At 45.0% G+C, this 122,732-nt stretch overlaps 3 protein-coding genes and 1 long non-coding RNA gene across 8 annotated transcripts; 1 reads left to right on the top strand and 3 right to left on the bottom strand.

Moving 5' to 3' along the window:
• Positions 1-6,537: 6,537 nt before the first annotated feature.
• SEPTIN3 (septin 3) lies at positions 6,538-46,890 on the bottom strand. The gene is made up of 10 exons (XM_084810012.1): positions 45,957-46,890; positions 29,191-29,382; positions 28,615-28,743; positions 24,501-24,582; positions 22,216-22,353; positions 16,492-16,609; positions 15,667-15,762; positions 14,455-14,554; positions 13,097-13,148; positions 6,538-7,291 (listed from the first exon to the last, which is right to left on the bottom strand). The coding sequence occupies exons 1-10, from the start codon at positions 46,888-46,890 to the stop codon at positions 7,156-7,158; spliced, it is 1,977 nt and encodes a 658-aa protein (XP_084666138.1). The 3' UTR covers positions 6,538-7,155.
• An 18,434-nt stretch (positions 46,891-65,324) lies between these two features.
• Positions 65,325-65,531, bottom strand: SMIM45 (small integral membrane protein 45). Its single transcript, XM_084811763.1, has one exon. It carries the CDS (start codon positions 65,529-65,531, stop codon positions 65,325-65,327), a length of 207 nt encoding a protein of 68 aa, XP_084667889.1.
• Positions 65,532-77,019: 11,488 nt separating this feature from the next.
• LOC146339696 (uncharacterized) lies at positions 77,020-81,947 on the bottom strand. 2 transcript variants are annotated; one of them, XR_014784321.1, is made up of 3 exons: positions 81,597-81,947; positions 80,216-80,347; positions 77,020-77,963 (listed from the first exon to the last, which is right to left on the bottom strand). It is a non-coding gene; the product is annotated as an uncharacterized LOC146339696 (long non-coding RNA). The 2 variants fall into 2 exon arrangements; XR_014784322.1 differs by having other exon boundaries at positions 81,567-81,898.
• CENPM (centromere protein M) lies at positions 81,720-121,387 on the top strand. 4 transcript variants are annotated; one of them, XM_084810011.1, is made up of 7 exons: positions 81,720-81,840; positions 82,654-82,733; positions 84,381-84,479; positions 85,489-85,568; positions 86,150-86,241; positions 98,082-98,199; positions 98,682-98,863. In XM_084810011.1, exons 1-6 carry the CDS (start codon positions 81,784-81,786, stop codon positions 98,157-98,159), a joined length of 486 nt encoding a protein of 161 aa, XP_084666137.1. In that variant the 5' UTR covers positions 81,720-81,783; the 3' UTR covers positions 98,160-98,199; positions 98,682-98,863. The 4 variants fall into 4 exon arrangements, with proteins under 4 accessions (XP_084666137.1, XP_084666136.1, XP_084666135.1 ...); XM_084810010.1 differs by lacking the exons at positions 98,082-98,199; positions 98,682-98,863 and adding an exon at positions 121,212-121,387; XM_084810009.1 differs by lacking the exons at positions 98,082-98,199; positions 98,682-98,863 and adding an exon at positions 86,962-88,263.
• The last annotated feature ends 1,345 nt before the right edge of the window (positions 121,388-122,732 follow it).

Genomic DNA, 122,732 nt, shown 5'->3' with positions numbered 1-122,732 from the left:
TAACAGCCTAGACTAGAGACGTGTGAAATCCTCTTATGAAATCTCATCAGTCTTTTTTGAAAATCTTTTCTCTGTTCATCAAACAATAACCTTCTTACTAAAGCTCCACTCCTGAACCTTTGTATTATTTCTTATCTCTTGTGTTGTTGTTTTCCTCTCAAGGCCTTTATTTATTTGATTGATTGATTATAAACTGAAGTTAAGGGCATGAATGCCCTTCTGAAGCTACTGATTAAAGACATAATAATATACAAAATCATCAAATTAAAACCACTTTACACCCCTTTAAAGCAGTAGTAATTAATGTATCACAATTCTCTTCCTTTTAGATATTCATCAGGCCCCCTCTTTGTCCTACTTTATTACAAACTCATATTTTCCCTCATGCATTTCCTTCTTGATGTTCTGACTTCTTTGATGTGTTTCTTACTCATACTCATAGGTTAATTACTGTATAACTGTTACTTTACTCTTTGTTTTTTAGCATCACACAGTTAGTGCAAAGTTTTCCATTTTTGCTTCCAAGTCCTATCCCTTTTCTTCTCAGATATCTTAGATTGTTATCCTGCAAACAGGGTCCTGTTCATTTTATTTCTATACAGCGCCAACTATATTTCAGTTGCTTTTATACTAAACGATATTTGGCTTTCTCCCTCTACATTGACCCGGTTCACACGTCATGACCAATTCCCAAGTTGTTTAACCTAGGAATTGGTGGGAGTGCGTGGGAGTGAGCATGCTGCCTCCCGCCCACTTGCCATTTCAATTCAACACCATATTCCTGGGTTGTTTCATGTCATGCAGACCAGGAAACTCTGGGTCGTTCAGGGGTTAAACAACCCAGAGTTAAGCCAACAACAAACCATGGGTTAATTCTGGGTTGTTCAGCCCTAAACTACCCAGAGTTTTTGGGTTCAAACACCATGAGAACAACCCAGGAACAGGGCATCCCTGGGTTGTTAATTGAAAGCAGAAGCAGATGGGAACCAGTATGCTCGCTCACTCCTATGCAGTCACAAACAACCCATTGTTAACAAACCATGGGTTGTTTGCTTGTGCAAATGATTATCTTGCCTGTGGAGGAGCCCTCAAAATCACCTCGAATGTCACTTTAGGCAATATTTTAGTGGTCTCCAGGTGGCAGCTGTACCATGTGCACCAGTCCTAACTGTAGATTATATTTAGGATAGTTGGGGAGAAACTACAGGCTCTGAAATGGTCTTGATACCATTAAATGGCTGTGAGATGTGGAGATGGAAATTATTAACATAGCCCAACACTGAAAAGGCTGATAGTTTGCCCAGACAGGTTTACCACCGAAAAGGCTTAAAAAATAATAATCATCAAGTGAGTATGGAACACTTGAGAGAGGCTGGGATGACCACAAGCAGCACTGCAATCTGATTACAAGTGAGACAGAAGGATACACTGATGGAATTTTGATGTGACCTTTGATTGCATGTGTGGAAAACAGCTGATATACATGCATTCAAGCACCATTCCTGAGGCTTTCCTCATACGTTAGGGAAAATAATGCTGATGCAGGTTAAAGGTCAGTAGAACCTGTTCACTAGGTTTGCTCTGCCCAGATTCCAGCAAAGTAAAAACAAGCAGATATGGAAGCAACTCTGCTAGAGATGTCATTTTTTTTTCTCATGATGCTGATACTGAAGAGGCCTCCTCACAGATGTCTTATCTAAAAGCCACAAGAATCCCTGATAACTTCTTCTGATGCACACCAAGCTTCCTGAATCTCTGGCTGATATTTCAGTACCCAACCTGGCCTCATATGCTTCTGCTATTATATTAGAGCATCTTAGTCTGCAATCCTATACACACTTACCTGGGAGTAAGTCTTATTGAAATCATGTATAGGGTTGTACTGTTATACTTTTTTGTTCACTTACAATACTTCTAACTACTGCAGTATTGGGACACTCCTTCTTATAGAGTAGTCTTTCAAAGGATGCCAGCAAAAAGATGTACTTCCTCCAGATATTACAATCATAGATGACTCTTATGGCTTTACCTATATTCTTTAGAAATGTTCTGCCATTATATGCTCTTGCAATGCTTTGGAAGGCTTAAAATCACACTGGGTTCACAAAAATTCTCTCAGGGCCAGACTGAGGTCAACAAGTTCACTTCTTCTATGACTTAAGCTATGTTTGATTAGGCATATTCATAACCTGCTGGTCTCACTGGCCTCTCAGAAGCTAAGCTAGATAAAGAAGTAAGATATTCCACACAGAAAGGCCTGCCTCCGTGTCAGGCAAAGTTGTGTTTCATTGACAAGGCCTGCACTGCAGACATGATTTTGGGTTAGAGTAAGATCATTTGTCCAAAGTCCTATCATTCTGGTGCAGTAGTAATATAATAAAATACAGAAAGAAGCTATGCTGGATATTTGCCTGACCTATAAAGATTTTGGACTTTGGACTCATCAGATAGTCATATGCCATCATCCTGTATCACCACTGCATAGACTGAGACAGCAGTCGTCACTCTAATCCTCATGGCTGAGTGGGTCACTATGTCAAATATTGGCTGCTAGCAAGCAACTAAGGGAGCAATCCTATGGCCACTAGACACTGTCTAAAGGGCCATAGTATATGCTCATTTCTGGGAACCGACCCCGGAGCCTACGTTCCAAGGTCAGTTCCCGGAAAACTGATTGCCCCGCTCATCCGCACTGCCTCCGAGGCAGTGCGGAGAAGCCCCGTCCCCCGCGCTCAGAAGAGAAGTGCGGAGCGACTGCAAAGGGGCGTTCCAGGGGACGTTCTGGGGTGGGGAGAGCGGAGCTGCATGTACGACACATTCTATGTGTCAAACGTGCAGCTTCCTTTCCTGGTCGGCCCCTCCACCACTAGACAGCCGAAAATGGCTGTCTAGCAAAGAATAGCAAGGCAGGAGAGGCGCAGAAGGAACGATCCCCCCCGTGCCTCTCCTGCCTTGCTTTGGATATGCAGTCGCCTCTGAGGTTGGAAGCAGCCGCCTATCTAGTTAGGATTGCGCCCTAAGTCTATTGAAATGAACTGGAAGCGGCAGGGGTGCTTCCAGACAAGGCTTTTATTGTGCAATCACCCTGCCTCATTCACAGAATTTTAAGGGGAGGGTCCAGATGTTGTCTCCTATTTGTAACCTTCCCATGTTTTTCCACTGCTTCTTCCATCTTTTTCTCACCAAAAAGTTTGTTGAAGAAGAAAAGATGGAACAGCTGCACAATGTCTAGGAGCTGTCTGTCTGGAAGGACCCTGCATATGGGTGGGGTTTTTTGAGGAATGGAAAATAATTCAATAGTATGTGACTGAGCTGGGATAGTGAAACAAAAACATAAAACCTAAAGTGTTTATTCTTAAATTAATTTCATTATTTTAACCATTTGTTGTTCAGTCGTTAAGTTGTGTCCGACTCTTCGTGACCCCATGGATCATAGCACGCCAGGCCTTCCTGTCCTGCGCTCTCTCCCGGAGTGTGCTCAAGTTCATATTCATTGCATTGGTGATGCCATCTAGCCACTTCATCCTCTGCCATCCCCTTCTCCTTTTGCCTTCAGTCTTTCCCAGCATCAGGGTCTTTTCCAGGGAGTTTCCTCTTCACATGAGGTGGCCAAAATATCTGAGCTTCAGCTTCAGTATCTGTCCTTCCAGTGAGCAGTCAGGGTTAAGTGCCCACTTTTGATGCTGTAAGGCTGCAACGTATGTATATCTGGTCTTGTGGGCCTTGAGGTATATCAGTGAATGGATCTGGGTCCCTGCAGTGGAAAATCTATTTGGAAGGGCTTCAGAGCATCTGTTGTTCTTGGTCTTTCATAAGTTGGGTTTGGACACCACCAAAAATAGGTGACAGTGTTCAAAAATGTGTAGGATCTTATATACATTTTTCTCCTCAGTTTCCAAAAAGCAGCATCCCTTGCAGCAGAACAAGGATACATAACCTCCTGACCTCCCTGGCTTGATTAGATTTCAGTGGTTGCACTGGGGTTTGCCACTCATCTTTTTGAGGTTCGGCCATAATTGTTTACAGAGTACTTCACCCAACATTTTCCTTCCTATGTGTAACAATGACAAAGCTGTATTCCAGACTGCATTTTATCCATTTGTAAAACCAAGAAGAGTAGGCAGTGGGGTTCACTCTGTGGTGGCCTTGGTTTTATGGAACTCCCTCCCTAAGAAGGCTCTCTTGTACCCAAATCATCCGGCAACTTTCTGTACAAATTGATTTTTAAATTAGTCTTTAGTGATGTGTTATGTGATTACCAAGTAGTGGGTTATAGAGTACTGGAGCCTTTGATTGTGTGGATCACAACAAACTGTGGCACATTCTTAAAGAGATGGGAGTACCAGACCACCTTACCTGTCTCCTGAGAAACCTGTACGAGGGTCAAGAAGCAACAGTAAGAACCAGACATGGAACAACCAATTGGTTCAAAATTGGGAAAGGAGTACAACAAGGCTGCATATTGTCGCCCTGCTTATTTAACTTACATGCAGAGTACATCATGAGAAACGTCAGGTTGGATGAATCACAGGTCGGAATTAAGATCGCCGGGAGAATTATCAACAACCTCAGATACGCAGACGATACTACCCTGATGGCAGAAAGCGAAGAGGATCTAAAGAGCCTCTTGTTGAGGGTGAAAGTGGAGAGTGCAAAAGCTGGTTTGAAACTCAACATTAAAAAAACGAAGCTCATGGCATCTGGCCCCATCACTTCCTGGCATATAGAAGGGGAAGAAATGGAAGCAGTGACAGATTTTATTTTCTTGGGCTCCAAGATCACCGCAGACGATGACTGTAGCCATGAAATTAAAAGATGCTTGCTCCTTGGGAGGAAAGCTATGGCATACCTAGACAGCATAGTAAGAAGCAGAGACATCACCTTGCCGACAAAGGTCCGTCTAATCAAAGCTATGGTTTTCCCAGTAGCAACGTATGGCTTTGAGAGCTGGACTATAAGGAAGGCTGAGCGCCGAAGAATCGATGCTTTCGAACTGTGGTGCTGGAGAAGACTCTTATGAGTCCCCTGGACTGCAAGGAGGTCAAATCAGTCCATCCTAAAGGAAATCAACCCTGAGTGCTCATTGGAAGGATAGATACTGAAGCTGAAGCTGAAATATTTTGGCCACCTAATGCGAAGAGAAAAGTCACTGGAAAAGACCCTGATGCTGGGAAAGATTGAAGGCAAAAGGAGAAGGGGATGGCAGAGGAGATGGCTAGATAGCATCACCAATGCAATGAATAGGAACTTGAGCACACTCCGGGAGAGAGCGGAGAACAGGAAGGCCTGGCGTGCTACAGTCCATGGGGTTGGACACAACTGAACAACAACAAGAAGACAGATTTTCTTACATTTTTGAGATGTAATCAGTGGTGGCGAAGGGCCATAGCTCACCCAAGTCCCAGTTTCAAGCACTGGCATCTCCGAGTAGAGATGGGGGAAAGTCCTGCCTGAAACCCTGGAGAACTACTGCCAGTCAGTCTGTAAACAATACTGGGATGGATGGGCCTGTGGTCTGACTTGATATAAGGCAGTTTCCTATGTTTCCAGTTTGTGTTGAATCTTGTGTTTCTCATTAGCAAGTTTCATCCCACTTGGGAGAAGGATGGGGTGCAATTTTAAAAGGAATAAGTTATATTGGGCAGAAGGTTCATTTGAATTTGGATACAGGCATATGAATATCTGAAAATGAGTCAGGGCTGTATTTTCTCTGAAAGAAAGGGCAATACCAGTTAGTACTTCTGGCACTTTAGGCAGCAGTGTGAAATAACAAGGACAGGATGGAGCAGAGACAGTTTGGGACCTGCACAAGGCAATGAAGTCCTCTTGGTCATCAGAGAAGTCCCACGCAAACTGCTTTCTAAGCATTCCACACATGCCGATGCACCTTGAATAGTTTTCTCCATAGCCATGAAAGCTAGGCACTTGCTCTTGCTTTTAAAAATAAAAGCAGAGATTCTCAGGATTGGGATGGAGCTACCAAATTCCATATCAGAAAATATATTGTGTAAATGGCAGTACACCGGCAATTGAGTGGATTTGTAAACCACCTGGACAAGGCCTGCAATGAGCAAAGTCAGAATAAGAATGTCATACTATGGAATCAATGAAGAGTGTCCCCTAAGTAGCCTCTTCATGCTGTTTGACCTCTCACTATGCAATTGGTGGGGGACTATTCCCAGCCTAAGGTGCTCTCTGCTTAGAAAAAAGCTTTCTCCTCAAAGTCATTGCATCAGAGGGAGGAAAGGCACAATTGGAATATGTTGCGCTCTTTGTGTTTCTAGCTGCTGCAACAATCCCAAAGGGATTTGTTAGCACAGTAATGTTTCTGTTAAAGCATCCTTAGGGCATCTCTGACAAGGCTAAGTGCCAGACAGGACCAAGCAATCTGAGATGTGTTGTGGTGTCCCAAGGGTGGCCTTTGTTCCTAACAAAAAAATTAGTTTCATCATAATTTGAAAGGCGTTCCCCTCTATAAAGTGTTTTCCTATACTGAGAAAACTAATACTTCCCAATCAAACCTCAACTCTTATTTTTCTACAACCTTGCCTCCAACCAGTCTTATTATGGGAAACAAAATGGTCCAAATCCTGTCTCTCTTTTCCACACTGGCACATTGTTTCTATTTAAACACATTTACTTGGCAACAACTCCCTCCTATTGATTTCACTGGAACTTACTACCGCACAAGTGTGCTTAAGATCCCAGTCTAAGTCTACTTTTTCGGTTTCTACATTGTGAAGTGAGCCTATGACACAAACCACCTATCACAGTGCAGAGTAGCCCAATCTCTTCCAGACCATTGAAAGTTGCATCCAAAGTATGTCCCTCTGTTTCCACCACAGTGTTTCCACCTTTACACTGATCTCATTTTTCCCCCTTAGAAGCACTAAATGTGACTCCAGAGATTGCACCAGTTCCAGAATTACAACGGAAGACTAGAGTCTGCTATGCAAAATACAAAATTCAAATAAAAATAATAAAATAACAAGATGGGGACATTTGGGGAAAGTTGGGGGTCATGTCCCTCATTCGTCCCCCATATGCACACACAAAGATATTTCACATGCTTCAAAGAGAGGCCTGAATTCAAATAAAGGGATGGGGTGATAGTAGTGGTTATAACTCTGAGGCGGCACATAAGAAGGTGGGTTGTCACAGGTTACTTTCATGGTTTTCTTCTGTCTCTACGGTCACTGGGGGAAGTCCCCCATTGTCATTCAGTCGTTTAGCTCTGTAAGTCTCATAGTGGATGTTGTGAGTTACTTCTTTCAGATCTTGAAGGTGGGTCCTGAGCAACAGGAGGAAAAGAAGAGACAGAGGAATCTACTATTTAATGCAGTTATGGGAGCACTCATGTACCTCTTTAAATAAAACAAAAAGGGTATGTGGGAAACCAACAACAAGGTTTCCCCATAAGCATTGGCTCACCATTTCATATGACATTTCTTTTACTTACATGTATTAATATACTTCCTTGAGTGCTGCAGCAGACATCTTCCCTCTGTTCTTATTCCCATGCACAAAGCTATTTCCTCTCTCCCCACATCAAGATTACCATCTTTCCTCAATGAATTTGTCTAATCTCTCTTTAAAACTATGTAAGCCAATGGGTGTCATCACATCTTGTGGCAGTGAATTCTGTACATTGGTGATGTGCTATATGAATCTACTATTGTCTGTCCTGAATTTACTATTGATCATTTTCATTGGGTGGCCCTGAGTTCTAGTATTAAGGAGAAAGGGAGAAAGATGCCTGTATAATTACCTTCTCCACACGACCCATAATTTTATAAACCTCTATTATATTCCCCCTTAGTCTAAAAAACCTATTTTCATGCCAGAAGTCACTGTTTAAACCAGACTTCCCCAACTTGATGCCTCCAGATGTGTCGGATGACAGCTCACATCATACCCACCCAGCTATTCTGGTTGGGGATTCTGGGAACTGTAGTCTGACACATCTGAGAAGAGGAGGGGAGATAGGATAGCACTCTTCAAGTACTTGTAAGGTTGCCACAGAGTGGAAGGCCAGGATCTCTTCTCCATCATCCCAGAGTGCAGGACACGGAATAATGGGCTCAAGTGACAGGACGCCAGATTCCGGATGAACATCAGGAAAAGCTTCCTGACTGTTAGAGCAATGCGACAATGGAACCAATTACCTAGGGAGGTGGTGGGCTCTCCCACACTGGAGGCATTCAAGGTGAGGCTGGACAGCCGTCTATCAGGGATCCTTTGACTTAGATTCCTGCACTGAGCAGGGGGTTGGACTCATAGAATCATAGAATCATAGAATAGTAGGGTTGGAAGGGGCCTACAAGGCCATCGAGTCCAACCCCCTGCTCAATGCAGGAATCCAAGTCAGAGCATCCCTGACAAATGGCTGTCCAGCCTCGTCTTAAAGGCCTCCAGTGTGGGAGAGCCCACCACCTCCCCAGGTAATTGGTTCCATTGCCGTATTGCTCTGACACTCAGGAAGTTTTTCCTGATGTTCAGCCGGAATCTGGCTTCCTGTAACTTGAGCCCATTATTCCGTGTCCTGCACTCTGGGATGATCAAGAAGAGATCCTGGCCTTCTTCTCTGTGACAACCTTTCAAGTACTTGAAGAGTGCTATCATATCTCCCCTCAGTCTTCTCTTCTCAAGGCTAAACATGCCCAGTTCTTTCAGTCTCTCTTCATAGGGCTTTGTTTCCAGTCCCCTGATCATCTTTGTTGCCCTCCTTTGAACCCTCTCCAGCTTGTCTGCATCCTTCTTAAAGTGTGGTGCCCAGAACTGGACACAGTACTCCAGATGAGGCCTAACCAGTGCTGAGTAGAGGGGAACTAGTACTTCCCGGGATTTGGAAGCGATGCTTCTATTAATGCAGCCCAAAATAGCATTTGCCTTTTTTGCAGCCACATCACATTGTTGGCTCATATTCAGCTTGTGATCGACGACAATTCCAAGATCCTTCTCGCTCGTAGTGTGGTTGAGCCACGTATCCCCCATCTTGTAACTGTGCATTTGGTTTCTTTTTCCTAGGTGCAGAACTTGGCATTTGTCCCTATTAAATGCCATTCTGTTGTTTTCTGCCCAGCACTCCAGTCTATCCAGATCACTTTGAATTTTGTTTCTGTCTTCCAAAGTATTAGCTATCCCTCCCAATTTTGTGTCATCTGCAAATTTGATCAGCATTCCCTGCACCTCCTCCTCCAAGTCATTAATAAAAATGTTGAAGAGCACTGGGCCCAGGACTGAGCCCTGCGGTACCCCGCTCGTTACCTCTCCCCAGCTTGAGAAGGTCCCATTGATAAGCACTCTTTGAGTCCGATTCTGTAGCCAACTGTGGATCCACATGATCGTTGTTTCATCTAGCCCACTTCGAGCAAGTTTGCTCATCAGGATATCATGGGGCACTTTGTCGAAAGCTTTGCTGAAGTCGAGGTATATGATGTCTACAGCATTCCCACGGTCTACAAGGGAGGTGACTTGATCAAAAAATGAGATCAGATTTGTCTGGCAGGACTTGTTTTTGACAAATCCATGTTGGCTTCGAGTAATCACGGCATTGTTGTCAAGGTGCTTCCAGATGGATTGCTTTATGATCTGCTCCAGAATTTTCCCAGGGATTGATGTCAGACTGACTGGTCTGTAGTTCCCAGGTTCCTCCTTTTTACCCTTTTTGAAGATAGGGACAACGTTAGCCCTCCTCCAGTCATCTGGCACTTCCCCGGTCCTCCATGATTTCTCAAAGAGAATAGACAGCGGTTCTGAGAGTTCTTCTGCCAGTTCCTTTATGACTCTAGGATGCAGTTCATCTGGCCCTGGAGATTTGAACTCATTCAAAGTAATGAGGTGTTCCTTGACCATATGCCTGTCGATCTCAAGCTGCAATCCTGCCCCTTCAGCCTGTACTTCGCCTTTGCCAGGGGGGTCATAGACCCTCTTTTGGGAGAAGACTGAGCCAAAGTAGGAATTGAGCACCTCTGCCTTTTCTTTGTCATCTGTTATCATTTTGCCATCCTTATTTAATAGCTGAACAACCATTTCTTTCCTCTGCCTTTTACTATGCACGTAGCTGAAGAAAGCCTTTTTGTTGTTTTTAGCATCCCTCGCTAACCTCACCTCGTTCTCCGCTTTAGCCTTCCTGACGCCATCCCTGCAATTCTGTGCTACCTGCCTGTACTCTTCCTTTGTTACTTGGCCTTCTTTCCACTTCTTATATGTGTCCTTTTTTGTTTTCAGGTCATCCCTAAGCTTTTTGTGAAGCCACATTGGCTTCTTCTGTTGTCTTCCACCTTTTCTTCTTGTTGGAATTGTTTGTGATTGTGCCTTGAGAATTTCCTTTTTTAAAAGTTCCCACCCATCTTGGACTCCTTTTCTCGCTAGCATTGTTTGCCATGGGACCTTACTGATCATTGTTCTGAGTTTATTAAAATCAGCTTTCCTAAAATCCAGGGTACGCGTTTGAGTACACTCGGCTTTTGCTTCCCTTAGAACCAAGAACTCAAGTACAACATGGTCGCTTTCCCCCAGAGTTCCTGTAACTGCTACTTTATCCACTAAGTCATCTCTGTTGGTTAGGATCAAGTCAAGGATAGCCGATCCTCTAGTTCCTTCCTCTACTTTCTGTAGGAGGAAGTTATCCGCCACACAAGTCAGGAATTTCCTGGAGGGGCCATGTTTTGCAGAATTTGTCTCCCAACAAATATCGGGGAAATTGAAGTCCCCCATTACTACTACATCATGCTTCCTTAAAACATTGGCTATTTGCTTTTCAAAAGTTTCATCCTTGGCTTCTCCTTGATTGGGTGGCCGGTAGTAGACTCCGACCACCAGGTTCCTTTTATTCTTTGCTCCATTTATTTCAACCCAGATGCTCTCGATGGGGCTACCAAGCTCCTCCTCCTGTATTTCTGTGCAGAGATATGTATTTTTCACATACAGTGCAACCCCGCCTCCCTTTCTGTTCCTCCTGTTCTTTTTGAACAAGTTATATCCTTCAACTGCTGTATTCCAGTCATGAGAGTCATCCCACCAAGTCTCAGTTATACCTATCAAGTCATAATTTCCCTCCTGTATTAAGAGTTCAAGTTCATTCTGTTTGTTTCCCATACTCTGGGCATTAGTATATAGACATCGAAGACCATGTGCTTCATAGTCTGGCTTTCTTCCTACATGTGTCTGAAGACTATTATTGGGCGCTATCAGCGCTGTTCTCTCCATTGCAGTGCATGCGCCTACGTCCATTGTTACCCCCAACATTACATCTCCCTTCCCCGTAGGATTCAGTTTAAAGCCCTCCTGATGAAGTTCTTCATGCTGTGTCCAAACACATTCTTCCCAGCCTTTGTGAGGTGCAACCCATCCCTAGCCAACAGCCCATCTTCCAGGAAGTATAGCCCGTGGTCCCAGAATCCAAATCTCTCTCGTCGGCACCACCTTCGTAGCCAGTCATTCACCCGGAGTATTTTTCGTTCCCTTTCTATCCCTCTTCTAACTACTGGAAGGATGGATGAGAAAACTATCTGGGCCCCAAAGTTCTTGAGTTTCCTTCCCAAAGCTTCAAAGTCTGACGTGATCTCTTCGTAGCTCCGCTTGGCGGTATCATTTGTTCCCACATGGATGAGAAGAAAGGGATACCTGTCAGTGGGCTTTATGAGTGCAGGCAACCTTTCAGTCACGTCTCTAATCTGTCCTCCCGGGAGACAACATACCTGGCGAGTCCACGGGTCTTCGCGACATACTTGGGTCTCGATCCCACGCAGCAAGGAGTCTCCCACTACTACCACTCTTCTCTTCTTCTTCTTGTAGGCCTGGGTTTCATCGCCTCTGTTTGACTGACCTTTAGCCTCTTGCTCACTCTCATGCAGGTTCCCCTGTGATTCTTCCTCTGCAGGCTGTCCTCCAGTCTCATCTGCAAGTACCTGGAATCGGTTCCACAGCTCCACCGCTTCCACTGGTGCAGAGTGGCGTCTAGTTCTTCTTCTCCTAACTGTCACCGTTTTCCAAGGAGTATCCTCTACTCCATTTTTCTTCTCCTCAGCATTTCCCACTTCTGCCTCATCTTGCTGTTGCTCTTCAAGCTTCTGGTCTGCCCTTTGCTGCTGTAGTTCCCCCAGGGGCCTATAAGACTCGATGGTCTTATAGGCCCCTTCCATCCCTACTATTCTATGATTCTATGATTCTATGTGCGTTCGCTTTCCTTCTTGCCCCTTGACCATTTTGGTGGCCCTTTTCTAATTGTATTATATCCTTATTTAGATTGTATCATTTTTGAGATAACAGATCTGTATGCACTATTCCAATTGGAGGTGCACCATAGATTTAAATAAGGGCAGAATCGTATCTACTATTTTATTTTCAATCCCTTACCTAATTATCATTAAAATGGAACTGTCCATGTTCATTTAGTACAACCCCAAAATTACTTTCATGGGGAATCACAGCCATTTCAGATCCTATCAGTGTATATTAGTTTTTGTGAACCACCCAGAGAGCTTTGGCTATTGGGCAGTATAGAAATGTAATAAATGAATAAAGTATATACACTATTCCAAATGCGATTGTACCATAGATTTCTATATAGGCATTATGATATGGCCATCTTCTTTTCAGTTCCTTTGCTAATCAACCATATGATGGAATTGCTATTGCACACTGTGTTGATGTTTCTATTGACCTATCCGCACAACCTCAAGATCTCTTTACTGATTAATCACCAGCCGTTCAGACCCATCAGTATATGTGTGAAGATTATTTGCTCTGGCATGGATTACTTTACACTTACACTGAACTTCATTTGTAGTTTTGTTGCCCTTAGGATCTGTTTAAATGGCTTTGAAGTACTTAAAATAGTCTTCCCCAATCTGGTGCCCTCCAGATGCTTTGGACTTCAACTCCCTCCAGGCCTAGCTAGTATGGCCAATAGTCAGGAATGCTGGGAACTGTCATCCAAAACACCTGGAGAGCGCCAGGTTGGGGAAGGCTGACCTATAGAACAACAGGCCATTTCAAAAGCTGTATCTGTTCTAGGAGGATCTCAGCTTGCTTGTTAGTTCTTATCAGCAAGTTTTTTCAGTTCAATAGGCAGCACCCATTATGGACTCACCTAATGACAAAGTCTCGGAGTAGAGCGAATTCGCAATGACTGAGATTTTCCACTGTAAATAAAGGAAAATACATTAATAATGTCTTAAATGGGGACAGTAATAAAAACACACCATTGGAAGGAAGCCATCAAAGCCAACCCCTGCCTGAAGTAGCACTAATGAAAGTGGATAGCGTGTCTTTTGTAGATCTCCCATATTGTTAAGCTCAGTGTAGTTTAAAGCTACTTTGTCTTGCTATATCCTCAGCTTCACTATAAACTGTCCTTCTTTCTGATATTCTTTGAAATATTTGAAAGCTATCAAGGCATCATCCATTAATTTCTTTTCTCTAAACATACTCAGTTCTTTAGCATTCCCTGATCTGCTTTGCTTTCTCAGTTCTCTCTTATTATGAACATGCTCCTCTGTCTGTTCCAGGTTGTAAACTGTGGTCTCCAGAACTGGACACTAGATAAGATGTTGCCAGGATTCAGTAGAGTAATCATATTACTTGATAAGTTTAGAAACAATGGCTTGGATCCTAAGATCAGAGAAGTAAAGCTTTTTGTCCTCCCTGCTGCTACCTGTGTGCTCCCCCCCCCCCGCAGCATCTCCAGAGACTCTCCTGAACAATGTGGGATGGGGTGTGGGTGGGCTTCTAAGGAAGGGGAGAATCACCCCCAAACAGGTAGAGTTCAGCAACCCCATGCCTCATCCCACCATTTTTCAGATGGGCCTCTGACCCTCTAGAGAGTCTTTTCAGGAAGCATAGGCGGTTACAGGAGGAGGAGGGGATGGAAAAGTTTCCTTCCATGAGCTTCCTTAGGTTAACTTATCATAGGATCCTACCCAATATTTCTGCTAATAAACATAAATGGCATGGTTCATATTCTCATAGCATCACATCCTGGAGTTTAGGATCCCCAAATATATATCAAGTTATCATCTATCAACCTACCCAGCCATATACATATGCATGTAGTTCTTCCCTACTTTTAAAATGTTATACCTATCCCCATGGAATTTCATTTTGCTGCTATCTATGCAGCTTTCTAGTTACAGAAACTTCAAATGTTTAGCCCAACCTTGAAAGTATCCACAACCCATTTTGTGCCATCATCAGCAACTCAGGTAAGCATACCCACTGTTCATCCTTTCAAACAATTGATGGGTAACGGATTCCGTTGAAGGAGAGAGATGGGATGGTTGACAATTCCAGGGAGGACAATGGAAAGAAAGCTAAGCATCTTCAGAAACACTAGTGGTACCATTTTGAGACTTGCTGTTGATCAGATGCTGAACTTGCTGTTCAGCATCTGCAACCTATTGGCATCTAAAAACAGGACTGTTCAAAACTCTGTAATCATCATCTGTTTACCTTCAATGACTCCCCAGGGCGTCTTCCTGCCCAGGACCCTTTTTCCATTGACTTGATATTCCTTGTCACTGCCCACCACTGCAAATGGCATACTTTCCTGCTGAGAATACACAGTGAAATGATTTGCTCTTCTGTGCAACAGGTAAGGAGAACAACGGTTTCTTCCCCATCTTGCTCCATACTTGTTTCTGTCCCTTTCACCACTCCACCTCCCTAACACATGTTCCTTCATACAGCAGGATATGCATGCTGCTATTGCCAGTCAAAATATTCTCAGAGTCAATTCTTTAGACTGTAGATACCTTTACAGCAATTTTTAAAGCATGTTTACTTAGAAATAACTCCTAACATGTTCTACGGGGCTTCCTCCCTAGTAAATGTGTTCAGGACTACAGCCTTAGTATTAGCATAACATTACTGAAGTTTTCTGTTATTCTGACATAGAAGATTGTTATAAATTAGGACTGAGCAGCAAGTTGAACTACTAGAGCTAAGCTGCAAATATTGGCTAGACCTAACATGAATTTATACACACTTACCTGGGAGTAAGCCCTGCTGAACTCCATGGGACATACTTCTTAGTAGACATGAATAAGATTGCAATGTTCATAATTTACAACTGGCCAGCAATGTCCATGTTAATCAATATAGTGCAACACGAACTCATGTAGGTGCTGTTCATAGTGAACACTTAATAGCTATCTTGAATACTTAATAAGCAGAAAGGCAGCATATAAATATATTTGAGAACAATAAACAATAAATAATCTGTAAAACCTTGAAGAAAGTCAAATTTCCCCACTAAACTTATAAAATACAAATATATATGAGGATAGAAATGCCACAAAAACAGATGCTTGGATCAGGGGTGGGAAATCCATGTTTCTTCACATGGTGTTGGTGATTCCCATCAGCCCCATAGTGATTCCCATCAGCCCCAGTTAGCATGTCCAATGGTCATAGATTACGGGAGTTTTAGTCATACAACATCTGGAGGGCTATTGGTTCCTAACCACTGGTTTACACATAACATTCAGAAGAATCCATGGTTTACACCTCCTCAACAGCCATAACATTTAGCCAGCTACATCCAGTTCAACAGCCAGCTCGTATCAAGCAAGGTAAAGTCAAGAAACCATTAAACTCCACTGAACTCACCATCTATGATAACAAGATCTGCTCAACAGTCAATCACAGTCATAAGAATCCTACCCTGATTTTGTCATTCTCTGTCTTATCCTCAAGATCTTCATCAAACTCTTTCTGGGGGTAAAACTCAATTCCATTGACTTCTAGTTCTTTGCGGACCTGAGTAGCAAAGCATTTCAAAATGAAAAATTATGTAAGCAGAACATATTCCTGACACAAAACTGAAAGATGTGTGCATTTGTGTACTTTACTGCAGCGGTCCCCAACCTTTTTGGGACCAGGGACCAGTCTCGTGGAAAACAGTTTTCCCACCGACCAGGAGCGGGATGGGACTGGGCTGCAGTAGGGGTATGGGAACCCGCCTTACTTTGGGTCCACGGGGCGGGGGGGAGGTGATCCGCCCTCCCCCTCCAGAATCCTCACTGGCCCTGGCCGGCTCCGTTCCAAGTTCGCGGAGCTGCCGGCTGCCTCCGGCCGCTGGCGGACTTCTGGCCACTGGGATGCAAATGGTGTCCGCATAGCGGACACCATTTGCGTCCCTGTTCTTCAAGTAATAGGCTACGTAAAGATTTACGTAGCCTTTTACTTGAAGAACAGGGACGCAAATGGCGTCCGCATGGATGCCATTTGCATCCCAGCAGCCAGAAGTCCACCAGCGGCTGGAGTCAGCCAGCAGCTCTGCAGACTTGCCACAGAGCAGAGCCAGCCAGGGCTGGTGAGGATTCCGGGGGGGGGCGGATCCCCCCCCCCGCGGATCCAAGGTAAGGGGGGTTCCCACACCCCTGCTGCGGCTTGGTTCCTAACAGGCCACAGACTGGGACCGGTCTGTGGACCGGGGGTTGGGGACCCCTGCTTTACTGGATGTTTTCCAGGTAAGGAAATACTTACCCTCTGCTTGAACTCAATCTTCTCCTCCAGAGTCATGGTGTCTGCTTTGGCAATAACAGGGATGATGTTTACTACTTTGCTCAAGTGTTTCATAAATTCCATATCCAAAGGACGCAAGCTATGGTCCAGGAAAAAGACTAGTCAGAAAAGCATAAGAAAAGTATATCTTGCTATTCCTAACCTTCACAAAATTCACCCCCTCTGTTTGCTCAGTTTATAGAATCTTAGAATTATAGAATAGTAGGGTTGGAAGGGGCCTACAAGACCATCGAGTCCAACCCCCTGCTCAATGCAGGAATCCAAGTCAAAGCATCCCTGACAAGAGGCCATCCAGCCTCGTCTTGAATGCCTCCAGTGTGGGAGAACCCACTACTTCCCTAGGTAATTGGTTCCATTGTCGTATGGCTCTAACAGTCAGGAAGTTTTTCCTGATGTTCAGCCGGAATCTGGCTTCCTGTCACTTGAGCCCATTATTCCGTGTCCTGCATTCTGGGATGACTGAGAAGAGATGCTGGCCTTCCTCTCTGTGGCAACCTTTCAAGTACTTGAAGAGCGCTATCATATCTCCCCTCAGTCTTCTCTTCTCAAGGATAAACATGCCCAGTTCTTTCAGTCTCTCCTCATAGGGCTTTGTTTCCAGTCCCTTGATCATCTTCATTGCCCTCCTCTGAACCTTCTCCAGTTTGTCTGCATCCTTCTTGAAGTGTGGCGCTAGGGATGTACGAAAGTCACTTACCTTTTCGCAGCTTGGCTTCGCGGTGGGGGGGGAGGCGCTTCGCTTCTCCCCCCGAAGTTCAGGCGAGGGGGGGAGGCGTCCCGCCTCGCCCGGCCGAAATTCAGTCCGGGGGGAAGGCGCCCCGCCTTGCCCGGCCGAAATTCAGGCCGGGGAGAACCACCCCGTCTCCCCGGCTGCGAAACAAAAAGTAAAAAAAAAAAAAAAAAGATCCCGTGATAGGCTACGTGACGATTTACGTAGCCTATCACGGCTAGATTTCCAAAGTCAGCCATGATAGGCTACATAAATCGTCACATAGCCTATCACGGGTGTTTTGTTTTTTTTTTACTTTAGGTTTTTTTTTTGCAATGGCGGTAGCGGCAGCCGGTCGGGAGACCGGCCGCCGCCCCCGCCCGCGCCGAACCGCCGCCGAACCGCCGCCGGGACACGCCGCTGAGAGGGACATTCGCCGAAGGTAAGTCCCGTCCCGGGGGGGGCAGGGGGCCGGCGGAGAATTTCCCAACCAACTTCGGGGAGCCAAATGCATCGGCACTCAGCCTCCCGAAGATTCGGGGAGAAATTCTCCGCCATCCCTATGTGGCGCCCAGAACTGAACACAGGACTCAAGATGAGACCTAACCAGTGCTGAGTAGAGGGGAACTAGTACTTCATGTGATTTAGAAGCTATGCTTCTATTAATGCAGCCCAAAATAGCATTTGCCTTTTTTGCAGTCACATCACATTGCTGGCTCATATTCAGCTTGTGACAACAATTCCAAGATCCTTCTCGCTTGTAGTCTTGTTGAGCCACGTATCCCCCATCTCATCGTAACTGTGCATTTGGTTTCTTTTTCCTAGGTGCAGAACTTGGCATTTATCCCTATTACATTTATCCCTATCTGTTGTTTTCTGCCCAGTGCTCTGGCCTATCAAGATCACTTTGAATTTTGTTTCTGTCTTCCAGGATATTAGCTATCCCGCCCAATTTTGTGTCATCTGAAAATTTGATCAGCATTCCCTGCATCTCCTCATCCAAGTCATTAATAAAAATGTTGAAAAGCACTGGGCCAAGGACTGAGCCCTGTGGTACCCCACTTGTTGCCTCTCCCCAGTTTGAGAAGATCCCATTGATAAGCACTCTTTGAGTCCAGTTCTGTAGCCAACTGTGGATCCACTTGATAGTTTAGAAGCACCCTCAGTTATTAGGTTAGAAAGGGTGGAGGGGGGGGGATGAACAGGAATCTATAATCTGTGGCTCTTTGTCTCTTCTTGTTAATTTCCTCAGTGGCCATGGCCAAACAACCATTAGACACACACAGCTGACTGGGGGCATCACTACACCAGCCTAAAATCCTGCATTTAAAATGGGGCTTTATGCTTCCGTTTTAAATGCAGGATCACAGGACTCCCTTTTTCACACGCTTTCTTTCCCCCCTCCCCTTTCCCCCTCCTTCTCTCTGTATCTGAGTCTTCCATATCTTTCACTGATCTCCTCTTCTTGCTGCTTTTCCTCTTTTCAGGGAGGGAACTCAAGCTGAACACAACAGGGTAATTTGATAGCTCATTATCTGTGATCTATTTAAAAATGGAACAAAGGGCATTTAGTGCAGGAGACTAGGGTCACGCCCGGTGTCATCTAAAGAGCCCCCAAACTTCCCTGAAGGCGCAATCTCAATCGCAAGATAAAAGCTCAGTGTGAAGAGGAAATAGGAAGACTCCTTTGGCCAAAAGCACAAGGTATGAGAAGAAGAAAAAAACACAGGTACCCTGACATACTATCATAAGAACATAAGAAGAGCCATGCTGGATCAGACTAAGTTCCATCTAGTCTGTTCACACAGTGGCCAACCAGCTGCTCACGGGGAAACGCACAAGCGGGGCATGAGTGCAACAGCACCCTCCCACCCATGTTCCCCAGCAACTAGTGTACTTAGCCATACTGCCTCAGATACTGGACGTAGCCTATAGCTATCAGGACTAGTAGCCACTGATAGCCTTCTCCTCCAGGAATTTGTCTAATTATCTTTTAAAGCCATCCAAATTGATAGCCATCATCTTATCCCAGAAGTGAATTGCATAGTTTGACTATGAGCTGTGTGAAGAAGTACATCCTTTTATCTGCCCTCAATCTCCCACCAATCCGCTTAATGGGATGACCTCGGGTTCTAGTATTATGAGAGAAGGAGAAAAATGTTTCCCTACCCTCTTTCTCCACACCCATGCATAATTTTGTACACCTCTATCAGGTCTCCCCTTACTCGTCTCTTTTCTAAGCTGAACAGTCCCAGCTGTTGTAACCTTTCCGTGTACGGGATTTGCTCCAGCCCATTTATCTTTGTAGTTGCCCTTTCCTGCACTTTTTCCAACTCTACAAGATCCTTTTTTAGGTGTGGTGACCAGAACTGTACACAGTATTCCAAGTGTGGTCACACCATAGATTTTTAGAAGGGCAGTATGATATTGGCAGTTTTATTTTCAATTTGTTTTCTAATTGTACTTAGCATGGAATTTGCCTTTTTCACAGCACACCTGTGACACACCTGGTTGACATTTTCATTGAGCTGTCCACCACAACCCCAATGTCTCTTTGGGTCAGTCACCACTAGCTCAGATCCCATCAGCATATACATGAAGTTGGGGTTTTTTTGCCCCAACGTGCATCACTTTACACTTGCTTACATTGAACCACATTTGCCATTTTGATGCTCATTCTCCCAAGGGGGATCTTCATGACAACGGAATGAGAAGCGCATTGGAGTATTAACCGGATTTTCAAGGAATTATCTCTGCTCCATCAAGGACACATGATGCAAGATAAGCCAAGTGTACCATACCTTTAAAATCTGGTTTACAGGGGTCACACAGCACTTGAAAGGAACATACTTCCGGGTGGGGTGGGGGGAGTAGAATTGAATGTCATCAACTTGGCAGGGGCTGCTCAGCCAATGAGAGAGGCTTGTTCCCACCCCCCAGTCCAGGCTCCCCCTTGCTACTACATTATTATGAATGGAGAACAACTAATTTTCTTCATGTGTGCAGATTTCCCTGAAGAAGCCAAAATCCCCGGTTCTCAAGTGCAGCATCTGAAGGGTCCCCTTGAGACTTTTCCCCTGCCTCAATTTCGCTGCATTCCAGCACTCTGCCCCAGAGTTATTGCTTCTCACCCTGCCCCCCTTTCTCCCTTTCTCTTTCCCCCTCCTTACAATGAGAAGCTCCTGTAAAACAGGAAAGATCCTTCCTGTGATAAAGCGGGAAGGGACTTTACATAACAAGAGAACATCAAAGAAGCACAGGATAGCAATAAAGATTTGAGAGAACATCTGAGAAGTGAAAGAGTGCCTTAGGGCAAGTTACTAAAATTAGCCTTTAGCCCTTTCACTGCAGGTGAGTGAGATTTACTTCTTACTTCCAAGTAAACATGCACAGAAGGGGGGATCTGTTAAAGGTTAAAGGCAGGGTAGCTAAGGTGAACGAGCGTCCCCACTATTGCACTAATGCGAGGGGACGCTGCTGTGCTCCTGGGGATGTTCTCAATGGGACAAACGACTTCCATTGGGGAAACAAGAGGGAATGGGGTGCCCCACCCCCTTGACCATGTCACTGCCATGTCACAGAGGCACGCCCAGGATTTAATGCGGGGATCATAGGACATTGTGGCAAAATCGCCAGGGAGCCACTTTCAAGTAAAAAAGTCAGAGTAAAAGGAGTTTCAGAAAACGTGGCTTTTCAAGAGGAAAGCAGCTGGTTGGCAGTGGATTGGTGATGACGTCATCTGTCATGAAGGAATTCAGACTGCTCTAACCTCACACTAAATTGCTCGTGAAGACAGCCCCACAGTTTGGAGAGATCCTTTTGGAACTCTGCAATCCCTTTTTGTTTTAACCACCCTAAATAATTTGGTGTCATCAGCAAACATGGCCACCTCACTGCTCACTCCTAATTCCAAATCATTTATTATGTGCGAAATTTACAGAAGTGTATTTTGCTAAGTAAACACTTGTTGGAGAACCATGACTGGTAGCAGATTCCCAATAAGTGTATACCTGGCAAAATAAATTGAGACTTCTGTTATCTTAACACATAAAAATTTACATGAGCATACAGAGATTCCTCCGCCCCACAGCAATGTACACCCACCTTCAGAAAACATTATCTGTGAGTCAGCCGTAAGAGTATGTTGCGATGGGAGCTTCATGCCAATGATGAAAGTGGCCAGGAATAAACAGGTAAGGGTGGATTTTTTTTTTCTAGAACTCCATAATCATTAAGGGAGCAATCCTATGGCCACTTGACAGCAGCTAGACGGCCATAGGATTTTTAGTTTTCTGGGAACTGAGCTCAAAGCCAGTGCTCCAAGCTTGGTTCCCAGAAAACTGCTTTCCTTCCCCCTCCCCCGCTGCCTTGTAGGTGGTGCAGTTCATCCCCAGCCCCGTGCTCGGGAGAGCAGCCCAGAGCGGGGGGAAAGGGGGCATTCCTGGGGGAAGGGAGGGCGGAAGTGCCATTACAACGCTTCCTGTGCACCATCTAGCCTCCCCCCCTGCTCCAAGGTGCCTGGCTAGACAGCTGAAATCATCCATTTAGCTGCAAATGCAGGACAAATGGAGCGCGGAGGAAAAGATCCCTCCGTGCTCCACCCGCCCTGCACTGGATAGTCGGTCACCTCCGAGTTTGGAGGCGGCCGACTATCCCCATAGGATTGCACCCTAATAGTCTTAGAGGTACAACATTATCTGAGACTTCTGGCAAGGTGTGTAATTTATTTTCATCAAAGCCGACCACACTCTCACTTTGGCATAAAAGTGTAAGAGATACCACAGTTACCATGCTGATTGTGTCACGCCCGTGCTAACCCTGTGATTACCTTGGTCTGCTGTGCAACTTATTGGGGAATTTGTGCACACTGCCAAATGGTTTGTGGGGATTAATTTTTGCTCAACTAGCATATCGGTGCCAGTTCCCCCGCCCCACCATCTTATGGATATGCACCAGAACTAGGGAGAGATACATACGAGTGACCTGTGGGAGAGATAAAGTAGAGGCAACAGTGGACTCTTGTGTCTGGGATTCGTTTCTTTCTTGCAATATTCACCTCCTCCTTCAGGAATTTCTCATATTGCTCATTGATATATTTCTCGATAGGTTCCCAGCTAAGAGGGCCAGGGAGAAAAGGGAGGGGGGAGAAGCAGAAAGATATATCTCCATCTCATCAAATTCAGTGACAAGTTAATTAGTGTTTTATTTCACACATTAAAAGGCACCAGTTTGGAGTAATGAGGAAACAGACACAAGAATTTTTACAAGACCAAAACCATTCTCACATTTGCTCCCTGCTATAGCCTCAATAACTTGAGCCTGACAAATTTTGAGGAGGGGAAGATGAAATGTGGAAAAGGTGGGATAGTGATTAATTTCCTTTGAAGAGGGTTTGACATATTACCTGGTCTTGAAGTATTCTGCATTATCAAACCACAATATTATGCTAATAATAGTATAATTTGCTCAATGTATTGCTTGTATGTGGATCTACATTTAATATCAGCCTGTTGTATTACAACATAAAATTGAGTTGTCGCTGACGTAACTTTAGTTTAGCACAGGGGTGCAGAACTTCCAGCCTGGTGGCCAAATCTGGCCCAGCTGAGGTCCCAAACCCAATCTCCAGGATTTCCCAGAAGGCTACATGCCTTTCCCCCAGCCACCAATCATTTGGTGGTTTCCCAGCTTTTGTGCAGTTCTTCTCGACATCCTAAAAGGTGGAAATGCCTCTCCTAAGTCTCATTTACTGGCAGTAAGAGCTGTACATGAAGGGTGCAATCCTGTGCATGTTTAGACTGAAAAAAGTCCTACAACTCCCAGCATAGCTGGTTGGGGCATACCGGGAGCTGTAGGACTTTTTTCCGTCTAAACATGCATAGGATTTTGCCCTAAAATATGCTGGTATTTTAGCCTTGCCCCTTTTGCTTCTGGCCCCACCCACCCCTGGAATGCTGCCCCCCCCAAGCTTCTCTGAAATGGAATTCAGCCCTTGGGTTGGAAGAGGTTCCACATCCCTGGTTTAACATAAACTGTAGCTGACTTCAATTAAGTGAAAACCAGCTGCCTGATGGGAACATAGGAAGCCAGAAAATTGGAATTTTGAGCTGGAAGTCACAGGGCCTGCTGCAAGGTATCCCCAGGCAAAGGGTTATTGTTATATATTTCTATGACCTATGGATCAAAGGACACTTATTCTTACATGTTATATGACCCATGAAACAAATTGTGTAACATGCAATGTATGTTTGTGTGGTTTTGTGGTATTGTGGAATATGTATCTGTAAGAAATGGCTAGAGTGTATTTCATCTTTTTATTCTATGAGATGAAGTCCTCTGAATAAACTGACCAAGTTCAGGTCAGTTTAACGTCTAGTCTACGTCTCTATGTATGTTGGTATGTTGGTGCTAGTCTAAGAATCCAATGTTCTTTGGATAGTCCTGGGTATGGTGGCTGCTTCCAGACGAGGCTTTTACTGTGCAATTGCCCTGGCTCCATGGAATTTTACAGAACACCCAGACAGTGACATCTTCCATTTGTAGCCCTCCTATGATTTCCCACACCCTTCTTTCATCTTTCTTATTGCAAGAAAAAAAAAAAAACGTTAAGGAGGAAAAGAAGGAATAGCTGCACAATGCCTTTTCAGTATCCACCGAGAAGCACCTCTAGGCAAAGAGGACATGCCCTTCTGACAACATTGAGCGTAGAATTTGGGTTGTCTTGATACAGAATGTCTGTTCATATTCATTCAGTAACGTAGTATTGCCAGACCTGAAAACAGAGAACCATGCTGGAATTTGCAAGGATGTTTCTGTTTGCAGGCCGACTGCTCCGGTAACAATACTAACAGTCTCAGTACTAACAGTATCAAATCTTTCAGTGTAAGTTTGTCTTTGGAAGCTATGTGATTTCCCCCCCCCCACTTTCGCATCATAATGACCCACACTGAAGGTTCCTGTCTCATGCTAGTGGGTTCTGATTTCATCAAGGGGAATTGCTGAGCAACATAACCCCTTAAAATGTTTATGTAGTCAAAAAGTCTGTTTTTATAGCTCATATTTACCCTTGTGTATTAAAGATCCTTGGTTAGTACTTGACTGGTATATACTGTAACAGCATCAAGCTTATAGTGCTGCATAACTGGGGTTATAGGGCAAATATTGTCCCTCACTCTCCCCCACACACCCACCCCTGCCCCCCAGAATATCTCAGAGAAGGTGGGGTTGGGACTGAGAATCAGAGAAAGATTAAAACACTCACCAATTTTCATTGTTGATCTGGTCACCAAATCCAGGGGTGTCAATAACTGTCAACTTCATTTTGACTCCACCTTCTTCAATAACTGGAGTAGAAATGTTGCTGTTATCTTCCTTCAAAATTAATGTTTTTATAGTAATGATGGCAGTGGAGAAGGGAGAGGCACATTTTGATCCCTATGGCTCTTGTAGAAATAAAAACCTTTGTCTGGGGCTTTACATGTTTTTAGTGGATGGTGAAAGGGGAGCTCATGGAACATGGAGCCTTTGCAGTGAAACCCAACTGAGGAGCAAATAAATTCTCAAATACAGAGAGACCTGTTTATTTTTGGCACCTCATATTAACTGTTTGTGATCTAATTTTCAACATATATATGTACACTTCTGCTAACTCTAAGTCCAAAAAGTTAGCCACACTAGTTCCCAATTGGTCCAAGTAAACAGCCAAAAGTTCTCAGCACAGAGAGACACTCTTTACTTTAGCCACTCTGGACCAGCTCAGAAAATACCTCAAAGGGCAGATAAAACCCATCACATGGGGCAACCATGCCATCCCTAGAGATCCGTGTGGGGACAGTCCATCCTAATACAGTCACAATGTGCCTTAAAGCTTATGCATGTAAGCCAAAAATAGACAGTATTTCTGAGTTAAAATCCAGGAACTGACTGCACAATTTTGGCCTACAAGAATTGGATTTTATGTATATATGGCCGTATTTAGACAGACCATCCCCATGGGGATGACAAGAGATGATAGAGGCGGGGACGGTACATTGATTCCATGCAGTGGACCAGATTGGCTGTTTCAGGTCTCATCCCAACTACTCCTCTGAGGCATATGAGTGCCTTCTAGGCCTCTACCAGCTTAGGCTTTACATCCTGTAATGACCCAGCACTACCCACCACATCCTGAGAGGTCTCTTTGGTGTATAATAATTACACCACTGTGGTTTAAGCATAGCACCTAGGCAATTTCATAAATAATATAATGATAAAGGATCAGTAGCTTTGTAGAGATGAAAGATCAGTTCACCACAGTATGGTACCCAATGACCACACAACATTTTGTGTCCAATAACACAAGAATACTGAAGACAGTAGAAAATAGAAGTGGAGTAGACCTCTACAACTGTAGGAATTCTTCATAATCAGGGGCTACACATATAAGCTTCCCAGATGCAGGAAATGGGAAGTATCCAGTGCTGCCACTCCACATATGCAATTGATGTAGCACTAGTGTAAGCAACCTCTAGCACTAAACCAATAGCATAAGCTGGCATGATGGGGTTTCTGCAGAAAATATTGCTACACTATTGGTCACATATGCTAGAGCTACATGAATTAAATAAGTGGAGCAGCAACATTGGATACTGCCTAGTAGTAGTAGTAGTAGTATATTACATTTCTATACTGCCCAATACCCAAAGTTCTCTGGACAGTTCACAAAAATTAAACCCCTAAAAGACAACATAATAAAACATAATTTTAAACCTGTAAAAGTTTAAAACAGAATAAAATTATAGTAAAAATCAGCAGCAGGGAAAGACCTAAAACAAAAAACCACACATTTAAAAACAAACTGAAGAACTAATAAGCCTGGCGGGGGGAGTATTCACCTGGTGCTGAAAAGAACACAATGTAGCTGCCAGGCAACCTCTCTGTGGAGGACATTCTACAATTGGGGTGCCACCACCAAAAAGGCCCTCTCCTTAGTAGCCACCTGCCTTACTTCATTTGGCAGGGGCACCCAGCCTCTGAAGATGATCTTACGATCTGGGCTGGTATATATGGGAGGAGGAAACCTGACCCCAAGCTGGTTAGGGCTTTAAAAGATAATACCAGCACTTTGAATTGGGCCTGGAAACAGACTGGAAGCCAGTGCAGATCACAGAGCACTGGTGTAATATGACTGTATATGTCACGTTCCTTCTTCCTCCCCCTTCACAATCAACACACTCCAGGATACCAGGCTTCAGGCTCACTACTTTATTAGTTAATGACCAGGTCACTTGCAAATTCTAGGAAATTATTAGGCTACAAAGGAAACAGCTACTCCACACCATTAGGAATATCAGTAGAGGAGCAGAAGTGGAAGTTCGAGAAGTTGCCAGCAGTTTGAACAAGAACTTCTCGGCCAGACTAGCTTACGGGGGTGGCCTCTCCCTTGTAGTGGCTCGCTCCTACGTAGGCTTTCACGCATCGTCAACCTGGTGGAGCGTCTGAGCTCCGCCTGTAACTTTTCCCGCTTCGCTCTGCAATGGACCCTGGCATCCCTCAAGTCACGCCCCTCACTCTCCTCCTCCCCCGAAACCTGGGTTCTCATGGGGGAGGAAAGGGGGGCCCTTCAGGCTGAGCCATCTGTGCGCCAAGGCCTTGCCATGTCGGAGCTCACTAGGGAGGGAGCCTCCCCCTGTGCTGGCTGTTCCCATTCTGAATCTGAGCTGCTAGATATCTCCACATGCTCAGATGCATTCCCAACATCACTGGCCTGCCCTATTTTGGACCCGCTGAAGTTTCCAGACTGTTTTCAAAGGCAGCTCAGGCATGGATGTCAGAGGTGGGGCCAGCAGCCCCTTCCATGCATGGAGCCCCTCCCATGTGACTAACACATGAAAGGAGCTTATCTTACCTGTGAGCCCTAGCCTATAGATACAGCAGTTACCTTCTGGCATTCTAGCTGGGGAGGGTGGTGGTAGCCAGAGACTCTCAGGGTACTGGCCAAGCACCATCCCAGCTGATGCATCAGATATCTCTCTAATCTTTGCTGTTATCCTCAAACTGCTGCATCCTCTCGCCCGCACACACTATCTCCAGAGTTTGGCAAAGCTTTCTTTTTTGTCTCCTTCACAGAAATATCCAGTGCCAAAAATGGCCAGTCCCATCGGTGTCTGCCTATCCTAATGTTCCCTTCATGCCCCCACATCTATATACGTAGTACAAGGTGGGCTTTATGACTTTTCCACAAGTGAAGGGGGCAGAAGGAAGTAACCCACAAGACTACTGTTTGCCCCCACTATACTGTGGGGCATAGCAAATTCCTTCAGCCTCTTGACAGTGAAAAGCACATAGGGGCAAGTAGCCCAGAGTCCTGGATGAAGACAAGTCATTCAGTTCTCTTTCAGTCACTTCCTCCTGCCTTCTTGCTATGAAAGCTATACTGTATTGACCTCAGGGCCATTTATGGATAGTGGGGAAAGTGGTTCAAGAACATGACATAATTAGGAATGGATGAGAATATCATTTCAGTTGTGTTTTGATAAGAAGTTACCAAAATTCATGAAATTCTCCATATTCTGGACAAAAAGAACTTGAGATTTTAAAAAAATGGACTTTGAACGCTTTGCTCTTAAAAGTCTGAATTTGAGAGCCTTTCTACATGAAGCTTTTATTGTGCACGCATGATTCTTCACTCATGGTAGTTTGCAGGTCCTTTAAACAATGCTGTTATCCTCCAGAGCGTCTTCTGTGGTTTGCAACTATTACTGCATTTTTTTCCTAACCAGTAAAGTCTGATATTTTTCTCAATGCTGTTATAGAAGCCTCTTGTATTTGTGCAATTCTACTATACTACAGCACCACCTTGTGGTTGTGTAAGGAAACATATAGAAAGGCAGAGAAAGATAAAACTTGGGGAAAAAAGTGTAAAGGAGCCAATCTTAATCCTGCAAAGAATCTGGAAGCAGAAGCCTCGGTAAAGGTGCAGGTTAAAAGCCTCATGTAGAAAAGCCCTTAATCCTTGTGTATTCAATCATGTTGGCTCTTAATTAGGGTAACGTCTTTTTTTAATAGGCTCTTCATCTTTAACAGCTATACGTCAGGCAGGTACATTAAAGTCCTCTCCATGCTGGAAATAGCAATACCTACTGAATTTCGCTGGTGCAGATGGGTGAGAATTTTGTTTCAGTTCATTTTGAATAAGACTTTACCCAAATCTGCTAAGTTCTTCATATCCAGGAGAGAACGAAGTTGAGATTTAAAAACTCGAATACAGGAGAAAGCAAAACTGACAGATTTGCCCATCCCTAGACATAATGCACCACAGGTTGCCTTTTTACTATGTGAAGGTCAAGAAGGAGTTGAAAATGGTGAACTCTGAGAACCACTGCCCTGGCTCTTACCGTGCCCAATAGCCTTGATTTCCACTGTCTTAGGGATCTTCTCCTCCCGATTCCAGCCTGAAGACTTGCGACTCACTTGGGATTTGAACAGGGTGTTCACAAGTGTTGATTTTCCTAGTCCACTTTGGCCTGGAAAAAGAAGTGTGCACATTTTTTGCCACAGCCTTTTCCTGTCACTCAGCAGAACTATTTACAGCCGTACTGCTGAGAGAGGGTGCTGGGTCAAGAGTAAGAGCTCATCAGAACAATGGGTTCCTGCATTCCTAGTTTGGTGTATCAGCAGACAACTAGGAGCACAAGCAGTGGAGGCTGATAGCTCCAATGTCAGTGGGGTGGTGAATCCGCTCCAGGTTTCAGTCAGAACCAGTTAGAACTCTAAAGGAGCGATCCAAGGTGCTTCTGCTTTAGAGTTCTGGCTGGTTCTGACTGAAACCTGGAGTGGATTTACAGCCCCAGCCTCCACTGAGTACAAGCAATGTCCCAAGGAAATGCAGGTATGTTTGTCCTGAGTGTGGCAAGGCAGCCATGCTGACTGCACACAAACTATGCCTCTCCCTTGAGCCCAACTCTTCTTACCTACAACCATAATGTTGAAGTCAAATCCAGTTTTCATGGTCTTCTTGCGCATTTGCTCTATGATGGTATCAATCCCAATGTAGCCCAGCAGGTTAGAATTAATACCAACAGGTTTCATTGGCACAATTGGTTTTTGCCGAGGCTCTGGCACCAGCTCAGACATGGCTGCGTCAGGCTTGGTATCTGCTGGGCCTGCAAGTTTAAGGGAAATAAACTGTTAGTTTCATGCAAAAAGCTGAACCATTGCTCTGCGAGTTGAAATCCTACATTCTGCTTCTGTTTACCCCATAAAGAGGAGGAAAGGGAGGAACAAACTAGACAGTTCTTTCACCTCAAACTCCCTTCTGTCCTCTTCATACATTTGTGGTCCTGTAAGTGTGAATAGTAAGAGAATGGGAAGGGCCAATTCACACATACAAGCCCCAGTTGTTTTCTTTATTCTGTATATGGGTACATGACTAAATGGCAGGGCACCACCATGATGGAGAGACAGATGAAGGCAGGAACTGGTTGCAGCAAGTGTATTTAAAGGGTTGGCCCTAGTGAGGGCACTATTTGGGCTCTGCTTCAGGCAGCAAAATGTCTTGGGCTGGCACTGCTAAATGAAGAAACATGAGCAGTACACAGAGACAGCCATAACCATTCCTGAGATCACCTTCAGAACATCAGCCTATAGTAAAATTTGTACATAGGACATAGTGCCATGCTAAGACATTGTTCCGGTTAACACCTCCACTCTTTGCTTTGGGCTAGGACTCTTTTTAACAACAGCAACAGCGCAGAGATGGAGGGTTTCTCTACACCAGGCTTTTATCCCACACCTTTACCAGAGCTTCTGCTTCCAGATTCTTTGTGGGATTAAGCTCAGCTCCTTTACACATGCCTTTTTTCAGGGATTTCCTTTGTCTGCGAGTTCTATATGTTTCATTATATAGCCACTAGATGGTGCTGTGGTGTAGAGGAACTGCAGGAATACACAAGCCGTTGGAGTGCCATTAAAATGAAATACTCATTTCCCTTGTTAATGGTCAGAAAGCATGGGTGAGGCCCTGGAGGTTGATGATGTCAAGTAAAGGACCCGCAAACTACTGTGAGTGACCAATCATGAGTACACAAGAAAAGCCTTGGGTAAAGAGGCCCAGAGATTTAAGGCAGAAATATGCTGCTCCCTCTGGAATGTGCCACCTAAATAACTGTTCTATATAGCTTCATGGTAGGGTTTTCTCCACACCACGCATAATTATATACACCTCTTTCATAACACCCCTTACTCATTTTTTCCTAAGCTTTTTTAAGCTAAAGTGTTCCAAACCTTTCCTCATAGAGGAATTGCTCCAACTCCCTTGATCATTTGGGTTGCTCTTTTCTGCACCTTCCCCAAGTTTAGAACATCATTTTTAGGGTATGGTGTCCAGAACTGCACACAGAATTCCAAGTGTGATTGCCCCATAGATTCATATACTGGCATTATGATATTGGCAGTTTTATTTTATTTTTTGTTCCTTTCCTAATTATGCCCAATATGGAATTTGCCTTTTTCACAGCAGCCAGACACTGGGTCACAATTTTCATGAAACTATCCTCCATAACCCAAAGATCTCTGTCTTGGTCCATCACTGCCAGTTCATGTCCCATCAGTATATATGTGAAGTCGGGATTTTAAACTTGGTGACACTGAATTGCATTTGCCATTTTAATGCCCATTGTAAAGTTTTGCCTAATGTTCAACTGAAATCTACTCTCCTGTAACTTAAGCTGATGAGATCTCGCATGGAGCATGTCTTTGTGACAGCCCTTCAAGTATCTGCTCTCCTGGCCCCTCATGAGTCTTATTTTCTCCAGGCTAAACGCACCCAATTCTTTTAACCTTTCCTCATGGGACTTGTATCCCATATCCCTGATTATCTTCATTGCTCTTCTCTGAACCTGTTCCAATTTGTCTAAATTCCTAGAAGATTTTTTTAATGTGTAGCCAGACAAAAATGTACAGTTCCAGGAGAAAAAAATGTGCAGTTCCAAAAGACCATTTGTGCAATTCAAAATTTAAGTCATTCAAAAGTTGTATTATGCTAGCTAATGTAAAAAGTGACTGATTGTGAGAAGTAAAGTGAGCAGTCCAGGTTTCTCTAGAAACCCAGACCCTAATCAAGCATATCCTTTTCTCCTCCCCCTGCCAAAGACATTCTCTGCAGTCTCCAGTGCTACTCTCCAAAGACTGTTTACCAATGTTTCAAAGATAAAGGAAATCATTATAGAATATGGGGACCCCTTTCCTGACATGTCATGTGAAACTGTCAATATGATGATAAGGGCAGTAATGTCAGAAAATATCTGATACAGCATTCTAAACAAAAACCTTACCGGGGCAAAGTGATATGAAACATTTGTATCTGAAAGTATTATCGCAGCACAGCAGCCAGTCTGGTACCCAATTAAAAAGCAGCCTTGAAGCTATGTAAAGATTCCACAACATTCAACAAAAAACTCAGGGACAAAATGACTGAGCTTTGAGAGGAGAAACATCTATCTAGATCGGTAATTGTAATGAGAAATCAGCCACATATTGACCTCAAAGAGGTACTTGGAAAGTATGAGGTCTCCCAAGATCCCTTTTCACTCCAGATCAGTCTTCCCTAAACTGGTACCCTCCAGATGTTTTGGACTACGATTCCCATCAATCCCAAGCCACATGGCCAGTGATCAAGAATGCTGGGGATTGTAGTCCAAAGCATCTGGAGGACATCAGGTCGGGAAAGGCTGCTGTAGATGGAAACATGCCCTCTGTCTCCTTACATGTGGCAAATCAACAGTCCTTCTCCCAATACACATGCACAAATGGGTGTGCAAGGGAAATGCACAGGTGTGTGGGAGCAGTGCACACCATACACCCAAATTACAATTACACCCCCTTGAGCAATTCCAAATTTTCCTTTGAAAATGCGCTGCTACCTCCTTCTTAAAAGTGCAGCACCCAGAACTGGGCGTAGCGCTGATGAGGTGCAAAGGACAGCCATCACATCAAGGCAGCAAACACAGCCCTTGTCTGCCTATCCCTGGCTACAAACGGGCAGCTGCAATGAAAAGGTTTCAACAATCCACTGCCAATTAATTTTCAGCAATTCTAACTGAAAAGTTGAAAATCAGTACACTCCTTTTCACAAAACTACACAAAAGACACTACTTTTATTTGACAATGATGTTGGCCAAATGGTGGAGATCCAGAATGAAAGGCACTTTCCCTTAACCCAGTCCCTAGTTTTATGTTCAGTCTATCTATCTGGTATCCCTTTCTCCCAGAAGACAAGGGGTTCATTTTGCTAGACTTTTCTGCAGGGGGGGGGGGAACATTTTTAAAGGACTGAAGGAAAACAACATCTTTTCAGCTGAATGAGAATAAAGTGCTTTGGGGGCCTTCCAGCACAGAGACAGCCACACTCCTTAAGAAATTGGTTGTACCCACGCATAGAACACCCAGTGCCAACAGCAATGCCCAAATGCTTCAAACAGCCAGAAGCCTCTATAGAGTGCTTCCTCTATTCCTTTATTTGCTGCCAAGTTCTTGTTGTGAGTGCTGTGAAAAACCCCTTTAAAACATCTCAGCACAGTGTAGTGCATGGAAGGGGAACCTCCAACACATGAGCGCACAGAGCCTTCTCAGATTCCTCCAGAGGGTGGGGCTTGGCCTGCATCCCCACTGTTATCTCTGATCTCAGAATGGAGATAACAGTGGGGATTCCTCCAGGGGGTAGCGCTTGGAGGCCTCCAGGCCCCACCCCCTGGAGGAATCCCCACTATTATCTCCAATCTGAGATCAAAGATAACGGTGGGGATGCAGGCAGCAGGGGACTCTTCCCAGCACCAGCCAAATCCGTTCGCACTGGGTGTGCTGGGCCAATGGAGACAACACACTGTGCAAAGCTGAGAGGTGTCAGGGTGGAAACTGAGCCCATAGAGCCCCAGAGCAGTTCTGATTTTGAGGAGGAACAGCAATCCATGGGATTGCTCATCCCTCACAGGCACAGCAGCTGGCAGAGATTCCTCCTGCCGGCATTCCTGACTTAGATAGTGATCCTAGCAGTGAGAAAGTGCGGGAACGAGGCTTGCTAGATGCTCGACGCAGATGCAGAGAGCGACGAGCAATGGAGGACGCAGAAAGAAGGTGTAGCGCCCGTTTGGTGCGCAAGCAACGGCCGCCTCCCATGGACCCAAGGGAAAGAGGGAGGATCTCTCCCTAGCCCACAAGTTCTGGGTCTTCAAGTGACTCTCTTTCAAACGGGGATCAACTGCCTATTCGAAGCTTAGGCCACTCTGCTGTTCCTTGCTTTAGTCGCTGGTGATTAGGATCTGAAAGAGTCATTAAGTTGTAAAAGGATTAAAGCTTTGAAAAGAATCCTTTCGTCTGTGTCTTGAGTTGGCTATTGGAGTCTACTGAAAGAGGCCGCCAGGGAGCTCCTGACAAGAGGTACTTACCTGGTGCTGGGAAGAGCGGTCAGTGTTCCCAGCACCGGCAGAGGGCAATGCATGCTGCACAAAGCTGAGGACTCGGCCAGCATTGGGAGAGGCAGATGCTCCTCCCGGCACCAGTCGAGTCCCTTTCTCCATGCTGAGAGAAGCATGGAACTTGGCACCTCTCTCAGCATGGAGAAAAGCGAAATGAACACGGGCAGGGCAAGTATGTCTGTGGGCGTGGCCACACCCACTGACATCATCCAGCCCACCAAGGTTCTGTTGGAGGGCAGTTCAGCCCCCCCACCTAAAACTTGTTCCCCACCCCTGGTGCGGTGCTTAAGAAACTGAGGTACAAATCGGGGAGCCCCTGGTTCAGATTTCTTCCCTGCCATGCACTTGCTAGATGGCCTTAGGTTAACTGGTTGGCTGGCTTGTTTAATTTATATCCAGGCTTTCTGTCAAAATTGTGTTCAAGGTGGCTAACTATAATAAAGTACAGATTAAAAACAAACATGACACAAAAATAAATCCATTGCAGCACAATTAAAATCATAATTATAAAAGAAATAGACAGCACCAACCAATTAAAACTCCCTTCAGCAACAGCTTTCATGCCAATGGCCTTCCTGACTAAAAATGTCTTTGTCTGCTGGTGGAAGGACAACAGAGAGGGGGCCAAAGTAGCCTCCCTCAGCAGAGGTCCACTGAGAAGGCCCTCTCTCACATCCCCACCAAATATGCCTCTGAAGGCAGCAGAACTGCGAGAAGGGCCTCCCCCAAAGACCTTCAAACCCTAACAGGTCCTGGTCGACAGTCTGGCTGCAATGTTCTAGACCAGCTGAAGTTTCCAAACACTTTTCAAAGGCAGCCCCATGTAGAGCACGTTACAGTAGTCCAAATGGGATGTAACTAAGGCATGCGTGACCATGGCCAGATCAGACATCTCTAGTTGGTGCACTAGGTGTGCAAACATTCTGCTGGCCACCGCCAAAACCCAGGCATCCAGGTTCAGGGCTGAATCCAGGAGTACAGGCAGAAAGTCTTCAAGGGGAGTGTAACCCCATCCAGCACAGGTTGAATCCCTATTCCCTGACCTGCCTTTCAACTAACCAAGAGCACCTGTGTCTTGTCTGGATTAAGGTTCAATTTGTTCGCCCTCATCTAGTTGATTACTGACATCAGACACTGATTTTGAACCCCTTCCTTGGATCTGGATAGAATGGAGAGATAGAGTTGGGTGTCATCAGTGTAGTGGTGGTATTGAACCTCCAAACTCTGGACAACCTCTCCCAGCAGTTTCATGTATATCTTGAATAGCATAGGGGACAAGATGGAACCCCGAGAGCCCACCGGTCAATGGCGATGTCATAAGTCAGGAATCTCCCAGCACCAGCTTCTGAGATCGCCCCTTCAAGAAGGGTTGGAGCCACCATAGAACAGTGCCTCCAAGTCCCATCCCAGACAGATGTCTCAGAAGAATAGCATGGTTGATGGTATCAAAAGCATGCAGCATTCTCGGGCAGCTGCTGGGCACCCAGTATCCCATCAGGGCTCACTAGTGCATAAACACCTGCCCTTTCCCTCCACACATGCACACTAGGCAGCTGAACAGCTACCCACTATTTTATTTCCCACAATGCCTTTGCAGTAGTGTAGCTATGAGGCAAGGTGGGGAAATTTAAAGGGTGGTTCAAAACCTCTTGGCAGTCCTCACACACTGCCATCCACCCTCAGGTAAGTCCAGGAGGACCCACTGAGGTAGGAGCGGGACCCAGCGGAGGGCACCTGGCCCAGCCTGGCCCAGCTCCATCTGAAGTTTGAGGGCGACAATGACGACTTGCTTTACAAAGTTATTGTATGGATTTTAACAATACAATACAGGGGTAGGCAACAGATGTTTTGGACTACAACTCACATAAGCCCTGGCCAATGGACTACAACTCACATTTTGGACTACAACTCACATAAGCTCACATGGCCAATGGTCAGGGATTATGGGGATTGTAGTCCAAAACATCTGGGGGGCACCAGGTTACCTACCCCTGGAATAATATATGTGAAGAATTAAATGTTAGTTGGTGTTAGTATCATTACACCTGGCCTTGCAGTGAACCCTTGGCTGAAATAGAATTAGCCTGCCTTCCCCCACCTGGTGCCAGTGGAGGCTGGTGGCTCCAACTTTGGTGGGGTGTGAATCCATTCTGCATTTCAGTCAGAACCAGCCAGAACTCTAAAGGAGCTATCCAAGGTGCTGAACCCAATCCTTAAAATGGGTTCCACACCTTGGATAGCTTCTTTAGAGTTCTGACTAGTTCTGCCTGAAACCCAGAATGGATTTATGGCCCCACCGAAATTGGAGCCACCAGCCCCAACTGCTTGATGCCTTCCAGATATCTTGGACAACAGCTCCCATGCCCAGGGAGCATGGACATTGCCCATGCTGGCTGGGGATGATAGGGGCAGTAGTAAATCTGGAGGGCACCAAGTTGGCTAAGGCCAGATTAGATTCAGCCATGATCTCTTAACTTTTCATGATGATTATGGCAGGGTGGCAGTGCAGAGTAGTTTTGATTGATCCAAGGCATCATTTGACCTTAACGTACCTTTGATGGTAGCAGGAAGACACACACAAAATCATTCCTCCCTGCCCCGCCCCCAACATGCTCCATTTTCAAATGCCATTTCCACTGAGCATACAGCTGGGCTTCAGTGATTAGGCAGTAGGGGGAGCGAGCCCAGCTCTGCCTGTCTCTCCTAGAGGGAGGAAGCCACAGAGTCTGAATTGAGCATCATGTGAGAGCCACACTGAGCTCTCCCCAGCTGGAAGTCTGTCTTCAACATTTCACAGTCCGTTTGTGTTTTCTGTGCTGACAGGGTATCTCCTGAGGCTCCTGCTGTCTTTTTTCAAGCTTTCTTGAAGCTGCTGCTGGCCACAAAAAAAAACCCTTGCAGCTGTCTGGCTAAAATGGAGTTCACACAGCTGGCTCTCTCCCTTCTTTTACTTTCTCTCCTTTTTTGAAACATTACCTACTGAATACCCAAGACGAAGGATGGATGGATCATGTCAAATCCATTCCATCTGTGTTTCACGGGTTGTCAGGTACCTTTCATTCCGTCGTTTGCCCATCCATGGAATTGGATTTTTTTACATTTCCAAATTTGCGCAAATTCACACATGTGAAAGTGTGCAAACCCCTCCCCGCCCCCCAATGCTCATTTTCACAGTTTAGCCTATGGAAGAAATGCCCATTTTTGGCCAGTTATTCTTTATTTTGCCTATTTTCCTACAACAAAATTTGTGCAAAATTCCCAAAGGTTAGAAAACTGGTCTGCAAGTTTGTGGAATCCACCTGGCAGGGAAAGCCAGTCTGCTGCGGGATCCGTGGGTCGGATTCATAAAAATTCATACTCATTTGGTTCTGTTGTGGATTTCTCCAACATGCCTACTCAAGACAGACCAGCCCTTAATGTATTTATTATTTTATATTGTTTTTACATTGTTTTTAATATTGCATTACGTGTATTTTTTATGTAAACTACTTAGGGAGTTTAGAATTTCAAGCAGTATAGGAATAACAATAAGAATATGAATAAATAATACATTTAAATATCTGTTAATTGTGAACTGCCCATTGCATAGTATTGTGAGATTTTTATTTTATTTTTAAAGACCCAGCAAAATAACCCCGATCAGCACTATTTTAAACTGGCCCATTTGCCATTCCTGGGTCTGTGCTCCTGGGCCCCCTGGGTCCGTGCCCGCTTCCTTCAACACGCCAGTGCTCCACAGCTAATAAAGCTGTGCCATGCCCAGAGTAACCAAACAACCCTCTAGACTGGAATTGTCTTTGTTCTGAATAGCCATCTAGAATTCCAGCCTTTCTATTTCTGCCAAAATTTTCTCTCTGTTTCAAGGAAGGCCAGGCTAAGGACCTCCTTCAGCTGTGAATCTCTCTTCTCTTCAATTAAACTTCCTCTTTATCTCTTTTTTCCTCTTTATATGGAATATATACCAAATTGTTTTCTATTTGGTATATATTAGGCATGGGCCAGCAACTGATCCTATGATATGTGCTTGCTGGTTCCTTAGTTGCCAACCCAGAGGCAATTCCCACAACCATGTCCCAGATTACAATTTTTCTTTATTTTGCCTGTGGGAGGATTGAGACTTCTGCCATGGTTCAGACCATGATTTAGCACAACACTGCCAACCTTCAGAAAGGGGGTTGCGTGATGGCTTACCAAAACCAGGATCAGGGAGCCCATCTGATCTCTTCTGTAGTGGAAGAGGCTAGGAATCTGTCCCCTCCTCCCCAAAATGGCTCAAACAAGGAAATGTGGGATATTTATTTATTTATTAAAATAAAATAAATAAGGTGCCAGCCATGAGCCTGAGAGTAGTGTGAATTATAAGGGGAGGCATGGGAGAGGTGCAAATTATTCATGGTGTGGACAATGTGGATAGGGAGACATTTTTCTCCCTCTCTCATGATACTAGAACCCGGGGTCATCCCATGAAGCTGATTGGTGGGAGATTCAGGACGTATAAAAGGAAGTATTTCTTCACACAGCGCATGGTTAAACTATGGAATTCACTACCACAAGTGGGTGATGGCCACCAATTTGGATAGCTTTAGAAGGGGATTAGACAAATTAATGGAGCAGAAGGCTATCAATGGCTGCTAGTCCTGATGGCGATATGCTACCTCCAGTATCAGAGGCAGTATGCCTATGTGCACCAGCTGCTTGGGAACATGGGTGGACAGGGGATGCTGTTGCACTCATGTCCTGCTTGTGAGGTTCCTATGGGCAGCTGGTTGGCCACTGTGTGAACAGAATGCTGGACTAGATGGACCCTTGGTCTGATCCAGCATGGCTCTTCTTATGTCCTTATGCCCCAGCATCAGTCCAAAATTGCATTTAAGAGCCTTCACACTGCAGCTGTGCTCGTGGTTTCCAGATGTGCAACAATTTTCATATATATATGAAAATTAAAGACCTCCATATGAAGTACAAGAATTCTTGCCATACACAAATGTTTAAGAAATCAGGTTTGTTCAGCATAGCCTGAACTTTGGGGACTGGAGAGGGGTAGGAATTTCTCTGCTCTGCAAAGAATTTGCTGGCTTGCTGTGCAGAAGAGAGTTCCCATCATGTGCCCCCTCCCTCTAGGGCAGTTGCACCTACAGCAACGGTGACAGAGTGTAAGGGAGTAGGTGGCCATTTACACGTTGTGAAAAAAAGAGGAACTGTATCACCAAAAAAATGGGACAAAAGAGGGCACTGATTTGCATAACAGTTGCAACAGCAAACTTATATGTCTAGGTGCAAATTTAGAAATAATAGCTACAATTTAAATACAAATACAGTACATTGAGCAAGTGACTTTTCTGCTCAGTCCGCTGTCGCTGGAGTGCTTGCTCTTGATGGGCCATTTCAAGGCCCCTGCTGCTCTCCCGCCTTATGGTTCTTTGACTTTAAACCAGACTTGGTCTGGGCAGCCCATTAAACAGGGGACACCTTCAAATAGAGGACTGTTCCCTGCCAGCTCTCCAGAATAGAGGACTGTCCTCTGTAAAGTAGGACACCGACCTGGCTGCCCTACGAGGGAGTCAGCGAGGGCTTCCTTCCATCTCAGTTTGTTCAGGTAAATAAATTATGGGCTGTTGTGGAAGGCGCTTTCCCTTCTCTCCCACCTACCTCCATACAGAAGTTCTTGCAAAAATCTAAATGGCTCTGGGAAGAAATGAATAATTTGGCAAGACTGGCTGAGTTTAAGATTGTAGAAGGGGTGCATTTTGCTTTGCCAGAATTCCAGCTGTAAAATGGGGGGGCGCCATTAAACAAGGCGAAGCAGTCAGCATCAGGTGTTGGATTTGGAGGATACCTGTAAGGGCAGTAAATGGTTACTTATCTATTCTACTTTTTATATTTTTGCCATCTTTGGGACACTGTTTGGATTGTTTGGCTCAGGCACCAAAATATCAAGGTTTGCTTCAGATAAGATTTCCTGTGGATGGAAATTGTTCTCCATGTGCCAAGTTAGTTGATAATAACATTTAGTTGATTATGAATTTCATGTTACCTCTACTTTGCCATAATGTGACTTCAGCACATATAATCATGTGTGTTGTATGTATTGACTGCAATCTGTGGTTGTTATTGTCCTGGGTCCTGATGAGAATCAGTAACTGTGTGTGTGTGTGTGTGTGTGTGTGTGGTCCTTATCTGTGGAAGGCTCTTTTTCTCCTTTCTTTCCTAGTCTTTGTCTGAGTAACACTATGGAACAAAATAATAAGCTCCCATGCAATACACCCACAGCTTTTACTGGATGCTGTGTGCCATTCAGAACCCACTTCCATTGAAACTTGTGGAACTACTCACACATAGGATCTCCAAAGGAGCACATTCAACATCCATCCCTAGGAGCCGAGCTATTGTTACTGAAATAGTTTCCATGTGGCTTTCCAAATAAAACACAGTCTTCTAAAAACACAGGAAAATAAGGATTCACAAGATACAGGTGTTCTTTCCAAAACTGTGGAAAGAGGGCTCTTTGTTCCAACACACACTGCTCCATATAATGCAAAGAGCATGTAGGCTTTTAGACAATCCCCTCTCAAGTAGGTCACACTCGCACTGGCTCAAGTCCATTTCCTTGGTTTCACACATCATAGGAATGTAGGGGAGCCCAAACTCATCAGGCCTCAGGCCTCAGATCTGATTTTGAACACCAAGCCTCAACCTTGGAAAATATGAAGATCTAAGAAAGGAATGCTTTTGAGCATGTGCAGTGTCTTTTCTGCTTGGAGTAAGCCCAGACAATGTTCACATATCTTCACAAATGATATGACCTTGAGGAGGGCTTAACCCCGAACATCATTTTTGGAAATTACAGTGCATTCTTATACATGCCTTCTCAGAAAAAAGTCCCACTGAGTTCAGTGGGGCTTACTCCCAGGTAAGTGCACAGAGGATTGCAGCCTCCACTATCCTAAAATTGTCCCAGCTTTCTAGAGCTGGAGCTGCAGCCAGCACAGCCCCCAGTTTGGATCAGTATATATACCAGAACATAGAAGGAAAAGACATCTCTCTCAATAACTGTGGTATGCTTCTCCTCCATGTCATCGTTTGCACTGAATGCTATATTAAAGTGCAGGGGAAGAGCGGTAGCTCAGTGCCAGGCACGTTTTTCATGCAGATGGGTTCAGGTTCAATCCCTGGCCTTCCCAGGTTGGACTGGGTATGACCCCTGCTTTAGACCCTGGAGTGCCATTACCTGTACCGTCTAGACGAACCTTCCCTGACCTGGGCCAGATCGACACCTCGTGTCATCTCAATACGATCTCATCCTGTGGTGATCCTTCTTGCACATTTATACCTCGTACTGCACACAATGGCCTCTGTTGCGGTATTTGGGGGAAAACGGAATAAAAAGTGGGAAATAGCAGTAGAAAAGTGGTATTACAGGTGCGCATTGTGCCCCAGCAGTTATCAGTACTGATAGAATGTAGATCCAGCCCAGGTGCCCTCCAGATGTGTTGGACTACAACTCCCAGAATCCTCCAGCCAGCAGAGTTGGCTGGGGGGTTCTAGGAGTTGCAGTCCAGCACATCTGGGGAGCAGCAGGTTGGGGAAGGCTGGTCTAGACAATACTGAGCTGGATGGACCAATGGTCCGCCTCGGCCCGATCGGGCAGCTTCCTCCCTCCCTGTGATCTGAGCGGCGGGGCGCGTTTGCTCTGACCGCATACGATGGCGCCGCCCGAAAGCTTCCGAAAGACGAGCGCGACGGCCAAAGCTTCGCCGCCTCTCTCGGCCGCCGCTCTCCTTCCCCGGTCGGGCAGCTCCCCGCGCGAGCGCGCCCCGCCGTGCGGGACTCAGGCGGTCCTGCCCCTCCGCTGACGCGCAGCCCCCCTGCGCCGGCCGCCAGCCCGCGCCGTCGCCCTCAAGCCCGGAGCCGTCGTGGCGAGCCGCGCCGCGCCGCGCCGCGCTCTCGCCGCCCGCCGCGATCCCGTCGGAGGCCCGCAGAGCGGACGTCCGCGCCCCGCTCGGCCCCGCGCCGCGCCGCGCCCCGCCCCGCCCGAGCGCCGCGCTCAGGGCGCCCCGGAAGAGCGAGCCGCCGCCGGCGCTCGTCAGCGGCCCGCCAGCCCCGCGAGCGGGCAGCCGGCGGAGATGCGCGCCTCGCCCTCGCGCACGCCCGGCGCTCGGCGGCGCCGCCGCTCTCCGCGGCCGGCGGAAAGAGGAGCCGGGGGCCGCCGTCCTGGCCGCAGGCGTCCGCCGCGTGCCCCGGGCGCGCGGCGAGGGGGTTCCGTTCCAGACCCCGCTGCGCGGAGGCGCCGCGGAGCCGGAGGGCGCGCGGCAGTCTCGGCGCCGCTGCTGCCTCTCCGCGCCCGGCCGAGCCCGTGCCAGCCCCGCGCGGGCCACCTACCTTTCAACATGAACCTTCCTTTGTCTCGGGGTGGGATCCTCCCGGGTGTGGTTTCTCCTGACTTCTCTCTGCCCGTGGCAGTCTGCCTGGCTGGCTGGCTGGCTTCCTTTCTTGCCCTTTCTTTCTCCCGATGTATTTGTATCTCTCTTTCTCTCTCCTTTCCCCGCTTCTCCAATGGATATTTCAGATAAGCAGGGATGCTGCTGCTGCTGCTGCTGCCATGATCACGTGACCTGAATATTAAACATCCCTGCAAAATCTCCCCCACACGCTGCCTCCCTCTCTTCCGAGGATCCAAGGCTGTATCATTCAGGCATCTGGGAGACCTTGACGGGATTGGTGGGCATGAAAATGTGTGTTGGCTCCTGAAGGGAGGTGCTGTGATAAGTGGGTTAGATGGAGCCAGAGAACATGTCCCTCCCCAGCAGCAAATACTCCTTCCTTGCCTCTCCCCCCACCCCTTCTCCTCCCTGTTCCCAGGCAGCTTTCACATGGCACATTGTCTGCTGAGCATCTCTAGAGACAGCTGCTAGTTATCGCAAAAGGATTGTTAACCTCTTCATCAGACAGCAACATTCACACATAAAGAAATGAGGGAAGCGTGTCTCTGCAGCTAAATATTCTAGGATTTTAGCCTTGGTGCCTGCTTGCAATCTTCCTTGGGTCTCCAGAAAGTATCCATGTGGCATGATGACTTTGACAGCATGTTGCCTCTGTTTTTTAAACCCTTCCTCGTCATCCTGAGCCTTGGAAACAGCAAGAAGCAGTAACTTACTGTAAGCAGCAGGCATGGAATGTCTGCCAGCAATGGTCTGCATGTCAGCCCAAGCAAAGACAAATCTGCCTTTGTGTCAGTGTGCATAGTGCACACAGGATGTCTCTCCATGTGCCTGTGGGCATCCACAGCTGTATGTGTCTCTGCACATTTGCTACAGCAAGCTTGAATGCCCTGGAGAAGTGGAGACCTGGGAAGTGTGTTTAGCACACACCTCCAGCTCTCCATTTCCCTTAGACATTTGTGCCTGCTTTGGCAAATGTGCAGAGACACACATTATGTGCAAATGGGAAACACTGCTGCATAAAATAAAATCTACAACCCACAGATACATTGCTATTGCTATATGTGATAGTCATGTACAAGTAAATTCACTGCATGTACCAGACAGGGAAACCATGACCACACAGGAAAATATGTCAATATAATACTCATGGAATCTTCACAGGCAATGACTGATGCCTGTGAATAATATTTCCTACACAAAAGTGCTCTCCATGTGGAAAATGGGTACCATTTGAAAAAGTACTAAAAGCAAGAGTACTACAGCATTATTACAACAAAGGCTGTGCAGGTTGTCTGCAAAACAATAATTTGACTGTACCACCTGTGCTAAATCTACGAATTATCCCCCCCTCACACTTTAACATTTGGACAAGCAGGAATCAGCATAGGAATTGGTACGGACTGCAGTGGATTGGATGAACTGAACTGGCATGCCTGACACCTGAAAAATCATGTATCAGCCTTTTGAGGGCCAGGCTGTGGCACGGTGGTAGAGTGCATGCTTTGTATGTGCAGTCCCTGGCATTTCCAGGTCAGACTGGAGAAGGCCCCTCCCTTAGACCCTGGAGAGCTGCTACTATTCAGTGCAGGCAATACTGAGCTGGATGGACCCAGTGGGGCAGCTATGGTTGGACCTTGGGGCCAGAGTCCTGCAGCCCAGGGGCCCCCCAAATGACCACCCAGAGAGTGGCAAGTGATGAGGACAGCAGGGCAGCAGAAGCAAATTCCATTTTGTTCCTGCAGTCATGATGGAGCTTAAAATGCAAACTGCACAGGCTCAGAATATTATATTTTTATCAGGGTTTGCAAACAGTTTTTTGTTGTGGCTCCGTGGCAGAGTGCCTGCTTTGCATTCAGAAGGTCCCAGCTTCAATCCCCAGCATCTCCAGGTAGAGCGAGGAAAGAATCCTGCCCAAAATCCTGGAGAGCCATTGCTGCCAGTCAGTGTTGACTATCCTGGGCTAGATGAACCAACGGTGGCCATCTAAAGGGAGGCCCCCATAGGACCATTTGGTCCAGGGTCTAAAATTATCTCCCCACACCACTGGATAGACTAACCGTCTGATTTGGTATAAGGCAGCTTCCTATATTTTTATTTTCTTTGCTACTGGTTGTGCTAGTGTCCAACTGGGAACATTTGCAAATGTTGTCCAGATGTGCCTTGATACTCCCTTCACTTGGCTCTAATTCATGCATGTGAGAGAACTGCTTGTTTCCTTCACACAGGTTGTAATTAGAAATTCCAGCGTTAACTATGCTGTACATGTAATCTGTTTGCAGTGGCCAGCAGCCATTTCTGCATTCACAATGATCACAGAAATGGCTACTGAGCATTACATAGCTCAGTAGTAGAATATATGCTTTGCATCCGTAAGCCTCAAGGTTCAACTGCTGGTGGCATCTCCAGCTGAAATGAAATCAGGTAGTGTAAAGTCTCTGGTGTGACAAGGAGCCAGCTTGGACTTTTGGTAGTTCATTCTAATAGTTTAAATTTACTAAAGTGTTTGCTTTGCTTCACTCTGGTTGTCTGTTGGTCTGCTTTTATCTCTTACATTTGCATAATGGTGTGTTTTTATTCTGTCTGTTCTTTTTTATAGTGGTATATGTTTTTATGGAATGTTGTTAAGCTACCTTGATTGCCATTTGGAGGGCAGGTGGATACAAATCCTTTAAACAAGGGGGGGGGGGAGAGAGAGAGAGAATACAATCCCATCTGGCATAAAACTCATGAGTCTGGATCCATATTGAGCTGCTTGTAGACTGCTTATCCCTGTTGAACTGACTGTTTCCCTCCAGACTACCAGTCCTGGGAGCTAGAAGGGCTAGGAAAGGTATCTGGAGAGTGACTGGCAGTCAGAGTAAATGATGCTGGCTAAATGGACCAATGACAGTACAAAGCAGGGGTGGACAGCATATGGGCCACCATTGCCCCTGCTGCCACAGCACCAAAATCCACAGTGGCAAAACACACCACTGATTTGCCATTGAAAATCGGCGATACACCAATAGAGAACACTTCACTGCTAAACTAGATTTGGCCAGCGTGATGTTCCACAGTGGTTTGGCTGTCACCAATGGAGGGGCAACAGAGGAGTGCAGCCCAAAGAGGGGTCTTGGGAGGGGTGGGAGAAAATGGCCTCTGGACCCCCCAAAGATGCCTACCACTGATATAAACCATCTTCATATTTTCATATGTCCAATAGAGTTTCTCCATGTGGTCCTGCTTGCAGGAGGGATCATAAGGGGGAAAAGTAATAATGTGGGTGGCTCACATATATGAAGTGGCTTTGACTAAGAGCTTTTCTACATGAGGCATTTATTGTGCAGTCATCATTCCCTATTCACAGTTGTTTATGGGCTCTTTAGATGCCACCATGACCCTCCAGTTTTGCGTCTGTTTGTAAACTGCACTTTACACAAGTTTTTTTTTAGAGCAGGGAAAATGTATTATTTTTGATGGTGAAAGAACATGGGATTTCCTCTTGTGTATTTCTGCTATTCTGCTATATCACAGTGCCACCTAGAGGTTATGTAGCAGAAAAGCAGGAAATGAAACACTCCTCATGTAGTGCTCAGATCTCAATTCTGTGATGAAACCAAAAGTAGAGGCAGCAGATTAACAGCCTCGTGTAAAAAAGCCCTGACTCTATGCTTTAGTAGAGCTGCTGGTCTGAGCAGATGAAACCACATTAAATCAGAATGTTACTTCATGAAACCCTGAAGTGCATCCCTCCACGCTGGTCCACTTGATTTAAGAGAAAACCCACCACCACCCCGCCCCTCCCTGCATACTTACAACAAACACTTGGCAGGCAATCACTTTGGCACTTATATTCAACCCCAGTTGTCTTTGTCACAGAAGACACAGCTGAATCTGCTGTGAAAAGATTGTCCACCACAGCTTGTCTCTCAAGAGACTCCTGAGGAAGAGAAAGTAACATGGTTCCAGATTCAGGTAATCCTTGAGGTCTACCTATGTTGTTTAGAACACCATAGCTGTTCTTCAAAGCAAGGCCCTCCTGAACAGTTTCCTTCAGGGCTGAATTCAGGGGGTCTTTCTCGATGGTTTGGGGATGTGGCGGAAGAGGTGGTGGAGGTGATGATGGCGGGCTAACAGGGGCCAAATTTCTCTGGGAATCTGACATTTCTGTATCTGAGATATGACTTTCGTCTTCATGGCGGGGGGTGATTTGCCCATCATCAGCAGAGCGCTCTGCTGCTCTTTGTGGCAAGGTCTGTAATCCAATGGGCAGCTGAGGGCTTGGTAAAGGCAACTCTCCTGCCCTCCCCTGTGCATCCTTTCTCAGCAGAACCTTCTGGAATTCTCTCCTTGCCATAGAGTGCAAGAGGAGCTGCCGACCAGGTGGAGGGGCATTGCTGCCCTGGTGAAGAGTGAATGAGAGAGAGCTCAGCTTCCGGGGTTCCAGGCCGTTGGCTGCTGTCCACTGAACAGGCTGGGATGTAGTGGGAACAGGGCACGATGTGGGGAGCTCATGGCTACGTGGTGGTTTTGGGGGCCCAAATCTGGAATTTGGTCTGGGAATCCCTCTGCCCTTTGCCACAGGGGTTTGTCTGGTGGAGTCCTGCATGAAAGAGTTGAGGCAGACCTCCTTTTTCAAGATGGGGCTAAGAGCCGCCAGTCCCCCAGCTCCAGGGGAACGAGCTGAGAGTCCTGGGATGCGGCTGGGACTGGGTCGGGCTCCCAAGGCTGGAAGGCATCTTCGGATCCTGTGTGGGGAAGGAGCAAAGTCCTTGTCCATCACAAATGCTTGCTGCCTCTGTTTTTCCTAAAGTAACAAACGCAAATGAAGGGTTAAGGCCTAAAAACAAAGTGGACCCAGCTGTTCTGTCCTGGGACTTGTGGTACCCCTTTCCCTCATACTTTCCCCAGCCAATATGCTTTGAGAGACCACGGGACCTACATTTCCTGAATACGTTGTAAACCAGGCATGGTTAGACTTGGAGCTTGAGGATGTGGGTTGTTGCTGAACCGCAGGGTTGTTTGTTGAACTGTAGGTTAGCGTGTTGTTTGAACGCACCCAGAACGTTTTCTGCAGGGTGTCCTTGTTAACCACCTTGAACAACCCAACAACAAACCGTGGGTTCTCAAGGTGGCGTGTTCGAGAAAAATAAGCCACGCTGCTTGGTTGACAAGCCACCCTGAGGAAAATGTCATGGGTTCAGACAACACGCTAACCCACGGTTCAACAAACAACCCACGGTTCAACAACAAACAACTGGGTGTGGGTTAGCGTGTTGTGTACACCTAGTCTATGCGTGGAGTTTTTTTGCTAGAACGCTGAAATGCACCAGCCAGAGCAACCTACTATACCGGATGAGCCTACACTGAGAAGATTTGTTCCTGCCCATTTGCGAAGATCATCTTCGGAAGCTCTTCTTTGGGTGCCGCCACCCACAGTGGTGCAATGGGTGGCTACTTGGGAAAGAGCCTTCTCTGTGGTGCCCCCCGCCCCCATCTATGCAGTGCCCTTCCCTGGGAGAGCAGCCTGGCTTCTCCACTGTATGCATTTAGACACCAGGTCAAGAACTTTCTATTCCAGCAGCATTTAATCTTTAATCTGTTGCTATGATTATTGCCTTTACTGCTGGCTCTTTAGTATTTTTAATACTCTCTTATTTTAATACTCTTATGGCTGTATTTATTGTTTTGGTTGTTATTGTATTGTTGTTTGGGGGTTCTTTTTATTGTAAACTGCCCTAAGGGCAGCTGGCAGTTGTACAACTGACAGGTATACACAGTTAATAAAGAAAAAAAGAAACTATATATACCAACATTACCTGCAAGAAACAGCCAGAAATGTCCTGCCCCTCCTGAATATTTTTTAAAGAACTTCATACTATGGTAAAGCAGCTTTCCCCAGCCCAATGCCCTCCAAATGTGTTGGGCTACACACCCAGCATCCTCAGCCAGCATGGGGGTGGCTGGGGATGTTGTAGCCCAACACATCTGGAGGGCATCGGATTGTGGAAGGCAGATATTTAGAGAGAGATTTTTCTTTTCCTGCTGCTGGATACCATACTTTTGGGGTACAACCCTATTGGTTGTGCCCCTGCTGCTCGGAAGTCTCCAAACCTGGAGGCTTCCAAGATTCCAGTGCCTTGCTGGGCTGAAGCCACCAGGGCAGGAGGAACAGCGGAGTCAGTCTTTGCCTCCCCGCCCTCCATTGTTTGTTTTTCCCTAGATGGGTTTTCTGAAGGTGCTTTGGAAGGGGACAGGAGGAGGCTGGAGAGGCCTGAGGATAGCTCATATCCTGGCCTCTCTGGTGTCCTCCCCTCCCCACCCACCCACTGGAAAGCCCCCTTTCCCCCCTCTCTGAGGTTGAAGTTTCTGACCTTGGAGAGGCAGCCAGCATGGTTCTCTCCATGCTGGCTGTGAGGGGGAGGCGGGTGGATCTTTGACTCCCCCTTCTGAGGTTGGAGTGCTGTCTCCAACCACAGAGGGAAAAACCCAAACTATTCTGGGGGGGGGGGTGCGCGTGTGCGTGCACGCGCACGCAATACCTGCAAAGCCTGTTTGGCCAGAGGTGACAGTAGGAAGAAAGAAATCTCTGTATATAAACCAGAGAAAGTGATGCCTCTCAAACTACTTTTGGCTCTTTTGAAAGCTACTGCCTGTCTCCAGCCAACTGTGGTTCAAAGAATAATTGGTTTATCAAGGCTATTGGTTGTTCTAGTGTTTCACTTCTTTGTTGTTTTCCCAGAGGGTTCCTAGGAATGGAAAATCCAAACTTCATAGTTGGGACCAACCAAAATTCCACAAAAATGTGCAAGCTTTCAAATACTTCAGAATTCTTCATCAGGTTAGGTAGTACAAAAGCAGGGGATGGGGGAAGAAACAGTTCCCCCATTCCCTGCTTTTTGTACTATCTAGGCTGATGAAGAGTTCTGGAGAACTCAAAAGCTGGGACATTTTTTGTGGAATTTTGGTTGGTCCTAATAAATATATTGCACAACTGTGGAGTTTGGATTCCCGCCCCCCCCCCCCATGAACCAACCCAGCTATCTTTGTTTTTTTAATGATAAAAGGGAGCTTTAAGAGCTTACCTGGAAAGATGTCGATGTGACACAGCTGAATGCACACTGTGAACATCTGATGTCCTAGAGCCTCCAGGGTCTTTCAGAGGGCAGCTGGATCCCCTCGCAGCCTCCCACAGATTGCAGTGAATCCCACCAAAAATGTTTTAACTGCATCAGCACTTAGTAGAAGGAACATCAGCTGTAAGATATCCAGTCCTCCTGGATGTCATGATGAACAGGGACAGTCCCCTTCCACATGCAATATGTCCTTCTCTCTCTCTCTCTTTCTCTCTCTCCATTCTCTTTTACTGTGGGGTGTTTTTCCATCCTTCTTAAGAGATTAAGTGGGAGTAGGGGAGAGAGAGAGTCTGGGAGAACTTGGAGCTGAACACAGCTGGATGCAGAGGCCAGAAGGAGTGGGCAGGGCCACTGAATGGGTGCACTCATGGCTAGGAAATGAAGAACAGGGACAAGTGGATCCGAAAGGTCTCAGTGCACAGAACAATATCAACAGCTATAAACACAGAGCAATACTTTTCTTCTAAAGCATTTTACAGATGACAAATACAGAGCAAGCTGCTCCAGAGTGCATCACAGAGACCTGATTGGGTGGATGAAGCAGGCGGAGTGAATCTCTCCCATCTTAAGCAGTGAGGCTTAAGGGGCTGGGGGGCAGAAGCATGGACATCTGTTCCCTGTTCAGCAGTTTCCATGTTTTGAGCGTCTGTTCTTGATGCTGAGCATGAGAGACAGGATTGGAATTATGTTAGTGTGCCACCCACCCTGCTGCCCAACAGTCTCCCTGCCTGAGCTGGTTGAGATGATCTCTGGTGTGGTATTTGAGATAATTGGTACCGGGGGGACTGTGGATTAGTGGTACTGGGGGGACTTTAATGTTCACACCGAGGTCCCTAGGATAGGTGTGGCTCAGCTGTGGGCCTGTCTCAGTTGATATCTGCTCCCACACGTCAGGATGGACACACATTGGACTTGGTTTCTTACTGCTGGGCAGATCTGGTGGAGGAGATTAAGGTTATCACTTTGTCATAGACAGATCCCTACCTGGTAGGGTTCGGACTTATTTGGGCCCCTAGCCACCACAAGAATGTGGGACTAGTGGCATATCCAGCTGCAGAAGAAGGGCAGGAATAGTCCAACCTGAAACGCAGAAGGCACATCGTCACATTGAGGCATCATAGATCTGGGTATTTTTGCTATACTCCCAAACTTCTACAGGTTTTGGTGGTGTACGTTATAAAAAGAATTTTAACAGCACATCCACTGCCACAGGTGGGAGATCCCAGTTGCAAGTAAAACTGGTTCTCCTGTGGCAGCCTCAAAGGAGGGCTGTGGCTCACTGGTAGAGCTCCTGCTTTGCATGCAGACGGTCCCAGGTTCAATCCCCAGCATCTCTAGGGCTGGAAAAAATCCTGCCTGAAACCCTGGAGAGCCACTGCTGCCAGTCAGCGTTGACAATACTGGGCTAGATGGACCAATGGTCTGCCTCAGTATAAAGTAGCTTCCTATGAACGGTGGAATAGATGGGCCAATGACTTGACTTGAGCCAATATGGTTGCTCTTATGCTTTTAAATGCATTGGTATATATGTGTAGGTAAAGTTCAGTGTAATGGTTCAATGAGTGATCCCTGATCAGTCACTACTAGTCCAGAAGGACAAGCAGGGTCATCAAATGAGGCAGGGCTGGAATTGCACTAGAACAGCAACAGGAGCTGTAAATTCCCTCAACAGGAAGTACCTCTTCAGTACTTCCTGTCGCCTCTGTCACTGACCATAGTGATGCGTAGCGGCAACCTTATAAATGTATTAAAGCCTTTTTAAAAGTGGCTTTAGCTCTACAGTGCCTTTCTGCATCTCTTTGGCTTGGCTTCTGACTTTAAGTTTTCTGCCTCATATGGGTTTAGTTTTGACACATCATTTGAGTGTCTTGAATCATCTAGAGCCTCTGACCTACTTGAAGTCATACATGGAAAGAAAATATCTACCCAATCATCATGCCTACTTCCAACTTCATCCAGTGTTCGTTTACAGGGCATAAGAGCAGGAGTGGGTGGAACAATATGCTTTCTGTGGAAGGCTTGAAGGGCCTGGAATCCTAAGATTATTTCCATTCCATGCCTTTGACCCGACCACATTCTTGCCACCCTAACTCTGTCATCCCTGGACAAGTCTACATAAGTGGTATAAGCCAATGATGTACAGATTCCTTAATTGTAGACGATATGCCCAAATCATGCTATATAAAGAAATCTGAGCATCAATCAAAATCCTAATTCAAGGGGAAGATCTACACTAGAGCTCTTTTTGTGTGCGAGACACTGCTGTGCAGGTATTTTTTCAATATGCAGTCATTGCCCTGGAGCACACACTAATAAATACAGCACAGTATCTACTGGGTTTATAACGCAACCAAGCGCCACACACAAATGTATGGTGTTCTAATTGTGGGAGAAGTAGGTTGGGTTTGAAGGGTTATGTGTGTTATATCATTTGGGTTTGTAATATGAGCACATGTCACTACCCTTAGTATAGTGTTGCAATTGCAGGAGAAATGGGAGGGCCTGCTGCCATTTCAGTTTCCTTTTTCTCATATATACTTTTTTCATCTGCTGTCTGCATGCTCACCTTCGATGATGTACATTAACGGAGGTTCAAAAATAAATTGTGTGGTAATTCACAGCTGTGCAACTCCATACATGCACAGTAAAAAATAACCACCCAAAAATAATCATGGAGGAGGAGAAGAAAGATTAGGGTGGGAGGAGAAGGTGATGAGGTCATGGTGCTGTTTTTAGTGTTTGTTGTTTTTGTTCATTTTTCCTGCCTGCAAATCCCATAAAAAATAGTTCAAGGAAAGATACAGGAACAAAAGAAGGAGAAGAAAGATGGGGGGGGGGAGGGGGGAAATGTTGCAAAACAAATTTCTATAGCTTTAAAGTCACTCCTACCAGTAAGAGTTATAATACCACTAGGTTGGCACTTTTATGATGGTTTTCCCCGTACTTGCGGTTTCCATTCGCCACAAAGAAAATGAAAACAAAGAAGGGGTAAACTGGTTTTCATCCATCATAACTCCCTAGCCCCTGCACTCATCATTCTAAAATGTCACAGGTTTCTTGCTTTTGGATACTCCTATAATGTATTCCATTTTCATACAAATTGCCCCAAACCCTATGGAAGGTGGGAAGGGGAAATGATTCACTTCTCCCCCCGAACACTCTGAAGACATAAGAACATTCCACCTATCCTTTTGAAATATTGTACGTATGTTATTTTCATGACTATTGCCCACATTAACATCAGTGCATCCTTTTTTTTTTGAAAACCCCAAACTCGAAAAGCTGCTGTTGCACACACAATAAACATGCACCTATTCATTTGAAATGTGGCAGGCACGATCCCATTAGAAGGGGCAATTATGCCTGTAAATGGCATTCAGTTTTGCCAATAGATAAGGATGTGCCTCCAAGGACGTGCCTCTGGGGGAAATGGGCTTGTGGTAGTGGAGATTTGATTGTTAAACACACAGAGAGCTGGGTTTGTGATGGGCGTATAGACTGCATGGTGAATTGCCTGCCTGGTGTGAAGGTTGTGGATATCATGCGCCGTCGAGATAGCCTAGTAGATAGCACTGGGGTGTAGTCCGTGTTCGTGGTCCATGTTGGTACCAACGATGCAGGCAAATGTACTTGTGAGGTCCTGGAAGCCAAATTTAGGTTGCTAGGTAGGAGGTTGAAATCCAGGACCACCAAGGTGGCTTCCTCTGCAATGCCACCTGTTCCACACACAGGGCCAGCTAGACAGGCAAAGCTGAGGAGTCTCAATGCCTGGATGAGACGGTGGTGCAGGGAGGAGGGGTTCAGATTTATTACGCACTGGGGAACATTTTGAGGCAAGCTGGGCCTGTACAACAGGGATGGGCTCCACTTGGACCAAAATGGAACCAGACTGCTTGCACTAAACATAAAAAAGGTGACAGAGCAGTTTTAAACTAAACCCTGGGTGAAAGCTGACAGGAGCTGGGAAGCATCCTGTTCGGGTTAAGTCATCCCAAGGGGATGAAGATTAAAATGTTTTCAATTGCCAAAATGTAGAAAGGAAGGAAATAGGCTATGGGCATATGGTGGAACATGATAGCTAATCAAAGAGGCTTAAGTGCCATAGCAAAAGATGCACACACCAGAGACATCCGGGGAGGGACACCATGTATAGGTGATTCTATGCAAATGCTAGAAGCCTCCAAGCCAAAATGGGAGAATTGAAGTGCCTGGTTTTAAAGGAGAACCTGGATATGGTGGGCATTATGGAATCCTGGTGGAACGGAGAGAACCAGTGGGATACGGTGATCTCTGGATATAACTCTACAGAAAAGACAGGGAATGGTGTACTAGGGGGGGTGTTGCTCTGTATGTCAAAGAGGGCATAGTGTCGAGCAGACTAGAATACCTAAAAGGGGCAAACTCTACCACAGAAGCACTGTGGATGAAAATACTGGGCTCTAAAACTAATTTAGTGCTAGGAACATGCTATCATCCCCAGAACAAAATGCTCAGGGTGACCTTTAGATGGAAAACAAAATCAGGGAGGCCTCCAAACAAGGAAGTGTTGTAATAATGGGGGACTTCAATTACCCCCACATGTTCCAGCCATGACAAAGAGGTTAAATTTCTTGATGCCCTAAACAACTGTGCCTTATAGCAGTTGGTCATGGAAGCAACCAGAGAGGAGATGACCTTGGATTTAATCCTATGTGGTGTTGCCCAGGACCTAGTACAAATCGTAAATGTTGTTGAACCAGTTGGAAACAATTATCACAGTGCTATCAGATTTAATATATATTTAAGTGGAAAATTGCCCAGGAAGTCCAACACAGTCACATTTTACTTCAAAAGAGGAAACTTCTCTAAAATGAGGGAACTGATGGAAATTAAAGGGGGGAGTCAAGAGGATTAAATCCCTTCAAAATGCTTGGAGATTACTCAAAACCACAGTAATAGACACCCAGCTAAAATGTACACCACAGGTTAGGAAAGGCAGCACCAAGTCCAAGAGGTTGCTGGCATGGCTAACAAGCAGTGTTAAGGGAGCTATTAGAGAAAAGAGGCCTTCCTTCAGAAAATGGAAGTCTTGCCCAAATGAGGAAAACAAAAGGCAGCACAAGCTTGCACAAAGGCAATGCAAGCAGACAATAAGAGATGCAAAAAAGCATTTTGAAGAACATATTGCTAACAATATCAAGGCCAAACAACAAAGAATTCTTTAAATATATCAGAAGCAGGAAACCAGCTAGGGAGGCAGCTGGGCCGCTGGACGACAATGGAGTTAAAGGAGTACTAAAGGAGGACAAGGAGATTGCAGAGAAGCTGGATGAATTCTTCTCATTGGTCTTCAATGCAGAAGATAATATGACTGTTTCAGGAAAGGAGTCTGAGGAACTGAGGCAAATAGTGTTGACAAAAGATGAAATTCTCAATCTTATTGACAAATTGAACATAAATAAATCACCAGGCCCAGATGGTATCCACCCTACAGTTCTTAAAGAACTCAAATATGAAATTGCTGATCTCCTAACCAAAATATGCAACATGTCCCTAAGAACAGCCTCTGTATCAGATGGCCAATGTAGCACCAATATTTAAAAAGGGATCCAGGGGGGATCTGGGAAATTAGAGGGCTGCTTAGCTTAACATCTGTTCTGGGTAAATTGGTGGAAAGCATTATAAAATTAGTAAGCATATAGAAGGACAAGTCCTGCTGAAAAAGAATCAACATGGCTTCTGCAAAGCTAAGTCCTGTCTCACTAACCTTTTAGAGTACTTTGAGAGTGTCAATAAACATGTAGACAGGGGTGATCTGGTAGACATTGTCAAAAGCCTTTTTGAAGTCCAAGCAAACAAAGTAACTCACCAAAGACTCCTGAGCAAACTTAGCAGTCATGGAATAAAAGGAGAGGTCCTCTTATGGATCAGTAACTGGTTAAACAACAGAAAGTAGAGAGTAGGAATAAATGGTAAATTCTCCCAATGGAGGGAAGTAAATAGTGGGGTCCCACAGGGAACTATATTAGGGCCAATGCTTTTCAACCTGTTCATAAATGACCTGGAATTAGGAGTGAGCAGCAAAGTGGCCAAGTTTGCCAATGACACCAAATTATTTAGGGTGGTTAAAACAAAAAGGGATTGTGAGGAGCTCCAAAAGGATCCCTCCAAACTGGGAGAATGGGCATCAAAATGGCAGTTGTGAGTCAATGTAAGCAAGAATAAAATGATGCACACTGGGGCAAAAAATCCCAATTTCAAGTATAACCTGATGGGATCTGAGCTCGTGGTGACCAAGCAAGAATGAGATCTTGGGGTTGTGGTAGACAGCTTGATGAAAATGTCAGCCCAGTCTGCGGATGCTGTAAAAAAGGCAAACTCCATGTTAGTCATAACTAGGAAGGGAATTGAGAATAAAACTGCCAATATCATAACACCTTTACACAAATCTATGGTGTGACCACACTTAGAATACTGTGTATAGTTCTTGTCACTGGACCTAAAAAAAGATATTGTAGAGCTGGAAAAAGTGCAGAGGAGGACAACTAAAATGAACCAGAGGCTGGAGCAACTTCCCTATGAGTGAAGGTCACCACAGCTGGAAGCGCCCTCACCCCGCACCCGGCTTGCCTGGCCACAGGGGGGCGATGTTGCGGGGGGGAGGTGGGACTGGCCTTCGCTGTCAACGTCAGGGCGGGGCAGGGGGGTGAGCCGGCTGATATTTAGGTTGCGCCGCCTCCCTTTCCTCCTTCATTTCTGCTTTTCTAGCTCCCTCCCTCCCACCCAACATGCAGTGTGGGTTGTACTGGTCTCCCTATTGGGGGCCGAGTAGGAATTTTGGCCCTTAGCCAGATTGGCCGGGCTATGGGTTTTTCGCCTACTTCACACTGCAAGTGGGATAGGGAGTAACATAGGTGAATTGGTGTCATCTGATGTCTACTTTCATCTGGTCACATAACTGGACTGGCGGCTCCAGGCGGGCACTCTGCTGGGGGAGAGGACAGGTGAGCATTTGTAGGCACTGTTTCAGGTGACTGGTACAGCCCGAGGCTTTCGGCTCAGGGTTTTGTGGCCCCAATCGGAAGATACGGCTTACCTCTGAGGCCGACCCTCCTCACCTACTCGGGTTCTGTGGCTCGAGGGGGGGTGACAGGGGAAGGTCTCCCAGCCCAGAATTGGGTAGATCTGCAGGGTGGTGGCAGTGTGTGCCACACCCCAGATGACGAATGCCTCACTCGATACCTGCTGTGATTAGTTTGTTTTCTACGTGCCCACCGGTGCTTCCTTCGCAGATTCCAGTATGTCAATAAATGTGGCCCAGCTTTATCCCAAAGCTATTTGTGTCATCTCGTCATTTCTACTGCCCCCCCCCATTCACCCGCAATTATTTATCTTGGAAAAAAGGAGGGTAAGGTGAGACATGATAGACGTGTACAAAATTATGCATGGTGTGGAGAACGTGGATAGGGAGACTTTTTTCTCCCTGTCTCATAATATAAGAATCGAGGGTCATCCCATGAAGCTGATTGGCAGGAGATTCAGAACCGATAAAAGGAAGTACTTCACATAGCGCACAGTTAAACTATGGAATTCACTTCCACAAGATATAGAGATAGCCACCAATTTGGATGGCTTTAAAAGGGGGTTAGACAATTTCCTAGAGGAGGCTGTCAATGGCTACTAGTCCTGATGGCTAAGTGTTACTTCCAGTATCAGAGGCAGTATGCCTATGTACACCAGTTGCTGGGGAACATGGACAGGAAGGTGCTGTTGCACCCATGTCCTGCTTGTAGGTCCCTGGCCAACAGCTGGTTGACTACTGTGTGAACAGGGGTGGGTGTTTCCACCAGCGATTTACTCCAAGCTGGCTGCGTGTTGATGTTGTTGGGATACATGACATCTTGGCCATCCAGCAGCCACCCTGGAGTTTATCAGGGAAAAAACAGATTTCCTGAGACTGCTTAAAGTCCAATTCTTTTCCTTAAGTTGGGTTCTCCTCAGTATAGTTGCTGTGTGCCCCAACTCCCACATTTACCTCAGGTATGCTAGCCCCGCGCAGGGGTGTGCCTTTCACCATGACCCCGATCAAGGAGTGTTTCCTGTGTGTTTCCTGTCCCTGCACAAACCTGTTAGTGACTCCGCAGAAATAACTCCCATTGTGCTGAGTGAGGCTTGCCCTCCGAATGCCCACACCAGAACTTACAGAGATCCCCCTCAATTGACATGGCACAGTTTAAAGCCCAATTCCCTAAGTGTGGTAAAGCGTGATCTCGAGGCTCCGATTCTCCTTTGTTTGGTTTAATAGAGATCCTGCGGGTTCAAATGGGGGCTGGTTTCCGTCTTTGCGTTTACTGCTCTATTTCCCACAACAAAGCCATTAGTATGTCCTCAGACGTAGCTCCTCTTGGGCTGAGTGAGGCTTGCCCTCTGAATGTCCACACCAGAACTTACAGAGATCGCCCTCAATTGACATGGCACAGTTTAAAGCCCAATTCCCTAAGTGCACTAAAGCACGATCTCGAGGCTCCAATTCTCTTTTGTTTGGTTTATTGCCTTAAGAAGTAACTACTTTGACCCTTCATTATAGAGATCCTGCAGGTTAAAATGAGAGCTGGTTTCTTGTCTTTGTGTTCTCCCCCCACCCTCTTTCCCAGCACAAGCATATGTGTGTCTACTCTGAAGTAATTCCCACTGTGCTCAGTGAGGCTTGCTCCTGAAATGCAGGTGCATCTGGACCTTCAGGGGAAAGGAGAAAGGGGGGAAGAGGGGGAAAAGCTTCTCTTACTGGTTGAGCAGCCCCTGCCAGTCAGATGACATTCACTCCAACCCCCACCCCAACTAGGAAGTATGTTTTGTGAAGCAATTTTTACTGGTGCAGAGAACCTCGTGGAGCCCCGCATTGACCAAAGCGCAGCAAAACTGATTCCTTTAAAAAAAAATCTGGTACTCCTCCATTCGCTTCTCCTTCCATTGTCGTAGAAACATGGCCCTGGATAGATGGACCCTTGGTTTGATCCAGCCTGGCTCTTCTTATGTTCTTAATAAATAGAAAAGTTATTGGCAGTTCCCTTTAAAAGAAGTAATCAAATGTTAAAGGCACCAAACACAAAAACGTATTTGAAATCTGTCCATTTTTATCACCTCACAAGGGGCCAGTATGCTTGCAAATTTTATCAAAATCTGTCAAATAGCAAAAGGTTATTGTCATTTGTTAATTTGCAATGATATTCAATGGAGGATTGACTTTGGGCCCTGAATCAAATGGGGTGGCCTCTCAATTGGTCCAAGGTGAATGTGGTTGTTTCCTGAATCACTGAATCAGGGCTTGAACCAAATCTTGTGGTTAGTGCACACCCCTAACTTAAATGGTTTGAGACATCCACCCACCCCAAGGTTTCTGTGCATCTGTGCAACACAATAGACCACCTATGAGAAAAATCCACACAGGGCCAAACTACATATTACGATAAGCACACTTTTACTTTGAAGAAAAAACAGGCATGAGGCCCTGATCTGGAATGTCCTCCCAATCCGGATTGGGTCCTGCATCAGTTTCTTGTTTAATATTGCCCCCTGCTGGCTGCTCCTTGCTCCTGAAAGATGCTATTTGCAGTAAACTGCTGATAATTCAATTGTGCTTTGTGACACATGGCCAGTGCATGTAACTGCTGCCTCTGTGCATGAAAAATGCACAAAAACCATTGCAGTTATGTAAACTGCCTGTTAGAAACATAACACACAGATGTCAAAGGCAACAAAGCACCAGGAGACTTGATTGTCCGTAGATAGTTTATTAGAACTTTAAACCTGTTCATAATAAAGCACTAAATAACAATTAACATGAAATTACATTTCATCAGGAGCATCTATGACTGAACAGCACAAACCCAAGCTGAGAACATACTTTGAAACATCACACAGGGATGGGGCTACTTTTAGTTTCCCCTTAGCTCCTGAGGCAAATGAGTTAAATTCACAGTACTGGATTGGCTGACAATGGGAGGAAAAGGAAAAACAGGTATTCGTAGTAGAAACTAAGGTCACAGCTTATTCACACCACTGCCTATGCAAGTGTGCTCCCTGCACTGTATTCTTAAATCCTTCATCCAGCCTAACTGTCTCTTAAGTGTTAGTTTCCGTGTTCCCCTAATATCAGAATGATACTCCAAATGGGCTCACAGAAATAATTGTATTTATTTAAAATTATTTTTAGGCCACCTTTCTTGTACACTTCTCAAGGCAGCATACAAAGTAAAAAAAAAACACACAAAGTGGATAGAATAAAAATCAATGAGAACATGTTGATGTTCTGTCATTAAGGTAAGCCAGCAACCTGCATGGAAACACGTTTCTGTGCTTGGACCATTTCTTGTAGAGTACAGCAGACTGGCATTATCGGGGTTGGCATAACTGGGCACCTACTGAGGCCCACACACCTGCAGGGGCTCCACTGCTGACCATCACAGCCTTTGAGCCCTTTAGTTTCTCCTCTTTGCTGTCGCTGCTTATTCACCTGTCCTCTCCAGGAAAGCAGTGATGAGTGAGAAGAAGGAGCAGTACCTTGCACTCTCCTTCTGGGGAGTTGTGCGAATTGAGCACAGAAGGAGAGGACAAACTGAATGGGCAATGGTGACAGTGGTGAGGAGGAGGTGGGCTCACCAAGGCAAGGGTGGCCAATGAGGGCATTTGCCCCATGGGCTCTCAAAACCTGGAGCCAATATTGAGCATCTCCCTTTCCCTTGCTCCTGCTCACTGCACAGTAGTATCAGACTGTGAAAGGCTTTGCCCAGTGAGAAGCTCTGGTTACACTGGGAGCATCACGAGCAATTCTTTTGTGCCTGCAGGACCATTGGGTATCTTAGCGTGATACGAGTCCTACTGACAGACAGCCTTACACATTTCAGAGTCATGAGTGAAACGTTTCAGATTTCCTGAGTCTGGCAGAGAGTCAGATTTGTGATTTACAAAATTACAAAATAACCTTAGCCACATGCAGCCTTCCACTGAGCTCATAGACCTTCACAAAACAATCACGTCTGGAGAGTTAAATGCCTCCCACAGTTTCAACCAGTTCTCAGATGGGGCGGGTTGCTGGGCAAAAGGAACCCTGGATTCAGGCACAGCATCCACTCCTTCCCCCCCCACACACACACACATACACTCCAAATAGCCAATCAGCATTGTGAGGCACTCCTCAGAGGTATCTCACAGTACTTATGGAGGGTGCAAAGCCTGGGCGCCCATAGCTGATCAGGTTGCACTGGCAAGCTGTGGGTTTAACTCTCCTGTAGCAGACTGTTGCATGCTGCCGTTTGCCTTCTGTGCATTAATTGCTGGCTCTGGATTAGGGCGAAATAGTCCCAATAATAAAAAGCATGACAATTCATGACTCAAGCTGCCAAACTGCATGCCTCTTAAAAATTGAGTTCTTCTGTTTCATTTGGTTTCTAAGCCTTTAAATTCCCCTATCTCTGAATGATTTTTAGTGCTAATAATACAACAGCAAGAGCCAGAAGAAATTTGAAATCCAAAAAAAAAGTGAACATCCAATTCATTTTGATCCATTAAAACCATTTGGAATTGTAACAAATGTCACAGCAATCCTATGCATGCTTAGTCAGGAATAATTCCCGCTGTTTTCAATGGGACGTACTTCTTAGGAAGCGTGTATAGGATTGCAGCTTTGCAATTTGAGGTATCAACATTTTCTGAATATTGATATTTAGTTCAAAATTAGTCAGATTCAAAGCCTGAGTTGTCTGCTTATTTCAGTCAAAAAAAGACATATTATCTTGCAAAAGCCTAATCATGGCCCAAGATAAGATCTGTCAATTTCAACCTGTGGGTCACAGATGTGGCCTAAAAGCTATCACTGAAACATAACATCCACATGACAATTCAACTTTGTAGATTTCTCAAGCAAACTGGTACTTTAGGAACAGCACAAAATATGACAATAGTTACAACAAACCCTTAAAATGATCACAATCCTGTCAAGAGATTGTCCCATAATTAAAACAGATGTCACTCACAAAAAAAAACATTTCTTGTTCAGATGCAGGTAGTTATGCCTGAAGAGTGCGACAGGGTAGACAAGAACATTTAAAACATGGCACACAAAACAGGAAATGTGACCAAGGCTTAAGACAGAATGCAGGCAGACCACTAGTTATGCTAATTCAGAATGGGGAATTGATGTTCTTGGACTCCAACTCCCATCAGTTCCAATCAGTATGACCAGTGGTCAGAGAGGATGGGAGCTGTAGTCCAACATAATCCAGAGGGCCACAGGTTCTCCACCCATTCTAATATCCATTTCTCCCCCCCCACCCCCCGAATCCTTAGTAGCCTCTGAAGAACAGGATTTGTGGTTTCTTTCTGATCAAAGTCAAGCACAAATATAGGTTGGCTCTCCTTCCTTCTAAGTTAGGTGGGGTAATTCCAATACTTACTCTGCCTCCCATATCCTTGGGAGGTTGGCACAAAACTCAGTGACTCATCACTGTTTTGTCTATTTCATTGTATGAAAATGTCTTATGCTGGTGAAATGGAAAACATATTGTGGGTTTTATGCTGGTACCATGTGCAGAAATGGAATTCCTCAGTTTGGGTCTCATTCCCAGCCATGTGTGGCTGGTAAGCTAAAGGGTATTGTTTCCTTACAGCATATATCACTGCCAAGACTATTACTCAGTGACTGTTCGGTCATGCTCTGCAGTTCCATTGAAATCAATGCACTTCTAAAAAGCTTCCATGGTCATGGAATCATTCTCTAGGAGAGAGATTCTTTTGCACTGAGGGTTACTTCACGCAATATGAAAAACACATTTGCAGCATGCTTACCATGTGGTGGGTGTGCTGCTTACGCAACTCTTTTTTCTATCTTGTGATGCAGCCCTGAGAAAAGAAACTTGGAACAGAAGAAAGATCATGTGGGTTCAATGCAAAAAGTTCTGTGACATGAGGTGTGTGATGTCCCCCGCCCCCCCAAAAACCACACACACAGTTCATTAGCAATGAAGGAATAATGTAGCCTGTCTACAAAGTCTTAAGACTCCTGTCCTCAAATAGGAGAACACTTATTGCTGCCCCGTTGCTCAGCCTGGGGTCCGTTCATTTGCATCGGTAGCCTAGGCATCACAAAGGAAATCAAGGCCCAGAAAACAGGTCTCCGAGTGACATTCAAGAGACTATGGCTATATCAGCAATAGTAACTGATGTGTCATGGATACAGAAGGGTGGCCATTTATATACATCCATGCTTAGGAATATCACCTTAGGAACTTTATGGTGCTGCCTTTGCAGAGTCTGATCTCCTTAAACAAATAGACATGGAATCTGCACACAGAAGCAGGCTTGTGTATGCAGATCCCTTTCTGGATCAGTCTGGCAGCTGCGGAAGTTTTAAAAACACACACACACATACCTGCCACTCTTACATAGATGCATGCAAGTGCTGGATCAGGGTCATATCTGCACCTAATAAACAGAAGGTTAGCTCTGTCAGGGTGATCTAATCATTGCATACAGGAGCATGCCGCTCAAGGCTGCCCCAAGACATTTTGGTGCCTGAGAAGGAATTACACATGCACATATACACAGTATAAATAAATGACAATTTGCCACCCTTTGATGGCATCCAAAAGCTGCTGCTGTAATAGAAGGGCTGGTCCTGGTGTAGTCTGTTGCCCTGGACTGGGGCAATAACCAATTTAACCATATTAGAAAATGAATGAGACTCTTCAGATGCTTAAAATGGCATATACTTAGGCAAGATCCATGGTGTAGTATACATGGTTCTACACCAGGAAAGCCATTCTGCTATTTCAGTGACCTCAGAAATGGAGGATATCTTACGTGTTCTGTATATTTGAAGCAAGACCCATGGTAATCATAGAATCGTAGAACAGTAGGATTGAAAGGGGCCTACAAGACCATCAAGTCCAACCCCCTGCTCAATGCAGGAAGCATACAGCACCTGGTATTCCCAGGTGGTCTCCCATCCAAGTACTAACCAGGCCTGACCCTACTTAGCTTCCGAGATCAGATTTTGATCCAGGTGAGGAGGCCTAGTATGATCTTTGCATGTGTATGGCCAAAGGCCTTGAGAAGAATTCCATACACTTGTACAAAACAATACTACCCACCCCCACTTTTGCACTAAAAACTAACATTACTAACATTAGCAGTATCCTCAGGCAGCCACTCACCACAAACCACACAATATGCGATGCTTAAATTCAGTAGCTGCTGAAAAATATGCCACCTATTTTCAAGTAAGATCGATTACTGGCCATGTGGTTTCACAATTCATTGTGAGCCAGTCAAGAAGACATAATGAAGGAATGAGTATCTTTCCAGCAGGATTCCATGTTCCTGCTGTATTATGCAGTTGTCAGGGACTATGGCACTGAGCGAGACAACAGAAGCAATGGAATGTCTTGATGTGTATGAGAAGGCAGCACTTGACAGATGAGGAGACTATGGAATGTAGAGAAGAACTATGTGCTATAGTATAAGGTGGCAGTGAATGCATTCCAATGTATAGGCGTGTCTCTGGTATTTGGGCAATGGTGAAATTTGGGAACTCTTTTGAAAATGGAACTATGCAGTTACCTGTGGTAACAATGTCTGTGCTACCTTGATGTGGCACATACGCACATGAGTACAGAGGAGAAGGCACATGTCCCTAGCATGGAATGCATGCAAGCAGAGCTGGAAATCACAGGACTAGTACTTCACAATGGAGCAGATGTACGTAAGACCCTGCCAACAAGGGAATAAAATCCACCCTGCAGTCAAAAATGATGCCCTAATGAAGTTCAGAGAAAATGGGGCACAGTAACACCAGCTGTGGGGATTCTCCTCATGCCATAGGTTCTAGATTCTGCCAATATTATTAGTATGCAATCTGCACACTATTAGCAATGTAGCAGGGATTACAGATGATCCCATTTTCCCACGTGGGAATGTTTTCATATGGTACTTTGACTTTCCTGTAGGGCTGATACGTTACCAAAGTGCAAACTGTGTGGATAGAGTGAATACCGACTGTATAAGTCCATACAATGGAGCTCCTGAAGAATGTATAGTAATTGGAACTGCACTGTCACAGCCTGCAGCTCAGTGGCTTTTATGGAGGATGCAGAAAGGTAGATTGTGTGTGTGTGGGGGGGATGTTTCACAGTTTTAAGTTTGGTTGTCAGAGCTAGATGGGGCACTCTTGATATGCCCACTTCAAAAGACTGCAGCAGCAGAGGATTGAAAAAGTGCAGCTTTTCTCATAACAGGATTCTGGCTCCCACAAGTATAGAGAAGTGCAGAAGACTCCATGCCTAGTAACACATTCCCCGGTTATGGAGAAGCAAGAGAAATACCTTCTCAGTAATTAATCTGCATGGATTTCTCAAGTTTTGAATTTCTGTTGGGTGTTTAGAGCCAGTGCTTGTGAGCACTGAAACACAAATGGATGCAGCCTGGCAATTAATATGCTTCACAGAATGTGTCCATCAGCATAACCGAGCTCAGTCTTGGAACTGAGAAGGGAATTCAGTCTCTGCAGTTTATTCAGGGGCAGGGGGTGCCTCACCTAAGTGATCAAAGTAATGAAATGATGCCACTACTGAGTTTGGCGAGATGGACACGGGTCCAGGAGACACGTAGTCAACATACTCAGGTCAGACTTGCAGGGAAAATATTGTCATCTTATACTCCTGGAGAAGTCTAGAGCTCATGTACAAGTGTGATTATTCTCAACAGCCCAACAGAGACTTTTATGTATAAAGGATCAAAAATTCAAAGTGATGGACAGATGCAGAAGTCTTACGGGCAGTTATTTAGAGCCAGAAACCCAGAGCTCTGAGCTTACTTTAGTCTAGAAGCCTTGCCTTAGAAATAGAAATAGAGAAATACATAACAACATTCATCTTCATTAACAGAGACCCATGTCAGCAAGGAATGAAGGTATGGTTTGACCACATCACTTGCAGCTGGAAATTGTCCTGAGCAAACCACAGTTCACACAGTAATTTGTAATTTCAAGGAGAAAATTAACTTTGCATCTTTCCAGATACTTTCACATGTCTCTGATAACAGAATACTAGACTTCAGGCACCCCAAATGCAAGGTTGTCTCGTATCATCAATGTTTTCCGAAGATCTCGTTCCATGATTGGCCTTTGTGTCCTCCACTTGTGTGCTTCCTGCAGTCCTGGCTCAAAGTAGTATATGCAAGCTCCAAACCCCACCAAGATGAGAATGGAGATCATCAGATACATTGGCACAAACCAATCCAAGAAATGAGGCATGATCTCTAGACAAAGGGAAGGCAAACACACGCAGTTGGTCTTGATAAAAATCGTTATCAAGCAGCAGAGGCTGGTGGCTCTGATGTCAGTGGGGCAGTGGCTCCACTCTGGGTTTCAGTAAGAACCAGTCAGAACTCTAAAGGAGTGGTCCAAAGTGCTGAACCCTATCTCCAAAATGGGTTTAGCACCTTGGTTAGCTCCTTTAGGGTTCTGATTGAAACCCAGAGAGGATTCACTGCCCCACTGAAATAGGAGCCACCAACCTCTACTGCTATCAAGATAGATAGACAGACACACACACACACACACACACCAGAAACTAAGCAATCCTGCACAGATTCATCTTTTGTTTGATGTCTGTCAATACGTATTACTGAAATTAATTAACTATATGCAGTTCAGAACAAAATTTAAGACTTTGTTTTTCTCCTAGTTCCTAAGCCTTGCCTAGATCTAAGCTTCCACATACACAGCTTTTATGGATGGAGGCAGCGTACACAAGGGCTGATCAACACATGGAGGTCAGATGCAAGGATAGCAGACATTATCCTGATCCTCTCTCCCTTCGCAAATGTACTCACTTCAAGAATTTCCACACAGGTTTTTTTTTATATATCAGTGCTCTCTCCTGCTTACTACCACTCTCTTTTTCCAGAATCATGACCATTTACTAATCTCCCAGCAATCACACATAACTGTAGTCAGAAGAAAGGAAGGAAACACGGCTGGGATTTTCTTTTGTTGAATAGTTTTTATTGATTTATTCACTATGCCTCCATTTTAAGGTCTTTTGTCTACTGTAATGCACTGTACTTACTTTCACTAGGGTTAGCAAAGAATAATTTGTCTATTAAGTCCAAACAATAGCTTACCTTGAAAACTGAGCTTTCTTCTCTCAGATTGCTTGTTAAGAAGTTCTTTTTTTTAAGGCTCACCAGATCCTTAGAGGAAAAATAAAAGAGTGATACATCAGAATAAACCATATCTTTCCTTTATCAATTTGCAGTATTGCAAATGTTATTTATTGACCATTTATATATTTAAAAAATCATTCCTTCCTTTCATTCCAGGGAAACCAAGTTGGCTAACAACATCCAGATAAAAGCAACAATAACATAAGAATAAAAACACAACTCCTACAGAATAAAGCAACAAATGAATAGAAACAACAACTAACAAAATCCCTTACAAAAACATAATGACCTGAATCCAAAAGCCTATTTTAAAAGCTGTATCTTTGGTGCTTGCCAAAAGGCATGCAGTGAAATAACTAAGTGGGTCTCTTTGGCAAGGGCCAAATTGCACAGTGCCAGGATCCACCACCTGGCAGACTAGGCTTTGCAGTGCAAGAACACCACCTAGGTTTATGGACCAGTGTCCCTGAGGAGTTGTGAATGGACCCCATAGGCCAATATCTGCCCACCCAAGTCTAAAAAGCTCTGGCCTCAGACCTTGGTCCTCATAGGGAGTAGCAGTGCAGATGACTAGTACCACTGTCTTTTCTGGAACTCGACCTTTGACCTAGCTCTGATTACGTCCCTGCCTGGGGTCCTCTGATCCAGTTCTGCCTCATCCAGAACTCACCCTGTTTTGAACCACACCCCTGCCTCTGGCCCCTGAGCTGGCAACCCTGTATCTCAGCATCCTGCATCTCAGCATACAACAACCTACAGCAGATCCCAAATGAGGCCTGACACTTAGGCACCATAGCCAAGAAAGCCTTGTTCCAACCTGTCATATTTCAGGCAGAGTTATAGGTAACAGGGCTTCTGTCCTTGATTGGAATGCACAGGCAGCTTCATATGGAAATAATTGGTTCCTTCATTGTGCTATATTCCCAGCCTTTGAGTGTTCCCTTCCCTCCTCTATCCCATCTCTGCTCCAACTGATAACACCTTTTCCTGAACTCTAAATTCTAAGAGCCTTTCTACATGAGTTTCCTACTGTGCACTCCTGATTGCTCACTCACAGTAGCTTACAGGTCCTTTACATGATGTCCTCATCCTCCAGGGCCTCTCCTGTGCTGTGCAACCATTACCGCAATTTTTTTTTCCTAATGAGGAAAGTCTGATATTATTTGAAAATAGCAGAATGAGAATCTTGTGTAATTGCACAATTCTGCTATATGCCAGTGCCATCTAGTGGTTGTATAATGAAACATATAGAAAGGCAGAGAAACAAAACCCCTGGAAAAAAAGCATATGTAAAGAAGCCAATCTTAATCCTACAAAGAATCTGGAAGCAGAAACCTCAATAAAGATGTGGGATAAAAGCCTCAGGTAGAAATGCCCTATTTCTCTTCTACTTTTGATACCAGCTACCCACTGAAAATAGATGAGTTTCTTCACCTTATTCCACTTCACAGTTCGATAATTTGATTCAAGCTGCATCCAGATAGCAGGTTCTGCTATGACTGACAAGTTAGTGCAGCAGTGCTAAACCTGAGGTGCAAAAGGATATACTAACAATGGCAGGGGATTGCACCACAGTCACTATTGTCAATTGCCCAGACTAGTTCTTATACCAAGGATCGCTTCCCAAGCTCCATCCTGCTAGAGGCCTCTAGGTTCTGTTTCTTAGTCCTCCTTGCTATAGTGTTCTAGAATGTTGGGAATAGATAGATTTTCCATACATGATATAGTGTATTGTAAAGTGATATAAACATTATTTAACTTTTTTTCTGGATTTGGTTAAGAGATAAACTCAGGCCGTTTATAAATTATCACCTTTGGTTAGATAATTTATAAGATAATTGTGATAACTGATCTACAATACAGTGGTATTCATCTTTGAACTCTCTCTCTAATATTTTAACAATCAGCTGAAAGTCAGTAGCATGAACATTTAATCTACAAATGCCTCCTCTTACCTTCATTTTAAAAACATATACAAGATATGCAGTAAACAATGGAAGCCATCCAATCCCAGGAAGCGAAGCTCAGGCTGGGGTATTAGGCATGTGGGGGGGAGAAACCCTCTTGCTGAGATTCATCTGACCTTTAAAATCCCCTTTATTTAGGGCTGAACTTTTTATTTAACTGGGCACAAAAATAGCCCTGTATTACATACTCTGGCAAGTTACTGAAATAACTGTGCAGGGCCAAGTGTCCTTAGACAAAACACTGGCAAATTTAAAGAACAAATGAGAAAATGGTGTACAACTACATAAAGCAGATGGAAGCAAGGAAGTTCTACAACAACTTCTGTTGACATACCCTATATGAGCAGGGAAGAGATGCCACATGACTGGGACTTTTCTTTCCCCTTAATAAAAACAAGAGAACGAGAGTGATATTACAGCTCAAGGAAGGAGTCTCTGAGAAGGTCACACAGAGACAAAGGACAAAGGTCACAGTGGCATCAGCATAATGATGACACTATATTTCAAGTCTCTGGACTATCTCCCTTCAGTGGTTCTAAAGAAAATAGAGCAGGTGGCAATATTGACTGTTGTAGAACACCATGGCAGTTATCACAGTGAAGAATAGGCATCCCCTACATTCTCTCTCCAGCTAGGCTCAAGGTAGAAAGAATAGAGCTATCCCAAGGCTATCCGACATATGCGAACTAAACTTGCCAAAACAATCTAGTAGAACCTGGAGATCTATAATGACAAACACTTCCAAGAGGGCCAGAAGAAAACCTTCCTGTCCTCCTACCCTGTCCTCCTACCCTTTCATCAGTTTCCAGATGAAAATATGACAGTCCCAATAAGAGGCCAACCCACCACATACTGTCTGCCTCAGCAAGGGTGGCCCTTACAACCCGAACCATCTTAAGATCATCCTCACGGTGCAGACACTGAAAGGGATCCAAGAAAAAGCAAAAACAATGAAGAGTGTTGTGGCACTTAAAGACTAACAAATTTATTTTGGCATAAGTTTTCATGGCCACTATCCACTTCATCAGAAGCAATTCATGCATCAGATGAAATGGACAGTGTCCATGAAAATGTATGCCAAAGTAACTTCATCAGTCCTTAACTCTTTGTTGTTTCTGCTGCAACAATGTCTGCTGGAAATTAAAGCAAAAGCAAGATGAAGGTGCTCAGGCCAGATCAAAATATCATTCTGAGTTATCTTCTATGTAAGCTCTGATGATCTTAAAGGTAGCATAAATTTTGCTACACAAAGGCTCTATCCACTCCTTTTAAATTCTGCTACTTTAATACCACAATCCTAATTACATTTACTCAGAAGTATCTCTTCTCGATCATCCCAGAGTGCAGGACACGGAATAATGGGCTCAAGTTACAGGAAGCCACATTCCGGCTGAATATCAGGAAAAACTTCCTGACTGTTAAGAGCAATATGACAATGGAGCCAATTACCTAGGGAGCTAGTGGGCTCTCCCACACTGGAGGCGTTCAAGATGAGGCTGGACAGCCATCTGTCAGGGATGCTCTGACTTGGATTCCTGCATTGAGCAGGGGGTTGGACTCGATGGCCTTGTAGGCCCCTTCCAATCCTACTACTCTATGATTCTATCACGGAGATAAATGAGACTCACTGATCTGGTTTGCATGATCACTACACCTTAAATAACCCATGGCCTGTTGCTAGGTGCTGGGTTATTTGAGAGTTGTTTCCCCCTCATATAAGCCATGCTATCCAGGTTTGGACGACACGACAAACCGCGCCTGGGCAGGTAATTAGGCAAATAGAGCCCAGAACGTGCCATGGCTTAAACAAGCTACCATGGCTTGTTTAAACTACAGTGATCATGTGAATTGGGCCACTCTCTAATAAGTTTGCTTAGATTGCAGCCACAGACTAGGCTGCACACTTACCTGGGAGTAAGTTCCACTGAACTCAATGGGACTTACTTCTGAATAGATATGTATAGGATTGCACTGCAAAAATCAACTATACTGTGTAGGGATTACTAGGGTCCAAAAGAGGGTAATTTGACTTTCTTTAAAAATCCACACACCTCACTCATCTTCTCCATTCAGCCTGTTGCATCTCTCCCTTTATTTTCAAATGGAGTCATTGAGCATGTCAGTATTGGAGCTGTGAGTCTCTTGATGCTGGTTTATGGAATGAAAAGCCACTGAAATGACTCTAGGGAACTGAAAGTAAAACTCTCTGCCTAAAACCACTGCATTTGAACAGAAATGTAATTACTGTACAACCTAATCCATTTGGACCTCCCATAAAATCATCATATTTCTATAGTATTGCAGAATACAATCCACACCCATCTTTATACTTCATTCACTGGTGTGCAGTGAATAAATAGGATGCATATTTTCCTATCTTCGCTTCTCTCACAAAGCATGTCATGCATCTTGATCACCAAAGGTTTTTAAGAAGTCTGGCTCGTTACCTGCTTTAGGCATAGGGTTTTCTTCCATGGGTTTGGTTAAACAGATGGCCCATGTGCTCCCTTCCATATCTCTGTTTCTTTGGCTCTGCATTTCACCATAGTGCCCAGATAAATGAAGCTGTACTACACACGCAGAGTACGAGCTCAGGGAAGGCCCTTAAGCACAAGAAGAAGCCACGTGCCAGAAGACGACGGTGTTCAGTTTGATTAAATACGAAGCATACAAGGGATGGATTCCCCATTGTGCTTTTGCAAAGGAGGGCCACCAGGACCATCCCAGCACAGAGCTCACGGGGATTTCTTGTCCCAAGACCTGCAAGGAGTGTCAAATAAAACCCTGCGCGCTGCGCATCTGCCCAGGAACACTATCAAGGGCGCATCACCTACCTCGATCCACACGCATGCTTGAGATGGGCCGCCGCTGCGGGGGGCTCGCCATTTGCTGCGGCCCTGAGCAGGTCGCGGACTCCGGCGGCTTGCTGCTCTTGTGATCCCCTCTCGGCTGTGCGTGTCAGATGACGGGACGAAGTGCTGCTCCACTGGAAAGCAGCCGGAGCACATCGAAGTGCCAGAGGACTCAGCAGCAAACACGGCCAGCACTGCCGTGTGAGCATGTTTGAGCGTGCAGTCGTAAATGACACATCGTCAGGCTCGCGGCTTCATCATCTGCGCCTGCCAGGACTGCTCCCCCGCAGCCCCCTCTACACGCACGCACCCCCCTCTCACACACATGGACCAGCTCTGGCTTCTTCCCATCCCGCTCCCATGCCAGTGGTCCCCCCCCCGCCCCGTTTTCACCCTCACAAAAGAGGCGAGACCTTCCCTGACCAATCAAAATGCCACAGCAGATGAGGACTATCAGCCGTTGTCATAGCAACAAGCCCAGACTGCTCTTCAGTGCACGTGGTGCAAAGAGTAAAGGAGAAGAAGGGGGGGGGGAGCGATGCTCTAAGCTCAGGAAGTCAGCTTTTGATTCAATAAATGTTTGCAAATGTAATGGTATGCCAGCATCGAGCATATTCCCTGGCCATCTTTGACTCCAGGCTTTCCCAGACACCCGTAAGCAGGCTTCTTACACGGGTATCACTTGCGAGAACAGCAACCACAGCCCATAAATCGATTGCTGCACATCCACACATCCACTGGAATCTGCATTTGAGTCTGGATGCCATCTATCTGCATTGCTTTCCTTTCAGGAGGGTGCACATTCTGGTGTGCATTCAAATGTGCATCACTATCCATATTCTAGCACAACTATGTATAAACGCCTTTTTTAAACTATGACTACAGCAGATCAGTACAATCGACCTTTAAAAAAAAGTGTTGGGCATGATCCATATCACGTACAGACACACACATATTATGGGGAGGGTAGGAGGACAGGAAATTAGCAGTGAAGATGTAACTGGGGATGGAGAACGCTGGAAAGAAAAGGGATGAGCCAGTGCAAGGGAATTTCCTCCTCTTCCATCCTTACTTATTGCAGGGTGGTAGTTAAGTGGCAGAGGGTTGTGTGAGCAGTTGCCCTGGGGTGCGAAAGAGGAGAGAGCAGGAAGGGAGGAGGAATCTTCCCTTTGCTCCTGACTTCTTGTCGTCCACATAATGTACTCCGTGTCCTCCCAGTCTGCAAAGATAAGCGAGATCTTATGCCTCAATTTTTTAAATGTAGTTTTAATTTTTTTAAAGCGCCAAGTTACACCATTTGTGTTCCATAAAATTTCTATTTGAATTTAAATACGTATTTTTGTTTGTTGAAGCTGCCTGGAGTAAGCCTGACTTTTGGTGCAGGTATTCATGGAAGTCACACCATGTCAAGGGTTAATTTACACTGATGTTCTGGCTTTACTACATCAGCATGAAGACAATTTTGTTCATTTGTCATATATATTGCCATTTTATATGGACAAATGAACAAAATTGTCTTCATGCCATTTCCCCTTCATGGATCACTGCCTTGTTGTGGCGAAGGGGCTTGCGTAACTCAGTGAAGCCATAAGCTATGCCGTGCAGGGCCACCCAAGACAGACAGGTCATGGTAGAGAGTTCTGACAAAATGTGGCCCACTGGAGAAGGAAATGGCAACTAACTCCAGTATTCTTGCCAAGAAAACCCCATGGAATGTTTCACAAGGCTAAAAGATATGACGCCGGAAGATGAGCCCCTCAGGTCGGAAGGTGTCCAATATACTACTGGGGAAGAGCAGAGGGCATTTCCAAGTAGCGCCAGAAAGAGTGAAGCGGCTGGGCCAAAGCCGAAAGGACACTCAGCTGTGGATGTGTCTGGTGGTGAAAAGAAAATCCGATGCTGTAAAGAACAATATTAACTAGGAACCTGGAATGTAAGATCAATGAATCAAGGTAAGCTGGAGGTGGTCAAACATGAGATGGCAAGATTGAACATCAACATCTTGGGAATCAGTGAACTAAAATGGACAAGCATGGGCGAATTTAATTCAGGTGACCATCATATCTACTACTGTGGGCAAGAATCCCTGAGAAGAAATGGAGTAGCACTCATAATCAACAGAAGGGTGGGAAAAGCAGTACTGGGGTACAATCTCAAAAACGATAGAATGATCTCAGTACGAATCCAAGGCAAACCATTCAACATCACAGTAATTCAAGTCTATGCCCCAACCACTGATGCCGAAGAAGCTGAGGTTGATCAGTTCTGTGAAGACCTACAACACCTAGAACTAACATCAAAAAAAGATGTCCTTTTCTATTTCTGCTTCATTGACTACACTAAAGCCTTTGTGTGGAACACAACAAACTGTGGCAAATTCTTAAAGTGATGGGAGTACCAGACCACCTTACCTGTCTCCTGAGAAACCTGTACGAGGGTCAAGAAGCAACAGTAAGAACCAGACATGGAACAACCGAGTGGTTCAAAATTGGGAAAGGAGTACGACAAGGCTGCATATTGTCACCCTGCTTATTTAACTTATATGCAGAGTACATCATGAGAAACGCCGGGTTGGATGAATCACAGGTCGGAATTAAGATTGCGGGGAGAATTATCAACAACCTCCGATATGCAGACGATACCACCCCAATGGCAGAAAGCGAAGAGGATCTCAAGAGCCTCTTGTTGAGGGTGAAAGAGGAGAGTGCAAAAGCTGGTTTGAAACTCAACATTAAAAAAACAAAGCTCATGGCATCTGGCCCCATCACTTCCTGGCATATAGAAGGGGAAGAAATGGAAGCAGTGACAGATTTTACTTTCTTGGGCTCCAAGATCACCGCAGACAGTGACTGTAGCCATGAAATTAAAAGACGCTTGCTCCTTGGGAGGAAAGCTATGGCAAACCTAGACAGCATAGTAAGAAGCAGAGACATCACCTTGCCGACAAAGGTCCGTCTAATCAAAGCTATGGTTTTCCCAGTAGGAACGTATGGCTGTGAGAGCTGGACTATAAGGAAGGCTGAGCGCCGAAGAACTGATGCTTTCGAACTGTGATGCTGGAGAAGACTCTTACGAGTCCCCTGGACTGCAAGGAGGTCAAATCAGTCCATCCTAAAGGAAATCAACCCTGAGTGCTCATTGGAAGGACAGATACTGAAGCTGAAGCTGAAATATTTTGGCCACCTAATGCGAAGAGAAAACTCTCTGGAAAAGACCCTGATGCTGGGAAAGACTGAAGGCAAAAGGAGAAGGGGACGGCAGAAGATGAGATGGCTAGATAGCATCACCGATGCAATGAATATGAACTTGAGCACACTCCGGGAGAGAGCGCAGGACAGGAAGGCCTGGCGTGCTATGGTCCATGGGGTCACGAAGAGTCGGACATGACTGAACGACTGAACAGCAACAATTGCCATTTTGGGGTACACACTCTATATAACTCTTGCTGAGAGGCACTAAATTATGTACTGCACAAACTTGTAAATGTTTGTTTCAGAGCCAATGGCACAGGTTTGAAGCAACAGATTTCTCCACCTATCCTCACATGAATTTGCAGTTGTGACTATCACAGACATCACCTTTTTTACAGAAGCAAACTGAAATAGAACAGCTCCTCCAAGACATGCATTCCATTCACTACCAGGAGATCAGCCTTTTGTTACAGAATCAAAAGTCCAAGCATCCTTATATTGCAGATCCACTGTGAGAATTGGGGTGTTGGTGCTCCCTCATGGAGTTAAGGGTAGGGTTTGAGCATGTTTGAACTGTAGTTTATTTTTACATACTGGCTTTTTGCCAAAAAGGTCCCCAAGGCAGCTCACCAAGGTTAATACAATTACAGAATGAAACAATATATTAAATACAACTTACAACAACTTTAAAATTACTGTATCTCAATAACATATGTAAAACTAAAAACATAAAACCCAAGCACATCCTTCCCCCTTCCTTAAAGCAAAAAATAGCCTCACCCGCCACACCACGCCTACTGGCAAAAGAGGGTAGGAATAACCCCTTCCCACGGCCTCACTGCCCTCTAGGCAGCCATGCTCTATAGGGCTCTCAGGTAAGGGGGCAAAGAGAAGTTCACCTTTGATGGTCATTATGCAGCAATGCCTCCAAGGCAATAACTCCTAGGCAGCAGCTCCTGATAAGGTTCCTAAGGCAGAGCTGATGGCGGGACAGAGCAAGTGGCTTGCCGGGCCAATGATGGTTTCTTGCCCAGGGGCACTTTAAAAACTAGCTTAGATGGCTTTTTACAAAAAAGAATTAGATACATTTACAGAGGACAGATCTGTCAGTGGCTATTAGCCATGGTAGGTAAATAGAACTTCCAAGTGCAGAGGAAGTATACCTCTGGATACAAGATGCTGGGGACAAATATCACAGAAATGCTGTTGCCTTCATGTCTGGTTTGTAAGCTTCCCAAAGGCATCTGGCTGTTGCAAACAGAATACTTATTTTAATCAAGCAGTTCTTTTTTTCTGTTTTTATTTTGCAACCAACTCCAGAAGAGATAAGACCCAGCTGAGAAAGGAATCAGATTGGTTCTCCCTTCTGCTCTGCTGACACTTAACTTAGCACAGGGCTTGTGCTGGCATGAGTCATCTTTCTCTCTGACCACAGATCTAGGCTCCCAAGTGGAGGAGTATGAGTCCCAGACCAGCCAAACAACACTAGAATATTGGGGGGAAACTACCCTAACCACTCCACTCCCCCACCCCCAGCTCCCAAGCAGAACTGAACTGTATGAACATGAACTCCCTGGGGGTGAGTCAAGTGACAGCAGAAGAGGGCTGAGTGAAAAGGCTCTTCCTGCATTTTGAGTAACTTTAGTTTTTGAATGGATAGGTGACAATCCTAATCAACACACATATACCCTGCCACCCAGGAAGGATCTATCACATGTTTGTATAATGAGTCTCTTTGATTGTCTCTGGCTGATTGTTTTAGATATATGTTGTTGTGTGCGCTGTTTGGTCTATGTCATTATGTGAATGGTTTTATACTTTATATAATGTATTTTAATGTTTTTATTTTTTTTATTTTTGTGAACTGCCCAGAGAGCTTCAGCTATGGGGCAGTATAGAAATATAATAAATGAAATGATATGCTTAACCTTCGCATCAGCCACCCTTGCTGGGTTCACATGGCACAATAAGCCACAGCAACAGCCCACTGCAGCTTGAATATTCAAAAGGGTAGCTGGTACACACCGCAACCCTCTGTGGCTTAAATAAGACATGGTGGGCTGTGGTGATCATGCAAACCCAGTTACTGTCTAGATCATGGCAATGCACTAATTTATTTACTGCATTTGTGTACCACCTTTCTACCATGACTTTCAAAGCCATTTTCAATTTAAAACACTAAAAACAAACAAAGGTTACAAAAGACAATATTAATCAAAAGCAGAGTTGGATCAGGCTATTGCTTGTCACTTCAGGACTTTAGAATGTGCATGCCAGCGAGTGCCAGGTGCCATTTGCCTAATTACCCACTTGGGCACAGTTTGTCATGTCATCTGAACCCAGGCAGCATGGCCTGTTTGAGGACAAAACAACCCTCAAATAACCCATGGCCTGTAGCTGGGTTATTTGAGAATTGTTTCCCCCTCAAAAAAGTGGTGCCCAGGTGAGTAATTAGGCAAACGGCCCCCTAAGAACTGTCAAGGTGCCTTGTTTAAGCTGCAGTGATTATGCAAACCAGGTCAGTGTGATTAAATGGCAAAGAAATGCAAGAAGTAATCTGTGATAATTCAATTAACACTTTATGCAAAATAAGCACAGTGATCATTCACAACAGCAGCACTTGGTGATAAAAGAATCATCTTAGTATTTCTAAGGAAATTAACACAACCATTGTCTCTATTCAAGCAGTTCTAACTAGGTGCTGAGGGTTTCTTAAGTATGTTATTTGATAGTGAAGATGAGAGCCAGCTATCGCTTCTTAGACATTTACATCCTAACTGGAGAACAAATTATATCCATTCTGTTTAACTCAAGTGACATAGAAAGAAAAAATTTAAAATCTCTATTTTTTATTTATATCAGGCATAAGTCTGCATGGAAGTATTGACAGATTCAGCAAGCAAACAAAACTCAAAATTAATTTCAAATGTTAATGGAATAGTACACTGCTGGAACAGTTTTTTTCCATTTAAAATTACAAGATACACTTGCAAAGATAGCCGATAGGAACAGATTAGCCACAGAACCATCAAATATAAAGCAAAATGTAAAAATATTAATATGAGTCTTTAAAATAACAGAACACAGGGAAACAGCAAATCATCTGAACAATTCTAGGCTCTCAGGCACGATGGAGCTTCTTAAGACACAAAACAACTGGAGAGCAGAGCATATGATGAAGCTTTTCCCAAAGCAGGAGCAACAGAGCATGGGTGTATCTTACACAAACATCCCTGTTTAAGTAATCCTATCTCGCTTCCTCAGGTTCAGTTTCTCATTAAGGTGGAGGGATGTCTTCATGTTGCTGGGTGCACACAGAAAAGTCAGATGCAGTGAGAGGTTCATGCTACTCCAGTCTTCTTGGGTGCCCCATGTGAAATGAGAATGGCAGTGCTCTTCATTTGGTGGGCCCTTTTTTAGTTTCTGGACCTCAACAAGAGATCTTACTTTGCAATCTGTTAGTGCCAGCTGTGGTCTTGTCTGGGTATCACAAATTCTGGGCCAAGACCTATGTGTAGTATTGGGAAATACATTAAAATGAGTGAGGAGTATACTTGGAGCTGTGACCTAGATTGCAAAATGACATCAGTTCGGCCTGTAGCTCTCTTCATTTATATAAAGAGAATAAAGATGTGAGAAATGGGAGTTAAAGATAAGAATAATAATTTTATTTTCTCAGCTTGGCCTTGCATCTTTTCTTATACTCTCAAATCTTCAGAATGTAACATTTCTGCTAACTTCTCACTCCATTTTCAAATAGCAAACTTTTAACACTTTGTTTTCGTTCTCAGACTTTTACAATGTGCCAATTTTGGATTCATTCTCATAAGATCTAACTGAATCTGACAGGAAACATAAATATTTATAGATTTCTTCTGCTTCACCTGTAATTGGTCCAGTGCAGGCAATAAGCAAAGCTGTCAGCCTTTGTTAGGATTTTTTTTTTTTTAATGATGTCAGACTACATTAACACAAACACCCCCTGTGTTGCCTGTGCCTTACAGTGCATAGAAAGAAGACAGCACAGGATAAGGTGGAAAAACAAAGTTACTGTCCACAATACTATGCATATTTTATGTTAGACCATGACATCATCCTGGAGCCTTTTCTGCATTCCTCAGTATAACGGACTATTATTAACAAAAACATTCAAGCTGAAAAAGAACAAACTGCTCTTATGTTCTCCAAGAGTCAAACTGTTGGTGTATTGAGCTATGCTGACAAGCATCAAAGGATGCAGCAAACAAACTAGATTTGTTTGTCCTTGAAACCATAGAAGGTTGATTGGTCTTGAAGCCAGTATTTAGTTCCTCAGCTTTGTGCTCATTAACTATTAGCACCTGCTTATCACGTTTTGCTACTACATAAACAATAATAGTAATTAGACCTAGCAAACAGGGGGAAAGAATGGCTCCAAAGAAAAAAATGGGAGCTTACAAGAGCGAATGATTGTGCCCTCAGAGCAGTACTATATAATAGATATCAAACTTTAAATATGGAAAGAAAAAGCTAGGGAATTGAAGACTCTATCAAAACTCATTCTCCCTTCTGTGCAGTTCTTTCAGCCTAATCCTAGCCTTGTTTGTAAGTACATTTAGGATTGGAGGTACATGAATCCAATTCATGAATCCATGAATTCAGCATCTGAATTTGGAAACCTTCAGCAGAAATGAGACCTAAATTTTCCCTAAGGTCAGTTGGCTTACTGGGCAGTGTTAAGAGTGTTTGTGTCCTACCATAGTGTTACCATATTCCAGTATCCAAAATCAGGGCAAAAAATTGGCTTAATATGTGGTCTATGCAAATATTATCTAGAAACATTTCAATCTGGCTTCATGCCTGGTTTTGGAACTGTCACCTTGGTTGATCATTTACACTGAGAACAAGACAAGGGGAGTATATCCCTGTTGGTCCTGCTGGAATGTTTGGTGGCATTTGATACCAATCAACCACATTATCCTTCTGGACCACCTAGTGAAGATGGATTTGAGAGGAACCATTTTACAATGGTTTGTCCTTCCTTGGGAGTTGGTTTCAGCAGGTGGTGCTAGAGGAATCCTGCTCAAGGCTTTGGCTGCTGGTTTCTGGCACCCTACAGGGATTAATCTTGTCCCCTATGCTATTCCACATCTACATGAAACCAAGGTTGTCCTTGGATTTGTAGAGCATTGTGGCCAATATATGGATGACATACAACTCTACTTCTTTTCTTCTAATACCAAAGAAGCTGTTGAAATTTTGAATTGGTACGTGGAAACAGTAATGAGTTGGCTGTGAGCTAATAAACCGAGCCTTAATCCAGGCAAGACAGATGTGCTCAGGGGAGGCTGGTGGCTCCCATTTCAGTGGGGCAAAGATTCCATTCTGGGTTTTAGTTACAACCAGTCAGATGTCGAAAGGAGCTATCCAAGGCACTGGACCCTATGGACTTCTGACTGGTTGTAACTAAAACTCAGAATGGAATCTTTGCCCCATTGAATTGGAGCCACCAGCCTCCCCTGTATGTGCTCCTGGTCAGGAAAGAAATGAACGTGGGACAGGCATTCAACCTGTTTGGATTGGGTAGTATGCCCCTTGAAGAATCTGGTTCACAGTTTGGGGTGCTCAGATGGCAGGTGCCAGCTGTAGCTAGAAGTGCCTTTTGGTGTGACAACTGCACCCATTCCTGATAAAATGAGACCTGGCCACCGTGACACATGCCTTAGTTACATCTAGATTGGATTACTGCATGTAGAGCAATGTGCTCTCTACAGGACTTACCTTTGAAGAGTTTTTGGAAAATTCATTTGGCCCAGAACATGGTAGCAAGGATGTTGGAAACGAAGGATGTTGGGGGATTTGCTCATGGGATTACATCACATGTCCTCTGCAACAGCTGCACTGGTTACCCATCTGTTTTCAGGGTGAATTCAAAGTATTGATTACCTTTGAAATCCTAAAGAACTTGGGTCCAAGATACATCAGGGACCACCTCCTCCTCTGTCAGCCTGCCTGTGCCCTAAGATCTGGTGACAGGACCTTCTCCATGTCCCAACTATGGAGACCCAGTTGATGGGGATAAGATAAAGAGCATTCTCAGTAGTCGCACTCAAACTATAGAATTGTTTACCCTATGAGACTGGGTTGGCCCTCTCTCTTGCAGAGCTCCACCAGATGGGTTTTATTCCAGCAGTCCTTTAACAGATAGATAATTTGCTACCCAATATCTTTGCCATCTGCTGAACCTGCCTATTCCATCATATCATTTTTATGGAATGTTATTGAAATTGGTCTCAACTACTATAAACTGCCCTGAGTGGTGTATAACCACAAGAATGGCAGGATATAAAACCTTATATAAACAAACATGCAGCTTAAATGGGGAGAAGGTGCTTGATTTTTACTTTTTGTAAGTTACCAGGAATTAGGAAAGAGAAAAAGTAGAATATTTTCCCCCTCTACTATGTTAACAAGGCAAGTGCAAATCAGCAGTTCTTAATTTCCCCTTTAAGATGTTAAATATAGCAAACGAATTAGGTCAACGCACTGCTGGGGTCTTGGGGGGGGGGGGTCTTATAGTTTCATGAATGGTCCTAACCTTAACTTAACAATGAATTAAAACAAAATGGTGATGCTATTTTGAAATATTTTTATTCAGTCCTAATTCAAGAGGCTGAACTTCTACAAATGCGTTTAGCCCATGAGAAAAGTAGGGTGGGGGGGGCCTCTCAGGATGCCCATTTAAGCAGCTGGGTGGAAGAGGTAGGTTCATCAGGCGTCGCTCGTCGCCCCCCACAGATGCGCGCGCTCCCTCAGCGGAGAAGCCTCTCGGACGTTCTCCCGAGGCGGGCGCTCCCGCGGGCTTTATAGCCCCAGACCCTCCCCGCCGTCACGCTCACGCGTGAAGCAATGACATCACCCGGCACGTGCAGCTGCCAACGGTCACCCTTCCGCCGCTCGCGCCCTACATACAGCAGGGGGAATGGGGGGGGGGGAGGAAGAGGAGCAGCAGCTGCGCACGCAGCTGTTCGAAAACGAAAACGCCGCGCTTGTTCACACGCGTTTCTCGACGCGACATTCGCGTTCACTCTTTTGACGTAAACAACGCAACTACAAAAATAAGCTATTTTACGGCAGCGGGCCCGCGCACAAAGCTCCTCACGCTGCTCTCCCCGCCGCGAGCCATAAGGGCACTGACAACCCAGCTCCACAAAGCGCCTCCTTGGGTTTGTACAGGCCACGCCCAGTGGCCGCCTTAGACCGTCTATCGCGGCGGCGCTGATTCACGTCACGATGACGCGAGGTTAGCGGCAGTTTGAATCGGAGAACGCGTTTTCTAGTGCGTGGCGATGTCGTCGTTAACCGCTTTCGGCAAGCTCCCGACGCTTAACTCCGCCACCATTTTGGTATGTTTTGGCGAGCAGAAAAGCAGCAGCGCGAATGGGTAATTTCTCTGCCCCTCTCCCGCCTCTTGGTTCCGAGGCTCTTGGCGCTGTGGCGATTTTGAGCGAGAAGCGCCGGCCCCCGCCTCGACCAATCAACGCGACGCCTGTAGTAGCTGAGCCCGCCGTCTGGCTCTTCTAATTGGTAGTTCTGTTTCTTGGCGCTCTCCCATTGGTTGTAGGTTTGCCTTAGTGTACGCGGCTGCTTTCCCTAACAAAGCTGCGCAGCTTCGGATCAACCCTGCAACCGCTTTCGGTGTACGGCAGCCTCTCCCAGTCTGGTGCCCTCCAGATGCCTTGGACTACAAGTTCCAGGATTCCTGGCCATGGTGGCTAGGGCTGATGGGACTTGAAGTCCAAAACATTTGTGCGGGCACCAAGTGGGGAAGGCTGGTGCAGGGCTTCGACCTTGAATAATGATGGTTTCCGCCCTCATCTCCGTGAGTGCTCTTATGCATTTCCAGCTAGGAGAAAGGCTCCAGTGGCACTTGTACCTGCTATGCAGCTTTGAGCGCATGCATTTCTTGCAGAACCAGTGCCTGCTATAACTAGTGATAAGAAGCTGTATCTGCTCACACTCCATCTTCCAGGTAAACATTAAAAGTACAACAGCCCCTTCACTGCTGAACGGTGTAACTTTAGACGAGGCGGCCAGCGGCGGACGTAGCAACTGGACCTGATAAAGGATCAGCAAGGGTAGGGGGAGCTAAATAGTACCAGGTTGGAATAGGTAACTGTTTTTTCAGCTATTGGCCTAATCTTTTCTTTTTTTAATAGTTGGTGGGGACAAATGATATTTTGCAGCAGCAGCTAGCAGAGACGATTCTTAAGGAAAAACAAGATTTAAAAATAAATATGTAAGTACTGAAAAACAGATTTAAATTTATCTCAACTTAAATTTGAAAGCTGAACTGTGAAAGACACTGGTTTTAGATCCCATATCTGTTTTGTAGAATTCTATGGAATGCTGTTCTGAAGTAATTAATGTCTTGTTTTACGAGACTGTTATGTTCTGGGATAAAGTGTTCTAAAATTAAGGAAATCCAACTGTTTAATGGCCCTTGCTATACTGAGCTTTTGGATATATTCACACGTGTCCATTTTTTTGAGCCCACATTTTCTTGGCTGAGACCGGGCAGTGGTAAATCAAGATCTGGTTCAGACATCACAACTTCCCAGGGTTGTTGTAAACCCTGGATAGTCATGAATAAGCAAGATAACTCCTGCTGAGCTTTAAAAAACTCCTCCGGGACACTTTGCCCTTGGCTTGTGCAGCATGATGTTGAAATGCAGAACTCCGGATTGTTATGGGAGATATAACCCAATCTCCCCTGACAATCTGCACTTCTGCATTTGGACATCACGGAGATGTCCATGCATTGTTCCACTCCACCCGGCTGCAGTGGCAGTAATCAGGCGGCAAGAACCCTGCTTCTCTTACAACAGCCCAGGATTTAAAAAAAGAAAACCTGGATTGTTGTGATGTCCAAACCAGGCCACTTTTCTATTAAGAAAGTGGATGGGGCCACTCTAAAAGCAAAGAACTACATAGACTTTCATAGCTCTAATAGTGCTGTTGCGTTGTTCAGTAAGTGTGGAACAACTGCACCCATTCCTAGGCAGGGGTAGTGTGGCCATTGTGATCCACACATTGGTAACCTCGAGATAGAGCACATTACAGTAATCCTCTGTGGAGCTGCCCTTAAGGTTGGTTCGGAAGCTGCAGCTGTTGCAAAATGCAGCAGGTAGGTTACTGACTGGGGTGCCTTGCCACATACATATTATACCTGTACTAAAGGGTCTACACTGGCTACGAGTCTGCTACCGAGCTAGGTTTTAGGTGTTGGTATTAGTATATGAAGTCTTATATAACTCAGGACCAGGTTTCCTCAAGGAACGTCTCCCCCCATACCAACCTCCCAGACCACTATGATCTTTATGGGAGGCCCTGTTGTCCATGCCACAGCCTACAGACCTGTTTGCTTTGGCATTGAGCAATGAGGTAATGTTGTACCAGCCTCATGATATTATTGTGTGTGTGTGTAGTTTTTATTTGTTTTTGTTCTTTTGTAAACAGCTTCAGAATGTGTTTAAATGATAAGTGGTGTATTGCTAATAAGTAAAATAATAATAAATACTTCAGACTTTAGATCAAGTGTGGGAAACGTGTGGCCCTCCAGATGCTGTTGGACTACAGCTTCCATCATCCTTGACCACTGGCCATGTTGGCTGGAGCTAATGGGGGTTGGAGTCCAACAGCATCTGGACAGCTACTGGTTCCCCCACCCCTGCTTTCGATATTATTTAAAACTAGCAGTGAGGCTTGATTTCTGGTACATTCAGTTTTGTGTTCTATTAAATAATGTTTGCCATGTATCTGTTTGAAATGGTCTAGTTGAATGTATCTGTGTTAAGATTTTCTGTTGTCCTGTTCCCATAAAGCTTCTTTAGGTTAAATTTATCAGTTTCCTAGCATTGACTAAAATGCACCTTGTTTTTCTCAGCCACTTGACAACCTCTCTCCCTTTACCTGCGGAGAGAGATCACATTCGACCTCGGATTGATCTGATTGTCTTTATGATTAACATTCAAAGCAAATACAGGTATGTGCTGAAAGGATAGGTGTGAGGAAAGGTGTTTTTTTTTTTTAAGTTAATGCCATTGTGGATGTGGGAAACCCAAGTTCAGGTGCCTGCATAGCTATGAAGCCCATGGAATAGTCCTGAGCAACTTACTATCTTTCCAATTAAGCTAACTTACTTTATGTGTGAGGATATAATGAGATCATCCTTTTTTAATCCACTCTCATTGCTTTGGAGTAAAGGTGGGATTAATGTAATGAATAATGGCCTGGTAACCTGACTGTGCTATGGCACCTACATTCTCAGAGAGATCAAAAGACAATAAACCATATAAGCACAAAAATGCCTGACCATCTTGCATTACTCTTGTACCACACTTCCTAAATTGTTCTTGTAACTGGGAGCTAAAATACCTCTTGTGATGAATGCTGACATTTTGATCCCCGGATTTGGAATTGAAAGACTTCAGAAGTTTGTACTATTCAGGGCTGTTTTGATTTACACCTATACATGTGCAAGTAAATCATTCCCACAGCTGTACCAGTGTACTCCAGCCTCAACGTACCAGTTGCTTGTATTTGAATAGTTAAACATTATGGATCAGGAAGTGCCTTACCAACGCAATTTGTTTTGACACTTGGGAATTTGAATGACGTCTGAAAAGAACAATCTCTTCCAGGTATTAACTGAGATGAAATGAATTATTCTATTTATTGATTTGATTTATTTCCTGCCTTTCTACCAAGAATGGCACTGAAGGTGGAAATTTTTAATCAGGATATAGAAAAGAGCCTTTGGGCTTTAGTTTTTAGCTCCCATTGAATTGGCTGGATTTGTGACTCCTAATTTCATAATAAATTTGCACACATGCTCACTGAGCAGATCCTGATCCTTGCTTTATTTTTACAATTTTTGATAGACCTTGCCACTTTAGAAGAAGTACAAGATAAATATATTAACTCCCAGAAGCCTCATCCCAGGTTCTGACTAAGCCATTCACTTTGTTTTCTTTTACTTGGCCTTCCACCAGTTTCAAGGATATTGAAGCATCATTGGTGCATGTAGATGCCAACTTTTTCCTTGGAAAAGTTTGCTTTCTGGCTATGGGTGGTACGTATGAAATAACTTTCATGTTTCAAACTTTATATTTCAAATGTTTTTCACTAGTTAATGCCTTTAAAACATCATAAAAGCAACTTTACTCTGCAGCTAGTGCATCATCTCAAATATAGCAGAATTCCACTTGAATTCTGCTGTTGATCAGGTGTCTTCCTCCCCAATACTCCAGCTGCATAACCTTGTGTATTCCTGCTTAGTTTGTTGGAGACTAACTTATTACAGGAGAAATAAATGGTTACAAAATCGTGCATTGATACTATCTGGATCTGCTGTGTTAAATAAAGATGAGAAATTCTAAATTGTGCTGGTCTATTTCCACTTGAGGTTGGGTGTTGAACAAAAGTCTTAGAAAATGTTGCTTTTCTATTGAGGGTTTAAAAACCACACACACGTAAAATTATAGGTTTTGGAATGCACTCTGAAAATAAAGATAAATAGAGCAAAAGATATAAACCAACATAGAGGTAAATAAAGCTAAAGATATAAACCAAAAGAAATGTGTCGTATGGTGTGTGGGGGGGTGAGAATTGGAGAGCTGAAATGTCTTCCTTTTCTGCTTTTGTTTTTTACAGCTGGTAGAATGAATCAAATCAGCGTGGATATGAATGCTATCTTGAAGTTGGCAGATCGTTACTGTAGCCCTGTTCTATTCTGCGAGCTAGAAGTAAGAGTCCTTGATTTTATTTCATTTGTTTTTACTGTACATAGCTTACTGTATTGGGTCAGCAAATCTTTCTTGAAAACCAGTAGTGGTGTGTACCAGTGTGGGGAGAAACAATAATTGAAATACAGAATTAAAGCCATTAAAATCAGATGATGCCAATAAAACCATGGCTGGTTAGTCAGGGAAGGCTTGTTTAAAAAAAAAAGTCTTCAGTGGGTGCCAAAAACAAAATAATGCTGACATCAGCAGGCAGGGAGTTCCATAGAGAGGGACCCACCCAATACACAAAAGGCTCTACTCCTAGTGGACTCCAGGTGGACTGCAGGTCCAGTGCATATACCTTATTCTAGAAACCCAGAAAAGGTATGCCGTATTGTTGTACATAAATATTTTATTCCTCTGATTGTTTCTTAAAAAATAAACAGAAAAAAAACTAAGGCAAAACACTCGAAATACACAGTCTCAAAAGAATCTTCCACTTTCTGCAGAACTGGGGCTGAAGCTTGTCTTCTTTGCATGAGTCATTATGGAGATGTTGCTCTGTATGCACATTGTGATGCACCTTCTCTCTGCTTCTGGCAGCTTATAGGACTGGATTACAGTAGTTAAGTATAGGTGGCACGGGGAGCCTATTTGTCTGCAGCTTCTGTTTTGGCATCATTAACATTCCTGTGTACCTTCATTGAGGCTATCAGAACTTCTATGTCTCTTTTTTTCCAGTGTGAGAACATCAGAATTGCCACAGCTCAGAGGCTGCTCCGGATGTTGCAAATATGTTCTGGTCATATGTCAGGGATATCTGCCCTCTCCTTCAGTTACTTAATGAAAAGCTCCATTGATGACTCCAGCTTCATGGCATAAAATGTTACTTTTTTTAGTTTCAGTGGTTTCTGAGTGAACCTGAATGTCTCAGCATTTTTAAAAAGGAAGCAACATCACGCATTAAAAACTTAGATTTCATGCATCTCTCTCACAAAAGTAAGGTTTAAATTTTGCATCTTATACAGGACAGGGGCATTAGAAATAGAGATTAGGTAACTTCAAAGCAGCCAAATTAGTCCCAGGAATTATCACACATTTGTTTGCTTTCTAGATGGGCATCTTGTTTACCCATGCGTATGTTTGGCTTAGAGGGGAATATCTAATACACTGTGTTCAGAACCAAGCCCTCTGTAGAGCAAGCAATCAAATGGCCAGAAGATGGGCACAGGTAAGGCAGGTAAATGTAAAGTTACGTTGAGTCCCAGAACGAATTGATGGGGTAAGCCTTTTCCAGAAATGCAGCTACAGCTTAGCAGTTCCAGTTATGTAGACAAAGCTGCCATCAGAGGTTTTGAGCACCAGCATAAAGAGGAGGAAGTCTCTCTCTCAGAGTTGCACACCAAAATATGCTGTGAGTCCAATGGATTAACAATGATGCTTAGCTGAATAAAGCAGAGTCTTAATGACAACCTAGACAAAAGCAGATAATTTGACCAACCATTGAGAAAAGGATGGACAGACACACATATCCAGTTAGTTTGTCAAATAGACTTATTTGTGCTAGTTGAAAATGTTTCTGCAGAACAGAGAACTGAGAGCAAAAGTGCTTAAATAATTCCTAGTACCAGAATGTGGGTGAACTGAGAATGAAGATGCACATTTTAATCTAGGATGAACATTGAGTAGTTTGGAAGAGACTGCAAATAGCACAGAAAGTCTTAAAAAATTGTGCATCAGAAAATAAATTCTTTTTCCCCTAAAAACATTTTTTTAGCTTTCCCACTTGAATTCTTCAGGTTAATGGTTGGAACTTTTAAGTTACAGCTAGCTTTAGAAGTGTGTTTGCTGCTGTGACAAATAAAGGCAGAGCTTTTCTTGTGAGTGAGAAGGTATAGTTGCAAGACATGCTTACAGTCTGCTTTGTATGTGAAAGGCTGGAGATATTTATAGACCTGCATCCTACAAATTTGATTATGAAAAATATTTGTTAGATTAATATACAAATAATAAACATCCAGACTGATTTCTTTGTTTACTGCTACATTTCTTGGTTTTTAGAACTGAAGGGAAGCGAGCATTGCTTCAGATGTGGTGGATTTCCTATGGCTCAGGGCTTTCTATGTAGAAAGTTCATAACGTGTGAATGCATTTATTAAAGGGGCTGCCTTTTAGGGCCAAGGCCTCACGTCATATAAGCAAAAATATATATTTGATAAAAACAATTACTATAAAAACATAAGACAGCAGTGGGAATCAGTAGTAATAAATAACAACATTCAGTTCAACATACTATCATTAAAACAATTCAGCACCAGATCAAGTAATAGAATAATACACTTGCAAGAAGAAATGTCTGAAGAAATAGGTCTTTAGTACCTATTTTGAAGTCTTGTAGTGATGAGGTCATAAGAATCTCAATTGGATTACAGTTCCAGAAGTGCAGGGCTGCTGCTGAGAAGGCCCCCTCATGCCCACCAACTTAACTGATCTCACCGGTGAGCACACAAGCAGAACCTCTGAAGATGTGACCAGGTTGATACAGGTGGTCCTTCAAATAACTATCCCAAGCCATTTAGGGCTTCAAAGATCAAAACCAACACTTAATTGGGCCTGGAAATGCACCACTAGCCAGTGCAACTGGTATAACATTGGTATCGCATGTACTGCCCACCGTACCCTACCACCTTCCAGGAGGGTGCATTCTGCCCCAGTTGTTTCCAAGCTGTCTTCAAAGGGAGCCCCACATAGAATGCATTTCAGTAGTCTAATCTGGATGTCATTGTATGGTTAAGAGGTCAGGTTGTAGCTGGTATATTAGCCAGAGCTACTGAAAGGCATTCCTAGCTGTTGCCCCCACTTGTGCTTTCACAGATAAGGCCAAGGCCAAGAGGATCCCCCAGCTGCAAAATTGGTCCTTTGGGGTGCAACCCAGCCTGAGACAAGTTGTAAGCTTCCATCCAGAACCGCTGGTTTCCCAACAGCATCTCTGTGTTTTCTGGATTAAGCCTTAGCTTGTTTGCCCTTATCCATCCCAAATCTGCCTCCAGTCTCATTGGTTCAAATGTTCCACACCCTCTCTGGAATGAGCAGAAGGGAACAAGATGTCCCAGCCACATATTGGTGAAACTGCAGTCCAGACCTCTGGATTATGACTTCTAGTAGTTTTTGTTGATGTTTAAAAGCATGGGGGTCATAATGGAAGCCTGAGGCATGAGCTGGAACAGAAGTCCCACAGCACCACTTCTGGAATTGACCATCTGGGACCAGAGCCACCATAACAAGGCCTCCTAAACCAACCCAGAAGGTGGTCTAGGTCAGGGGTGGGCAACCTTTTTACCCCTGGGGGACCATTGTGGCAGGTCAAGGGCCACATGTTGAGAGTGGGTGTGACCAGAGCCAGTGGTGGGTGAGGCTGCAGGTCTCCCCACAAATACACCCCCCCTCACTCTTTCACATGCACGACTCCCACCCTTTACCTCCTGTCAACAGAAAGGTCAGGCTCTTAAAGCTCCCGTCGCTAGGCAAATAAGGCTTTCACTGTTAGTAGAAGAAAGTGGCTGTTCTAGCCCACCAAACTGGTTTCTCATAAGTAACATTATTGAGAAGGAAGCCACAGAATTTGGTGGGCTAGAGCAGCTACCTCCTGTCCTTGAGTGAAGCTATGGAACACAGCAAGGCAGCAGGTGCTGTACCCCTCCATCCTCTGGCTTCCCTCTCAATGTTATTTTTCAGAGGGAAGCCACAAGGTTCAGTGAGCTACAGCAGTACAAAGCCTGTTTTAGGCCCTCAAAAGGGGAAAAGGTACAGCAGGAGAGGTGTGGGAAGGCCCCTTGAGGGCCCTCTGCAGGTTGCCCACCCCTGTTCTAGGTGGTGCAGAAGAATACCATGGAAGATGGTACTAAAAGCCACTGAGATGTCTAGGAGAATCAATAGGGAACCACACCTTTCAGAGAGGCATTAATCACCTCTGTAGTCCTGTTCTCTAACTCTATCATGGCCAATTTGAGTAGCCTATAACAAGGAGGCAGCTGTATGTCCTACCACCACCACCACCACCATGTTCATGCTTTAGAAACCAGGGTGGAGCAGAAAGTATCACCTCTACAAAAACAAATTCTTGTGGCACATTAACCATTAACATATACTGCAGCACAGGCTTTTCTAATCTAGAGCCTGCTTAATCAAATGCATAAAGTGTTAATCTTCATTTGGAATATTGTAGCTTCTGCTTTTCTTGCCTATGTGATGCCTTGCAGTTCTCCTTGTAACCACAAGATGGTGGTAAGACCTTTATTAAATACACATATTCTATTAATTCAGAGGCTTCAGGATAAACTTCCTAATACTGCTAATACCATTGTACCAGAGGGGTGTCTGATCCATGAAACAGAATTCCATAATGGAAGCCTCTTAAAACAGCATTAAACAGCCATTCTGTCTGCACCATTTCTCCCAAAAATAAATGCCTAAAGCCAGGGGCATTGCTAGGTCTGGCCCTGACCCAAATCTATTTCCAAGAGCAGTAGGTGTTCATTGGTTGCACTGGAAGGTTTTTCTAGGCGTCATTGTCATGAGTGAGGGGGGTTGTGGGGGGGGGGAGATCAGAGCTGAGGAGAGAAAGGTTAATTCTCTCCTCCCCATATGTTCCAATCCCACAGAGAAGATCAACCCCCATATGGCAATGAAGCCTAGGAAGAAAAGTTCCATTGGTGCCATTGGGAGGTTTTTTCTAAGCTTCATTGCTATGCCCTCCAGAATTTCCAGGAGGGGCTTGCAGTTTGGGAGGAAAAGGTTAACATTCCTCTCCCTGTGCATTGTGACCCACCCATCCACCAAAAAACCCCAGCCCTATGTGGCAACCTAGGGAGGAAAACATTAACTGGTGCCAAAGGAAGCTTTGACTTGGGGTGATTTGAATGGGAAATTTATTGGCTGGCTTTGCCTTCTGTGAAATTTAAATAAATCATAGTACTTTTTTCTATATGTGCATACATAGATATAAAGCTATGTTGAGTCTCAGAACTAATGGTTGGTATAAGCAACTTTATGCATATTTGTGTTCTATGGGCCTGGCCCCAAATCTTTTGAGTGCCTAACCACACCCCTCTTTAAAGCTCCAGCTTCCCCATTTGCTTTTATTTCATATCTGTCTTGAGTAGGGCAAATGCCAGGCAACTAACTGGGTTAATCTACCATCCATGCTAGGAGATAGGTTGTCCTTTGCTGTTTCTATGCTGAGTTTTTCCAGAAGGCAGATTCCATCCAATTCCTGTAAAATGGCAAGAGAGGATAATTCCATCCAACTGATGGGAGCATTGAGATGGTATAAATTGTAACTTTATTTATTCACATCCAAAATTCTGCCTCATCTATAAATGGGACCATCAGTTTTCTGATGGAAAGGATGCCCCTTCCATCAGGAGGAAGAGAAATTGAAAAGTTCTTCAGCCTAAGGCTGAAGTTCTTAGCCTCTCAAGTTGCTAAGAGTGGCCAATGACATCACTGCAGGGAAAGGCAGAGCAGCTCCATGCAGCTTGACAGGGGCAAATCTGACTTCTGAGGCTGAAAAAGTTGGGACAACCAAAACCAGCCAGGAAAAAAACCTATAAAATGGGCAAATGCTGAGCTTAGCAGCAGCCAGCATTTCTCCCAGAGATATACAGCTGGCTGGGGAAGAGCATCCTAGGGGAGCAGAGTGGAAATCGTGTTACTAAAGCTGTTTAAAACTTGACTCAACAAGAGCCCTGGAGAACAATATGTAGAGAATAATTTTGCACATTAGCCAGAGGTGATTGCACATGAGGAACAAACATGACCTACTCTGCTAGATGGTGTCTTTCCCCATCTCTTAATTCCTTTGATTTTTATGCTGCTCAACATAAGAACACAGGGTACTTAGTCACCTCCTTCCCAAGAGTGCAGGGAAGATTAATTAGCCAATGTCCATGCTGTGCTTTGAAGATGAAAAATGCTAGATGCAGGCAATGCTCTCTGTGTTGAACTTGCTGGACAATAAAAGCTTGTTCCAAGCAGTTCTGTTCTTTTAGGTTTTGCATGCTGAATTTCAAATGGGAACAGGAACAAAATTATCAGTGACTACACTAGGAAAGCATTACACTAAAGGAAGAATGAACTTGCCTGTGTATGTGTGTGCATGCATGGGCAAAAGAGTAAGGTGTTACCCTGAACAGGGAATTCTGTTCATTTATCACACAGAAGCAAGGGCATTGCATGATGCTAGGAGCATGTATAATTAGTACGCCCTATGCTGGATACAACTCCCAAAGTGCAATAAAAATTAAGGACACACGTGCAGGCGGTTCTCGATTTATGGAGAGGAAGCTAGGAGGCCCTTAATGAAATGCACTTGCCTCACCACTGATTCCACCGAAGTATAGCCAAACCCCCGCTCCCCTCTTCAAAAAACAATACCTAAGGGGGCTGCCCCCTGTAATCTGAGCACTGCCTGCAGCTACAGCTGTGTACATGGTAAGGGCTTGGCATAGGGTTCAGTAGATCCTTCTTCCCTCCCCATCTGGCCCTCAGATCCCATGTGTGCAGCACTTTGGTGATTATTTATAATGGAAGACCTATGTGTGTCTTCTGTATATCCATCTAACAGTCCATCTCCTTCTCAAGGCCCCAGCCTGCAATTTACTCATGCCCCAAACACCAGTAACTTTCAGACTGGGGAATAAGATTCAGGAGAAGAGGGACAGTTGAATAAGTAGGGAGGAGGCACTTGTGTGTCTCCTGTTGTGACTAATGACTGGTATGAGCACCCAACAGCCAGGTGAGAAGACAAAGGCTTTGCAGCTGTGCCTGTGGAGGGATGGATTGTACATTTAGGGCACAGTCCTATGCATGTTTAGACAGAAAAAAGTGCTACAACTCCCAAGATGCACCAGCCAGCATAGCTGGCTGGGCCATGCTGGGAGTTGTAGGACTTTTCCTGTCTAAACATGCATAGTGTTGCACCCTACACTTAAAAAGATGAATGGAGAAGGAAAACAAATCCCTGCTTTATTCAGGAAATAGTGCTTTCATGGTAGTGAAAAGGAGAGCTTTGATAGGAAACAAAAACAATGTGCCCTTATTTAGAGAGTTAGCATGCATCTTTGAGGCTTTACAAAAAACAAAAACGACATGCTCGTCTATTTGTATTGTCTGCTGAAAGTGTCCCTGACAGGATGGGTGAAGAAATGGCTGCTTTTTAACTAAAAACATTCAAAACCAGATCAGTGCCAAAAACCTGCATCTCAATGCTGGGCAGGTTTTGTTTCTTTCCAAAAGAGATCCCAAACAAACTACAGACCAGTTCACACAACCACAGTGTGAATGGACGGCCCTTTCTTCCCAGCCTGCTTGTACTGTGTGTAGTCAGGAGCTGCTGCATACCTGGCAACAAGCAGGTACACAAGTGCACTCATGCATCTACTGTTTGGTTCATGTTACTGCGCGCAGTGCCACTGATATTACAAGGGGGACTCGAGATTTTGCACACCCTAGTTGTGAACCTTCTTAATTGGGGGCGGGGGGAGCTGAACACCAAAGCATGAAGATCACATAACAAACTACAATTATTTTTTCTCCGTGTGCATGATGTAGTGCTCACGTCACGACACATAATATGTGCACATCTACATGTCCTGGGTAGTGGCTGTTACTGAGAGCTTTTTTGGTGGAAGCCTGTGTTGGAAGATATGTGTAAATGGAATTTTAGAATGTTTAGATCGGGTAGGGAACCTGTTGCCCTCCAGATGTTGTTTGACTCCAATTCCCATTAGCACCAGCCAGCATGGCCAGGGATGATGGAAGTTATAGCCCAATAACATCTGGAGGGTTACAGGTTCCCCACCCCTGGGTTAGATGCATGCCAATGGTAAGGTACCCTATTAGTGCAAATAGTTCAGGCTTTGTTCCTTCCCTTTTTTTTTAATATTGTATCTGCACAGAAAAAGCCAGCTTTTGAACATGTGGCATAGTGGTTAGAGTGATGGACCTGAACCACGGAGGCTCAGGTTCAAAAACCCAGTAAGTCATGAAACTCACTAGGTGACCTTGGATGAGTCACTCTTTCTCTGCCTCACTTATCTCAAAGAGTTGTTATGAGAATAACATGGGAAGCATGGGGGAACTGTGCATGCCACCCTGATCTTCTTGGATGAAGGGCACATACAAATGTAATAAACGGATACAGTTGCTTTTTAGATGTAAGACTGAAAGCAGAAATGGGTGCCTGTATTACTGTACTGTGACATTTACCAATTATTTGGGTTCAGACATGGGCATTTGTTTAGAGCCTCAGTTGTGTTAATACATTCAAGAGGTTAATGGGATGGGGATGGGGAGAGGAGTAGATGGTGGCTATGACAATGGTCCTGATTAATTAGGATTTCTTGATTTGCCTGTTTCATATTTGAACAAGTGATGTGTGGAAACAATGGCACGTGGTGATTATCTACATGCAGAAGTGAGTGGGATCGAGAATGAAAGGCAAGCAGAAGTTGATGCAAGTGACCGTGAGATAATGAGCTGAGATATGTGGCAGGATTTTTCTTTCTAGGATTCTCTGCTGGATGAGTGGCAGGATGAGGTCTGGGGAAAGTTATCGACTCATGACAGTTCCTCCAAATCAACCCCAGATATCAGTGGACAGTGTGTATGACCAATTCATTGGCCTTCAGCTTGTGGGTCAGTCCCTGATCTAAGGTGATAATATCACCAATGCCATTTTTTAAGGTGAGAAAGAAAAATCTTCATCTTTTAAAGAAAAGCAGGTCTCATCTTACAGATTAGGTTGAAAGAGATGGTTGAATACTACTGGTGGGACCAAACTGTGAATTAAAAGGTAGTTGTATAAATTATCAATGCAAAGAAAGCTTTTTTCAGAAGGAGACAGAATAGGGGTGTTGAACCTCTTTCAGCCCGTTGTTGTTGTTGTTGTTCAGTCGGTAAGTCGTGTCCGACTCTTCGTGACCCCATGGACCATAGCACACCAGGCCTTCCTGTCCTCCGCTTTCTCCCGGAGTGTGCTCAAGTTCATTTTCAGCCCATGGGCCAATTCCATTTCAGAGAAGCTCTCGGGGGCTGCATTCCAGTGGTGAGAGGGGGCAAAGCCAAGAGAGGCAGCGCCAACACACACACCCCTGAAATACCAGCATATTTTAGATAAGCTCTTACTGACAGTAACTGAGCCTTTGGAGAGGCTTCCAAGCTTTTAGATTGCGGGGGGGACATGCAAACGCTGGGGAACCATCAAATGATTGGAGTTTAGGGGAAAGGGGGTGGATCCAAGGGAAGGGGACAAGGCCATCTGGGAAACCCTGAACAGCCATATTGGGACCCCAGGCAGGCTGGATTTAGCCAACGGGCCGGAAACCTTTGTTTTCTTTGTGTACTGTTGCTGCCTTTTCCTCTTGCAGTCCCAAAGAGCTGTGAGACCACAACTGCACCTGCCAACTATCGCTTATGTAAAATAAGTGTTTTGTGAGATCCCTCCCTCTCTCTCCCTCTTCCCTCATACCCGACTGCTCTTTGAGTCATGAAATGGCCAGGGGATGCCCCAGGGAGGGGAGCACCCTTCTTGCTTCCTAATCTGCTGTAGGGTTGGAGTATGAGCAAGCTTTGAAACAGGAAAGGGATGAGCCTCCAGCCAGCACTGCTAGCATCATCTGTATCCAATTAACATGGGGCTGGGGAGGGAAGGGGTAGGACATCTTAAAAGTTCAGATAATCAGGGATTCACCCAGGGTTATACATTTACATAGGAGCATGCTTAGTTGTGGGGATACATTAACAATGCAAACCAAGGCTTGGATCCTGGAAGTTTTACTGTAAGGAAATGACTATATAATAATAATTAATAATAATAAAAAAATCACTGCAGTCCCTTCTTCAATGTTTCTCCAAGTGTGAGGCGTCTCTCCATACGGGGCTATTCACAGTTGCCAGTCAGCAGTGTCAGGCTGCTGTTCGAGGCCATTGTGAGCAGGGTCAGAGCTGTGAAACAGAAAATCCAAATGCCACTTCTTTCCACAAATGAATATGGGATGCAATCCACCAGGAAATTCTCCTGTGCAAGTCTCATTGAAATGAGCAGGACCATGGCCTGGTGGATTGTGCCCCATGGGTCAAGTCTGTCTGTCTCCCTCTCTGGTACCTTTAATAGCTACTTCTGGCAGCCAGCTCACCTTACCTCATGGTAGGACTGCCTTTGAGTAGAGTCTGTAAAAAACAATATCCTGATTTCCCAGTTGTTTCCGGTGCGACTCAAGGGGCTGGGATAGAACCAGCCCTACCATTAGGCAGGTCCCAGGGGACAGCAGCAGCAACCATTCCACTTAAGCCCCTCTGTCTCTTGGAGCTGTATATACCTCACTGCCTGGCCTGTGCCCCTAAGCTCACCTGCTGCCCTCAGGTGTGGAGGAAGAGGCTGCCCCATGCCCAATGCTGAAGTAAAGTTCAACTGCCAGTCTAGTTGTTGGAGGGCTTTATATGAGACATTTATCCTGTGTTTGTCATTTTCTACTTACAGTTGTGTATGGTTTCTTCAGACGACCTCATGACCCTCCTGTTTCATTTCTGTGTCTAACCAGCACTTTCAGCAAGGTTTTTTAGAGCAGGGAAAATACAGCATTTAATTGTATACAGCATTTAATTTAATTTAATTGTAAAAGCAAAAGAAAGTGCAATTTCCTCTTGCATATTTGCATTATTCCACTATACCACAGTGCCATCTAGAGGTTACGTAGTGGAAAAGCAGGAAAGGAAACGCTCCTTGTGTAATGCTTGGATCTCAATTCTGCAATGAAACTGGAAGTAGATACAGCAGATTAAAGCCAATTAACAGCCTTTTGTAGAAAAGCTCGTATCTGGAATGGAGTGTGTGTGTGTGTGTGTGTGTGTGTGTAGGGGGTGCCATTGTTTCCTTTGCCTCAGGCAGCAAAATGTCTCCAGCTGGCCCTAGATTGGGGGCTGTCCCCAACCAAGAGTGATGTATCCTTGGATTGGGGCAGATACTATGCAAAGTATCTTCACTTTGCAAGGGTATCGCAGTATGGTATGTACATGAAAAGGGGTTATGTTTACCATTCACAAGAACTGAAAGCTTTGAAATATGGGAAGCTTTAAGCACATGAACTAGCTATCATCTCCAAACAGTTTGCACAGTTCCAAGGGGTTGCCTTGCCCTTTGGAACAGATGAGGACAGTAGAGGCTGGGGGCTCCAATTTCAGTGGGGAATGGGGTTCAGCAGTTTGGATAGCTTCTTTAGAGCTCTGGCTGGTTCTGACTGAAACCCAGCATGGATAGCTAGCCCCACTGAAATTGGAGCCACCAGCCTCCACTGGATGAGGAGGAAACAACCCAGCTGCGCTTCTATATTGCACGTGATGTCAAAGTTTAAATGGTACTAGGGAGAAATTGCCATGCAGATATAACCAACAAGCAAATTCTGGTTTGATACCAATTAAGCTTCAAATGGCGTGGCTAGCTGATTAAACTGCGACTGCCAAAGTTCAGAACGGCATGCTTGTTGTCACAAAAGAGCAGTGGAAACCTCAGACTGATTCTGAAAAGGGAAGCGAGAGAGAGCAGTGACGGCAGGCCTTGAATTGCCCTGTTATCTGATTGAAGCAATCGGCATTAGTTCCTGGCCTGCCTCAGAGAGTCATCAGGCAAAATGTGCAATTAATCAGCCGCCCTTTGAAAAGTGCCAAGGGACCTACCTCCCCAGAGATCTGGGAACCAGCATTATCCAACCCCTGTCTTCGTTCCCATGGCAAGAGCACAAAAGCAGCTACTTAACACCGGAAAACGTCTACCACAATGTGTTTTTCCTTTCTTTTGGCTTTAGCCCACACAGCCACTTTTAAGATACAAAAGGGATTTTTGTATCTTAGACTTAAAGCAGAGGTGGGGAACCAGTGGCTGAATTCCATTTTGGAGAAGCTCTTGGAGGCCGCATTCCAGTGGTGAGTGGGGCTGGCCGCAAATGGGACAGGGCCACAACTGCTGGCATTAAAGCTCTTGCTGCCAGTAACAAAGCCTAAAGGCATTTCAACCATTTAGAATGGGGGGAAACAGCCCACAACTGCACAAGGGCTGGGAAACTACCAATTGGGGGGGGGGGTGTCAGGGAAAGGGGGCGTGGCCATCTGGAGAACTCCAGGAGGGATGGATTGGGGCCCCAGCCCTAAAGTTCGACACCCCTGGTTTAAAGACTAATAATTAGTGCTGTGCCGAAAATTTCTCCCACATTATTTTTGACCATTCTCATTCAATTTGATAGAAAAGAAATTGCTTTTGAAAAGAAATTGAAAAGAGAAGAAATCTTGGAGAAATTATCATGGGTTGGGTTCAGGGTTCTTGTGCTTACTGTGCACATGAGGTGGCCAAGGAGTGTGCATGAGTATCCCACATTTCATTGTACAATCATCTCCTGTACCTCCATTAGAGACAAGATTAATCCACAATTCACCCTCAGAACGTTTAACTTTTGGAGAACCCTGGGGAAGGTGCTGAACCCTAAAGAATGACAACTACAGCTGAGCCAAAATTTATCAGAAGACATCTTTTCTCAGGAAAGTCCTGAGATTTTTCTGTTCTTACTTCCCCAGCAATAAAAGGCCACTTTGCAGAAATTCCCCAAATTTCTTCCCCATTTTATTTATTTATTTCATTTCTATACCGCCCAATAGGTGAAGCTGTCTTTATTTCATTTTGGGGTGATTTCGCTTCCTCCTCCCCAAGCTCCAGAATGATGCTAGCTAGGTATGGGATATTGTGGGCAATGTAAAATGGGGGCCAGGCTGCCAACACCGTTGCTGCTGTTGCCACTTGCCAGTGCAGTACAGAAAAAAAACCACCCTTAGGAAAATGCACGAAGCTGTGTTACAACCCTTGCCAGTGGTGAGCCCTATATGTGAGGAATTGTCAGAGAATTTCTCTTCCTACTGGAGAAATCCAGTTGTCCCCCCCAATTTCTCTGCCCACAAATAGGGTGGAGAATTTAGAGAGGTCTTTTGTGCACAGTTCTACTAAGAATTAGACTTATTGCTATTCTGCCCTCTTTCTAAGGGTGCAATACTATGCATGTTTAGACAGGAAAAAAGGCCTACAACTCCCAGCTGCATGCATGCATAGGATTGTGCCTGGAGGGCGCAATCCTATGGGAATAGTCATCAGCCTCCAAACTCAGAGGCGGCTGATTATCCAATACAGGGTGGGCAGAGCGCGGAGGGGATCTTCTTCTCTGCACTCTGGTCACCCTGCATTTGCAGCTAGGCAGAACATGTCAGAATGGGGGGGGGGTGGCAGATGGCGCATAGAAAGGGTCTGCAGTCCCCTCCCTGCCCCCAGGAATGCCCCCTTTCTGGCTGCTCTGGGCTGCTCTTACGAGGGGGAGGGGAGTCGGTTCCCAGAAACAGAAAAATCCTGTTGCCATCTAGATCCTGTCTAGCGGCCATAGGATTGCACCCTAAATGTAGTTTACAAAATTATCATGCATACGTTAACTGCCTTCACTTGAACTATAGAGGGACTTGTAGGAAGCTGTGATCTGGGCTAGCAGCCTCCCATTGCAAAGAATTTCCTACAATGTGTGTTCTAGCCCATAAAGGTGTCTGTCATAATACATTGGTTAAGGAGATTTTGTGTCATGTGTTTAAAGATTTTCTTGTTCATTTTAACTGCCAACTCACGAAGTTCGCCCTGAACAAAGTGTAAGGGAAGATGGAATATATTCTCCTTCAAGGCTGCTTTTGCTGGCTCGTGTGGAGTACCATCTTAGGCAGCCGCGACTGTACACACAGCAGTCTCCAACATGGTGCCGATTGGCCCAGTTTGCTCCCCTCTCTTAGACCCATCAGTCTCCCTACAATTCCTGGTTTTTATTTTATCTCTTACATTTTTTTAAATTTAAAAATATTTTTAAACTGGGAGGCTGGCCTGCGGCAAGGTGAAGTGCTGCCCTCCAGCGCCATCTGTATTTGGGCTCCTAAAACTGCTTTTGTTTTTTGGAGCCCAGCCCCCACCTCTGTCTTGCGCTTAGATTCTTGAGCAAGTTGCTCTTATTTTAGCCTCACCAGTTTCCCTTCTGGGAAATGAGTATTTTTTGACCAGCCTTGCCCACCAGGCAGCCATTTTATGAACGGGCAAATCCCCATGGCAGTCATATTGTGAGTGCACCCACAACACTCTTTCAGAATTCTGAATGTGCCCACTGATCAAAAAAGTCTGGGGACCCTTGCAGTAGTGTAATCATATTTTTTTTAACTGTCACTGTGCAGTCTGCTATGCAGAAAGCAAGCAGCTGAAACTTTCCTTTGGACTTCACCTCCCCACTAGGAACATTTTCACCTGCTAAATTTCTGTATGCCAGGTTGCTGCCAAAGGCACAGGAGCAAAGTCTGTAACATGTTGGCAATCCTGACAGCAGCTCCTGGCCTTCCCCCCACACACCAACCCTTTCCCCTCTCAGCCTGTGGTCTGCCTCAGTCCTGCATTTATAGCTCCAACTGACAGTTCCCTGGGACTACAGACTGTGGCCTCATCCCAGTAGCAGCTGGTGCCCATTGGAGTTGGTGGGGCCAGTAGAGGATAGTAGAAGATCATGTGGGGCACTTGTCAGCTGTGCGTTGGAGCAAATGTGCCTGTTTTTTGAGGGATCTCTCTGCCACAAGTGGGTGGGGGATAGGTGGGGGATTACTGCCCCATTCGCCCCAAATATAGAGTCGCCTCTGCCTCATCCATTGTCCAGAGAACCAAGGGCCACTGGGAGACTGCCTCCCAGGGTAAGCACCACAGCAAGGGGAAAGGAACAGCTGCAGGGAACTTGTTTCACCCTTCCCTTTGAAATGAAACCTGGTGCCTGAGTTTTGCTCCCCCTTCCCCGTCTCTTCCCTCCCAATCCCTTTTCCTTTTGTGTCAAGTCTTTAGATTGTAAGCCCAAAGCCATAGTATCTTATGATGAATTTTTGCAAGCTGTTCTGGGAGCCTGTTTTGACTGAAGAGTGGAATGCAAATGCCATAACTAACTAACTAAATAATTACAAAATCAACACTGTGGTGAGCAGCACAAGAGGAATCCATGCTGACATGCTGGAAGGCGCTATGGCTTTGCAGCAGTGATTCTGGCTGCCGTGGATAGGCGTGCACATCTTTCCTGTAATTACAGAGGGGAGTGGGAGGTGCAGACCAGGGTCTGCTGTCACAAGAGTTTCCAAGAGGGGTGGCCATGTTAGTCTGCTGCAGCAAAAACGACAGAGAGTCTTGTGGCACCTTAAAAACTTGCACTTTTATTATGACCTAAGTTTTTGTGAACACTGTCCACTTCCTCAGATGCCATCATAAATGTGCTAGTCTTTAAGGTGCCACAAGACTCGCTGTCAGTTTCATAGGAGATGTTTCTGATCCCATGACATCAAGCTGGTCTCCTTGATGCATCTTCAAATGTTAGTGTTTTCACAATCTCTCTCTGAAATATCATCCCCCCAACTAATTTCCTAATGTGGAAGAAGCCATGCCCTTAAGAGGAAAGCCTGGGTGCCACATTTCTCTACTGCTTTCTCAAATGGCAATTGCCAATAACACCCATTTTAAAGAACCCTATGTATCCACAACAACAGGAAAACAAGACTCTCCAGTGGCGGCGACCTGCAAGGTATGTGCCATCTTTGTTTTCTTGCCAGAGAACAACATGGCCTACACCTGCAACAAGTGCAAGTTGATCATGCTGCTGGAAGAAAAAGTAAGAGGACTGGAGTGGCGACCCTCCAGGGAATAAGAGAACACAAAGAGTTCTTGGACAGAACGATGGAACTACAGCAGCAAAGTGAAGAACAGAAGCTAGAAGAGCAACAGCAAGCTGAGGCAGAAGATGAAATTGCTGAGGTGAGGAAAAAACGAAGTAGAGGATACTCCTTGGAAAAGGGTGACAGTTAGGAGCAGAAGAACTAGAAGACACTCGGCACCAGTGGAGGCAGTGGAACTAGGGAACCGTTTCCAGTACTTGAGGATGAGACTGGAGGACAGCCTGCAGAGGAAGAATTACAGGGGAACCTGTATGAGAGTGAGCAAGAGGCTGAAGGTCAGCCAAGCAGAGGGGATGAAACCAAGGCCTACAGCTACAAGAAGAGAAGAGTAGTAGTAGTGGGAGACTCCTTGCTGTGTGGGATTGAAACCCATGTATGTTGCGAAGACCCATGGGCTCGCCAGGTATGCTGTCTCCAGGGAGGATGGATTAGAGATGTGACTAAAGGGTTTCCTGCACTCATAAAGCCCACTGACAGGTATCCCTTTCTTCTTATCCATGTGGGAGCAAATGATACCGCCAAGCAGAGCTACGAAGAAATCGCATCAGGCTTTGAAGCTTTGGGAAGGAAGAACTTTGGGGCCCAGATAGTTTTCTCATCCATCCTTCCAGTAGATGGAAGAGGGATAGAAAGGGAAAGTATAATCCAGGTGAATGACTGGCTACGAAGGTGGTCCTGATGAGAGAGTTTTGGATTCTGGGACCATGGGCTATACTTCCTGGAAGATGGACTGTTGGCAAGGGATGGGTTGCACGTCACAAAGGAAGGGAAGCATGTGTTTGGCCAAGCATGAAGAACTTCATCAGGAGGGCTTTAAACTGAATCCTACGGGGAAGGGAGACGTAAAGTTGGGGGTAACAATGGACGAAGGCTCATGCACCTCAGTGGAGAGAACAGCTCTAATAGCGCCCAATAATAGTCTTCAGAAACATGTAGGAAGAAAGCCAGACTATGAAGCACATGGTCTTCGATGTCTATATACTAATGCCCAGGGTATGGCAAACAAACAGAATGAACTTGAACTCTTAACACAGGAGGGAAATTATGACTTGATAGGTATAACTGAGACTTGGTGGGATGACTGTCATGACTGGAATACAGCAATTGAAGGATATAACTTGTTCAAAAAGAACAGGAGGAACAGAAAGGGAGGTGGGGTTGCACTATATGTTAAAAATACATATCTCTGCAGAGAAATACAAGAGGATGAGCTTGGTAGCCCCATCGAGAGCATCTGGGGAAAAATAAATGCAGCAAAGAATAAAAGGGACATGGTGGTCGGAGTCTACTACTGGCTACCCAATCAAGGAGAAGACGAGGATGAAACTTTTGAAAAGCAAATAACCAAAGTTTTAAGGAAGCATGATGTAGTAGTAATGGGGGAATTCAATTTCCCCGATATTTGTTGGGAGACAAATTCTGCAAAACATGGCCCCTCCAGGAAATTCCTGACTTGTGTGGCGGATAACCTCCTCCTACAGAAAGTAGAGGAAGGAACTAGAGGATCGGCTATCCTTGAATTGATCCTAACCAACAGAGATGACTTAGTGGGTAAAGTAGCAGTTACAGGAACTCTGAGGGAAAGCAACCATGTTATACTTGAGTTCTTGGTTCTAAAGGAAGCAAAAGCCAAGTGTAGCCAAACCTGTACCCTGGATTTTAGGAAAGCTGATTTTAATAAACTCAGAACAATGATCAGTAAGGTCCCATGGCAAGTGACTTTAATGAGAAAAGGAGTCCAAGATGGGTGGGATTTTTTTAAAAAGGAAATTCTCGAGGCACAATTACAAACAATTCCAACAAGAAGAAAAGGTGGAAGACAACAGAAGAAGCCAATGTGGCTTCACAAAAAGCTTCGAGATGACCTGAAAACAAAAAAGGACACATATAGGAAGTGGAAAGAAGGGCAAGCAACAAAGGAAGAGTACAGGCAGGTAGCACAGAATTGCAGGGATGGCGTCAGGAAGGCTAAAGCTGAGAACGAGCTGAGGTTAGCAAGGGATGCTAAAAGCAACAAAAAAGCTTTCTTCAGCTACGTGCATAGTAAAAGACAAAGGAAAGAAGTGGTTGTTCAGCTGTTAAATAAGGATGGCAAAATGATAACAGCTGACAAAGGCAGAAGTGCTCAATTCCTAGTTTGGCTTCGTCTTCTCCCAAAAGAGGGTCTATGATCCCCCCCCCCCGGCAAAAGCGAAGTACAGGCTGAAGGGGCAGGATTGCAGCTTGAGATCAATAGGCATATGGTCAAGAAACTCCTAATTACTTTGAATGAGTTCAAATCTCCAGGGCTAGATGAACTGCACCCTAGAATAATAAAGGAACTGGCAGAAGAATTCTCAGAGCCACTGTCTATTATCTTTGAGAAATCATGGAGGATGGGGGAAGTGCCAGATGACTGGAGGAGGACTAATGTTGTCCCTATCTTCAAAAAGGGTAAAAAGAAGGAACCTGGGAACTACAGACCAGTCAGTCTGACATCAATCCCTGGGAAAATCCTGGAGCAGATGATAAAGCAATCAGTCTGTAAGCTCCTTGAAAACAATGCAGTGATTACTCGAAGCCAACATGGATTTGTCAAGAACAAATCCTGCCAGACGAATCTGATCTCATTTTTTGATCAGGTCACCTCTCTTGTGGACTGTGGCAATGCTGTGGACATAATATACCTCGACTTCAGTAAAGCTTTTGACAAAGTGCCCCATGATATCCTGATGAGCAAACTAGCTGAAACTGGGCTAGATGAAACAACGATTTGGTGGATCCACAATTGGCTACAGAATCGGACTCAAAGAGTGCTTATCAATGGGACCTTCTCAAACTGGGGAGAGATAATGAGCGGGCTACTGCAGGGCTCAGTCCTGGGCCCAGTGCTCTTCAACATTGTTATTAATGACTTGGAGGAGGAGGTGCAGGGAATGCTGATCACATTTGCAGATGACACAAAATTGGGCAGGATAGCTAATACTTTGGAAGACAGAAATAAAATTCAAAGTGATCTTGATAGATTGAAGCACTGGGCAGAAAACAACAGAATGACATTTAATAGGGATAAATGCCAAGTTCTGCACCTAGGAAAAAGAAACCAAAGGCACAGTTACAAGATGGGGGATACGTGGCTCAACCACACGACAAGCGAGAAGGATCTTGGAATTGTTGTTGATCACAAGCTGAATATGAGCCAGCAATGTGATGTGGCTGCAAAAAAGGCAAATGCCATTTTGGGCTGCATTAATAGAAGCATAGCTTCCAAATCCCGGGAAGTACTAGTCCCCCTCTACTCAGCACTGGTTAGGTCTCATCTGGAGTACTGTGTCCAGTTCTGGGCACCACACTTGAAGAAGGATGCAGACAAACTGGAGAGGGTTCAGAGGAGGGCAACAAAGATGACCAGGGGACTGGAAACAAAGCCCTATGAAGAGAGACTGAAAGAACTGGGCATGTTTAGCCTTGAGAAGACTGAGGGGAGATATGATAGCACTCCTCAAGTACTGGAAAGGTTGCCACAGAAAGGAAGGACAGGATCTCTTCTCGATCATTCCAGAATGCAGGACACAGAATAATGGGCTCAAGTTACAGGAAGCCAGATTCTGGCTGAACATCAGGAGAAATGTCCTGACTGTTAGAGCAATACAACAATGGAACCAATTACCTAGGGAGGTATTGGCTCTCCCACACTGGAGGCATTCAAGATGAGGCTGGACAGCGATCTGTCAGGGATTCTCTGACTTGGATTCTGCATTGAGCAGGGGGTTGGACTCAATAGTCTTGTAGGCCCCTTCCAACCCTACTATTCCATGATTCTGTGATTTATAAAATGGCTGTCTCAAGCATTAAGTTTTGCATTAGCTATATTTATTTGCAAGGAGTTTATTCTTGGGGAGAACAATTCTGTAGTCCCTAGACAGTGTCTGGGGGGCTGTAGGATAGTTCAGATTGCTGGATCCAAGGCTGGAGATAGCACTCTGACCTCGGACCTAGGAATCCGAGCTGAGCCACCTCACAGCCAGCATGAAAAGAACCACGCCAGCTGCCTCTCCAAAGTCACAAAGGCAACCTGGGAGAGCTGGTAAAGGGGCCAATTCTGAGGGAGAGGAGGGGACTGGGGAGGGCAGCTTACAAAGAATCCTCCGGCCTCCCCAGCCTCCTTCCCTCCTGTTCTCCAGAGCCCCAGCTAGACAGATGAAAAAGCCCCTCTAGTTAAAATACAGAGCGGGAGGAGCACAGAGGCAAAGATCACCAACCCACTCCTCCCACTCTGCATAGGATGCCTGTAAGCTGAGTTCAGAGGCTGACGGGCATCCTGATAGGATTGTGCCCTAAAAGTATTAGAGTCAGAAGGCATTCTTAGTATAAGTGTAATTTTAAAGAAAGAATTCCATAAGCAGATTGATCCTAAGATGCTTTTCCATTGCCGCCAACATTTATTTCAAATATTTCTGTGCTGCCTTTCAGGACAAAGAACCCCCACAAGGCAACTTACACATACAAAATATAAAAACTAAAACACCTCATTCCAGTAACACTAAACCATTAAAACATGAGTCTAAAAACACTTCACAGTCCAGCACAATACTTGTAAAAAACCCACTCAAACAATTAAGAAGAACTTGAACATTAGATTCCCATATGACCTCATCTCCAGTGAACAAAGTAATTTTCTTGTAGAGCAATCCGTTGCTGGGTAGATGGAACAAGTCATGTCAGTAGATATTGAAGATGAGAACTCACCAAGTTGAGGATGAATCTCATTCATTTCTTTTATAATCAAAAGCTGTTGCTTAATTGGACCAGAGAAGCAAACAGGCACTTAGCAGCCCTTACAATATAGGCCCTGTTGAAGCTGTAGGGATGGGTTTTGGCTATAACTGGAAAGGAGCCTACAGTTGGATTCATATCCAAAATGCTTTATTGCCCTGCCAAGATATACCAGTGTTACTGAAGTTTTAAAATGAAGGAGGCAAAGCCCAAGAGAGGTCTGGCCAAGGTAGATACAATACATTCTACATCTGTCCTGGCACAACTTAAAACAGGGTCATCTCCACTGAGTCTCCTTATCATTTCTCTCCATTCCTGGTTTAGCAGTAGATTCATATATAGACCTGGTATATGAAAAGGGTATTGAGGATGTTGGAAGAGAGGTATGGAAATTATTTGGAATCTACAAAAATCTGCCTTTTACTGAGAGGCTTAAGATGCTAGATGTATTTGTTTAATCCAAAGCAAGGTTAAAAAGGGCTTAATCATGGTCTATGTACACTGTCTGGGATGCTGGCTGACCATCCTTTGTTAGCATGATGGCTAGCTAGTAGTCCAGGATGATCGGTTGATGTTTCATCAATGGGAGGTAATCACAGGAAGTGATCTCTTGATAGCTGGAAAACTCTACCTGGCTTTTGGAATGTGACACCCATCAGTGCTTAGAGAAGGTGACACTAATCTAGTTGAGGCAAGGGGACAGAGAAACAGCTAAAATAAGCTCGCAGTTCGAGCTTTGAGAGAGAGAGTGTGTGTGTGTGTGAGTGAGAGATTGAGTGAGAGGGAGAGAGAGAGTGCTAAGGGACCAGTGAGTTAGCTGAAATTAAAGCATCTTGGGGTTCATGGGGTTTGCTGCCCACTGTAGCAGTGCTTATTCACTTCCACTATCTTCTGCTTGCATATTTGTAAATAAAAGCAAACATTAATATCATAAGTCTTCAGAGCACTCTCACCCAAAGGAAAGCCAATGCAGTTAACACTGCCTCTGGAACTTGTCATCACGTAGAAGTGAGGAGAATTTAGCACTACTCTTTGGGGAGAATTTAGCACTACTCTATTCCCCAGAGCTGAAAAAGTCCATAGCAGGCTTTCATTTAAAGGTACTTTGCCAGGATGGGGGTGGGGGTGGAGAAAGCACTGGAAGCCTGTAATGTTTTGTAATAATCTGTTTATTTACAAATGTACAGACTGATCAAAGTTAATGGGCTGCAGAAGTAAGCACACAGGCTTCTACTCCAAGCAACACTGGACCAGCACCATGAAATCCTAAAACAGGGTGTTTGAACGTGGTTCAGCCTGAAGGGCAAATTCCATTTCAGAGAACCTCTCAGGAGCTGCATTCCAGTAGTGGGCAGGGCCCAAGGAGAGGCATTTTCAACCACTTAGAATGGGGGAAGAAGGGCACAAAAGTCGAGAAACCGCCAAACCATTAGCGTTTGCAGGAAAGGGGGTAGAGCCATCAGGGGAACGCCAGAGGGCCAGAATGGGAGGGACCTCAGGTGGACTGGATTTGACCTCCTGGCCATCCTAAAACATCTGTCCAACAAAATCCCCAAGCTTCTGCTTTTCAGCTCTATTTGCACATATTCTGCCAAACAAAACTGGTTTCAACTTCCTCCCACTGGGTCGGGGGTCAAGATACATTCCACAGCCAGAGAAAGAGCAGCTTAATTGCCCCTTAGCATCCTTTGTTCCCTCTTCATGTCTTCTAGGCCATGTCAAGCTTAAAAAAGAGAGAAAGAGCCATTTCTCCGCTGTACATAAAAGAACAGCATGGTTCACCACAGTGTTTTCATGGTGAAGTAATTGTGACTGCAAGTCAATTCATTAAACGAGCAAATACGTGGGAATAACGAAGATATGTTTTCTAACCAATTCTACCACCACCACCCCTGAGCCTTTGCCATGACAAGATTGTTTAATCCTCCTGTATATTTATTATTGTGAGATGCTCAGCCTATTTGTATGAGTATCTAAATTTTGTTTTGATTTGTAATTGTTAGTGACTCCTTTGAAAATGTTGCCATATTTTATTATATAAAACATGTAAAGTATGGGTTGACATTGGAAAGTGGCATGCAAACAAACCGATGGGGATGATGATGATGACAATCAGGCTCAGCGTCTAGGGCCGGGCACCTGCTGAGGGCCCACACCCCAGCAGGCTCCTAGTGCGAAGGAGTCCCCTGGAGTCTCTTCCACCACTGCGGCCTGCTTGTTCACCTGCCTCTCGCTCTGTTCCAGTCAGACAACAGTAGTGGTGAGAAGGAGGAGCGGTAGATGTCACTGCCTACATACTCATTTATTCTCTGCCTGCCAAGCAAGCAAGTGGGAGCAATGAGGAGCAAGAGGATGAGGAGCAAGAGCAGCTGGTGACAACGGTGGTGAGAAGGCAGGCTCACTGAGGGAGAGGGCCCACTGGGGGTATCCGGGACAAGACCGGCCCTCAAAAACCTGTAACTGGTGATATTGGTGGTGGTGGTGGATTCCTACCTGCCCCCAAGGAAAACTCTTTGGAAGATACGAATCTATTAGTGTAAAGCTGATACGTATACTGAAGCAAACAGACACTTAGTCCTCAAAACACGATGCAATATCCCAGGGTGGCCTTTGACTTTTTGGGTGCAGTTACTGAGGCCAGGAAGAATGGCATATGACTCAGCTGGGCAGAGGCCCTTGTTGCATCCCTGCACACACATAATGAGAACCACAAGCTGAAAAGAGAAACCAGAACTCATGCAGAAAATCATGCTTGAGTTTTTCCACAGCAAAGTAAATTAATTATTGGGCCAGATGATCAAGAAATGAAATGTTCACTATTTGTAACCTTGCTGTCATAAACAGCTTTGCTTCTTAAAGTGAAGAAATGTTAAGACCACTATCAGGTATTAATGTGCATGATTCAAGAAGTTAAGATCCAGTTAAGCTATGGAATTCACTTCCACAAGACGTAGTGATGGCCACCAATTTGGATGGCTTTAAAAGAGGATTGGACAAATTCATGGAGGAGAAGGCTATCAAAGGCTACTAGTCCTGATGGTTCTATCCTACCTCCAGTATCAGAGGCAGTATGCCTATGTACACCAGTTGCTGGGGAACATGGGTGGGAAGGTGCTGTTGCACTCATGTGCTGCTTGTGGGTTTCCTGTGGGCAACTGGTTGGCCACTGTAGGAACAGAATGCTGGACTAGATGGACCTTCAAATATGATTTACTAATATGTGCTTCAAATATGATTTACTAATATTGGAGCTACTGTATCCTTCTGTCTGACATGCATATATTGAATGTTGAGGGTCCCAAATGAGGACAGGAAATGTCTTGGTTAATGCACAAAGCATCCCAAGCAGTGCTTGTGTAGGAATTAACCCTTTCAGTCATAATTGTATGCAAGCACCAAGAAAGGAAGGAGACTAAATACTGGTTGTTGCTGCATTCCAGCCTGTTGCAATTACTTGTATCTGCATCAGCAGCCCCTTGTTGCATTTCTTTATGGTGTGGTTTATTCTTTAATGTCCTGATGCCAATCATGTATTTCTCATACATAAATACTTTCTCCTCCTGGAATTACAGAGCCTTGCATAAGTATTCACGCCCCGCTTTGACTTTACCACATTTTGTTGTGTTACAACCTGGAATTAAAATGGATTTAATTAGGATTTCCTATCACTCATCTACACAAAATACTTTATAATGTCAAAGCGGGGACACACACACACACACACATCTACATATTTCACAAAATGATTTACAAATAAAAAACTGAAAAGTTTGGCTTGCATAAGTATTCACCCACCCCCTTTGCTGTGACACCCCTAAATAAGCTCTGGTGCAACCAACTGCCTTCAGAAGTCACATAATTAGGTGCATGGAGTCCACCTGCGTTAATTCAAGTGTCACATGATCTCAGCTTAAATTCAGCTGTTTCTGGAAGGAGCCAGAGTTTGCTGGAGAGCATATCTAAACAAACAGCATCTTGAAGACCAAGGAGCTATCAAAACAAGTCCAGGATAAAGTTCTGGAGAAACACCAATCAGGGTTGGGTTAGAAGAAAATATACCAAACTATGAACATCCCCCGGGCCACCGTTAAATCCATTATTACAAAATGGAAAGACTATGGCACAACCGCGACTCTGTCTAGAGAAGGCCATCCACCAAAACTCAGTGACCGGGTAGGGAGAGCATTAGTCAGAGAAGCAACGAAGAGGCCAAAGGTAACTCTGAAAGACCTCGAGAGATCCACAGCCGAGAAGGGAGAAACCGTCCTTGGGACAACTATCACTTGGGTGCTCCACAAAGCTGGGCTTTGTGGATGTGTGGTGAGAAGAAAGACATTGCTGGGGGGGGGGGGATCAAATCCCATTTGGATTTTGCCAGAAGGCATGTGGGAGATGCAGCAAACGTGTTTTGGCCTTACTGCAAAACACTATACGTTTATAGAATCATAGAATAGTAGGGTTGGAAGGGGCCTACAAGGCCATCGAGTCCGACCCCCTGCTCAATGCAGGAATTCAAGTCAGAGCATCCCTGTCCAGCCTCATCTTGAACGCCACCAGTGTGGGAGAGCCCACCACCTCCCTAGGTAATTGGTTCCGTTGTTGTATTGCTCTAACAGTCAGGACGTTTTTCCTGATGTTCAGCCGGAATCTGGCTTCCTGTAACTTGAGCCCATTATTCCGTGTCCTGCACTCTGGGATGATCGAGAACAGATCCTGGCCTTCCTCTCTGTGACAGCCCTTCCAGTACTTGCAGAGCGCTATCATATCTCCCCTCAGTCTTCTCTTCTCAAGGCTAAACATGCCCAGTTCTTTCAGACTCTCTTCATAGGGCTTTGTTTCCAGTCCCCTGGTCATCTTTGTTGCCCTCCTCTGAACCCTCTCCAGTTTGTCTGCATCCTTCTTCAAGTGTGGTGCCCAGAACTGGACACAGTACTCCAGATGAGGCCTAACCAGTGCTGAGTAGAAAGGAACTACTACTTAATGCGATTTGGAAGCTATGCTTCTATTAATGCAGCCCAAAATGGCATTTGCCTTTTTTGCAGCCACATCACATTGTTGGCTCATATTCAGCTTGTGATCGACAACAATTCCAAGATCCTTCTCGCTTGTAGTGTTGTTGAGCCACGTATCCCCCATCTTGTAACTGTGCCTTTGGTTTCTTTTTCCTAGGTGCAGAACTTGGCATTTATCCCTATTAAATGTCATTCTGTTGTTTTCTGCCCAGTGCTCCAGTCTATCAAGATCACTTTGAATTTTGTTTCTGTCTTCCAAAGTATCCCGCCCAATTTTGTGTCATCTGCAAATGTAATCAGCATTCCCTGCACCTCCTCCTCCAAGTCATTAATAACAATGTTGAAGAGCACTGGGCCCAGGACTGAGCCCTGCGGTACCCCACTCGTTACCTCTCCCCAGTTTGAGAAGGTCCCATTGATAAGCACTCTTTGAGTCCGATTCTGTAGCCAACTGTGGATCTACCTGATCGTTGTTTCATCTAGCCCACTTTGAGCTAGTTTGCTCATCAGGAGATCATGGGGCACTTCGTTGAAAGCTTTGCTGAAATCGAGGTCTGTGATGTCTACAGCATTCCCACGGTCCACAAGGGAGGTTACTTGATCAAATAATGAGATCAGATTCGTCTGGCAGGACTTGTTCTTGACAAATCCATGTTGGCTTTGAGTAATCATTTGGTTTCACAAAGCCAACAGTGCTCATCACCCTGAGAACACCGTCCCCATGGTGAAGCATGGTGGTGGCAGTATCATGTTAGGGGGATGCTTTTCATCAGCAGGGGCTAGGAAACTGGTCAGGATTGAGGGCAAGATGGATGGAGCAAAATACGGGACAATTCTAGAGGAAAACCTGTTTCAGTCTGTAAGGGTCCTGGGACTGGGGCGGAGGTTCACCTTCCAGCAGGACGAACACACAGCCAAAGTTACACTGGAGTGGTTTAAAAACAAGAACCTGAATGTCTTAGAATGGCGCAGTCGAAGCCCAGACCTCAATCTGACTGAGAATCTGTGGCAAGACTGGAACATTGCTGTTCACCAATGGTCCCCATCCAACCTGACAGAGCTTGAGCAATTTTGCCAAGAAGAATGGGCAAAAACTGCAAGATCCAGATGCGCAAAGCTGGTAGAGACATACCCCAAAAGACTCACAGCTGTAATTTCTGACAATGGTGCTTCTACCAAGTATTGACCGGGGGGGGGGGGGCAAAATGCCAGTTTGTGTTTAATTAACTTTTGTGCCACAATAAAAATAGTTTGCACCTTCAGAGTGTTCAGTATGTTATGTAAATCAAACGGTACAAATGCCAATGAAATCCATTTTAATCCCAGGTTCTAACACAACAAAATGTGAACAAGTCAAAGGAGGGTGAATACTCATGCAAGGCACCGTATGAGCTGACCTGTTGAGATTTTTCTTTTTTTTTGTAAATCCTAGGGCACAACCAAGCCACAGTTAAGCATGTTTTTAAGGTTAATTGATTTCAACAGAAGAATTAGACATGAGTTTGACTCTTTCCTGTTAAAATCCATGGGGCAGAAAAGTGGGTTGTTCATGCCCAGATTTCTAAATCTGCATGCAGACAATTGTGCCCCGCATACCATAAAAATTGTAAAGTTTTAACAAGTTGTTTATTTTATTTTCAGTTCTAATTTGAATTACTTTGTGTCAACTGTTCCCTTAATGCATAATTGTGTCTAAACTGTGTGTACTCTATTATGCATATGGCTAATTTTAAGCATATGATTAAGCCCACCGTCCTGAAGGAAAGCAGTGGCACAGAGTGAACTGAACAGAGGTGTGTGTGTGTGAGTTAGTGAGAGACAGACAGATGGGGGGCGGGGGTTGGACTCGATGGCTTTGTAGGCCCCTTCCAACCCTACTATTCTATACTATTCTGTGATCCCCTGTCATAGATGTCTCTTGGGGAAATGTGCTCTGTGTGAACTTTGCCACTTTCTCAGATTTACTCATTATTCAAAAGAATTCAGATAAATCCCATGAATAATCCTTGGGCTGTTGTTCAGCTGTGAGGAAGCTCTTGCAAATACTTCTGTGAAATGCAAAACGTCTTGGTTGATTGGTTTTTGATCTGACTCAGGGTGACGTTGGTGGTCTTTCCTGTCCTTTATTCTAGGTTCTCACTTGAAGCTTGCAGATGTTACAGGAAGAGGCTTAAGACAGTGGTCTTTGGGTAAATCCTATAACCAAGGCTGCAGGCCATCAGTGAAACAGCTAAATCCAGTTGAAGTGATCTAGTGGCTCTTGAAAGATGAGTTGCAGGGGTGGGTAACTTGTGGCCCTTCAGATGTTTTGGCCCACAACTCCCATTTGCCCTAACCAGCATTGTCAATGGTGAGGGATTGTGTGAGTTGCAGGCCACATGGGGGTCCACAAGTTGCCCACCCGGGTTTAGAAACATGTACTTTGGTTGGTTCATGCACACTCATCACTTCAGCAATCCTCTACTCACAATGGGACATTGGGACAGTATCTTCTAAGTGCTTTACAGTGCAATGTGTAAGTGAACTCCCAATTCCTATAATCCTTCCTGGACAGATCACGGAGACTGGGCATGTATACACCTAACAGTACTTACCATTTATGGAGTATTTTTAGAGTGATCAAAGCACTTCACATACATTCTTTTGGTGCTTTAAGAACAGCCCTATAAGGCAGGAATTTAAGAACAAGAATTCAATTGTTTGCAAACACAAGAAGAATCCAACTGGATTAGAACAAAACTCCATTTAGTCCACCATCTTGTTCCTCTGAGAAAAGCAGGACATGAAAGCAAAAACCCTGTTCTGTTTTTGCTCTCCAGTAACTGATATTCAGAGGCATCCAGTCTCTGAACTTGGAGATTCGATCTAGGAGGCAGGGATAGACTTTTCCTCAGTGAATTTGTCTAATCCCCTTTTGAAGCCGTCTAAACGGGGGCATCACCACATCTTGTGGTAGTGTGGTAAGGTTCATACGTTAATTTTATACTGTATGAAGAAGTTGCTCCTTAGATTTATTTTTCCAATACTGTGCAGGGGGGTGGGGAGTTCACTTTATAAATTCCTGGCAGAGGCAAGATCTGAACAAGGAGCTCAGTCTCTTAGCCACAATACTTCACCAACAGTATACTCAGCCAGCTTCAGGATTGGCAGGGGCAGGCTCTGGGCAAGCAGCCACCGACAGGGAGAGGTGGACAAGCAAGGCACCCCGATCTCCCAAGAGCCTTCTGTCCAGATGACTCAGAAACGCAAATGAAATCACATACCAATGCTTTTTAGCTCACTTTCCAAAAGCATTATCCTGTCCCTGCAAATCTCTTGGGCTACACAAAACCATGACTTTATATCCAGAATAATGTCCTGAATCCATACAATCCTTAATGGATCCTTAGTTCACTCACAGGTACACGCTGAACATGTGTAAAAGCAAAATCCTTTTGCCATCTTAATTCTAAGCATAGCAAGGTAGATAACAGGAAGCTAAAAGGAAAGGACTATGGGATAGCCTTGTTTGAAGCATTTGTCCAGCCTTTCCAATTGCTTCAGTGGACCTCCTGTTGGCCTCAGGGCACCTGCTTCACCTTGGCACCCTCTGGAATAGACCGGGATTGATCACTTGCATACAACCCACTGCACATACTGGATAGTACACGAAGTGCACATGCAAGCCCGGTTCCCTGCCAGGCATGCATGATTGTCACCTTGGTGGACAGGTGAACCATCTTTTAGAAGCTGGAAAGAACTGATGACTATGTTGGCACCACAGACCAAAAGTGAATTCTCATTTTACAGTACAGTTACAAGACCAAAGTGGCTCACATCAATCAAAAGAGAGAGAGAGAGACCCCCAGCCATCCAGCTTACAAACTAAAATGACAAGATGCACAAAGGAAGGGGAGTGGAGGGAAAGGAAGAGGAGGGAGACCAGTTTTTCAAGGCCAGAACCAGGGGGCGAGCTACAAGCCAGCATTCAAATGCACTTTGGGCCAGGCTGCTCTTCCCTTGCTGGTGTTCATTCTTGAAAGGCAGTTGGTGGCTCTTGTTCCTTTGGCAGATGAATGGGGCCAGAGCATTCTTTCCTCTACCTTCTGCAGACCCAGGGCAGCTGTCAGTTGGGGCTGAGTGCAGCCAGGGAGAGGGAAGCGAGCACTCTGCAACTGCTCCTTCTCTGGCCAGGTGGGTTTCCCCCTTGGCTTGATGTCAGTGGCCCTAGGTCTCCTGGCTGATGGCAGAAGCCGGAGTGTGTTTCCCATTTGCTCCTCAGTCCCAGGGCAACTGTATACTTGGCAGCAAGTAGGTAAGGAGCAGGGCCAGCCTAAGACATTTTGCTGCTTGACGTGAAGAACAAGATTGTACCCCCTGCCATTCCACGTACAAAAGCTGACCGAACTGGCAGTTGAATTTGTCTTCAATGCTGATAATGGGACAGCATCTTCCATTGCACTTGAAAGCAGCAGGCTGCGTTAGCGGGTGCAGGGCACACAGGTCTCTCCTCCAACACCTTGCTGCCCCCTCCCAGAATCTGCTGCCTGAGGCAACTGCTTCATTCTGCATAATGGTGGGGCTAGCCCTGGTAGGGTGAGATTAGGGCGGCCTTCTCCAACCTGGTGCCCTCCAGATGTTGTGGACTGCAACTCTCACCATTCCTAGCCAGCATGGCCGATCTGGAGGGCACCATGTTATGAAAGGTTGGATTAGAGTAATTTAGGAAGTCTTTCAGAAGTGTGTCTTAAGGAGATGAGGCATGGCTGCTTCAGGCACATACCCTTTGGTCTGATCCTGACGATGTTCTTAACAGTTTCAGCCCTGTTCTCTGTTCTAGATACAAGTCCAACACCCTGTTTATTAGACCACCGAAGGTTTTGATTTGACCCTCAAGGGATTGCATTTGTGGTGTGTGTGTGTGTGTGTGTGTGTGGACACTCAAGTCTTCCCTCCCCTCTTCCAATTTCTTTTCTCTGGTCTAGCACCCTTTCGGGCCAGGAGGCCCAGGTTCACCCACAGCAAGTCTCAGTTTGGATTTATTCAAGCAAGTACTTGAGAGAACCCTTTGGAGGCATTTCTCCAGCCCCAGTAGTATACCGCACTTTTAATTGCTGCTTTCGTATTCTTGCTGTTTTATTTGTTTAATAAAACTCACTTGGTTAACTAGACCCCAGAGCTCCCGGGGTTTCCACGTCCTCATAAAGAAGATGAGAAATGTGAGTTTCCTTATGGAGTGCGCCAGAGTTCTGATTCTATTGATATGTTTTAGTCATGCTAATAGTTGTGTGTTATATAACTGTGTTTTTTCCCCTTTTGCTTTGTTTTCAAACACTCCCCAGACAGAAGTAACTTGTTTAAAATGGGATGATCATTCCTGCTCGAAGACACAGATCTGTGTCCTCCTTTGCCCCCTCAGGAAGTTGGGCAGTTAGATTAGTCTGCACTTGCAAGCTATACAAGAGCATAAGGTTTGCATTGCTAGCTCAGATTAAGAGATCACCAAGAATGGCCGTCTTTCTCCCATACTGACCCTCATAACGTGTGCAGTCCATGGACACATCAGCCGCGCATTTTGCACAGGAGGGTGGAGAGCTAGCCTTTTGAGGCGGTCCTTGGGGATGGCTGCCTTGGGGGTGCTGTGCAGTGCCAGCTCCAGGTGTTTGCGGGCACCTGGGCAAGACACCTTCAATGGGCCCCCTCCCTCAGTGAGCCCCCCTTCTCCCTGGCACTGGCACCAGCTGCTCTTGCTCCTCATCCTCTTTCTTATCACTGCTACCACTTGCTTGCTTGGAAGGCAGAAAGCCAGCGAGCAAGTCGGCAGTGGCATCCACTGCTCCTCCTTCTCACCACCACTGTTGTTTGGCTCAGAGCAAGAGGCAGGTTGCAAGGGCGAAGAGGAGGAGCAACTCTAGGGACAGGTTGTCACTGGGCCCCTACTGGGTGTGGGCTCTCGGCAAGTGGTGGGTTTCCCAGATTCAGAAGCTCTGATCCCTAAAAAGACATGCTCAAGAAGCCCCCCCCCCCTTCGGGCAAAAGGAGCTGTGTTCTGCAAGGGGCAGGGCTGCCATTTGTGTGAACCTCTGTGGGGACAGGGCTGCCAACAGCGGTATGGGCTAGGGGTGGGTTATACACAGGGAGATCAGCATCCCCTGGAAAGATGCACTAATTAGCCACTGGCTCCGTGGTCAGGCCTCTGAGCTCACGCGAGCATCCACGCTTCCCAGTATAAGATCAATGACTCCCTATCAGCAGACAGATATTCCACAAGCTGGCGTCCTCCCATCTTCTGCATGGTTCACACAGTGAGCAGATGGCTTTCTAGGGACACCCCACACACACACACATTAAAGCATCTTGGAGATTGAATTGCCAAGATGGCCCAGCAAAGGCTAACTCAATGCAAGAAGTACTAGAGAAATAGCTGAAACCTGTTTCTACACGCAGTTACACGATTCCTTGGGGAATTTTATTTATTCATTAAAAATATTTCTTGGCCACCTTTTCAGGTATTATCTAGGTAACTGATTCAGATGAGGCAGTCATGACATCTGCTGAGTTGCAGAGGTGATCAGAAGGTTGAATGAGGTGTTTGACTGTATTAGAGATTATGACGATGCCACAGTGGGGTGGCAGAGAAAATGAAAAGGGTGTAGGGAGAGAAATGTAGTGGCAGAGAGAGAAAGCACACATATGGGGGGGGACCCCGCAAAGGCATAACAACTATCCCCCTGCCCACTCTGGTTCCACCCACTGCCACCCACACCCCAACATATTTTCAGCAAGGGAATGCAGCCCTCAACAGGGCAAGGTTGCCCACCCCTTGTTCTATGGGGTTTGACTTAGGGCAGCTCTCCATTCATATTTCAAATGCTGTGAGAAACACTGGTGGTGATTCCTAGAGCAAACACATGACATGTGGATGTAGATGTGCATCTAAACACTCATGTCCATGCATGTGGACATTTGATTAGGTCAGAGTTCGCAGAAGGATGTCCACGGACTTGTATGATGTCCACCTACTATTTGTTTGTTTCAGGGAACACAGTGTTTCCCACAGCAGCTTCCCATGTGTGTATGGAGCTGCTTTTAGACATTTCACCCATGACAGCAAAATGCTTTTCTTCCCCTATTTGTGCTGTGTGTGAACGTTGCTAGTGTAGAATAGAATGCAGAAGAAAATCTAGATGTTACATTTTACACTTGCATTATAGGCCAACTTAAGCAAAAGCTTTTTTAAGCCTCATATGTGAAAATGTTATAGATGTGTTGGAAATTTAGAGCATTTTCAAATGCAAGGCTTACTGCACAATCCTTTGCATGTTTGCTCCTAAGCCCCATTGTGTTTTGTGGGGCTTACAAGTATATGTATATAGGGCTATGGCCTCAAATTGCCTTTGAGCCTCTCCCCCATGAGTTATGTTAATATCTGGTCATTGTTGAGGCTTGAAGAGAAAGCAGAGGGGTCATTTGTAATGCAAATGAACATTCTAACTAATGTAGGTTTTAAGTTTACATTACAACCCTGGCTAAATCAAGGGCCTCTTGTGAAAATGCTCTCGGACTTGTGTATGTGCACACATGTGAATCTGCATTTCCTTTTAAAATTATTTTCTGCTGACACCTCCTGCCAGCGGCCAGGGAAGTTGGGGAGTATGCAGTGTAAGGACACATGTTTCTCCTAGGAGTGTATGCCAGACGTGAGAAGCTGGGTCCCTGATGAGCAGAATGCAAGATATTCCGAGAGATCTATGCTTATTTGGTCCATGCTCAAAAGAAAGAATCTTTGCAGCATCCCACAGATAGCTGTTTCATTTCCCAAGACTAGAGAAGTGGAGAGTCACAAGACTGGGAAGTCACTTCACAACTTCAGGCAATTTTTTTTTTTTTTTAATGTGGGAATCATGTGCGAGGGCCCTGGGAGACATCTGCAAGGCTTCCGTTGGGTGGTTATATTTAAAGGAGCATTGAGGTTGTCACGAGTGGTGATGGAGAGGCAGGTGCATCATCTTCCAGCACTGTTTAACTATCAGGAATATTAGAGGGGAAATGTAGAGATAAGAAGAGAAGTGGAATAGAGGCTAGCAGTGGGAAAGGTTAGAAGGAAAGCTGGGGAAACATGCACATTGACGCACATGTGGGTCAAGGAGAACTGGTTCTCCACCCCCTGTGCGGCACACGCATTTCCAGATTGTGAAAAAGATTGTAGCTGCCTGCTGATCTGGCTCATTACAGCGTTCCACACAGCAAGTGCCTTGGGAGTACAATGGCCGTGGACCACTGTGTGCTGCTGCTGAGCTGCATCACCTCCAAAATGGCAGTGATGGTGCTGGACCAGGCCAAAGCCCTCTCTTGGCTCCTGCCTATTGCAACCAAGTCAAAGGATGTGTAATTGACATAATCACATATTCTTCCCCCTGCCTCCATTTCCCCCTTTCCTCTGTTGTTTGTCTTGTTTTAGATTGTAAACCCCACTGGTTAGGAGCCTGTCACACATATTCGTTCTTTGTAAAATTCCAGGTACTGAGATGGCACTATATACATATACATACATACATAAAAACAATGTAGGAAAATTCAGTTAGCAGGACCAGGATGCAGAGATTAAAAGAGACAGCTGGAGAGAAAATGGAAGGCAGCCGACCTGGTTGGCTCCATGTTCTGGAACAGCAAGTTACTGAGGCTGGACTGTTATTAGTGGTGTTCTGAACAACAGTTCCAGCAGGAACTTTTGTCTTTTGACTTGAAGCTATTGAACAAGTGGGGCATTGTACCCACATCCAGTTGTTCCTTTCCCTTCCATGTGCAATTAGCTGGGCTCTGCAGAAAAAGCTATTTCATTCTTGCTCCTCCTGCATCTAACCCAGTAAACTTTGTTGTAAACCAAACATGAAATGGGAATTTTAGCAATGATGTGGGCATCTATGAAGAGTATACCTCTGCTATAGTAATGTTTCCACAAATAGTTCCAGATGTTTCTACTGCTTCCTAAGATATCTTGATGCCTCCAGAGGGAATGACAGTTTTACTTCTTATGTTCTTCTACTCAGTGGTAGACTGGTAGAACTCAATGGTGTAGTGGTAAATTTTGAAGTGCAGGAGCTCATCATGACAATCCCCGTAACCACGTCCTCGGAGAGTCCCAAAATGCAAACAGCTGTGCTGATCCATATTGAACTCCTGGCTCCACTACACCACTGCTTCTACTGCTCAGAGCAGTGAACTCTGACTAGGATATTGTTGCATGAATTTAGTGTAGATGATACTTCTTGTGTAGTAAAGGTAGGACTTGTACCTGGAAACACAATGTACAAGCAGTTCAGAAGTAGAGCCTACACAGAGAGAATCAGTGAACACTGCCTTCATTTGTAAGAATGCTGTCAAGGATGAAGAGCTGCACTGGCCACACTCTCTTTTATAACGCAGAGGGGAGGAACCTGGGTCAGACGGGTCAGTGGTATCTCTGAATGGTCATCAAGGGAGGAATTCCAGGTAAGAAAAAACAGCCCTTATTAAAACAACAACAGCAACAACAAAAGAACTAACTCACCATGTTGTTTCCTGACAAGACAGACTGTCAGTGAAGTGGGAGGAAAGGGAATACAGCCAATGGTTCCTATTAAATAGCAACAGCGTGGTACATCGTGCTGCTTCTGACTACGACTATGGATTGTATCCAGTGTTAGTGGACCTACTCTAAGTAGGACTAACATTGGAGACAACCTATCAGGCAGTATCCCATTCAGCACTAGCACTAATAGAAGTTAAATTGCACCAGTGTAAGCTACATCTAGCACAACACCAACAGCATTTTCTGGCATGCTGGGTTTTCCGGAGAAACCTGTCATGCCAGCAAATGCTGTTGGCATTTAGAGGTAGCTTATGCTAGTGCGACATAATTTCTGTCAGCACAAGTGCTGAATCGGATACTCCCCAATCATTGTGGTATCATGCCTGTTCATGCTTGCAGTGCAGAGGGATGTGGTGCATCTGCAGACTGCATAGGCTGGGTACACACTGAATGCACATCTGTCTTGTAGGAGCAGACCTTTTTCTGATCAGTGCAAGTGGAAAAGTATACCATCTGCACAGGTGTTTGTGCTCAACTGACTGGGACATGATGTGAGAGAGTAGGCCCATGCATTTTTTCCTGGCCCAATCTAATCTTACACAAAAACTATAGACTTGGACAATTGTGCAGTGGGAGGGGTGGAGGAGAGGAAAATATGTGAGAGGAATTTGTACAAGTCACATTTTGAAAAGCCTGGGTGCATTGGCTTGATCTGACCAATATGAGCATGGAATAACTGAGTCATAAGATCATTCAGCCCAGATAGGCAAATATACATGCTGGTGTGGAAAGAAAGGTCATCGAAGAGAGATACAGAAGGATGACTGGTAGAAACAGAGAGAGGAAAAGCCATGGAACATGGTATGGCTGACATCTTCCATGAAGCCAAACAGGGGTTGAAAGGGGAAAGGGATTAAACATACTAAGGAAAAGAAGCATACAAATCAGATAATTGCCCCTGCACATATCACTTAGTCCAGGGGTGGGCAACTTGTGGCCTTCCAGTTACTGTTGAATCATAGCTACCATCAACCCTAGCCAGCATAGCTAATGGTGAGGGATAATGGGAGTTGCAATAGTTGCCCAGCCCTGACATAGACAATCAGCAACATCAGAGATTTGGAGTATGCGAGGTGAGTTTCCTTCTGTGTCTTGTACAATGGTTAGTGCACTGTTGGAGGTGCACTAGTAGACATGTTTATTATTATTTATTCCTCAAACCGCAAAGTTTAGTCAATTAATTGGCTGGATTTATCAATGAAAAACATTTTGTTTGATTAAATACATGCCTTGATTAGTTGGGCAGTAGATTTTTTTTATTAAAAAAAATATTTTAAATCCAAGCACTAATAAAAACTGCAGAGATGGAAAGTGCC

This window comes from Heloderma suspectum, chromosome 7 (assembly GCF_057233095.1).
Source record: "Heloderma suspectum isolate Gila_16-S chromosome 7, 16-S_ref, whole genome shotgun sequence".
Classification (NCBI taxonomy): domain Eukaryota; kingdom Metazoa; phylum Chordata; class Lepidosauria; order Squamata; family Helodermatidae; genus Heloderma; species Heloderma suspectum.
The sequence above is the reverse complement of the archived record's forward strand: the minus strand, read 5'-3'. Positions and strand labels throughout refer to the sequence as shown.

Coding starts and splice junctions, on each gene's coding strand:
- SEPTIN3 (XM_084810012.1), bottom strand. CDS start 46,890: ATGGACAAGGACTTTGCTCCTTCCCCACACAGGATCCGAAGATGCCTT. Junction 24,583..28,614: donor AATCAAGGCTATTGGGCACG/GTAAGAGCCAGG, acceptor TTTCTACTCCAG/TTATTGAAGAAGGTGGAGTC. Junction 7,292..13,096: donor CTCCGAGACTTTGTCATTAG/GTGAGTCCATAA, acceptor CCTGTTGCTCAG/GACCCACCTTCAAGATCTGA.
- SMIM45 (XM_084811763.1), bottom strand. CDS start 65,531: ATGCCTCATTTCTTGGATTGGTTTGTGCCAATGTATCTGATGATCTCC.
- CENPM (XM_084810008.1), top strand. CDS start 81,784: ATGTCGTCGTTAACCGCTTTCGGCAAGCTCCCGACGCTTAACTCCGCC. Junction 81,841..82,653: donor TTAACTCCGCCACCATTTTG/GTATGTTTTGGC, acceptor TTTTTTTAATAG/TTGGTGGGGACAAATGATAT. Junction 82,734..84,380: donor CAAGATTTAAAAATAAATAT/GTAAGTACTGAA, acceptor TGTTTTTCTCAG/CCACTTGACAACCTCTCTCC.